The sequence below is a fragment of the Haliotis cracherodii genome, unplaced genomic scaffold (genome assembly GCF_022045235.1).
Source record: "Haliotis cracherodii isolate W230 unplaced genomic scaffold, xgHalCrac1.p SCAF_10, whole genome shotgun sequence".
NCBI lineage: Eukaryota > Metazoa > Mollusca > Gastropoda > Lepetellida > Haliotidae > Haliotis > Haliotis cracherodii.
This window is the reverse complement of record NW_027266265.1, coordinates 18595239-18739417: the sequence shown is the minus strand read 5'-3', so window position 1 is coordinate 18739417 and position 144179 is coordinate 18595239. Positions and strand designations below refer to the sequence as shown.

At 40.4% G+C, this 144179-nt stretch overlaps 3 protein-coding genes and 1 pseudogene across 9 annotated transcripts; 2 read left to right on the top strand and 2 right to left on the bottom strand.

Annotated features, from left to right (window-relative positions):
• Positions 1-45006: 45006 nt before the first annotated feature.
• LOC139454164 (nuclear factor of activated T-cells, cytoplasmic 1-like) lies at positions 45007-85566 on the top strand. 6 transcript variants are annotated; one of them, XM_071235704.1, is made up of 16 exons: positions 58984-59166; positions 61703-61855; positions 64001-64131; positions 65873-65995; positions 66396-66485; positions 68288-68749; positions 69056-69878; positions 70303-70546; positions 71727-71917; positions 72577-72758; positions 73914-74107; positions 74746-74869; positions 80773-80850; positions 82157-82477; positions 82612-82833; positions 83740-85566. In XM_071235704.1, exons 3-16 carry the CDS (start codon positions 64002-64004, stop codon positions 83787-83789), a joined length of 3234 nt encoding a protein of 1077 aa, XP_071091805.1. In that variant the 5' UTR covers positions 58984-59166; positions 61703-61855; position 64001; the 3' UTR covers positions 83790-85566. The 6 variants fall into 6 exon arrangements, with proteins under 6 accessions (XP_071091807.1, XP_071091805.1, XP_071091803.1 ...); XM_071235705.1 differs by lacking the exon at positions 58984-59166 and adding an exon at positions 59198-59349; XM_071235706.1 differs by lacking the exons at positions 58984-59166; positions 61703-61855 and adding an exon at positions 45007-45234.
• Positions 52472-59603, bottom strand: LOC139454165 (peroxisomal coenzyme A diphosphatase NUDT7-like). Of its 2 annotated transcripts, none has more exons than XM_071235708.1 (2): positions 59572-59603; positions 52472-53727 (listed from the first exon to the last, which is right to left on the bottom strand). In XM_071235708.1, the coding sequence occupies exon 2, from the start codon at positions 53698-53700 to the stop codon at positions 52975-52977; it is 726 nt and encodes a 241-aa protein (XP_071091809.1). In that variant the 5' UTR covers positions 53701-53727; positions 59572-59603; the 3' UTR covers positions 52472-52974. The 2 variants fall into 2 exon arrangements, with proteins under 2 accessions (XP_071091809.1, XP_071091810.1); XM_071235709.1 differs by having other exon boundaries at positions 52472-53707; positions 59572-59588.
• Positions 85567-100015: 14449 nt separating the features above from the next.
• Positions 100016-115533, bottom strand: LOC139447759 (sodium-dependent proline transporter-like). The gene is made up of 13 exons (XM_071229251.1): positions 115380-115533; positions 111531-111662; positions 110989-111268; positions 109734-109866; positions 108033-108167; positions 107643-107746; positions 106952-107076; positions 105184-105296; positions 102594-102725; positions 101937-102036; positions 100910-101010; positions 100572-100739; positions 100016-100144 (listed from the first exon to the last, which is right to left on the bottom strand). The coding sequence occupies exons 1-13, from the start codon at positions 115531-115533 to the stop codon at positions 100016-100018; spliced, it is 1806 nt and encodes a 601-aa protein (XP_071085352.1).
• A 5763-nt stretch (positions 115534-121296) lies between these two features.
• Positions 121297-122740, top strand: LOC139447750 (uncharacterized; annotated as a pseudogene).
• The last annotated feature ends 21439 nt before the right edge of the window (positions 122741-144179 follow it).

Sequence of the window (144179 nt, the reverse complement as noted above, 5' to 3'; positions counted from 1 at the left end):
AGTGACGACTATCTACATCTGTCAATCACTACATCACCCTTAGTTGATTTATATGTACTTATATACCAGACAGGATGATATTAAGTCAAATGTTGTTTTTTTTGCTTCCAAAAGTTTGACCTGAGATGAGCAATCATACAGACTATGTCGAGGGCATATCAACAAATGTATTTATTATGCTATGTATATTTTAGTTGATCTTTCATTTAGCATGTAGTCAGTCAACAAAACTAGTCATGATTGGTTAATAGAGGTCGGATTCTTTACTTCAGTATGATTATGAAAATAAACATTTCATAACACTTCTTGCAGTGAGTATTGTATTGAATACTGCCTGTTGATGCACACTGCAAGGATGTCCCTGTGTATGCATTCATGTTACATGTATCTGATGGAAACTGTTAATGTCATGCTCGACTCATTATGCAGACATCTTTATCAACTTGTGAGTTTTATCTCAAAAATAAAATTGATCAAAATATGCTTGTCGTCTGTGTTTTTTTATATGTGATATGCAACAAAGCTATATAATATCAGTGTAGTGTATCTGGACTGTTCTTGAAATCACCCATCCTCACACTGACATATATAAACCAAGTAGTTTGAGAGTCATGGTTGTTCATCCTCTGCTGTGGGGACTTTTATTGTCAATTGTAGCAGCCATTTTGAAAAATTAAGAATCGTAGCCATCTCGATGAGAGATTTTGAAAACTTCAGTTTGATAGGTTTATGTGAAGTTGGAATAGTTTTGGATTTTATCTAACAAAAGAAATTGTAACAAAAATTCTTAAAAAAAAAAATTATGCTTCAAACTGTTGTAAAAGAAAGAAATTGTCTATCCCCAACTTTGTGGACGTTGTTTAATATGATAATTACACCATACACAAATAGGTATGACAAAGTGCCACATTGCATAGAATACAGTTATATGTGGCACAGTCTTTGTGTTCATGCTAAAGAACTACCTGTGAAAAGTTGTCTTGCAACCTCTAGTGCCTCCGTATGTTGTGCCTCGCTGCTCCGTTCACATCTTGTTCAAGTCTAGTTTGTGGAAGAAGGTTAAAGGTGTGTTTAGTTTCTGAGTAGAGAAGTGTCTTCACCTTTAGTGACATATAACACCTTGTATACTATATATACGAAACTGAAAGAAGACAGAATCTGTCAACTGTGTACATTTAATTATATAGAGGATAAATATCACTTTTTACTTATGGGAGATATTTTAATTTTCTTCACTATGTGTATCACCTCCAAATGTCATTCAAAGATTTTATGCTGACATTAGAAACCAATTCATTAATGAATCTTTTTTCAAGGATCCTCATTTGTATAAATTTAACTTACTAATGAAGACATTTTCAATACCACAAATCTTAGAAAGCATGCACTTACTCAACGACTTGATGTTATTAACAGTTACCATGGTTATTGATGTATATTCTATTGTATAAGTGTACCCCAAGCTAATTTGTATACATGTACGATAGGCCTATGGCCTTCCGAGTATTGAGTAATAAAGATTGATTGATATAAGAAATTGATCACATAAATGTATTAAATAACAAAGATATGAACAATGTTGAAATACAGATTGTGAGAGAGTGGAAATGGGCTGGGTTTTTTGGGGTCTTTATTGGAGGGACTTGGGGACTAACACATTGTACCAATGAGATTTGTTTGTTTGTTGTTTAACGCCACACTCAGCAATATTCCAGCTGTACGACGGCGGTCTGTTAATGAACAGGTGTGTACTAGACAATCCAGTGATAGACATGAGTATCGATCCACGTAATTGGGATCAATGACATGCATCAACCAAGTCATCGAGCCAGACCGCCACTCCTACCACAAGCATAGTCATCTTTTATGGCAGGCATGGGTTGCTGTAGACCTATTCTACCCCTGATCTTCACGGGTCTGTACCAGTGAGAAGAATCGAATCTTTAAATAATTAAACATAACAGATTAAATCACCAAATGCTACACAGAAGTAAAGTATGACTGTCAAATGAAATAGCCTTACACACAACAATATGAATAATTGTACGAGTGTCTACGCACGTTCATTACTTAACTGTATGGAACCGCCTCCGTGGTCTAATGGTAGAGTATCCGCCCGGAAAGCGGTAGCTCTGGGGTTCGATCCCCTGGCCGCGTCATACCAAAAGACGTTAAAATATGGTACTTATTGTTACCCTGCGTGGCGCTCGGCAAGACCTGGTTTGCTCTGACACGGTATACTGTGTCTAAGTGGGGTATTCATCTTAAACTGCGGCATGGTGTCTAGCACTATACAATCGGCATCAGTCCAGACTAGTACAAGCAGCTCGACACACACGTCGCTATAGAAGTGCAATAATCTTGGACGCGACGTTAAACCCCATTTGACCACACCTTATTGTATAGGGTATTTAAACATGTTACAACTGATATGCTTTTCACGGATGATGTTCGTCACGATATGGCTGCAATACTGCCGATGTGACGTTAAATATTAACTCACTCACTCACTCACACGGATGACGTGCTAAAAGTGTTATGCTTATCAAATACACAGTGTAGATGATGGCCGTCATGGTCATACATCCAGCTGTTTTAACAATAACACTAATGAGACAAAAAGTAACTTAAAACACCATTCACATAATCGGAACACTGGTAAGACTTCCACCAATATCCCCTCAAATATATATCTAGTAAAAAGGATTGAGCGGCAATGGATGCATATATAACTTTTTGAGGGAGAATACGGGCGGAAGTCATTCCTCCTCCTCGACTGGACTCCTACACCACGATAAGGTCAAACACATCCGAGTTCCGTACTTTAAAAAAATGTTGTCTATGAGGAAAGAATTTTCAATCATTTAACACAAACCTACGGAAGCCCATTGTGTCCATATCAGTTTCTTTTTTCTTGAAAATTCAATATGCACATTTAAAATTTCAAGATATTCATACGACGTTCTATCAGCTTTAATGAATGCGATGTGGTAACAATGCTAAAACATGCGGCACATTATACATGTGTCTAGTTCCAACATGTCTTCATCATGAATTTTCAAAGAGAAAAGCATCACGACATGTCCAAATTGGGCTTCGTAAAAACCTCTTTCATAAAGTTGAACCGGGAATAAACATAATCAACATTGAAATTTGAAATAGAATATTTACCTACCTGTGGTTTAAGGAGGTCCATGGGGTGAAGGAAGCGAAAAAGGAAACAAAACCCCTTCTTGCCGTACCTGGTCGCTACCCGCCCTTAGAGACATTGCCATACGTACAAGGAAGTGGTGTGGTAGGTAGGCGTGCCTCCCTCTGCCAGAAGCACCCCACATGGCAAAGTGGTCCCTGACAGTGCACCCCTCACATACCTGTGCTGTCGAGGGACAAGCTGCGATGGACGCCGAAATGTGGGAACACCAACGGACAACGGACGACGAGGGCGATGAGACCACTGTTGTCTATATATGGTTTACCTTTTGTTAAAATTGGACCTGGATTGGAAAGCTCGATGCGCCAGATGGTGTTCAGTTTCAGAAGGGACTACTCCTTATTGATCCCAACCTCGAACTCACGACAAAGTGAAAACATGACTTCTTATATAAGAATGCCAATCTAGACCCAAGCTCCAGCCAAAGAAAACAAAACCCTACCGAAGCTTAACCCATGCACGCTGGCTTGGGCCATGAGGTAATCAAGGTGAGGTAAAATGGGACTTAACGTCGCCTTCAACATTATTGCGCTTCAAAAGCGACGTGCATGCACGTGTGCGTGCGTGCATGCGTGTGTGTGTGTGTGTGTGTGTGTGTGTGTGTGTGTGTGTGTGTGTGTGTGCGTGCGTGCGTGCGTGCGTGCGCGCGCGCGCGACGAATGCCGATTTTATGGTGCTAGCACCCTGAGATACCATGCCGCAGTTTAAAATGAATACCCCTCTCAGACACAGGATACTGACTCCGAGGTGTCCGGTCCTTGTGTTATCCCATTAATTGAGATCAGAAAACCTTTTATTTTGCACGTCGGAACGAAAGTTCATCGCGGGCGGGAGAAAAATGACCAAAATACGGACAGCCTCAGGGTATCAGGAACCACCTGTAACCCGGAACTCCAAGGGGTAAAATGCGGTTTCACGTAACTATCATAATAACACTTAAACACCACCTCAACTTTTGTTCAACTGTTCATGCTTGAATTGAATAGTTTCACATTGTTAACATTATTTTCTGTAATATCAAAAGCAGTAGATACTTAGTTCAATATAAATGTCATCCAACTTTTATTTGTATTAACTCATTTCAATAACAATATAACTAATTTACATAAATAAAATAATGATAATCACGCAACATGTGATGATTAGCTGTTGAGAAAGGTTGGGGTCTGGTGATGAAGAACTGAGGTTGGGGACCGGGCGACGATGTACCGTGGTCGGGGACCGGGAGAGGATGGTCGAATCAGAGGTTTCAAATCACAATAACCACCTCTGTTTGATTGTTGTTTAACGACGCATTCAGCACTATTCCAGCTATATGACGGCGATCTGTAAATAATCCAGTCTGGACCAGACAGTCAAGTGACTGACACCATGAGCATCAATCATCGAGCATCTCTGTACATCTGACTCACTCTCTGTACATCTGACTCACTCTGTACATCTGACGTCACTCTCTGAACATCTGACGTCAGTCTGTACATCTGACGTCACCCTCTGTACATCTGGCGTCACTCTCTGTACATCTGACTCACTGTACATCTGACGTCACTCTCTGAACATCTGACTCACTCTCTGTACATCTGACTCACTCTCTGTGCTTCTGACGTCACCCTCTGTACATCTGACGTCACCCTCTGTACATCTGACGTCACCCTCTGTACATCTGACGTCACTCTCTGAACATCTGACTCGTTCTCTGTACATCTGACGTCATTCTTTGTACATCTGACTCACTCTCTGTACATCTGACTCACTCTCTCTACATCTGGTGTCACCCTCTGAACATCTGACGTCACTCTATGAACATCTGAGGTCACCCTCTCAACATCTGTACTCACGCTCTGTACGTCTGACTCACTCTCTGTACATCCGACGTCACTCTGTACATTTGACTCACTCTGTATATCTGACGTCATTCTTTGTACATCTGACTCACTCTCTGTACATCTGACTCACTGTGCATATGGCGTCACTCTCTGTACATCTGACTCACTCTATGTACACCTGACGTCACTCTGTACATCTGACGTCACTCTGTACATCTGACTCACTCTGTACATCTGACTTACTCTGTACATCTGACGTCACCATCTGTACATCTGACTCACTCGAGATCTCTGTACATGTGACTCACTCTCTGAACATCTGACGTCACCCTCTGTACATCTGACTCACTCTATGTACACCTGACGTCACTCTGTAAATCTGACGTCACCCTCTGTACATCTGACGTCACTCTCTGTACATCTGACTCACTCTCTGTACATCTGACGTCACTATCTGTACATCTGACGTCATTCTCTGTACATCTGACGTCACTCTGTACATATGACGTCACCCTCTGTACATCTGACGTCACCCTCTGTACATTTGGCGTCACTCTCTGTACATCTGACTCACTGTACATCTGACGTCACTCTCTGAACATGACTCACTCTCTGTACATCTGACTCACTCTCTGTACATCTGGCGTTACTCTCTGTACATCTGACTCTCTCTGTACATCTTGGGTCACTCTCTGAACATCTGACGTCACTCTCCGTACATCTGACGTCACTCTCAGTACTATCGCGCCGCTCTCTGTGAATCAAAGATCATCTGACCATCATTACATTACATAACAACATGTATAATCATAGATCGATCAGGAACTCGTTATAGCAGTAAAGCAGTCATTATTTATACTGTCCTTGTCAGTGGCATAATATACTGGCGCGCCGACTGTGTCTGACCTGACTTATGGTCACGAGACATATCCAGTAATGTCATACATTGTTGACACGTCTGACCTGTAGATAGTGCCCCGGTTACATAATTACTGTGCGACCATTGTCACTGTCGTCTTGACACTGTTCTAGCGCATATTCGGCTGTCGCCCTAATATTTCTTGAACTGATAATGTAGATATGAGTTTTGTTAAAGCGAATAGACTACTGGTTTTTAGGGTTTATCTCTGTTCAAACAACCTGGATATTTGCGGCAGTATACTGTTCGCTTGAAGCTTTAGTTTTGACAATAATGAACGAATTAGTTTGCTTTAAGGCCCACTTTAACAGTATTTCTGCGTACTCATGGAGTGTCACCTCGGTGTGGAAAGAAAGCCCAAAGTGGCGAAATCTACCAGCACGAGTATGGTGTTATATGGGCAATATCGTTTGTTTCTTGATTTTTTCACTCAGATTCCGAGGCAAGAGCCAAATGAACATTGGGAATTGCCCAAACTGGAATGTCATTGTTGGGCAGCATTTTAACAGTGTTAACGCACTAATCTGTTAACATTGGCCTATTTTATCGCCAGTTTTTCACAAGGATCAGACCTGGCCAGTTCAAAGGGAGGTAAGTACCAACAGAGCCCCATACACCAAGCCCTGCGTGTCACAGGAAGTGAGTCAGGGTGTAAGTTGGGTTTAACGCCGCATTTCAGTTTAACGGGATGAGTAGCTTAATGTTGACGGGAATTTTGTTTGTTTTTTGTTGTTGTTTAATGCACTCAGCCATATTCCAGCTATCTGACGACGGTCTGAAAATAATCCAGTTATAGACATCATAAGCACCGATCTCCGCAATTGGGATACGAAGCTATACATCAACCAAGCCAGCTACTCTAACCACCCGATCCCGTTAGTCACTTCAGACAAGCATGGGTTGCTGAAGACTAATTCTAACCCGGATCTTCACGGAACTTAGACCTGAACCATATACAGTGACGGTTATGGTACCGACAAACCAAAAGCCATTATCAGGGCCAATCTGGGATTTGATCGTTTGATCATGAGATCCTGGCATGTCAAAGGGACACAACCCTAGACCACTAGACCATCCATGACATAGAAACAAATTGCGACCCGTGTTGGTGCTACGTGTATGTATATTGTCTTATCCTGGTGACACTAATGCGACGTTAACTATAGGTAGACGCTGCAAACAGTTAGCGTCCTTTGGGGGAGGTTTCATTCAGTAAATTTATCTACATGTATGTCACCCCCCTTGTTTCACATGAATCCGGAAATATGATGGTCATTTAAGCTGACTACACGCTTGACTTTACAAGACAGTCATTTCTAGCTATGTCAACTGATGCACCAAACACAACTTGACGTGTTAAATCGTGCCTAGAGCTATCTTATCTGAGTTCTAAGGAACAATGTGATTGTTGTATAATTGTGTGCAGCTTGTATCTAATAAGGCCGCGAGCTTCGCGAAGTTACAAGTAAACATGCCGTTATCTGAACACACTCCACACGCAATTGCCCCATTACATTGCGGCGACCGAACAACAGGTGTTAGTCTGCTAAATTAATCTCGAGTTTTATATGTTATTTACAACCAACCTAATTATGATAATTTCATGATTACATACAGGAGATAGGAATGAGTTTGTATGTTAAAAGGAAAAGAAGACCATGAAATAAAGTCGCCTGGATCTTCACTACCGTAATGTCTCCTTTAAAGGGAATCCTGGTATCAGTCAAAGGAGTCGGTCGGTACGTATATGTATATGTGCGGTCACGTTATAGAAACAATAAATCGGCTAGGTTTCATAAGGACAGCCCAAACCCATGATTGTGGTCCACTTTGGATGAAATAATGAGTGCGTAACTAGAGTGTGTGGTTGATATGAGTGAGTGAGTTTGGGTTTACGCCGCATTTAGCAATATTCCAGCAATATCACGGCGGGGGACACCAGAAATGGGCTTCACACATTGTACTCATGTCGGGATTCAAACCCGGGTCTTCGTCATGACGGTGGTTGAGATGATGATGTGTAAAATTATAAACATATATTTGTGATTGATCGCCCATCGGAGACCTGAAATAACATATGAACGAATGATGTGTTTCCTTTTTAACGTCGCACTCAGCAATAATCCAGCTATATAACAGCGGTCTGATTGACATCAAGAGCATCGATCTATGCAAGTGGGATACAATGACATGCATCACCCAAGTCAGCGATCACCCGATCCTGTTAGTCGCCTATTAAGATAACCATTGTCGCCTCTAATGACAAACATGGATTGCTCAAGGCCTATTCCAACTCGGAGCTTCACGGGTCATCAACGAATGAGGGGATATTGTAACCGCGACCTGTGGTGATCATGCCTTTGTTAGGGATTGTTTGTCTTATTTGAAAGTATCGAATCAAGGTATACAAACGTAATCAAGTAACTGTGCTTCATATAAAGCTCCTGGGCTGAGACCAGTCCTGGCAGAAACGTGCCCAACCAGTTGAGGGAACACAATGACCGGCCCCGACGTACTGCTCTACGCCCAAGTTTGCTTCCACGTTACCGCAAGGTACGCCTGGCTTATTGTGGGTAGTTTGTTTGTTTGCTTGTTGTTTAACGCCGCACTCAGCAATATTCCAGCTATATGATGGCGGTCGACAGACAGCATCTGAGGTATAGAAGGCTAGGAAAGTATACCGTTCCAAGATGAGTCCAGTTTTTTGGTTAACGCCGCACTCAGATTCAGTTATTTACAGATCGCTGTCATATAGCTGGATTATTGCTGAGTGGGACTTAAACAACAAACAAGATCTACAATAACAGGAATATCTAACAATACTCCCAGAGATCAGAGATTTTGTGGAGAATGATGGTCACTTTTTGTTTATTTGTAATCTTCGACGGCAGTATATGTCAATCCAACATTTGACATAATCATTTATTTGTATCACATCTCCATTTCGAAATATGGCTGTTTGAATATATCTCTCGTTATCGCCGTTTATCAATAATTTCGGCTGCACAGTATTCCAGTTATATCACGGCGTGTCTGCTTAATGTGGGAAGAAAGCCCGAAGTGATGCAGGTCTCAGACGTTTACCCATCAGCACGGGTATGGTGTTTAAACCTAGAAAACATTGTGATGGTCAACAGTGATTCAGACCCACTGTCATAGAGTTCTGACACGCCTAAGGGACGCAACTCTGCACAGCGAATTGCAGCGCCTTAGCCCCCGATTGAAAAGGTGACATGAAGAGGTATTTCTTCATCCTTAAAACCAGCACATGTTCCGCTGTGATTTTATTACAACCAATTCTATTCTGAAAGACTTGCCGAGAGCATTATACACAGCTACAAAAAGCTCCGTTAAATGAAATGGGTATACAACGTGCATATCCAATTTATATCGTTTGTTATCTTCAGTGCGCAAAGTAAACATGTGCAACTATAAACTATGTACGCGATCACAGGGGGTGCACACATAATGTCGGGAGGAATTGATTCTTCTCGAAAAAGGGATATATTTGTGTTTGTTCAGGGTGTTTTAGGAGGACACACTTCACAGTGGTGCATGGGAACAATGTTTGTCTGAGTAGGACTTGCCTCCTTTCATGACTTGAGACTATGTTCCCTAGCGAGAGGTGCCTCAGATTGAAACTAAACACCCTCCAAATGACAACCCACTGACAGGCCGGTGGACTTGTAATTGGCGTAGCACAAATTCAAATTTAAATTCCACGTGCAAAGTGTTATAGTGATATATAGTGATATATTAACTGCAACAAAACTTCTTTATATAACACCAGACATCACACAGATTCGTCCTAACTTGTTTGTTTATATACAGATAACGTTAATCGCCACTCCTTGCGAATTTGTTACAGCAGATAACAGATTCACTGCAGAAATGTAAGGTGCAACTTCCAACGAAAATCTGTTTTAGCTAGACTCCGATTACAGACAGATTTTGTTGTAGGACAATATGTCGTGGAGCACAATTCATATTTGATCCACTTCGTTCATCTTCCCGGGTCAAGGGGGTTAACATCCGGTGCAGATTTCGGTCGATTCCTTGATTTGCAAAGCATGTATTCCGCCAACTCGACGTCAACAGATATTTTCTAAATCTTTTCATGTTTTCAATCCAGGTCCTCACGAGATTTGATGTGAAGTAAGAACCGTTATATTTCAATACAGATGTTGATTATGATCAGGTATTCTTGACTGTGCGCCGCCATTTCGTTTGAAGCAATTTCAAGTGATATGAGAGGTGGAATCTGATCGGTCAGTAGGAGGGACATAGAAGGGACATAATAGCCATTGGTGGCGCTACGATCGGTCCCAGAAACTCGAGCCTAGTTCCGCAAAAGGGTGGAAACTGGATTTTCATAGTCAGTTAACTTTCTTGCCGGGTTTCCAGTTCTAGTTCTAGTCTTACTTAAGGACCTGCGGAAATATGGCAATGTCTCGTCGTTATTGGGGAAATCATTATTCCTGTAGGTATCCCAGGTCGGATTGCATGCCCCGTACTATGCTTGTCGTAAGCCAACTCAAATGAGGATCGGTGGTCAGCCTTCGTGACTTGCTGACCATGCCATTGCCCACTGTTTGGCCGTCCCCAGCCACCTCGATATTTACAGGCCGTAGCGATACAGCAGGAATGTCGCTGACTGCGGTGTAAAACAACAAACAACTTCTTGACTGAATACACAAACACATTTGATTGATCAGATACAGTTAACCACTAAACTGTCAATTGGCACGACGATAGCGCCTCTGGCGCCAATAACCACATCTTAATAGAGAGCACTATACGTGATATTTAATGTTGTTGTTCATATGAAATGCAATTCAGAGAAAAGAAAAACGGAAACCTCAACTAAGATAGTGTCCCTTTAAACTTCACGTTGTAAGCCAACACCGGTCACCCACTTTATTCACGGAGGCACAGAAAGGTTGCGTCGACATGAGTGTGAATACATGTATAAGCCAGCGGCCCTTGACTTTGCAGGTGACGCTGACATCAAACACAGATACGTTGCATTATCTTTGGAACATGGTGAAGATGACTGCATTAGTCGGAAACTGTCTCATCATAAAGACAAGAACGGTTTAGCCCCATGTAGAAATATGCCAGGAATTAAGCATCTGATTAAAGGGCATTGCCTTCTTCCTACTAAACCAACCTTTAACTGCACGATAGACACTGTGTCAAATTATCTGTCCTTTGAAATTAAATTATGTACACAAACATATACGTATATATGTTTCCTTACATTCAAACTCAGGACGATGCCTGAATGGAATTGGTCCCCAGTGTGCTATTTATGTTGGAAAATGGACCAGATGGCGTGACTTCGTGACGTGTCTGATCTGCTTTCAATGGTTCGCCGAGTCCAGACTCGATTATTTAAACTTGCAAGGTATGGCTACAACATTGCTGATTATGGCGTTAACAATAACACATACACCCCCTTTCATTCATCTTCAATAACAAATTGATGTAGTTGTCATTGTATTAAAAAACCGTAAAGTACATATGTTCTAAAACAATTTCTATTGAAACAACAGACAGTTGCGGATATGAAAGTTGTGTGATATAAAATCCATAGAAGATGGTATGCCCATATTATAACCACATACGACAACAATATATTTCAGTATACTACCAAAATGTATATAAAAATGAACCGATTCCTTGAACTCTTAAATATGCTTTTTGTATGCTGTGATGAATATATGTGAAACTAAAATGTATTTAAGTCCCTATCTGTGTGTATGTTTAAGTCTATGCAGCTACTTCTCATACACACCATGTACAATAAGCATAAGTCCATTGACAATTGTAGTGATTGTCTGTGACAGCAAATGACTGTGATTCTCGCAGAATATCGAAGTTTCGTGATGTGGCCGTACCTACATATGAGCGACCCGAGTGAGCTTGAGATACCTCAAAATTGATATGCCTTTTCATACAACATATTGCGTATGAATACACGATGCAAACAACAGTGGCTGTCGATATCCATTAGAATTGTATACTCTGATACTGTAACAATATCAGATGTTGTTGTCACTCACTCCTACACAACACTCAAGCACTCGGACAACATGTCAAATATGATGGAATCAATTTCAGAATACATACAATTAGGTAAAATCTACACCAACCACAAAACGTTCGGGTCTACATTAAAACAAGAGGTGTCTAATCAACAGTTTGACTACCTGAAATTACAAAACACGGTATGTTTATCTCCTAAATTTGACAATTTGGCAGGTTAGAACGCTGGGGTAGACCGTCTGTGAAACCCACCTCTCAAAGAAGTTGGTCACTGTGTAAAGAAGAATTAGGGGAGAGAGAAACTTGTCCCATTTTGCCATGTGAATATATATCTTAACAATGTAATGAAAAACATCGACGCAAGAGCATAACCACTCTCGATGTTCCTACGAAACAGATTCCGTTAGGCGTAAAAGGCAAAATAGCTGTGAACATTATTTGAATGGATCGCTGAGAATCAGTGACGACACCAGGTGTTCGCGAATAGAGTAAGTGAGTCCTGCTTGATCAGGATCAGGATGAAGTTGTATTCCATGTGAACATGATAATCTATATCCCTTGCCAGTTCATCGATAAACATAAAAAAACAACATTGGGCTTAAAACGCAACCTTGTCTTAAACCACGAGTACAATTAAATTCCCCCGAAAAGACGCCATGGATTTGACACTGGCCTTGACATATTCATAAATAGATTGAAAAAAATACACAAATTTGGGATAGACACCTCGCTGCATTAAGATTGCCAAATTATGCCAAACTATGATAGTCCGTTTATACATTTTAATATGCGGTCGTTCTCTTCCAAACAAACCGTAAACCATGACATTTGGCATTGAGTAACGAAAACCAGCTGCAATTTCTTTTTCAGAAACTTTCAATGTACTCTTTCAATAAAGTTTGTATTTTCAAATCCACACATTTATCTGTAATTTATTCTCTGTGATTGTAGTGAAAATACAGACAAATAATACATAAAACATAACATCTCTCATTAGACATTGTTCAAGCAAGTGATCAGGTGTTAGAACCTACACCGAAACGTCGCTTTTAATTGTAATAAAGAAGTTGTTCATTCTATAAATTCTTATCCTTACTTAGTACTCCAACTTCTAAATGCCTATCAAAGAAGCTATACCAATATTTGAAAAAAACTATAAAACCCCAAACGACAACACATGTGGAAAAATGGCTGGAAGGTTTCTTTGAGGCCACATATCGTTAGTTTTTAATATTCAATGATCATCGCAAGGTCGAACTCTATTATCTAGAAACTTGACACGTTGGCAAGATATAATGTAGTTGATTAGCAGCCCGTGGTACCCACTGACCAATGATAGCTGTGCGAGAATCAGTCGTTATCTTGACCACTGTGCCGCACCTTGACCTAATCAACTGTCCAGTCAAGTCTTTTACGCCTCTAGGTAATACACACGGACTAAAGTACTCTAGATCTTTATCACTCAAATTGCAGATGTTTATCGAAAGGGCCACAAGACTACCCACTGGAGCGGTGGTGACGTAGGCAACACGACTAACCGTTGCTTGAGCTTGATTGACTCTACACTCAGAGAGTAAGCTATCACTGAGAGCAATAAATGAATGTATTTACAAAGTTGCAAGATTAACATTAGGTTCTCGACAGCATGCATGTGTATGTGTAACATCTGCTTTTTGTTGAAACTGAAGCCATTGTGAACAGTACGTATACAGAAACGTTTGTCAGAATTGTTGTCAGATTTCTGGATACCAGTAGCTTTTGATAGATCATAATGCAACATTGGTGAGAAATAAAATTGACTGCCATTCCATGGGCAACTGCAAATTTTCTACTTCGTGTGAAGAGAGGATATGGGTTAAGGGCCCAGTGTTCAGAAACAAATGCACATTCCGCTGATCGTATGGACACAAAAAGACACAAAAATGTGTCATACATTGTATCCATGTAGGAATAGATCCCGGGCTGTCGGCGTCACGAGTGCACGGTGTGACCCCTGTGCTACCCTACCGCCCTGATGGGTAATGCTGGAATCAACAGTTGAAAGACGTCAGACTGTCTGCGAGTCACTGATGACCAGTATCCCACGTTCATGCCTCACTGCCGTAATGTATGTGCTGTCCTTGCTGGATTTTCTAATTCTCCATGAAACAATTGCTCCTGAGGTATTGATGGTGTATCATTGTGTCTGAGCAGGATGTAAAGAAGGCAATGCTTTTTCGTAACATTAAACCACATTTAACGAAACCAGTGTGTAAGGTGGATAGCACGTTCATAATATGTAAACCTGCATCAACAGACAAATGTGATGCAACATCCAAAAAATCTATGACCTCCTTTCAGTTCAATGTCGATATGTAAGGTCTGGTGTTCCTATTGGGTGATCAAGGCCGAGTCACCAGGAGTGCCGACATCTTCAAAAGAGAGATTGAACAGTAGTCAAGTGATCTGACGGACTACCTGTACTTTTGCAAAGTCGTTGACGTCCTTGCCCGGTGTGTTTATCCAGCTAAATACCAACACTGCCGCCTTCATCTTAGAATATGTTGGTAAATGACTGACATTATAATTTGTCAACCGATCTCACGGGTGTATGGTGTATTTGCCCTGTGTGTGAGCCGCTGTACCCAGAGCCGCCAGGCACAGACACAGGGTACACCACACCATATACCCCGAGGGATCGGTTGACAACGAATTTATCTCACTGACATTCATTCAAACCGATCCGGAATATATGTCCGTAATTTCACCGAATACAACGCTTTGACTTATCCTTTTTGACAGTTACTTTCCGTTACCAACTGCATTCGGATAAGCATCGGTTCATTTCAGATCAATGATAAGCAAGTTACGTAAGGTGTGTTCCGATTGAATTCTCCGCGGGATACATGATCAGGCTTCTTGGAAAATAATTGCCCGCTCCATAGTATGTTAATGTAAGGTAACATAATAAGATGTTAACAGTTTATTAGCTGAGCTCAAGTACACAATTATACGACGTATACAAACACTTCCTTAAACCTCCGTGTCAGTATATTCAACTGCAGTTCCGGACAGGGGCGAGTGGTGCTGAATGCATTTCAGCAGACACAGCCGCCGTGGGCGTCCCTCTTGCTGCATTTTGGCAGATAGATGAAAAACCAGTGACATGTTGGTTTTTGTCAAAAGAGAGATAATATCTATATTAGGTTACTGTGACTTTATATAACATAACCTGATAACAGTAACGACAATCCCTCTCTGCGTGAAGTTCGTGATTAACCGTTACTTATGTAGTTGACCTTCAACACGTCTGTATCTGTCTGCAGCAAACACGTGTCATTCCCGGCGACAAAGTATGTCAATGTGTATAGTCACTTCCTGGCTGGATCTATCCCACAATGCATTATAGCATGTTCTTGCCTCCAATATTCTCAAGGACAGTGACGTAAGTAACCGAATAAGGTAATGCTTATTTAAAGGCGATGTTCGAGTCTGTTTTCATGGTTTTATGTGTAAAATGTTGTGAAGAATTTATCAACTTAGTGAATCAGTACTTCTAAGGGAGAGCGGGACAACCGAAACTGGCACTGCAAACAAACCTTAGATGGTATATTGTCGTCAATGGATTTGACTAATGTTTACAAATGTGTTCATGAGCTTATGCAGAATCCATTTCATTTCTATTGGGGAAGTGGGAAGAATTTTTAAATGAATAGTTAATTCCGAAATATGTCCAAAATGAATTGTTTTTTGGCAATGGTGAAAACAGTTTGTTTGTGGGAAATACCCAAATTTTATTAGTGAACATAAATAGATTGTTAATGGTGCTCAGTAAATTGTTGGATACAGCTGGCAAAAAAGTAGATTGTCCTCAAAAAACTTCCCCCCATCCCTTACCCTCCCCCTTACAAATGAAGTTTCATTTCTGAAGGGTTTCAGATCAGTTCAAGGACACTGGCTAATTTTCATCCTAAGAATTTTTCTAAATCTGGTAATAATATAGAGTAATGTCCTATCATAATTGAGGAAATCATTTTAGGGCAAGTATGGTTGACTATGACTTATGATGAAAAGGATTTGTGTTATCCCTGGTCCTTATCTATCCTCTGGGGTGTGAATACGCAACTCACCGGGAATGCCGGGAGTGCTATTATCGATAATAATATTGCATTTGGCTGCACGTATGGGGCACTTGAGCGTACACCGATTTTAAACCAAGGTTGCAGCGTATCCACGACAGAACTGTCAGGTGTCTGGGTTATATATGGTAGTTTTATAGAGTTTTCTCTGACACCCTACTTACTGGTTATATATGGATGTGACACAGTGCAATGTAACACAAGACATTACTACCCCTCGTTTGTCAGCCAAACCGAGGTCACCAGAGCGCAGGAATGCCCGCTGACAGGTTATGACGTCACCAGGATGCGGGCAGACGACAAACATAAGATGCTTGCATTATGGCGAAGATGATGACATACCAAGACGCTGCCGGTTTGGGCAGTGGTGTTTCATGTTGATCTGTGTTGAGTGTAATTCAGTCTGACCCTTCTGTGTAGGGGTTACCCTCACTCAATCTCACACACTCCGACCAACTCACTCCGTCACACAATCACTCTCAATCAAACACACTCCGACCAACTCATTCTGTCACACAATCACTCTCAATCTTACACACTCCAACCAACTCATTCTGTCACACAATCACTCTCAATCTCACACACTCCAACCAACTCATTCCGTCACACAATCACTCTCAATCTTACACACTCCAACCAACTCACTCTGTCACACAAGCACTCTCAATCTCACGCGGGATCATGAGGCTAACATCAATGGTCTTGTGGCACACGAGGGACAATAGCGCGAGTCGCCGTAATTTTGTTGGTCGCGAGTTCGAATCCTAAATTCGTCCAATTATGATCCTTGGGCTGTCAGCAGTTTGCCAGTGCGCGGTGATGTCATCGGTGTGGTGTCCACGAGTGTACTCACAGTCACACGACTACCTCCTTGTTACGTACAGCGAGTATTCCAGAAGTACAAAGTAATAGAAGTGCCCAGTCCCTGAACACAAACGTGTTTGCGTTATCGTGAACGGGATACAGGCCTACTCCGCTTTTTGTTTCCACAACTCAGTTTGTTTACGCAAATAGCGCAAGATATGCAGCAAACGAATTTCCACTTCACATCCCACTGCTGCAGCGGTCGTATCTCGCCCAGTGAGGCACGTCGGGGAAATCCCCAAATGCCTCACGGCTGACCTTCATCGTACGGCTCACAGATCATGATGACCAAAAGCTGCATGGGAAAGGCCAAGTCTAACAACATCGCTATATTTCTGAGCACATAATGTACGTGATATGTCTCACATCAATCAAAGAGGAATATGGATGGGACTTTTCTAAAGACATTAAACATGGGCACGTGTATAGCGCATGCACAGTTATAACAACATAACAATGTCATACCATATATGTACTAACAAACTGGTTCAAGGACACTGTATAAAGGAACTTAGGTCCTCGACACAAACCTGATTAAGCGGCTTCGTCGTCCCATATCTTTGGCGTGTTTAGAGTCTAAACGTGTTTAACAGCTGAACGTGTTTAGGTCTAAAAGTGTTAACAGCTGCAATTAGTTAGGGTCTGAACATTTTAAACATCTACACGTAGTTAGGTTCTAAACATGTTTAGATTTGTACCCGTATATCACCCAGGGTGTTTTAAACACACTACAATCGGTTGAATACCACAAATACACCCAGGGCAAGAGAGTGCAGCTTTCTTACTGGTTGTGTCTAGGGTATCTAGCAGAACATAATGATAGTAGTAGCCTGGGTTATCCAGGTAATTACGGACCCGCGTTGTTGTGTTTAGGTGTCGTTTAGGCTGTGAGACGATATCTTATTTAATGTGTTTATGCCCTAAATATGTTGAAATAGAAACCACCAAATATCTATTCCGAGACGAAGTGATACAAGTAATATACGTTAAGTTGATGGTAGAGACTGATGCTAGTGTACAGCTGATGGTAGAGACTGATGCTAGTGTTCAGTTGATGGTAGAGACTGATGCTAGTGTTCAGTTGATGGTAGAGACTGATGCTAGTGTACAGTTGATGGTAGAGACTGATGCTAGTGTTCAGCTGATGATAGAGACTGATGCTAGTGTTCAGTTGATGGTAGAGACTGATGCTAGTGTACAGTTGATGGTAGAGACTGATGCTAGTGTTCAGTTGATGGTAGAGACTGATACCAGTGTAGAGTTGATAGTAGAGACTGATGCTAGTGTTCAGCTAACGGTAGTGACTGAGGCTAGTGTACAGTTGATGGTAGAGACTGATACCAGTGTAGAGTTGATGGTAGAGACTGATGCTAGTGTTCAGCTAACGGTAGGGACTGATGCTAGTGTACAGTTGATGGTAGAGACTGATACCAGTGTACAGTTGATGGTTGGGACTAATGCTAGTGTTCAGCTAACGGTAGGGACTGAGGCTAGTGTTCATTTAGGTAGTAATAATAGATGGTAGTTATTACTTCTCCGTGTCATTCTGTCATATGTGCCTGATCTTCTTGATCGTGCAGGGTGAATATAGGATAACAAGTAAGTCATCTTCATACATACTCACAAATACAGTACTGCGTAAACAGACACGATATAGCCATCATGGCTTTGTACGGAGAAGGGAATCAATACTGTATGAATTAGCACATATATCTTCCGTCACCGCCACATGATGCAGTCTGTTGGTGTCGTGCTTGTTTGTGTGCAATGTGAAACTGGACCCTGTACTGTAAACACGTTACAAACATCTGTTTCATAAACCAAACAATTTCCATTTGAAAACGAAATGTGATGTCATGACTATTGTAAATCACGCGGACTAAATTTATTCGACGTTTAGGTTATAATGAATGCATTTGAAGACCGAACTGTCAGGTATCACATTACGGAAGAAACTAAACGTGGCATGTTTAATCGCGATTATATAATCTAGTTAATGTATTTTGTAAGATTCTTGCAACTGTGTTGTTGTGCCCTATCATATGTCATCTGGACCATTGGTCCGTTATACTTTAGCGAAAACAATTATAAATTTTCTTTTTGTCAAAGTTATATCGCTGATCATCAGTGATTTATTCATATACTTTTCACCGCTTTGTTGCCTTTTACGCCCAGTGAAATCTGTTTCGCCGGATAATCGAGACTGGTTATTCTCTGGTGTTGACGTTATATATTTAAACAGAGATTTATACTGGGCTATCCATGTGTTCTGCAGCTATGGAGGAATGGAGCATCTTCTTCCCCTCTATGTCCTCTATTTCTGGTCCTATTTGCCTGTCCTAGTCCTAGGTTCGACTCTAGGGTTATTGTCCCTGGTCTTTCAGCTCAGTAATCGTTATCGTGAACTTCAACATCATTATAAACATCCACAATGGGTTTGCCTCGCGCATTGGTGAGTGAGTGGATGTTGTGTTGTGCCGCAGCCAGAAATATTCCAGCTATATCACGGCGGTCTGTTAATAATCGAGTTCTTGGTAGGCAAACCAGAGTCTAAACGCATGAGCAATAATCCATACCATTGAGTACGGTGACGCGCAACCAGACTAGCAACAGCGTCTGATCACACGATTCCGATCTGAGTCGGCTGCTACAAGCCCTGGTTATACTGTAATACTGTTCAGTGCATCTCTTCACCTTAATTCACTCACGTATGCTCTGTCTCCGGTATCTATACATCTTTATCTTATCAGGGGCACGGGTGGTCCAGTCGTCTAATGCGCCGTGATTCGCTGCGCAGAGTTGCGTCCCTTGGGCACGCCAGAAACCTATGATTGTGGGTTCGAATCCCGGTTCGACCCGATTATGTTTCAAGGTTTGTCAGCACCATACCCGTGCTCATGGATTTCACCGAAGTGATAAACGTCCGAGACCTGCATCACATCGGGCTTTCCTCCCACATTAAGCTGACACGCCGTGATATAACTGGAATACTGTTAAAAGCGGCGTTTAACCCAACTCACTCACTCTTTATCTTATCCCACACTACTCTACCAATCACATATGGACCCGAAACCTGATACATGCTGAAATAAACATGACCAAAATATGATCACCCTAACATCACACACCCCACCCCAACAAATCTACACTGAAGAAACTGTTGATTTGACCACCCACCTATACCTCCACCCCCACCTATACCTCCACCCCCACCTATACCTCCACCACAACTGAGGATATGAATCCTGCATATACACCCCTCCTACAAAACATCTTGGATCCGACCTTGCCATGTTGCCACGTGTACGGTAGTTAAAAACTTCTTAATCATTGATAATGTGTCGACATCATACATCACAGATGTCAGCATCAGTGATGAAATTCATCCTAATCAATGTCACTCTATGTCGCAATCGACAACTGGCGCTGGCATCGTGCCTAACATCCGGGCCATCTGTTAGCAGGTCAGTGCTGTTTACCGTAGCAGTGAATGATGTCGATGACATATCAACGGAAACACCATTCAAATCCATATCTTTTAGGGAAACTGTCCATTGATTATTTAACACCCCGCTGCATATTATTTAACGATTTTACTCTCTTTCGTCAAGCACGATAAATGTTCGTTTTACCTCAACAGGATCTGACACGTTAACTTAATAAGTATTCCAGTCATCTTGATGATAAAGTTGCCTTTACAGTAATTAAAGAAGTGGTTATCCATAAATTGTGTCTACTTTGTCAACTTCTAAGCAATGCCTATCAAACAGTCTTGATAATACATAAGGCGTTTTCCATCTTGTTTGGCTGAGGAATTTCCATCAGCATATCTTGGAAATACCCATCCTTGAAAGGGACTGAAGACTGCCCCAAACATTGTCAGATATGTAAGTGTAACTGCGCAATATGTGCGACAATAATACATGGATTAATGTTCATCTCGGCCGGAGCTGTCGCAAGCGGGTGAAGCTTGTTTTCGTCTATGATATGCAACTAGGTTGGTGCATCGACACAGACATACCGGACACCAAAAAAGAAGTATTTTATTTTTATTTTGTTGTTTTTTGTGGATTTTAAGAATATATTTGATAGGTCAAAGCCTCTTCTCGTCTATTTTCGAATAAACTTTCAGTTAGTTTGACACGTGCTCGGTGACCATGTGCCATCTGTAAGGGATTGGGTGGGGTGGAGGTGTGCGTGTTCTAGCGGGTCTGGGTGGCCAACTGTTTCCACTGTCCATCACTTATCAAGCTATCAAGAAACCAGGACGCATGACATGTAATTACAATGTATAGTCATGTTTATTTCTACTGTATCATTTGCTGCTGATATCAGCAGAATCAGATGTGACCAGGTCCGATTGCTACATGTGTAAATTGAATATAATTATTTCGAATTTGTCAAAGGTGAGGTGAAATTGGGTTTAACGTCGCGTCTAAGATTATTGCACTTATATAGCGACGTGCATGCACGTGTGTGTGTGTGTGTGTGTGGCTGCTTGTACTAGACCGGACTGATGCCGATTTATAGTGCTAGCCCACTGAGATACCATGCCGCAGTTTAACATGAATACCCCACTCAGACACAGTATACTGACTCCGAGCCGACCAGTCCTTGCTTTAACCCCTTAATGCCGAGCGCCAGACAGGGTAACAACAAGTACCATCTTTTAACGTCTTTTGGTATGACGCGGCCGGGGATCGAACCCCGTACCTTCCGCTCTCCGGGCGGACGCTCTACCACTAGACCACGGAGGCAGTCGAATTTGTCAATGAGGAAAGTGATACTATTATAGCATGTTATTGATGGGGTGTCAAGTTAAACATATATCGATCTCTTTCATCGTCTGTTGATCTGCCTTACACACGCGTAATGGAAATTCCTAAATCCGATTTCAGAAATATTTGATGTAAGAATGTTACATCGACCATTTTATGAGGCTGTGTAATATATTTTGTCCATATGTTAAGAGATCTAAACAAATGTTAAAGTAATTATAAAAAAAAGTAGGGGAGTTATGACAGTTGAAGTGCTCTGGCTAATGTTAAAGTATTGGAGTTATGTCAGTTGTAGTGCTGCAGCTAATATTAAGATATGGGAGTTATGTCAGTTGTAGCGCCGCAGCTAATATTAATATATGGGAGTTAAGATATGAGAGTTATGTCAGTTGTAGCGCTACAGCCAATATTAAGATACGGGAGTTATGTCAGTTGTAGCGCCGCAGCTAATATTAAGATATGGGAGTTATGTCAGTTGTAGCGCTACAGCCAATATTAAGATATGGGAGTTATGTCAGTTGTAGCGCTAAAGCTAATATTAAGATATGGGAGCTATGTCAGTTGTAGCGCTGCAGCTAATATTAAGATATCGGAGTTATGTCAACTGTAGCGCCGCAGCTAATATCAATATATGGGAGTTAAGATATAAGAGTTATGTCAGTTGTAGCGCTACAGCCAATATTAAGATATCGGAGTTATGTCAACTGTAGCGCCGCAGCTAATATTAATATATGGGAGTTAAGATATGGGAGTTATGTCAGTTGTAGCGCTGAAGCTAATATTAAGATACGGGAGTTATGTCAGTTGTAGCGCTGAAGCTAATATTAAGATACGGGAGTTATGTCAGTTGTAGCGCTGCGTCTAATGTTAAAGTATGGGAGTTATGTCAGTTGTAGCGCTGTGGCTAATGTTAAAGTATTGGAGTTATGTCAGTTGTAGCGCTGTGGCTATATGGGAGTTATGTCAGTTGTAGCGCTGCGTCTAATGTTAAAGTATGGGAGTTATGTCAATTGTAGCGCTGTGGCTAATGTTAAAGTATGGGTGTTATGTCAGTTGTAGTGCTGTGGCTAATGTTTAAGTATGGGTGTTATGTCAGTTGTAGTGCTGTGGCTAATGTTAAAATATTGGAGTTATGTCAGTTGTAGCGCTGCGTCTAATGTTAAAGTATGGGAGTTATGTCAGTTGTAGCGCTGCGTCTAATGTTAAAGTATGGGTGTTATGTCAGTTGTAGCGCTGTGGCTAATGTTAAAATATTGGAGTTATGTCAGTTGTAGCGCTGCGTCTAATGTTAAAATATTGGAGTTATGTCAGTTGTAGCGCTGGGTCTAATGTTAAAGTATGGGAGTTATGTCAGTTGTAGCGCTGCGTCTAATGTTAAAGTATGGGAGTTATGTCAGTTGTAGCGCTGCGTCTAATGTTAAAGTATGGGAGTTATATCAGTTGTAGCGCTGTGGCTAATGTTAAAATATTGGAGTTATGTCAGTTGTAGCGCTGTGGCTAATGTTAAAATATTGGAGTTATGTCAGTTGTAGCGCTGCGTCTAATGTTAAAGTATGGGAGTTATGTCAGTTGTAGCGCTGCGTCTAATGTTAAAGTATGGGAGTTATGTCAGTTGTAGCGCTGCGTCTAATGTTAAAGTATTGGAGTTATGTCAGTTGTAGCGCTGTGGCTAATGTTAAAATATTGGAGTTATGTCAGTTGTAGTGCTCTGGGTAATGTTAAAGTATGGGAGTTATGTCAGTTGTAGCGCTGTGGCTAATGTTAAAATATTGGAGTTATGTCAGTTGTAGTGCTCTGGGTAATGTTAAAGTATGGGTGTTATGTCAGTTGTAGCGCTGTGGCTAATGTTAAAATATTGGAGTTATGTCAGTTGTAGCGCTGCGTCTAATGTTAAAGTATGGGAGTTATGTCAGTTGTAGCGCTGTGGCTAATGTTAAAATATTGGAGTTATGTCAGTTGTAGCGCTGCGTCTAATGTTAAAGTATGGGAGTTATGTCAGTTGTAGCGCTGCGTCTAATGTTAAAGTATGGGTGTTATGTCAGTTGTAGCGCTGTGGCTAATGTTAAAATATTGGAGTTATGTTAGTTGTAGCGCTGTGTCTAATGTTAAAATATTGGAGTTATGTCAGTTGTAGCGCTGCGTCTAATGTTAAAGTATGGGAGTTATGTCAGTTGTAGCGCTGCGTCTAATGTTAAAGTATGGGAGTTATGTCAGTTGTAGCGCTGTGGCTAATGTTAAAATATTGGAGTTATGTCAGTTGTAGCGCTGTGGCTAATGTTAAAATATTGGAGTTATGTCAGTTGTAGCGCTGCGTCTAATGTTAAAGTATGGGAGTTATGTCAGTTGTAGCGCTGCGTCTAATGTTAAAGTATGGGAGTTATGTCAGTTGTAGCGCTTTGGCTAATGTTAAAATATTGGAGTTATGTCAGTTGTAGTGCTGTGGCTAATGTTAAAGTATTGGAGTTATGTCAGTTGTAGTGCTGCGTCTAATGTTAAAGTATGGGAGTTATGTCAGTTGTAGCGCTGCGTCTAATGTTAAAGTATGAGAGTTATGTCAGTTGTAGTGCTCTGGGTAATGTTAAAGTATGGGAGTAATGTCAGTTGTAGCGCTGCAGACAATATTAAGATATGGGAGTTTCGACAGTTGAAGCGCTGTGTGCAAGGAGGCCCTGATCAACCAGACAATTAAAGCTACTGTGCATATGGAGTTGAGGCGGGTCGCTTGTTGTCATCTGCTCCGACTTTGTGAGCACAAAGTACCACGTTATCATTACCCGATGTATATGTGTGTTGCCAGTCGTGACGACAATCTTTAGAATAATCACGAGTGTATCTCGAAACTTTCCATGTCACTTTCTAAGTGTTTACACAAGTGAGCCACCAAGAGAGACATTTCCCCTCCCTTGGAGTTTACGTTGTATTGTCCTTTAATTTACAGACAGCAAACATTTCTCCCTGCAGTCGCTGTATACTGTCTTTAAAAGCACTGAACTCAAAAAGCCTATACATTTCCTTGAAGACATATGTGAATAAGTGTTGAATTGAACTGTAGATCGATCGTTGACTTATAAAGTTTATATATTTCTTAAATAACATTTAGAACAAAAACAATTAAACTAAGTATTCTCCCAGACAATTTTCTGTGCTATTATTAGAATTAATTAATAAGAGTGTGGTCATTTTATTTCCCCATCAATTTCAAAGGGAGTTTTTCTCCAATACGAATTAAGGCGCTTGGAGCGTGCAACTTCTGTCTTGACAAGTGGTTTGTGTGTGCACAGGGATATATAGTCCAGGTCCTCAGTGTTATTGCCAGCGTCCAGTCTGAACTAATTCACAGTTACTTTCGCTATGAGGAAGTGCACGTTCCTGTCAGTGGTGGCGCCATACCTACTCTTATTGTTCACGATCATTAGTTTTACATGAACTTAGTTCTACCCGGAACAAACACTGCCAGTGTAAATGTATGGTTGATAAGATTTCCTCATAAAAACTGTTCCGTGGTTAAAATTCCCCTTGAGAAATATAGTACAGAGGAATAAGTTCACTACATGAACAGATACTCTTTGACATTATCACCTTCATTCTGCAACTACTGTTCCCTCAACAACAACAACAACCACAGCTTGTCTCGAGACTAGCACGTGTTGTTACGTGCGCATGGAAATAGCAAAGGAATGCTCGTTACAACATCGGAAAAAAATCAAATCGATATTCACTTTGCTGCTTATAGTCTTGTGTGTGCATGTTGCGTGTAAATGTGCAGAACCTAAATGCACCATGTAGGTTTATTGACTTGCTGTCTGCTGTGAATATTGTGTGGTCGACAACACCTCTCAACAGAACATTTGTTATCAAGCTACACACTTCATTGTTAACGTGCAAGCTGGTCATTTTCGAGATAGTTTAAAGGGTTTTGTTGCCGTCATAAAGCTCCAGCCAGGACTGCTGCCTCGATGTAGCGTACCCATTCAACGCATGTACTCTGTGTCCACGTGTCGTCAAAACCACTTATTGTATTACATAGTTTTCAAATCAATTATTTCTCTTAAACAGTACATGTACGTCACATGCTACATTATTCTGGGTTTTTCTGAGGGAATGATACTGCTTCAGGACAGTGTAGTGGAATTATTATTATTATTATTATTATTATTATTATTATTATTATTATTATTATTATTATTATCATTATTATCAATATATAAAATGCAGTAAAGAGTGTATGGGTGGTCCTGGCACAGTCAGGCTGGTTAGGCTCATCATCAGCTCAGGGCCCTTGCCCCCTCTACACGCAGCCCACACAGCGAATGGGACTTCTCCCAGGAAGCGCTGCCTTGTCAAACCCACCCAGAACTTTTCGGAGAATGTGAAGACTCCCCAACACTGCAGCCTTCTGCATTACCTAGATTGTCAGAAGGGCTGTATTCCTGGTAGCAAACCCGGGTACTCTCCGTCAGTCAAAAGATTGGGAGGTACCAAACGTAAAGCATCGAGAACAATGGGGAGTCGGACAACTTGTTACTTGTGATGCAAGCGTGACATCTGGAAAGCGAGGTCCGCATATTTGCCATGTTTTTCCTGAATTTGGCTGGTTGTGGGTGGGAAGCTATACTCAGGTTAATGTCGATTACGATCCTGACCCCCCCCCCCCCCCCCCCCCCCCCACACACACACACATACACACATTAACCTGAGTATAGCTTCACACACAATCCCCCTGGCTAAAGTCGGAAGACGTTATTATTGAATGAATGTATTTAGTATAATTCACGCGCATCATGGCGGCAATGGAATCTCGACACAGTCGCCTATATACCCACTGACCTGAGTGCGTCTTCAGCACTACCCTAAAATTACAACAAACATTCCGACCTATTTATCTGTTCACACAATACATTATAGTCATAAAAACTGTAATATTTCAGTAAACTGTTTCAAAGAAAAGCATTTCTTTCATATCGCTCAGCGCATACCATTCATGGAGTCATGACGCGGATACACTCGCAGCGGCACTCGAGCGAACAAGGACCAGACGTTACATTTCTCCTTCTTCGGAATGTCAAAATCCCATAAAATTGGGTGAAATCAAGCTATTAACATTTGTTGACGAGGGCCCAGATTCATTGAATGCAATGGCCAGGAGTTCCCACGTAGGGTAACATGTGTGCATCTTCAGTCAGGCGTATATAGGATATATTGGGACAAAGATTCTGTCATCAGAAGAACCACTGAACTGTAAACAAAGTATGAATGTTATTACTCCAGATTCAATATTGTATTCAGGTATGTGATCAGTCCGTGTAGATCCGGGGTAGAATAGGTCTTCAGCAACCCATGCTTGCTGTAAAAGGCGATTATGCTTGTCGTAAGTGGCGACTAACGGGATCGGGTGGTCAGGCTCGCTGACTTGGTTGATGCATATCTCTATATCCGAATTGCCTAGATCGATGCTCATGATGTCAATAACTGGATTGTCTGATCCAGGCTCGATTATTTACAGACCGGCGTCACATAGCTGAAATATTGCTGAGTGCGGCGGTAAACAACATAGGTTTTTTCACAAAGAAACAGGTATGTGATCATGGTGTTTGGCGGACCTGCGTTAATTTGGCTCTTTCATTCTGACAAGTTGTGAATACTGATATAGCAGCGCTTTAGTAAACACACACTCGCGCGTGCACTCATATACATAAATGCACACATAAATTCTGGTGTAACGGATCGCAAAGTTTTCCGCCTTCATTTGGAAGAGGTACAGTTGGGTAGCTAAATGGCTGTCAGGTCCATCCCCCCCCCCCCCCCTCCCCCCCCCCATCCCCCCTCCCCCTTCCCTCCCAACCGCACTCACTCATTCACTCACTCCAACATGTGGAAATTGAGCCTTCAATATGACGACACCTGTCGTGCTCCACTTCAGGTAACTGAATTGAAAATTGAAAGGTATTGCCATTGTTGGGAATAGATTTGTTTACCTTTTGTTTGGCTTCGCACCTGACGAACACGACACGACTGATATGGATTGTGAACATACTTTGAATAGATTCTTATTTCCCAGTGAGTATTCAGTTTCTCGAATTCTCGATTCTCTGTCACGAAACACATGGTACACCTTGGCCCTTGTGTGATAGGCCGTTATTTTTGTCATTCATTGAGTTAACATATATAATCAATGTGTGACTAATTATCTGATTAACTTTTATCGAATGCTTTCTCGGTGGGGTGATTAAGTTATTCGATTATCGATTGACCGATTCATCGATTTATTCACAAGTTCTTTGTTTCTGTTATCAAACAAACTCCTTCCCCCTTCCTTATATACTTATGGAAACAGTCATTGTTTTTAGTAATGTAGGATTCCAATATTGAAATACTTGTATTTATTTCCCGAGAATGCCTATCGAGAGGTTTACATTCCAATCAGTCGTCGCAGTAACCACCATTAATTGTGACTACACATGCCAACCGGGAAATATATAACGTCACATGACAAGGAAAACATACCCGCCATATTGACCCGCGGCTGAACACACACAAAAACAAAGGAAACTGGTTTTATAGAAATTCAAACAATTACGATCATAATAAAACTCAGTGTGTATATTATTCGCCAATGAAATGGAATATGAACATATTAAAACGTTAGTACCATATCCGCTTAATAAGAAGCAAATTAACACATATAATATAACCACGTTTGTGAAATTAGGACGGAGTACAACGAGCAGAGACATATTTGTAATTTTAAAGGAGGTCCTTCATGCAAATATATATAAGGTTCTGTCTGTCCGACTGAAAGTCAGTGAGGCGTGGAAATCTACATACAAAGATCTGCGTCGTTATGGAGGCCATACTTTGCACCTCATGTTTGTTTACCCTGGACTTGAAATAGATCGCCCGGAGAATTCAGGGGAATCCCCGTGTGGTTCGCGTATACATCGCGATGTCGTCATAATACTTGGAACCGCCGCAATTTCACTCACGCTACATTAGTGATTGATGATATGACCCTATGGGGTCGGGGTTTTCTGTGACCAAATGTTTCATGTTGTCATTGTTAGCATCCGGGTTTTCAAGTGTTGCCTCGGGCTGCCCTTGCGTGTTATATATCCGTTAGTGTAAAGCATATATTCACAACATTATCTATTTTATCTGTGTCCGCCCTTTGTATTTGTTATTTGCGCAATTGTACATGTATATGAATATCTCTTTTGTCTCCGTACATCGGTGTCGAGGGCACTTAACCCCGCCAGGAGCCTTTGGTATTATTGGTGTTATATATTCGGGTTAGAGGGGATTTTCGGAGGGGCGCAGATTTCGAGTTTGTGTCACTATCTGTTTTTATGAAATCGTATAATCACATTCTATGTTTACTTATTTTATTCATTCACAAAAAGACCTGGCTTTATCAACATGCAGGAGCTTGTGTACCCAGTTTTAGTACATTTCTATACACTGTCTATACTGTTGTAAACATTCCTATAAAATGAATACATTATTTTTTATCATGATGATATATTTACATGCTTTTGATAAAAAGGCAACAAAATATTCTCAGTGTCATTATTAAAGGGTCACCTAGGTAGGATGTCAAAGATGAACATATGCCAACAAGCATCCATAGGTCTGAGTACGCTGACAATGTGATTAACAGTTACGCCTATGTCACACTGATTGGATGCTTTCATGAAACTGGAAAAATGGACAACTATTTAAAATAAAAGTAACACAAAAGCACACGCCTGAACGCAACCAGTGGTTTAGTCATGTACGTACATTCACAAGAAGTAACAGTCAATGCGGGTATAAAATGGTTCATTCCAGATGCAACTGAACTACAGTCTTGAAAGTTGAAGATGCTATGTCTGATTATCTGGGTACTTAATACTCCTGTCTGTGGGAAACGTTCGTCCGAACATATGAGATAACTTATATGATATGCAATAAAGTTGGGAGCACAGAGAGCCACACCACCAAGACTTGGCCCTAAACTCTGACCCCAGTTGGTATTCAGCGTGACAAGCAAACACTTTCCCCACTAGACTACCACACCTTGAAATATTCACAGATGAGAGCAACGTTTCCGAAGGGCGATACCATATCTGTGGAACCCCCATTAATTATAACTGTAAACACACTCCGGTTCCTACTTTTTCGGTGTTCCTAATGTCATCTTCCCGAGGCAAGGTTGGTTGGTTGGTTTGTTGTTTAACGCCGCACTCAGCAATATTCCAGCCATATGACGGCGGTCTGTAAATCTGACAATCCAGTGATTAATATCATGAGCATCGATCCAGGCAATTGGGATCGATGACATGCATCAACCAAGTCTGACCATCCGATCCCGTCAGTCGCCTCTTACGACAAGCATAGTCGAATTTTACGGCAAGCATGGGTTGCTGAAGACCTATTCTACCCCGGATCTTCACGGGTCACCGAGGCAAGGGAGTTAACTGATTGTAAAAGTCAACAATTACAGCCAAGTAAAAAAAACCCGTTTACTTGGGACCTTGTCTAAGATTCCAGGGACGAGAGGCGACTCATGGGGTTCATCAAATGTCAACGTTTAAGACCCGCATTACGTCGGGCTCTCCTCCCACATGCCCCAGACTGCCAGGATGTAAGAGGAATACTGTTCATAGCGGCGTTATTCACAAACTCACTCACACTCACAACCCCTTTGCGATTATTTCATCCACAGTGTGGGAACGTGTCCAACAGTCGACAGGAAAAAAGACCACTTCGCCAATTGACGTATGCACCATTCAGAAAACAACGGGTTTACTGTATTCAAATTGTTGAAAACCTATCTTAAAAACGATACGCATTTCTCGAATTGCTCTATTTAAATCAGTTTTCAGTATGTGTGAGTTATGCAGGTTGCTGAATGCACTCTCAGGTCCAGGTAAAACCTCCGAACACATTTAGTTCACTTACTAGAGTACCTTCACCCACGCCGTACAGCATCCCAAGCATGATTAGAGTGTTTGGCATAACAAGTACGCAACCCAAGTTACGGCTAATATACATACTTGCCAGTTGATATTTTGCCATGTTGGAACCATTTGGCAGGCACTATCGTCAATGTTAAGCATGATCGTCACTCGCGAAAACAAAGTCCAATTTGTGCATACCACACCCTTTCCACCGATGGGTGTTTCATGAGCTATATGGTGTACGTTCGTCAGTGATCCGTACAGGTATAGTACATTTCAGTCCGCTATCATAACCAGCGTGGCGGAGATGCACCGAGCAATGTAATCTCACTCAACACCACCAGCTCCACATAGCATTATCCAACTGATCAACTATCACCATCTTCACACAGAAGCAGGGAGCTGTCACATACTTCACACAGAAGCAGGGAACTATCATATACTTCACACACAGAAGCAGGGAACTGTCATATACTTTACACAGAGGCAGGGAACTATCACATACTTCACACACAGAAACAGGGAATTATCACAATCTTCACACAGACGCAGGGAACTTTCACATACTTCACACACAGAGGCAGGACGATATCACATACTTCACACACAGAAGCAGGGAACTGTCACATATTTCACACAGTAGCAGGGAACTGTCACATACTTTACACAGAAGCAGTGAACTATCACATACTTCACACAGAAGCAGGGAACTATCACACACTTCACACACAGAAGCAGGACACTATTGCATACTTCACGCAGAAGCAGGGAACTATCATATACTTCACACAGAAGCAGGGAACTATCACATACTTCACACAGAAGCAGGGAACTATCACATATTTCACACAGTAGCAGGGAACTATCACATACTTCACGCAGAAGCAGGGAACTATCACATACTTCACACAGAAGCAGGGAACTATCAAATACTTCACACAGAAGCAGGGAACTATCACATACTTCACACAGAAGCAGGGAACTATCACATACTTCACACAGAAGCAGGGAACTATCACATACTTTACGCAGAAGCAGGGAACTATCACATACTTCACACAGAAGCAGGGAACTATCATATACTTCACACTTCACACACAGAAGCAGGGAACTATCACATACTTCACACAGAAAAGCAGGGAACTATAATATACTTCACACAAAAGCAGGGAACTGTTACATACTTCACACAGAAGTAGGGAACTGTCACATACTTCACATTTCACACAGAAGCAGGAAACTAACCAATACAGTGATTTCACATATTCCATTGCGCCAAAGCAATATTTGGTCTAATGGTGTAAGTCTTCTCTTGTCAAGCTGAACATCCCGGGCTGATGTCCAAGCATCGACAGTTGTGAGGCTGTTTTTCTTTTTGGATGTTTCTGCAATAGAGATATGAGTGATTTATCGCAAGAGTCTAACACGCTTGCCAGTGAAAAGATTATCACGTGGAAGACAGAAATACTCCAGCCATATCACAGCGGCCTATAAATTAGTCTGGACCAGGCAAACCAGTGATGGCCGTCACCAGGGTCAGATAACACACACTCTGACAAGTGATCCAGTCAGAGTCGGCTTTTACGACAAGCTTGTGTCACTGGGGTATATTCTACCCCGGATTCCCACGGAGATGTGTCTGAAAAACAATTCAATTCCAAGCTAACACTAACTCACCTAATATTATGACATGCTATTTCCTAAAGGGAAACTAGACCTAACAGCAAAGACCCTGACCGATATATGAACACCTTCACGAGCTGATATATCGGTGATGCTGGCATGCATGTACGAGAACCTGTTATACTTCATCTCTGGGCCACGAGACACGTGCCTAATGGGACATATTGCACGCGATACACCTCCCCCTTGTTATGCACTCCACAAAACCCATCTGACACGCCTGATATATCTGTGTGTTGTGCACTAGTCTCAGTTCTTGATGCAAATAACACCGCTGAATGACATCAGTATGCGTACAGCCTGTCTACGCATTCCTTGCTACTTAATGGCATCGGTTTTCAATTGCTGCTCGGCTAGAGTCGTCCGGAATAACGTCATAATGGAAGCTGTGGTTACAGCGACCCTTCACTCCTTCGCGGTTTCTTATCAATTGTTCTTTTTCGTCCCAATTAGTTAGAAATGTATGTGGGTAGCCTAGAGGTTGAAGCGTTCGCTCGTCACGCCGAAAGCCCGGGTTCGATTCCCCACAAGGGTAAAACGTGTTCGTCTCATTTCTGGTGTTCCCTGCCCTGATATTTCTGGAATATTGCTAAAAGGCGGCGTAAAACCTTACTCACTCACCCCCACTCACTCACTCACTCACTAACTCACTCATTCACCCAACTCACTCACTCACTCACTCGAAGTGTATGTCAATATGCGTTGCAAAATGTACAGCACACATCTCCAATTGGATTCAAATCATAAAATGTTTTATACACATCGTTTGGGCGAATCCATAGGATTTCTTGGGGTAGAGGGGGTAGAAGTGACTTTGAATACTAGTAAACAGTTTGTAGGAAGTGATGAAAAATATAAATAGTTTGTTTTGTGGAAAATTCTCAAACATCAAAATGTGTGCGTTAATAGTGAAAATGAATAGATTAGTAGATGGTGCTGAGAAACTAAAGAGGTTTCCAGATGGAAAATGTAAACCGGTGCTAGTACAGAGACGTATACTCTTAGAGTCGCTGGAATATTTTATTACGCAATAATATTTTCTCTTCTAATTATTACCTACTTCTGATTTTATTGCTTGCTAGATTTGCAGGTTTTCATCAAATGAACTGGTTTGAACTAAATGTAGATATTCCGCAATCGTCATGCAGGAATATGAGACGTAGAACGGCTGATCAACCACAGCTACCATAATTATGCAGCGTTATGCATCGACAGAAAGGATGCATGGGTAATATGTTGGTCAAGAGCGCCCCATTTCTATTTTGGTCAAGTAACAATCACATTGACATTTCAATGGCTGCTTTGTGGGGTTTCAGAAAAGGATATTGGGAAGCCGTGTAAACATACCAATTTCGAAATGCACTTCACTCTCTCGTAAATCATGTGTAGATTACGTTGTATCGTCACGATTTACCTCACACAACAGATTTATGAGAAATTGCTTTATTATTTCCTTGGATATATTTGTTTTATCAACCAAAAGTAAAAGTGACTGCGATCATATAAATCTCTTGATAGCTGTTGACTGGTCGCAACTGGTCGGCTCTGACTGTGTACACAAGACCCCCTGACCGGGTAGCAGGATGCCGTTTTAATGCGAATTTAGGTAATAAAGAAAGCCACGCGTCACTCGTTCTCTTTCACACCGCTCCATATCTCTACGGGAATTAACCACATATTTTACCTTCACTTGTGATATAATTACACAGTGTTGTATTTGTCGTGGTCACGATGGCTCGCACTGCATCTCTTCATATTTTGTACTGTTGCAGAGCAGTTGAAGTGGCGCCTTGTTTGAATATCATCATCTGTGACGATCACCTACATGCTGTGCTGCTTTGTGCCCAATGCGATATATGACAATTCGAATGATCGTATCTGAATATTTGCATGAATGCTAAATAATTTGTTCCACACAATCATCAGATATGACACTATCTGTACACGCCACCATGAGATATGACACTCGCTGCACATACCAGCACAAAATATGATTCTTCCCGCAACCGCCAACACAAAATGTGACTCTCCCTGCACACACTAACACAAAATATGACTCTCCCTGCACACAACAACACAAAATAAGACTCTCCCTGCCTGCACACACCAACACAAAATATGACTCTCCCTGCACACCCCAACACAAAATATGACTCTCCCTGCACACACCAACACAAAATATGACTCTCCCCGCACACACCAACACAAAATAAGACTCTCCCTGCACACGCTAACACAAAATATGACTCTACCTGCACACACCAACACAAAATATGACTCTCCCTGCACACCCCAACACAAAATATGACACTCCCTGCACACGCCAACACAAAATATGACTCTCCCCGCACACACCAACACAAAATATGACTCTCCCCGCACACGCCAACACAAAATATGACTCTCAGTGCACACAACAACACAAGATATGACAATAAATGCACACACCAACACGAAATATGACGCTGCCTGCACACACCAACACGAGATATGACGCTGCCTGCACACACCAACACAAGATATGACGCTACCTGCACACACAAACACAAGATATGACGCTGCCTGCACACACCAACACAAGATATGACGCTGCCTGCACACACCAACACAAGATATGACGCTGCCTGCACACACCAACACAAGATATGACGCTACCTACACACACCAACACAAGATATGACGCTACCTACACACACCAACACGAAATATGACGCTGCCTGCACACACCAACACGAGATATGACGCTGCCTGCACACACCAACACAAGATATGACGCTGCCTGCACACACAAACACAAGATATGACGCTACCTGCACACACCAACAAAACATATGACGCTGCCTGCACACACCAACATAAGATATGACGCTGCGTGCACACACCAACACAAGATATGACGCTGCCTGCACACAACAACATAAGATATGACTCTACCTGCACACAACAACATAAGATATGACGCTACCTGCACACAACAACATAAGATATGACGCTACCTGCACACAACAACATAAGATATGACGCTGCGTGCACACACCAACACAAGATATGACGCTGCGTGCACACACCAACACAAGATATGACGCTACCTGCACACAACAACACAAGATATGACGCTACCTGCACACAACAACACAAGATATGACGCTACCTGCACACAACAACATAAGATATGACGCTGCCTGCACACAACAACACAAGATATGACGCTGCGTGCACACAGCAACACAAGATATGACGCTACCTGCACACAACAACATAAGATATGACGCTACCTGCACACAACAACACAAGATATGACGCTACCTGCACACAACAACACAAGATATGACGCTACCTGCACACACCAACACAAGATATGACGCTACCTGCACACAACAACACAAGATATGACGCTACCTGCACACAGCAACATAAGATATGACGCTACCTGCACAAACCAACACAAGATATGACGCTACCTGCACACACCAACACAAGATATGACGCTACCTACACACAACAACACAAGATATGACGCTACCTGCTCACAACAACACAAGATATGACGCTACCTGCACACAACAACATAAGATATGACGCTACCTGCACACAACAACATAAGATATGACGCTGCGTACACACACCAACACAATATATGACGCTACCTGCACACACCAACACAAGATATGACGCTACCTGCACACACCAACACAAGATATGACGCTACCTGCACACACCAACACAAGATATGACGCTACCTGCACACAACAACATAAGATATGACGCTACCTGCACACAACAACATAAGATATGACGCTACCTGCACAAACCAACACAAGATATGACGCTACCTGCACACACCAACACAAGATATGACGCTACCTACACACAACAACACAAGATATGACGCTACCTGCTCACAACAACACAAGATATGACGCTACCTGCACACAACAACATAAGATATGACGCTACCTGCACACAACAACATAAGATATGACGCTGCGTACACACACCAACACAATATATGACGCTACCTGCACACACCAACACAAGATATGACGCTACCTGCACACACCAACACAAGATATGACGCTACCTGCACACACCAACACAAGATATGACGCTACCTGCACACACCAACACAAGATATGACACTCCCAGGCCAGCAGAAGGTCTGACAAACACTGCTGGTGTCACTGTGTCGGCACTACTCCAACTGCGTCCACAACAACTGTATTTTTGTGTATAGGGCCTAGAGACACGTGTCATGTTACCGATACGGCAGTCGATCTATCACCTGGTCTGACACACAGCGTCCAACACCTGATATCGTGTAATGATCAATCGGCATATGTCTTTGTACAACATGCTGACCTCTGCCTAGCCTATCATAACCACTCAATAACTCCTAACATCACTCATGGGTCACCGGTGGTGTCAGATTATAGGGGACCAATGAGCTAACCTTAAACTTGAGTCTGTATTATTGGTATTTCTAGCAAGTGGATATATGTTCGACATTCTGTGACTGAATAAGAATCTTTTTAAAAAATACTACCGGTTTATACGTACAGCAAAAAATACGTGAGAAATACGCATATAAATGCAATGGTTTCCATATATTCTGGAAACGAGCTTACTTTTGTTAAATTAAAAGACACTTTGCCAAAACGTTCCATCTCACTTTCCGATATAAAGCTCTCCTTATATCTTTCAACAATGCCAACATAAATGCGCGTATCTTCACCTCCTATGTGCAGAGTTGTAAATCAAAGAAACAACTGAGAAACCACATTCCGTGTCTGATCTGGATGTGTGGACCTGTGACGGCAGCCTCTGCACAAACTCGTACGTCAAGAAGGATGATCTTCGATTTTCCAAGCGTGAATCCCCCCTTTATATCGAGCAATATACCAACACCTCCAATTTATGACGCCAACATTTCTTAAATACTTTAAAGCAAGGTAATTATATTCAAATAGCATGGGAAAACACATATTGCTTACAGCTAAGATTTTAATGTGGCTGGGATTTTGTATTGAGATCAGATATATTTTAAGCTACATCAACAAACCCAGATATTTTTTTTATCTAAAACCATGAGCCTGATACCCACAATGATATTTTCAACAGTCAGAAGCAGATGTATAGGGGACGATCTTTTTCGACAAAATCCAACCTCAAATACAGAACTGTCTGCTTTTCTGGTTTCGATTACAGATGCTATTTTTTTTTAAATTATTCATTTCCACAGGAATAATTAACTTGCATTTCCTCACATGTCCGAAGTTAAAAGATGTAGAGACTTTGTCATCCCCCTGCTAATAACTGTTTACCTGTCGTTTGGTTGTATGTATGACACAAACATTGCAAGAATTATAATTAAATACTGTTTCTTTTTAATAATCTTTACTTTACCTTCTACCCTTACTTTAATACACTTTGTACCTACCCTCTTCTCCATAAAACACTACAAGCATCATCAGTTAAACATTGTGGCTGCAAACTACTGCTCTGTGCTTGTGGCGACATAGCAGTGTACAATTCAAGGGTGGGTCACCTCCAAATAGTTTCGAACCCCGGTAAAACATGCTACCCTTTCAAAAAGGCCTGTTTTCCTATATCCCAATAACAGGATACAGGTAGGGATATCCTGGAGGTACAATTTATTTACTGTTATTCTACGGATTCCCAAATTATGGATACGGCGAACAAATTAAAAAAGTGGAAAGATAAATTGTTTCGATGATAAAAAATGGATATTTCCTCAAAGTTATATGATATGCTAAAAGGGACATTGTCGCATTGTCGCGATTTGCTTAATTTTGACACTTTACGTTTTGTAAGGGCGGCAACGCGAAAATGCGATGCCGCGACTAAGTCCCTTCTGTGATTACTGACAAAGCAGACTGCTGAAATGACTGCTGAAATACCATTATATGGAACTCGTGAGTTAATATGTCCATGTGAGAAAATCATAACAATTTCTTAAAAATGTGACGACAGAGATTTCGGCAAACGATCACCTCTTTGGTGTGGACTTATACAAATCAGTCTCCAGCCTAAACTACGTTTTGGAAAATAAGTGCATTCCGAGGAACACGTGGACGTAATTGTTCGGTGAAGGTTGCACAGCAACAGATGGGTAGGTCTCGCTTCACAGTCTCTACTTTATACCTACTCACGGATCGTTGTCGGACAATAAAACACATCGAAAACGGACCAACTCGATTACTCGCTGATGAAGAACGTACCTTTAGAAAAGAGAAGAATAAATGATATATGCAACATGTACAATAGTCAACTAATTTATATATTGTGGCCTTCGAAAAAAATGTGTGACCTAGTTACGTTTGTTAGGTGTGATGTTTAAGCAAGCGCTCACAATCATGGCCGCGCCTTATCCTGTCATGTAAGCCTATACAATCTGAACACTTTTCATGAACTTTAAGGCGTGTTTACAACCTACAATGCTGGTTTGTATGGAATGGACCTCTGACACATGATTTGCGTTTGAGTCGTTTTAAAGTACCCCTTAACTTCTGCTGACATAGACACACCTGTCAGGTTAATTACCTAGGCGAGCAGTATATATTGTTCAGGAGACATCTCCGGCATACACATCGTTGTTTCAAATAATGCATAGACTGAAAAAACTAATGATCCACTATGTGATATCATTAAACGTGAAAATTGTGTATGAATATTCATTAAAATTAATCAATATGATTTAGATATATTATTCGGTTGACGCGATATTAAAATGAATATAACCATACGCCATGTTAAGTTCTAGTCAGACACTCTTTGTATTCATCCGCACATGCAGACAGACATCTCACACGCCAGGGCACACAGCTACGCGGAGATACATAGTTACGTCATTTAACATTGCAAACATCGTGAGTCAGACCCAGACATCGATAAGACAGAAACAACATCAACGACTGTGCTAATAAACAACCCTGTGCAGACTTCTGCAGCGAGCAGATATATATTCTCGAACAGCTAGCTCACCGTGTCATAAGGAACAATGCAAGTGCACGCATGCATATAAGTGCTTGTTTGGCAAAGGCATAAAGGGCGCCTGTTCTATATAGAACACGACTACATAAAATGCTTTTGGTGTTGTTAGGAGCCCGTTAAAATCCATTTTCGCATACATATTATTGACATTAACGGCAGATGAATTTGAGACACGTCTTCCCGGTTAAACAACCTTTAAACAAGTCGAGACGTGAGGTTTGGGACGATAATTTCTTTGAGCTAAAAACAGAAACTAAATATCGGGTAAACGTAAAAACAGAAGTCTTAGCAATACTAACACCTAACAGTTTCATGTCTCGCGTGAAAAGAATGCTTATCCCAGGGCAATAGTTCGATTCGTATCTGTAACGGCTGACGACAGCGCCAACACAAACAACATTTGATAAATAAGGCCACATAGAAAACGGTCTTGTTTCTCATCACGAATACCTCTGCTCAAAATCACAATTGTAATATAAGTAAATGTAAATAATGAAAACATAGTGGAAGGCATGTACATGTGGCTTTTAATATCAGGAAATACCTCACGCACGGTGTTTCTGATCATCAGCACGAAGTATATAACATGTACGACTTCGGAACGATCTAATGCCCTCAAGATTGGGAAAAAGGACTACATTCAGAATACTAAAATGAAATAAATCAATGGTCAAGCCGATTTTCGAGAAAATATGTCATATGTTTTTGTGTTAGATATGTTTTATATTTTCAAAGAGAAATCATTTTAACAGCTGTTTCTCTCCATAAAACGAGCTGGCAGCTATTTCATTAAAAACTGTTGAAGACAATTTGCGCGTCGTTGTTAAAAAACATTCAGGTATCAAAGTACTTTGTAGTTTATTATCATTTCCTTGAAGAAATATATGTTTCTATGTAGACTTTTGCTAGAAACATCCAGAATATTTCGGACAGTTGATCATGCTATCAACCACTGGTTTACCGGGATCAGACTACCGTTTACCGGGCCAGATTATTTACAGGCCGCTGAGATATACAATGTAAATGTAATATTGCAACACAACATTAACTTGCCATTATTATACGGAAACCACAAACATCTGAGTCATGTATCAAATAAATTGTTTTAAATGAATTATAACTTCGTCAGTAATACGACTTATTATTTGGCATCTATGTTGGCAAGTTCCGTAGAAATGGCATGTTCTGTGCAAACTCGGAAGCATGCATTCGGCGCATAGCATTTACAAAACTATCTCCCCTTTGCAATTCACCTCTCACCCTACGGCATCTTTTGATAACCGTATGTTTTATTTCCAGACTAAATTAACCATACACATATTTTCTCCAAGCTGTGCAGAACACATTAAGGTGGTATCAAGAACGAGCTGCACAGTAGCTTCGTTTAATTCGTGACCATTCGTATCATTCCGGGATAAACCGAACGATTACGGATAGGTACGAATGATGCCGAATACCGTTGCTGACCCAGCTATTGGAGGCTATGGCGTATCTGGCTGCGATCGTGCTCGGTGAGAGCTGCTGGGCATTCTGACATCCCACCTCCTGTTTTCCCTCCTCCCCTGTCTGTGCAAATGTTTAGCCACTACTGGGCCTGGGTGTAAGGCGCCTGTGTCAACATGATAAGTATTGTTAAATGTCATGCCTCGCCTAAGCAAGGATGTGGTGTATAGAATGGCGGCAGTCACTGGGTACTTGGCAAGCCGTGTGTTAGAAGGGGATACGACTGAATGTCAGTGTTGATAAAATCATTTGAATAAAGGTTGGCTCTATTTTGGGTTTAAGTGATAACCCGACCAAATCAGGATATATCAAGGCTCGCCGGAAAACTACGCGGATGAGAGATTTTATACAAATCATAGCATTATTGTCCAGATCTTTGACTGATGTCTGTAAATCATCAAGTCTGAACCAGGCAATCCAGTGATTTACATCACATCACAACGATCTGCGGCAATAGGATACGATGACATGCATCAACCAAGTCAGCGAGCCTGACCACCCGATCCCGTTAGTAGCCTGTTACGGCAAGCATGGGTTGCTGAAGACCTTATCTAACCCGGATCTTCACTTGTCAAAACATAAATGAAAAGAAGACGTCTTTTCATTAAAAACAAACAGTTGATGAAGCATGTTGCATTTTTGTGTTTTGAAAATGTGTCATGTCATGTCATGTCATGTCATGTCATGTCATGTCATGTGCATGGTAATGGTGCGTTTATATAGATGTATAAGGTGATGTAACGTTTGTGTGCACAGCGCCCTTACGTTGGTTGGTTGGTTTATTGTTTAACGCCGCACTCAGCATTATTCCAGCTGTATGATGGCGGTCTGTAAATAATCAGATCTGGACCAGACAATCCAGTGATTGATATCATCATCATCGACCCACGCAATTGGGATCGATGACATGCATCAACCAAGTCAGCAAGCCTGGCCACCCTATCCCGTTAGTCGCCTCTTACGACAAGCATAGTCGCCTTTTACGGCTGAAGACCTATTCTACCCCGGAATCTTCACGGGTCCGCCCTAACGAAGTGAGCCATAACACATACGGTGAGACTGGTCATGTATTTTTGCACGTGAGATGTCCGAAAATAAAAGTAGGGCGTTCTCACTGTACCAAACTTGCACCCTGATCCGCCAGTGCAGGTGATTTGTGGTGGCCCATCTCCTGGACAAGCTGACCCTGACCCAACGTATGTGAGTGGGAGGTCAATGTGTGTTTGGCTCTGCTCCACTGCTTCTGTATGTGTGTCGGCGATTTGGGATCTCGTGATGTATTAAAACTGTGATTTCTTTGATTTGGTTGTTTGTTGTTCCACGACACAACAATATTCCAGTTATATGACGCACCCGGTAAATAATCGAATATGGGCCAGACAATCCAGTGATCGATATTGTGAGTAACGATCCCCGCCTTCGGATTACGATGTCACATGATCAAACAAGCCTGACCAACCGATCTATTTGGTCGCCTCTTACGACCGGCTACAGGTTGCCGGGCACATAGTCTAACCCGGAAGCCAACGGGGGATTGCATTTTATGTTTGCAGATGTGGTAAAGGAAAATTTGTAATTTGCAATATTTGAATCGATTTCAAATATTTCTGGGAGATCTAGACGACTAGTGGACTGTGTAATACTTAGTTCGTGTCTGCGTTTGCTTTAAATGTATTTCAAATAGTGTCAAATTAATATGTGAAGGCGATGTTAGACCAGGGATCGAAATCGGAGTAGATATGAGATTAGAGTGAGTGAGTGAGTATGGCTTTACGCCGCTTTTAGCAATATTCCAGCAATATCACGGCGGGGGGCACCAGAAATGGTCTTCACACATTGTACCCATGTCGGGAATCGAACCCGGGTCTCCGGCGTGACGAGCGAACGCTTTAACCACTAGGCTACCCGACCGCCCCTGAGATTAGAACTCATGACCAGTCATGACTGACCACTGACCAATGCTCACTGTCGGCTCAATCACAGTGGCAGTAAATGTAGCGCTGGACATCAGTCTTGTCTACTATATATGCATATATTTTGTGTGCTTTACGCCGTAGAAGTATTTGATCTATGTCACTGCGACCTGTAAATCATCGCGTCTAAGGTTGACAAACCAGTAGCAAGGATCCAGCCGTCGAGATGCGATGACATACAATCAACCATGTCTCCGAGCCTGACCCCCCGACACGTCGCCTCTCACGACTAGCGCTATATCTATACTGCTGGGGATATATTGTCACCCGGGTCTCCAGGGGATATATATCTAATATAAAGTAAATAAGCAAACTGTGGTTCCATTTGTTGACCACTACGGCCCACGTTTTTCATTGTGTCGTGACACCTCACGTTGCAAGTAATGTAAAATGTCACATATATTGATAACCGGATAACAACATTTGATATTAGCCTTTTCATGTAACATTTATGTAAAATTCAGGATTGAATGCGTTGACCGTAACGGAAATCAATAAACCTACTGCGCATGATCATTCTATTTTTACAGACACAGACGTGAAAGTCTTTCTTTGTCTTAGAGTGAGCTAATGCATCATTCCCTGAACCGGGCTAAGACTATCGTAACACTTTAATATAGCCTTACGACTGTCTTGACTTTAATATCACTAAGACATAGGCTTCTTTCAACAAAGCAAACTTAGCGACATGTCTGTCAAACTCCAATGGCTAAGACAGGATTGAGGTGGTAAAAGAGATGAGAGTGTTACGCAACGAGACCCATGGTCCCGTTTCTCAAAGCGATCATTGCGCTTCGAATGTCGCAACTTCCTTTCATACTTTAACATAGATTTACGATAATTGCAACGTTAAAGATCGCTGTGTTGAAAGTTCCCCCCGGTGCGTAAGTTGAGGTCATGTAATCCATATCACTTTGACCTACATGCGCATGCGATCTAAACCGAAGTTCTTCTTCTGCAGTGGTGGTATTGATCCTATGAAACGCTGAGTGGCATATACTGTCAACGCGTGCAGAAGCATCTAGACATCATTAGCGTCTGGTAGTTATGCGAACTTATGACACCAGCTTCATTACCTAAATAGGATGTGTATTAACACTGTTTTAAGGACGGGTCATATCAGTCTATCTTTAGATGATGTTGCAATAAACAGTTGTCACCACAATGATATGAAAGTGTGTATCTCAATAGGCTGTGATTTGGATCACCGATTAGGACGTGCTTCAAACCCAGTCGAACAGTGTCAAGCATGTAGATGTCGTTGCAATAACACAATGAACGACAATGCCGCGTTTGCTTCTGACATCCTTTGGGTTGGAATGGTGATGGTTTTCCGTTGCATTCTTCAACAAACCAACTGCCCCCACCCCTTGAAAGTATTGATCAATATGTAGTACTGCGATACCCCAGGTGACGTCATTCCCGAGCGTCGCAGTTACCTCGGTGTTTCAGTACAATACAACACCCGTGAAGGTCCGGATTAGAAATTGTTTTCAATTGTCTGAAACGGCGACTATGCTTGCCGTAACAGGCGACTAACGGGATTGGGTGGTCAGGATCGCTGACTCGGTTGATGCATGTCATCGTATTCCTTTGGCGTGGATCGATGCTCATGATGTCAATAACTTGATTGTCTGGTTCAGACTCGATTATTTACAGACCTCTGTCATCTAGCTGGAATATTGCTGAGTGTGGCATTAAACAACAAACAAACGAAAGTACAATACATTATCTGTATGGTCGTGTCCTGATACTGTCAGCTATACAGGGATCTCATGTGTGTCACCTGGGCCCCGTTTCACAAAGCGCTCTAGAGCTACGACGATCGTAACTCCCATACTCGACGTAGATTAATGATAGACGCATCTTCCCGAGCACTTTTATAGTCAGTTAACGCCCTTGCCTCGGGAAGATGCGACAGACCTAGAGATAAGTTTGCTTTGTGATATGGGCCCAGTGCACCGTTCCACAAGGAGATCAAAGCCCGAAGTTGATCTTAACTGCCGTACTTACGTAGGCGTACGACACACTTAGCGCTAAGCTCGCTTTGAGAAACGGGGCCCAATAGCCTGACTGCAAATGTCGAGGAGGTAGCTATCTTCTACTGGAAGGTTCCCCCTAATTGAAAGGCACATTGCGCATCTATGGGCTGTTCCCATTTGGCTTCAATACTGGTGACTACGGCATTAAACAACATTGAGGACACATCAGCGACGTCTTATGCGGAGTGCAGACATTGTGAGGATACCGTGTAGCAACTGGGCGTGGTTTCAGGACCCCGGGGCTCCCACATCTGTAGAGTCGTTCTACACCGATGGATACTGATAGTCGGCATCCGTGACTACCCGTGCCATGCACAGACTGGTATGTTGCAATGTTGTCGGTTTGAGCAAGGATGTAAACACAACGCTGTAGACGGGGGAAAATATTTCATGTTTCGTAATGCCGCAAGCAAAACAAGAATGACACGAGATCTGTGGGAAACGGACATCTACCCTTAGTTTCAGATAAGCTACGCAAAAAGTACGCAAAATACATAATCATTACCCAATTCATTCTCAGTTGCGTACAAATACGCAGGAAAGAGTTTAAAAACCCAAGACCATAAGAACGCAATAACCAAATAACTTAATTACCCAATGTGTCCTTTTCAAAGTGCGTACCTGTATTTCTTACAGATCTTTACTTACTGATCGAATGCAGGAATCACTGTATAAACCGGGGGACCGGTTAGATTCAGGGTATCACAACTATAAGGTGTGTGCATGTTAGGATGACAAATGATGACCAGTCCGTAACTCAGACAAATACATCACTGTTGTGGACTTGCCCGCCATGGGGAATCATATCACATGGAACAACATTGTAAGCAGAATTGTTTTTAAGAAAGGTCTACACATTTGTTCAAATAATCAATAGACTGCGCCATAGGGACTGAATGCCCGAAGAAAACTACCGATACCCATAGAGACTGATGAAATGGGGGACAATACACACAGATCTCTGACTACTATTTAAAGGGGGGCTGTGGGGTCAGTCAGCAGACGCAGCAAGTGCAGGTCAAACCAATCTAAGCCAACTTTGTAAGATCACTTTTCGACCCACTGAAAATGTAAAATATTATGTATGTATAAGTATAAATAGTATGATATGATCACACATGTTCCAATTGCTGTAACCTAACCGTTCTTGTTTCTTACCGTAAAGGTCCTCCAGGATTTCGACTTCTGGCGTAGTCATGTGTACTGAAGAAACAGAAGTTTGAGATAATATTCCCCAGTTATGGTGTATTTATATAAAATTGTGAGCTCAGTCTTCAAAACGAATATCCCCTAAAATATTCACGAACCCAACTTCTTTTGTTCCGTATATATAAGCATGGCTAGCTTCTAGAGAAAACCAATTGTAAGCAAGTCTGGCACCGAAGACTCGTGATTTTACTGTCTCTATATACATTTTCATCCTGGGTCAAAGACTTGTTCAAGTTGCTCATGTTATGAGAGATTATTAATGTAATATATTCACGTTTGGTATGTACTTTGTATGTATTGAAGGTAAGGATGGTTAAATCTTTTTGGTTCTTTTTTAATGTTCACATACATTGTTTTCAAAGAGTAAAAGGTTTTTTTAGTGCCATGTTCATGAAAAGAATAATCACCAGCTTCAAATTATGTGAAGATATTCCGAGTAACAATTATTAATTTGTTATTCCCTAGAAATATATTTTAACATATGACCCAAGTGCATATATACATGTCAATACCATTGCCTACTTACTGCCGTGTCACACAACGGAACCCCGCTCTGCACTTTGGCATGCAACTGCACTCATTACACCTGTAAGTCGAACCTTCAACTTACTATCTGGTGACATGCAATGGGCTAAACATGTCACCGTCTATCCATTGTCGGTGGTTACACACGAAACCAATTATATATTTGACCTTGCGTCTGATATAAATAAACCCACCGGCTAAATTTTATCAGCGGAACAACAATTCGTTCGGAGCATTTGGCAGCCAAATGTTACTTGGCAAAACGACCGTCGCGGAATGTCGGTGAGGCTTAAAATACCTCGCCAACTGGTATAGGTCTCAGAAACATTTACCGGTAATTGGCTATGTCTGCGAATGAACAAAAAGTTAATTTTCCCATAAATTGCGTAAATAAAAGCGCACAAACAGGCCGCGTTGCTTTACAAGCATGGTGTTTCGCTTCCAGTCTTGAATGGATAACGCATTACGACATGGAGATACTATAAGTCTGCCTTCTGTCAGACATGGCTTTCCACCTAGTTAGCACGGTCTGCCAGTGTTCCCTATGTCTGGAGAGTCGGATACATGTTACAAAGAAATCCTTACATAAAATCAACACTACAAAAGAAGCTCCGTTATAAAGAAGCATGGATATAAAGACACAATACACTGGCTCTGTAACCCGCTATAAATAATTAATACTTACTCACGTTCCTTAGTTGTCGTGATTCCTCCGTCATAGCTGGGCGTGCTTTTCTCATTAAATATAACGGTATACACACAAGGTGGAGATGCCCGATACATGTACTGCTCAGTGCTAAATGAGGCACCATACAATGGGTTTTGCAAATGACTATATATAAACAATTGCTAAGTTTTGTTAACTCATGTACAAAACGAATAGTACAGTACCTTATGATGTTTATTAGTGTTTTCATGTTGATAATGTGTTTTAATAATGTAGGGAGAAACGCGTGACAGGGGGGTGGGGGTGGGGGGTAGCGATAAAATTGTCACGTACTGATACCGTGATACCTGAAAAGGATGCCATGAGTCAAAATGCATTCGGCCCCACTTTGCTTAATCCTGCGTAATACTTCGGGCAACAATGAAGGAATAATATTCAATGGCTGGTTGGTTGGTCGCCGCACTCACCAATATTCCAGCTATATGACGTCGGTCTGTAAATAATAGAGTCTAGACCAGACAATCCAGTGATTGACATCATGAACATCGATCCACGCAATTGGGATTGATGACTTGCATCAACCGAGCCTGACCACCCGATCCTGTTTGTCGCCTTTTACGACAATGATTTTATTTAGACCGCATATATTAGTTTGTACACCATAATGACCGACTTTGAAAAAAAGCTTATTACGGTTGTAAAGAATTGGTATACAATTTAATTAAGCAACTTATAAGGGTCCTGACTGCCACCAGCCTGTGTTGTGTAAAGTGATAATAACGTGAAGCAGTAAAACTAGTGAATCAAAGTCCAGTATGAATGCCTCCCAATGCTAAGAGGTGAGACGAGTGCACAATACACTAGATTACCTCCCTTGGGGACACTACTTTATAGTTGTCGTCTTGTGATTGCCAATGCTTGGTGTAACTTTATAGGTAACAGTACATTGTGCATTGTCAGCTACATGAGAGGAACCCTGTATTTATAGTTTCCTGTCAGGGGGTATCCAAGATACGTTAATAACAAAGGATATATGATACAGGACATGCTGTTGTGTGTGGTAATGCATGGAATGAATAGTCCATATTAAATCCATTCCAAACAACGTACTCTTTTAATTCGTTCTCTTTAGCTGTGTTCATGATATATTTTGTAAAATGTTTACCGATAAACACTTCACTGAAACATTGAAGCCATTCTGAAAATTTGATGAATCATCCCTACAATTGACTGTGTTATATCAGAATTCGAAGCCTAGGCGTCCCCATCATTAGAGGGGTGGCGCGCTAGCCTAGTGGTTAAAGTGTTCGTTCGTCACGCCCGAGTTCGATTCTTCACATGGATACAATGTTTCTCTTGCTTTCAGTCACTGGTTTGCCCGATCCAGGCTTATATACAGACCGTCGTGACTATTACTGTCTGCAAAACCAGATACTTGTTTAATGAGCCTACCATGAGCCTAAATAAAACCACCCTGCAAATAAGGACATTTTTCGAGTCAGGCAAATTAATATTTTTCAACAGTCTGAAGCATAGATATCTGTTCAAGCATTTTCTGGACAATTTATACTTTTCCACAAAATCACAGAAAGTTGAACTGACAACACCCAGTCACCTTCTGGCTGATTCCAGACAGTTGAGCTGATCACACCCCAATCACCTTCTGGCTGATTCTAGACAATTGAGCTGATCACACCCAGTCACCTTCTGGCTGTTTCCAAACAGTTGAGCTGATCACATCCAGTCACCTTCTGGCTGATTCCAGACAATTGATCACATCCAGTCACCTTCTGACTGTTTCCAAACAGTTGAGCTGATCGCACCCAGTCACTCTCTGCCTGATTCCAGGCAATTGATCACATCCAGTCACCTTCTTGCTGTTTCCAAACAGTTGAGCTGATCACATCCTGTCACCTTCTGGCTGATTCCAGACAATTGATCACATCCAGTCACCTTCTGACTGTTTCCAAACAGTTGAGCTGATCGCACCCAGTCACTCTCTGCCTGATTCCAGGCAATTGATCACATCCAGTCACCTTCTTGCTGTTTCCAGACAGTTGAGCTGATCGCAACCAGTCACCTTCTGGCTGACTCCAAACAGTTGAGCTGATCGCACCCAGTCACCTTCTGGCTGTTTCCAGACAGTTGAGCTGATCACACCCAATCACCTTCTGGCTGATTCCCGACAATTGATCACACCCAGTCACCTTTTGGCTGATTCCAGACAATTGAGCTGATCACACCCAGTCACCTTCTGGCTGATTCCAAACAGTTGAGCTGATCACATCCAGTCACCTTCTGGCTGATTCCAGACAATTGATCACATCCAGTCACCTTCTGGCTGTTTCCAAACAGTTGAGATGATCACACCCAGTCACCTTCTGGCTGTTTCCAGACAGTTGAGCTGATCGCACCCAGTCACCTTCTGGCTTATTCCAGACAGTTGAGCTGATCGCACCCAGTCACCTTCTGGCTTATTCCAGACAGTTGAGCTGATCACACCCAGTCACCTTCTGGCTGTTTCCAGACAGTTGAGCTGATCGCACCCAGTCACCTTCTGGCTTATTCCAGACTGTTGAGCTGATCACACCCAGTCACCTTCGGGCTAATTCCAGACAGTTGAGCTGATCACATCAAGTCACCTTCTGGCTTATTGCAGACAGTTGAGCTGATCACCACCAATCAGCTTCTGACTGATTCCAAACAGTTGAGCTGATCACACCCAATCACCTTCTGGCTGATTCCAGGCAATTGATCGCACCCAGTCACCTTCTGGCTGTTTCCAGACAGTTGAGCTGATCGCACCCAGTCACCTTCTGGCTGATTCCAGGCAATTGATCACACCCAGTCACCTTCTTGCTGTTTCCAAACAGTTGAGCTGATCGAACCCAGTCACCTTCTGGCTGATTCCAGACAGTTGAGCTGATCGCACCCAGTCACCTTCTGGCTTATTCCAGACAGTTGAGCTGATCACACCCAGTCACCTTTTGGCTGTTTCCAGACAGTTGAGATGATCACATCCAATCACCTTCTGGCTGTTTCCAGACAGTTGAGCTGATCGCACCCAGTCACCTTCTGGCTTATTCCAGACAGTTGAGCTGATCACACCCAGTCACCTTCTGGCTGTTTCCAGACAGTTGAGATGATCACATCCAATCACCTTCTGGCTGTTTCCAGACAGTTGAGCTGATCGCACCCAGTCACCTTCTGGCTTATTCCAGACTGTTGAGCTGATCACACCCAGTCACCTTCTGGCTGATTCCAGACAGTTGAGCTGATCACATCAAGTCACCTTCTGGCTTATTGCAGACAGTTGAGCTGATCACCACCAATCAGCTTCTGACTGATTCCAAACAGTTGAGCTGATCACACCCAATCACCTTCTGGCTGATTCCAGGCAATTGATCGCACCCAGTCACCTTCTGGCTGTTTCCAGACAGTTGAGCTGATCGCACCCAGTCACCTTCTGGCTGATTCCAGGCAATTGATCACACCCGGTCACCTTCTGGCTGTTTCCAAACAGTTGAGCTGATCGAACCCAGTCACCTTCTGGCTGATTCCAGACAGTTGAGCTGATCGCACCCAGTCACCTTCTGGCTTATTCCAGACAGTTGAGCTGATCACACCCAGTCACCTTTTGGCTGTTTCCAGACAGTTGAGATGATCACATCCAATCACCTTCTGGCTGTTTCCAGACAGTTGAGCTGATCGCACCCAGTCACCTTCTGGCTTATTCCAGACAGTTGAGCTGATCACACCCAGTCACCTTCTGGCTTATTCCAGACAGTTGAGCTGATCACACCCAGTCACCTTCTGGCTGTTTCCAGACAGTTGAGATGATCACATCCAATCACCTTCTGGCTGTTTCCAGACAGTTGAGCTGATCGCACCCAGTCACCTTCTGGCTTATTCCAGACTGTTGAGCTGATCACACCCAGTCACCTTTTGGCTGTTTCCAGACAGTTGAGATGATCACATCCAATCACCTTCTGGCTGTTTCCAGACAGTTGAGCTGATCGCACCCAGTCACCTTCTGGCTTATTCCAGACAGTTGAGCTGATCACACCCAGTCACCTTCTGGCTGATTCCAGACAGTTGAGCTGATCACATCAAGTCACCTTCTGGCTTATTCTAGACAGTTGAGCTGATCACCACCAATCACCTTCTGGCTGATTCCAAACAGTTGAGCTGATCACACCCAATCACCTTCTGGCTGATTCCAGGCAATTGGTCGCACCCAGTCACCTTCTGGCTGTTTCCAGACAGTTGAGCTGATCGCACCCAGTCACTCTCTGGCTGATTCCAGGCAATTGATCACACTCAGTCACCTTCTGGCTGTTTCCAGACAGTTGAGCTGATCGCACCCAGTCACCTTCTGGCTGATTCCAGGCAATTGATCACACCCAGTCACCGTCTGGCTGATTCGAGATAGTTGAGCTGATAACAGTTGCCCTCTGGCTGCATGAGTCTCTGCCAGCAGCCTGGTCCATGTAAAATACTGTTTGTCTGGTCCAGCAGCGATTATTTACATGCCGCCGATATCAAACTTGAATAGTGAAGTATTTATCAACAGAGATTGTTGAAGGCTCTCCCCGGGAGGTCAAAGTACCGAAACATGATTGTCCCTCTCTGTGACGTGTAATTCCTATCATCATCGATATAACTATCATCAACCAGTGTTTTAAGTCAACTTATTGCTGAGCACTGTTTTAATATTGCGTACAACCACCAGTGGCTAAAGTGGTGACGTAAATCCAGGTGGGGTATCATGCAGGAAGCAGAGGTAGCCTTGTTTGGTTACCGGTGGCTTTTAGCCCGTGTTGTAAACAGTTGTAAATAATATTTTTATGCCATAATATGTTTGAAAAAATTCTTTTTAAATATAACTTTGTATTCATGACTCACATGTATATGTCCACTTGTTTTTATCGCTATATGGTTAAAATAATGCCGATGCGACGTTAAACTTTAATTCACTTACTCACTTGAACAGTCAGGTGCAAACACAAAACCCACACGCCATCGTCCACCCGGAAGCCTCTATCACACAACGACATGCACTGCAGCGGACGAATTCTTAAAGCAATGTCGTCTCAACCTGCACACACCCACTTGAAACAAACATTTTCAAATAATTTCTGAAAAGACACACGTTTATTCCTTTAGATACAAAGATATACATCAATACCCGTATAAATATAGCTGTAGAAACAATGCTCCACAATATACATATAATAAGTACAGAACTCTTCTCGCACAGCAATTCAGTTGTGTCATATGTGATAAATTACAACTAAAATTCTGCTTATATAAATCACTCATGGCTAAGTACAACGAAGTGTTATTCTGAACCTAAATATAATCAATTTAGTGAGGTGAGTCTTTGCCCCAGATAACTTCTCCAAAGTTTTACGTAGCCAATTCGCAATTACCTATAATTCACCAGAGTCGTACTAATTTTCAACAATATTTCAGTAACATCAGCTCGTAAACCCAAGAATACAATAGAATAGCTGACCGACCATAAACCAAAGATGATAACTGGATTCCTACGATCAGCACATCCTGGCACGGCTAAGGGGCATAACGGCAGTGAATGCAACCCGTGCTCCCGATCATAAACCTTGCGTAATATTTTTGGATGCTTTTACTTCGTAACAATCAAAGTTTGGGTTGAAGTTTTGTATATTCACACATTTTTAAAAAGAAATCTTCCATATCCTTCGCCATTTCTTCGCTCGATCTGCTCTTGCCAAACATGGAGGCACTGGATGTTTCTTGGTAAACAATGGCAGCCAGCAATACACACATCAATGCCGTGCCTCCCCATACGAAAACCTCCCCCATCTCAGTCTCGCACGGGAAAAAGGAAACATGCATCTTACGGCCTAACAAAGTCGTTTCTTTGGTCACAAAGTCATTCTGCAGAAACCTCACTAGGGGGACGGTGAATACAATTTCAACTTCATCTGCGTTTGGAACCGGCTTAAAATCATCAGGTATAAAACCGACTATCGGGAATACGGAATAATCTGGTCGGAAGAAGGATGGCACCAGGCAGCTGACCACTTCTACTTTTGATGAAGGAAGTCCAATCTCTTCCTCAGCTTCTCTCAGCGCTGTTGCCACGTCGTCGACATCCCCTTCTTCCTTTCTCCCTCCCGGGAAGGCTACAGTCGAGGCATGATGACGTAGTTTGGACGAGCGAAGCGTCAGCAGCACGTGTAGGGTGTCGTTCCGGAACAACAGAGGTAAGAGAACGCTGCTCCGTCGGAGATGATCGTACACAGATTCTGGGAAGGTTTGAGAGGCCCGGACGTCGTACTTTTCCAAACGAGCTTTTACTTCATCAACAGTCGGAGAACTGAACGCGTGACTCGCCATCATCAGCTTCCTGCAACATCAGCGGCAAAGCTGCAGTGACAAATATAGAAGACGTATAGAATCACACTATTAATACATCTGTTACAAACAATGACTGATATCGGTACAGACACAATGGCTGGGTGTAACGCATGTTACTTATCAAAATCTTTACATGACTATCCTCTGATCGTAGCTGATGCTAAGGGTTCGCGATTGAGCCAACTATCGACACATTTCATAAAAGACGCTGGCAACACCTGGACTTCGTGTCGAAATATCAATATATACACATCAATAGCGCGATTCTGAATAGTTTAGTTAGATGCAATACAATAAATCAAAACTGATTAACAACTCCAGCTATTGTTTAAATTGTAAGTACGAGTCTCGTTCATTACACTCTATCAGACATTAATCAGAGCTATCTTCCCTAACTCCCAAACAACTTCCCAGCAATCTGCTCCACACAGAAAACACTGGGCGCGTGAGCCTTTGAGGTCTTGCTGAGACAGGGAATCTGCATTCTGGAAATGAGGTTAGAATATAACCTCACTGGGCAGACGCATCCATTATTTGACCTTTATCAACTCATTTTATAAAATGGCTAAACTGAAATGTCCAATGTAAACAGTGACTCCTCATTTTGCAGACGCCCCAGTTTCCAGACGGCTTAAACAAACAAAAGAAAAAGTTGAATGCACTGCAATTTACTACTTTTCTACCTCTTCATTGAAATGGTATCACCCACAGATACCCCACTTTGTAGACATAAGTCAAGAAAAAAATGAAAGTTTCTCCAAATGTTTATTCTTTCATACAAGTATTCATATCACAACAAACATTCAACATACAACATATCTTATGTAGAGAAAACTTCGGATCACTGTGGACTTAATGAAGTATTCCTGAATCCTAATAACTTCAACCGACATTTGTTGATACAAAGTTGAACCTGTACTGTGAGATCATTTTATACAATCATTGAGAAAAAATACATCCTCTAGTTCCAAGGGATTACTGAACGCATTATAAGATTACCCTTCTTTCGAAAAATATGTATTACTTCCCCACAGCATGTCAATGCCTTTACTTAAACACAGGACCTCCAATCACAATTTACCGACAGAGACCGGCAGATGGCGTTTTGTCAGGACTGTGCTTGTTTGGTAACCCCTCGCACGGAGATCTTCTTTGAAAGGACAAGCAGGTCAATCTGAGCAAAACCTACTCACATATTCTTTTGCTGAATTCCCAATTCAGCTTGAATGAGGGAGTGAATGATGACAAAAAGAACTGTCAAGCTATATCAGGACGCCCTACGAACAACATAATCTGGACCAGACAAACCGGTGACTGAAAGAATGAACAAAGAAATATGCCATCGAGTCACCGATCCTGACCACTGTTTGTTTGTTTGTTGTTGTTTTTTGTCTAAGGTTCCACTTAGCGATATTCCAGCTACATGGCGGCGGTCTGTAAATAATCGAGTCTGGACCAGGCAATCCAGTGATTGACATCATGAGCATCTATCTACGCAATTGAGATACGATGACAAGTATCACCAAAGTCAGCGATCCTGACCACCCGATCCCTTTAGTCGTTTCTTAGGACAAGCATAGTCGCCTCATTCGGCAAGCATGGGTTTCTGAAGTCCTATTCTCTACCCGGATCTTCACTGACCAGTGACCACTGAATCTAATTCAGTCTGGTGTTACGACAATCACTGGGCACGGAGGGGTTGATCTTGTCCGGAATCCCCACTGGGTCACCACGTACATGAGCAAATATTTAGTCAGCACAAATCATTTTACTTCAAGCTCGAGTGGATGCACCTTTAAAAACTTGGAGGACATTTCCAACACTGACGCATCTGACACTAACCTATTGCCGGATGCAAATATCAATATACTGTAACTTATACCATATATTTCCGTGTGTTTTAGGTGACTATTTTGTGACCGCTGCCACCAGTGGGGCAGGATACGCTCACCTTCTCGCGAACACCTGGTATCATCACTATTTGATAGTGATTCATAAGCACAGGCCCATGATATAGTCGGAATCGTACGATGGACTCTCATTTTAACCACAGATTTCTTATGATTATGGAAAGGGTTTGTGGCTGGTATTTATTGGAAGTCGCGTCTATCTGACGACGGTGATGTACGCGGAGAGTTGTCACCGTCACCACTGCTTGTTGTTAAATCAGTGTGACTTTGTTTCCATTACGATAGTGAATATCCTGTTTCTTAAAAACGTGCCAGCATAAATGTATATATACTCACCGACAAAAGTAACACGAATACAATACATGTTGGTTAGTACATTAAGAATTACTCATATTCAAGAAATATTTAGATTGGCTCGATGCACAAACAAACATACTGTTAAGTTGCGAGAACCGACGCTCATCATCGCATCACATGTGACGTCATTGATCCCGGACTCGAGATGCACCTTTTGTCTCTTGCATGATTAGCATGTAAAGTTTGGAAATCACGTGAGCATATTGTGATAAGAATAAAGATACTGCGGGAACAGTTGACTGATTGTTAGTTTTGTCATTAAGTGTTACACATTGGAAACATCTCTTCTTAACGTAAGTACGTCTCTATATGTTTCTATGGTTCGCGTTTCTTTTGGCGGTGAGTATATATTCACAAACGAGATTTTGCAGAGATATATACATACACGCACGCGCGCACACACACATACACACACACATACATAGTGTCGACTTGATAGTAATAGTACATATTCGACATTAACAGTGTAGACAATTCCTTATTCCTTGTTCTCGTGTCCCTCAAGAATATTGTGTTCAAATCTGTGGTCGTGTCGTTTCTTTGTACTAATTGACTGCGCCACAGCTCTACGTTACACAAGTAGTTATATCGTCTGCCATTACATCATTACAAAGAACATTGAGATCAATCTCACGTTAGCCAGTGACCCAGTGGTCTAGTCTAAGGCGCCGGCTCGGGATAGGCTGATCGTGGGTTCGATTCTCATTCACCCGTTGATGTGTGTTGGTCTATGAGCACCATAGCCGAGCTTGTGAGTATCACCAACGTGGTACACGTCTATGACATTTGGTGTTCCGCCTACAGTACGCTGACATGCCGTTATATAAGTGAAAAACGATTAAAAGCGACAAGTAAAACCCAACTCACGGCCCCTATCGACAGCACATGGTTTCACTAATGCAAAACACGTGTCTGACCAGGTTCCTCGGTGACCTTTGACACAAACCACCCCAGTCCAATAGCGGTTCAACCACACATTGTTATTCGATAAGATACCGAGCTTAACTGTTGAATAATTAGATAACATGTTTCAATATCTGATTAGTACTACTTCCGATTATCATCGATGTATTATGTAACAAGAAAGAAGTGAGCAAAGCTTACATACCCCCGTTATCCCCGCTGGTCAACAACAAATAGTAAATAGTTTGTTAATTAATGAAATATTACATAGTTCTAACTGATTTTTAACTTCAATGTTTTAAAAACTAAGATTAGTTCCAGTGACAATTGAACAACTCCCCCCCCCCCCCCCCCCCCCCTCAAATCTCCCATGTTACCAGTGTTCACTACGAGGAAGTAGATCACCATGAACACCTTTGAATAGAAATTTGATTGAGGAGTTACATAAGAAGAATTATCAAAAGGATAAAAAATTGTTGATATGTTTACACATAAAAAATGGACCAATATCATATAAGAAAATCAATAAATCAATAATTTCCATCTAGCCTTAACAGATATGGTAAAGAATTCATAAATTCAAACTAACACAAAGCACAGATACTTATGATGATCTACATGTGTGGGAACAATTTTGGAAAATATATTAGCTATACAAAACCAGTCATCAAAATTTCTAAATTCCATCATGTTTTCATGAAAACAGCAAAAGAGGAAACTTTTAGAATCTTATAAAAGATATAAAAAAACAATCATAGTGGTTAATGTAGCATGTTTGCTGAAGCTAGCATACATAATATTGTAAACCTGGATCGTACAAAAACTCATGATTCCATGGAAACGGCAAAAATAAAAAAATTCAGAATCTTCAAACTAGCAAAAGGCACAAGTACTCATTGTGGTAAATGTGTGTAGCAAGTATGGTGAAGCTAGGGTTCATAGTTAAAAAGATATGGGCCGTACAAAACACCCACCCTAAAAGTTTAAGTTTCTTAATGTTTCCATGGAAACGGCAAACATTGAAAAGTTCATAATCTTCAAACTAGCAAAAGGCACAAGTACTCATTGTGGTAAATGTGTGTAGCAAGTTTGGTGAAGCTATGGTGCATGGTTAAAAAGTTATGGGCCGTACAAAAGCTCGGACGGAACGCTATATATACCCCCGTTTTACTTCGTAAACGGGGGTATAATTAACTTATATGTGATCACAACGGTATGCGATGGGCAGTGACGGTGGGTGGGGGCGGAGGTGGGGGCCGGTGTGCAAACCCTTCACCACTATTCAAATTAACAAATAATGTATCGGAACCAATAACAGAAAAAATACCTCTTGTCACTGAAATACAGGTGTATATTTCACGTAGATCCACCCCAACATATAGTTTTGCAAGGTAAAAACAGAAAAAAAAACGCAGAAAAGCAGGCATTGTATTTAAATGTTATCTTGTCGCTACTATTAGTTATTGCTAAAACCAGAGACCATGTGTCGGTTTATGGTCTCTGCTAAAACATAATACATTTAAACAAGTAAATTGTGATCCTTGATGTACATCATATAATATATTCACAAGGGACGTGGAATATATATTTATGCACGCGCAGTATTTATTTGAGCGTTTCTTTAATTCAACATATACATGTATTAGTATTCATGTCTATTTCAGTTCCAATTTCAGGGAAATCAAGCATGGTAATTATTTATGCATATACAGATACTAATTATGTACTCTCAGCTTCAATATGCTATATAAAATAGTATAAGCTAAATATATAATACAGATGCAATTGCCTTGGTATGACGTTTCCGTTTTTACGAGAGAACTTACAATACGATAATTAGATAATAGTTCGGAAAGACATCTTAATTACTAAATATTAGGCATTTAGCTCCCACAAGCTGTGCTTCCATATACAGATACAGTTCCACAGACTGTGGCTATCTTTAAACAATGACGTCATGGTTACATTATTAGTGCCATCTAAATATCCACCAGTAGGATATAGGGTATAACAACACGGGAAGATTTCAGCCAATGAAATTGCAGGTTACTTGTAGTTAGGCCCGCTGTATTAGCGATAGCGTATTCAGAAACGACTAGACGAACAACAGCTCACATGACCCTCCGCAAAAGGGAAAAGGATTTTCAATTGGACAATTAAAATTTGGAAAGACAGTATTGGATTTAATCATCCTGGATTAAAGGAATGTTAGTGGAACGTTTACAACAATAGGAAATTGTACAAATGCAAAATAAGAACCCTTTTCTCCCAAAACAAGGTACGTGAAAATATTCAACATGGCGGCTGCTCAAGAATTAGACTCTACGGTACGGCCTCGACCTACTGACTGACTTTCAGCGGAGTAGACGATCTTGACTTCTGTCTTCCAAATACCACTTTCGTCGGTTATGTGCTATTTAAGTTAATAAGTAAGGGGCATCTGACATGGAAAAGCTTATAAGTAAGTTGTTGATTTTTACTGCACGGAAGGAGTCACTGTTTGCGATTGGTAGATCTCGCCACATCCACTTAACGAGTGTCTAGTGGCTGTAAATATATTACATGTATACATGAAGGCATGACAGTTACGGTTAGTAATAGAAGAGTTCTTCAGCTTACTTATGTAACATTTCTGATGCTATTTCGTAGACAATTAATCATACAGAACGTCCATATATCTTACCAATATTTGGCCCTTTCGGGAGGTGCGACGGGTCACAGGTCAAGGCCGTCGTAGTGCCCTGGCTATTAATAGAAACACGTAAACAAGAGTTGGTGTCAGATCTTGCATTGATGTTAACAGTGTTAGAGAAGAATTGAATCTTAACTTTTGTTTCATTTATTATCGAAATGTATAAGAAAATATTGGCTCAGTCATATGAGCGACTATTAAATATTTGTGAAGCAGTACTGTTTTATACATAAATAGATCGCTATCATAGGCCTGTTTGGATGTTTGTTACTTGTCAGTCTTGTGTGTAAAAGCCTGAGGCCTACATTGACACACTAGGGTATTTTTGATTGACAGTTGATTTTAAACAAAAGTTTATCTGTTCCAGTTCCACACACACACACACACACACACACACACACATACCCATTAATGCTTGTACGTCAAATGCTACAGTAGTAAATGCAATGTGACTGTACTTTTGTTTTGTAATTGACAGCTTGGATTGACTGTATGGTGCCACTTAAATATATCTTCCTTTGATACAAAAGAAGTGATTAAGGTTTAAGTAATGATTTTCTAAAACCATATTACTTGAATTTTGATTGCGGTGACATGGTTGATTGCGTGTCATTGTACCCTGACAGCATTGAATGTTGCTCTGAATATCAATCACTGGTGTTTCTTGTCCAGATTTGATTAGTTACAGGTTCTGGAATACCACAGATCAAGTACATCAAACAAACAATTATGCATGTCATTGTATCCCAATTGCGTGGATCGATACTCATGATGTCAATCACTGGATTGTTTGGTCCAGATTGTGGAGTATGAGTATGGCGTTAAGCAACAAACAAACAAAAGAAGTTCTTCTGTATCTGTCATGATCTATAGGATTGGTATCAATATATCTGTCACATCTTACGACAAGCATAGACACCTTTTACAGCAAGCATGGGTTGCTGAAGACCTTTTCTAACGCAGATCTTCACAGGTCCGCCCTTATGATATGAGCCATTACACATACGGTGAGACAGATTCTTTTGCTCTATAATCCATGGTGATTCCTCGGTTATAATTGGTCCCCAGCAACCAATGCTTGAGTTGTGACTGAATGGATTGGCTGATTAGGGCTCAGTGACCTGATTGGTTGCATGTGATTGTATCCCGATGGCTAGTCCTGTGGGTACCCGTGTCCTACTCAGGATGCAGTCAACCCAAGTTACTTATCACAGCCCTAATGTAAATCACTAAAATACTAACCGTTTGACCAACAAATGACCAATACTGTTTATAGCTTTCATTTGACAAAGGTCCTTCTGCTTATTATCATGATAACAAGGGTTACAGGTTACTGTGTTGATATTTGATTGGCTGATACTTTAAGAGCTACATGTTTCTATTCCCGGCTATCAAAGATCACCCATTGTCTTGTCCATGTGGAGATTGAGTTGTAGATCATACATGACACATGTTGCCATACTGTTGACTCATCATTTTTTATCATTCTTCTGTGAAATTGTACATGCGCCATGGTGCTTGCCTGAGGTCATTATTGCTCCATTTCATCTTGCATGACGATTTAATTTAGGCTTGTTCCAACAGTATCATGCAGACATTCAACTTTAATTTGAGCTTTCCTTCCTCATTTAGCTGACATATTGTGATGCAACCGAAATGCTGTTAAAAGTGACTTTCAGCACTGTTAAAGTACTTAAATCCAACTCACTATTTACTTGATAACTTCATTTTTAAACAGTGCTTATCTTCCTAATTTCAATCAAATAGAGCAACAAGCCAACCTGTAGCATTACGTTAATTAAATTTAGGGAGGCGTGGGTAGGTTACAAATTGTGGTCCCTCTTGTTAAGTCCTTTAATTGTTGAAGGCAATGCATTATTTGGTATAATAAGTGACTTTAATCTACAAGCAACCATTCTTCACCAAACTTTATCTACTTCATCCACACCCAGATATATGAGACAGGTTAGGTTGATGTCCTACTTTTGTGTAGGCAGCTGTCCTTGCAATGCTGGCACCATTAGATTCCAAGAACATTTATGTAGAAGTAAGATAGTGGCAGTTGACCAGCCTAGGTAACTAGACGCAGGTACACAGCTGACTGGTTGTCACATTCTTCTAGTGAGAGGACCTCATCAGCTGTTCATGATGCCCTACTTAGAGACTGATAAGACTTGTCACAACTGCTGACCTCCACTTCACTGGTTAATACTGGCTTTCTACTGACACATCTGTGTGACACACGTGTGAATACGAGAAATAGCCACAGACTTTGGTAGGTGCAGGTGCTTTCAAATTAAATAAGAAACCTATTGTCAGTTCAAATTATTGTAGTTAATGTGTATATTTGTATGGATTGCCTTGAAATGAAGTGCAATCTGTTTGTAACAGTAATGATGTTAATATATGTGTATCAGTAACACTATTCGTTACATACTATTAAATTACCCAAGTAATTAGTCATCAAACTATTAATACAGTACAACATATTCACAATTTGATCATGTTGATATCCGACTGTCAGTATGAATCTCTCCCTCAACCTACAGATACTGATACAAGTACTAGGAATGGGGGGAATATGTTACCATTAAACTGAACTCATTAAGTTAAATAAATCCTATAACAGTCGTCTCAGACAGATTCTGTAGTAAAATTATAAAAATTCTTCAGCTAAAATTACAGAACTCTGCAGAAAAGTCTGTAGTAACAACATAACCATTTCCCCCTACAAAATTGATGCACTAATTTTATTTTTTTTAAATTGTTAACCTCTTGCATTAACATGATTAAGACAGGTTTGGTTTAACATGTATAGTATGGTCACAATACAAGAATGTTTTAAAGTGAGATTTATTCATTTCAAATTTCATTTTATTGTAGGATATATATTTTGTAGGTTTGAATCGTATGTGGGCATCATTAGCACATGATTAGAGTACAAAATTTTATAGAAAGTCTTGAACAATAGTGAATTGATTAATAACAAAGACATTTTATGCTTCTGCAATTCTGGATACTAGATTCACACACACTAGTTATGCTGCCATAACAATAGTTGGCATACTGTTTTCATGATTGAAAAATGTTAATAAGATCCCAGGTAACAATAGTAACATCACAAGTACACCTGTGCAACGTCGGCAAACTTTGTATGATATGATGCCCGTTACATTTTATTTGGCATCTATTCACATTTAACCCCACATAGATTGTCCATTGTTGTGCTCGCATTGATATCAATAAGCAAGCACCCCCAAAGTACGAAGTATTTTTTTTAATTCCTCATAACCTTCTTGCTCATCTTCTGGATACAAAACTGCCCCAATAACAAGCCTGACCTGCTTTCCCTTGCTGCCTGTCATAATACAATACATAACAGAGCTCCAGATAAGCTGCGTATCTGCGTAAAATACGCATCAGAAATGCAGAAGTATGCAGTAAAATAAAATCCAAGCGTATCAAATACGCAACGAACATTACAGATATGCTACAAAAATGAAACTCCACGATGACAGTTAGCCTACATCATGATCATTTGCCATCACACTTTCTTGTGGAAGTATCGTGGTATTTTTGAGTCCTATAAAGCTCTCGAACCCACACGACACCAGTTTGCAGGGACTAGATGAATAGTGTTTTTAAATATTTAACTTAAATACCCACATTTTAAAAACTAGTGGGTAACAGAAATTTGAATACCCACATAGAATTACTGATACCCAATGATTTTAAAATGCATGGGTAAAATACCCACAACACCAAAAGCTTATCTGGAGCTCTGACATAAACTTGTTTGTTTCACATTATTTTCTCCTACAGAATAGTTGGGTAATAGTCAGCTGTCCTCTTTACCTTTAGGAGTGAGTCTGAGGACTCTGGGTTTTCCACACAAAATGTTGTATATGCATTATGAAGATAGTATCATATCGTGCCTTCTGTATCAAGATATGTATAGTATCACGTGACACCTGTATCGTGACATCCCTAATCATAAACATATATATATACATGATATATGAGTTTTTTGTTAATAGAATGATAACAGTAGTTGTTGTCACCTGAAATGCATATTTTAGCCTGAGCAACCTTCATGAAAAGGATGATAATTATGCTATGTTTGTGATGAAGTGTGAATTAAATAGTAGGCCTATATTAATCATTTTTGTTATGATTGATGTAGCATGCTTAATGCTTCACAAATGTATGAATAACATTTATGACTGTGATTGCCCATTAAAAACTGTGCGAGAGAATATGTTTAGGCAGGTCTTTCTTCCACATGAGCAAATCTTATCCTGCTTGTTACTGTTAGATGTCATTAAAAGTATATTAAGATGTGAATGTTTATAATTGTATGTATTTGGATGGAATATGTTCGTAATGTGATGAGTGATTGGCATAATGTGTTTCATTCCAGTATGACAATGACACCTATATCGAACAGTGAAATGCTTAATCAGTTTCTGGAGGACCAAGTACAGAATGGAAGTATCAACCAAAGTGACAGCACCAGCATCCCCACAAGCCTACCATCACCCATACAACAAGGTAGGTTGGAGATGTAGTGCCCAGTACGTCACCACATAGCCCTCGTACCAGGGAAGTTGGCTATATAGTACCCCATGTCCCCAATTCTAGCAAGGTAGGATATATAGTACCACACCACATAGCCCTCGTTCCAGGGAAGTTGGCTATATAGTACCCCATGTCCCCAATTCTAGCAAGGTAGGATATATAGTACCACACCACATGGCCCTAGTATCAGGGAAGTTGGCTATATAGTACCCCATGTCCCCAATTCTAGCAAGGTAGGATATATAGTACCACACCACATGGCCCTAGTATCAGGGAAGTTGGCTATATAGTACCCCATGTCCCCAATACCAGGGAGGTAGGATATATAGTACCACACCACATGGCCCTAGTACCATGGAGCTAGGCTATATAGTATCCCATGTTCCCAATACTAGGGAGGTAGGATATATAGTACCATATAATATGACCTCAATACTAGGATACATAGTACCATACCACATCCCCAATACTAGGAAGGTAGGATATATACATGTCAGAGTACCCCATGTCCCCAATTCTAGCAAGGTAGGATATAAAGTACCATACCACATGTTCCCAATACTAGGAAGGTAGGATATATAGTACAATACCACATGACCCTGATACCAGGTAGGTAGGATATATAGTACAATACCACATGACCCCGATACCAGGTAGGTAGGATATATATTACCATATAATATGACCTCAATACTACATGTACTAGGGAGGTAATGTATATATTACCATATAATATGACCTCACCCCATGTCCCCAAATACTAGGAGGGAGGTTATATAGTACCACGTTACGAGACCCAAATACTAGGAAGTAGGCTATATAGTACCCTACCACATGACCCCAATACTAGGGAGGTAGGATATAGGGTACCATACCACATGACCCCAATACCAGGTAGGTTGGAAAAATAGTACCCCTTGTCCGTAATACAAGGAGGTTATTTAGTACCATGTTACTATACCCAAATACTAGGAAAGTAGCCCATATAGTACCATACCACATGACCCCGATACCAGGTAGGTAGGATATATAGTACAATACCACATGACCCCGATACCAGGTAGATAAGAAAAAAAATTGTACCCCTTGTCTCTAATACTAGGAGGTATGTTATATAGTACCATGTTACTAGACCCAAATACTAGAAGGGTAGCCTATATAGTACCAAACCACATGACCCCCATACCAGGTAGGTAGCATATGTAGTACAATACCACATGACCCCGATACCAGGTAGGTCGGATATATAGTACAATACCACATGACCCCAGTACCAGGTAGGTAGCAAAAATAGTACCCCTTGTCCTTAATACTAGGAGGTATGTTATATAGTACCATGTTACTAGACCCAAATACTAGGAGGGTAGCCTATATAGTACCATACCACATGACCCCAATACCAGGTAGGTAGGATATATAGTACCCTACCACATGACCCCACTACCAGGTAGGTTGGATACATAGTACCATACCACATGACCCCAGTACCAGGTAGGTTGGATATATAGTACCATCCCACATGACCCAAGTACCAGGTAGGTAAGAAAAATAGTACCCCTTGTCCCTAATACTAGTCCCTAAAATGTGAATAACAGGAAGAAAATAGCTATAGGATCCAACTGGATCCCAGGGACCCTGTGTACATTCCCAACCAGTGATGACTGTTTGATGTAATGTTGTGTTCAATGTTGTTATGTTGTTTGTGTTGTCACAGCCGCCCCCCAGGCTCTCCTCGAGCAGGACCTCATCACAAACTTGCTGCAGCAATCAAACGGTGACCAGAGGCCCCAGCAAATCAACACCCAGGTCCTCAACTCACATCCCACAATCTGTGCAGGTATTATCACCATAGTGATAATACTGGGGACCTTGCAATAGTCATAGCAGTTGTATAGATACCATTTTACGTCTTTATGATTCGCATTTACAGAAGTTTTTAAGGGATTGTTTATCATGTGTTTACTGTTCGTAATTTTTTAATAGTCTTCTGTGCAAATGAATTATAGATATTGTCACTATTCAATCCTTACACCTTTTTGTGTAGTAGAAGTGTTGAGATTGATTATTGATCTGATGATGTAGCAGATACATACCTTTTTATTCAAAATCTTGCTTTATCTTTAAGGAATCCAAATAGGTTGGCCATTCTTGACAGGTTCCAGAAAGATTCAGTTCAAACTAAATTGCATTATCTTTGAAGAACTATTATGAAAACGATTCTGTTTCCTATGTTTTAGGTTTACAAGATGGAAGTCAGCTGTTCAGTAACCTATTGAAGCCTCCTGATACAAGTGCTCCTCCCAATAACACTTCCATACAGTCTGTCAGTGAGTACTACAATCAGTCAGTAACCTACTGACACTCCCAGTAACACCCACACAGTCTGTCAGTGAGTACCACAGTCAGTCTGTAACCTACTGACACTCCCAGTAATACCCATACAGTCTGTCAGTGAGTACCACAGTCAGTCTGTAACCTACTGACACTCCCAGTAACACCCATACAGTCTGTCAGTGAGTACCACAGTCAGTCTGTAACCTACTGACACTCCCAGTAACACCCACACAGTCTGTCAGTGAGTACCACAGTCAGTCTGTAACCTACTGACACTCCCAGTAATACCCATACAGTCTGTCAGTGAGTACCACAGTCAGTCTGTAACCTACTGACACTCCCAGTAATACCCATACAGTCTGTCAGTGAGTACCACAGTCAGTCTGTAACCTACTGACACTCCCAGTAATACCCATACAGTCTGTCAGTGAGTACCACAGTCAGTCTGTAACCTACTGACACTCCCAGTAATACCCATACAGTCTGTCAGTGAGTACCACAGTCAGTCTGTAACCTACTGACACTCCCAGTAATACCCATACAGTCTGTCAGTGAGTACCACAGTCAGTCTGTAACCTACTGACACTCCCAGTAACACCCATACAGTCTGTCAGTGAGTACCACAGTCAGTCTGTAACCTACTGACTCTCCCAGTAACACCCATACAGTCTGTCAGTGAGTACCACAGTCAGTCTGTAACCTACTGACACTTCCAGTAACACCCATACAGTCTGTCAGTGAGTACCACAGTCAGTCTGTAACCTACTGACACTCCCAGTAACACCCATACAGTCTGTCAGTGAGTACCACAGTCAGTCTGTAACCTACTGACACTCCCAGTAATACCCATACAGTCTGTCAGTGAGTACCACAGTCAGTCTGTAACCTACTGACACTCCCAGTAACACCCATACAGTCTGTCAGTGAGTACCACAGTCAGTCTGTAACCTACTGACTCTCCCAGTAACACCCATACAGTCTGTCAGTGAGTACCACAGTCAGTCTGTAACCTACTGACACTTCCAGTAACACCCATACAGTCTGTCAGTGAGTACCACAGTCAGTCTGTAACCTACTGACACTCCCAGTAACACCCATACAGTCTGTCAGTGAGTACCACAGTCAGTCTGTAACCTACTGACACTCCCAGTAATACCCATACAGTCTGTCAGTGAGTACCACAGTCAGTCTGTAACCTACTGACACTCCCAGTAATACCCATACAGTCTGTCAGTGAGTACAACAGTCAGTCTGTAACCTACTGACACTCCCAGTAACACCCATACAGTCTGTCAGTGAGTACCACAGTCAGTCTGTAACCTACTGACACTCCCAGTAACACCCATACAGTCTGTCAGTGAGTACCACAGTCAGTCTGTAACCTACTGACACTCCCTGATGCCAGTGCCCCACCCCACACCTTTTCAGTTTGTCATTCAAATTTGAGTTAAAAATCACCTATGGAAAATCTTGTTATTAAACTCAGATGTGTTGTGATTTCAATTGCGTCTTTCACTACTTGAGTTTGAAATTTGAATCGAGAACTTTGTCAAAATAGTATTCAAAGCGTAAACTGGAATAGAAGTCGCCAGTTTGAAACTAGTGTTTGAAGCTAGAGAAAGCTGCTTTCTGATTGGCTAATTTTAGACTTCTTGTTAGTCTTTTCATTGGTATGTCAGTGTTCGCGAAGAGGTTGTTCTGACATGACTTGTAATGGGATGTCGTCAGACCTTGTTTAGCGGTAGCGAGAACTAAGATATGATTTGAATGAGATTGGACTGATCATGTGTTTCAGATCTCTCTGAACAGAGTATAACGGAAGTGCTGCAGCAGATGTTGTCCTCCAGTCAGCCCAAGATGACCCAGGAGACGGGTCACACAGACACTGTACCAATGATAGCCACCACTTATTCTGGTACCAATACCAGCAATTCAGGCTTGTTAAATAATGTGTTTTCAACAGAAGCTGTTACCATGGTGACAACAAACAGCATCACAACTGGAACCTTCACGGTCAATCCAACAACCTCTGTGCCAATGACAAATATTATAAATGTACTTCCTAGTGATGCTAATTTGATACCTGTGAAAAGTGAGCCTGTTCCACCAGGAGGCCAGGTTGCATGTGATTTCACTGTGAAATCCTGTGAAGCTCCTCATCCACCATCAACAGAAACTGGGAACCAGAGTCAGCAGCCAACTATTACTACTAGAATGGTTAATAATGCGTCTTCAAACGACATGAAAATAGTTCCCAGTAAGTGAAATGTGTTTGAACTACTGCATAGATTGGGTGAACACTTTCTATACCTATAGGAGAGGTGCAGTGCAAAGTTTGATTTAGATAAGTGTATGTTTTCATGTTTTGAGCCTCGCTCACTGTTTGTCATATTGTTATATCACTATGACTTTAGATGGCTGCTGTTTGTATTTTGAGTCAACAAACACATCTCAGTATATTTGTTCAAGCATGTAAAACAATAAGACAGTTTTAGAGAAAGGAATAGCTTGCAAACCATCTCTAGATGTCTCAAACTATTGTTACCCTTCTTCTTCCTTCTAGATCCGATGCCGGGGCAACAGCAACGTATGGACCTTCCTGCTGACCTGGCGAACGTGAAACTACAAATGTTCTCACCTGTCTCCTCCTTGCCATCAGGTAATATAGGTCCGCAATCTGTCCTTGAGTCCATCACAAACAGACAAACCAATACAGAGGCCCCGACGTCTGATCCACCCGCCTCCTTCAGCCAGAGTCCTTTCACAGCCAGCTCCAACCTAGTCACGACTAACACCACAAACTTTCTCAATGTGGAAATCCCGGACCAGCAGCAATCCACCATTTCCAGTGAGATTCGGGAGATTCTGATGATGGACACAAGTAAACAGGATTTATCGCTACAAATGAACACTGGCCGAAGTGAGCATTCGATGCTGAGACAAATGTTGACTAATAACGAAGTTGACAATAGTAGTCTGAGCCCAAGCCCTGTGTCGAGCCCTGAAGAAAATGTCCCGGAATCAGCTTCCTCAATATCATCTCCCAATAGCGTTTTCCATGACCCTACCAGTCAGCTGACACTCATCAACAGGTCTGCCGAACTGCATCTACAAGATGACGATGCTGCCAATGATTTGTGGAATACAGCAAATTTCAAGCAGGACCCTGTCGAGGCTGACGTCCCCAACAAAGTCCAGAAGTCCTCACACAACTCTGATGCACACACAAGTCTACAGTCTGAGATATCGGTTGAGAAGTTGTTTGATGCAGGAGGGGCAGAATCCACGATGAACTTTAAGTTTACCAAGTTTGGACAGGAAAACCAAGCTTTGTTTACTTTTGGTTCGAACACTCAGACTGTTAGCCCGAGTCCTGCAGACGCCAGGTATTATAGGCTTGGGCATTTGTCGGGCATTTGTTTGTGTAGAGTTGTGTAGCATAAGGATTGCAGTGACGCCATAGTCAGCTTCAGATTGTATTAACTTCGTAGTTTGTGCTATAAAGCTGTTGAATATGTTCGCTTGTTCTGTTATTGTGTTGTTAGTTGATGTAGTGATCAGGTTAGAAGATAACAAATGACTATAATTTCATAACTCTTTTAATATTGAAGGTAAATATTTTCTTAGATAATGCTTAAAATGCATGGATGGATGACGTAATAGTTTGTCATCTTGAGATGATTTCTAACAGCATCTTTGCCTCTCATAAGCATGATGAGTCATTTTAAAAACTAAGTCCAGAATTGATGTCTATGTTGGTTAGTTCCTCACCAATATTTATTATCATCTGTTCCTCTCTTGTCTCTATAGGCCAGCTCAGCACCTCACTCCAGCACCGACAGAAACTGGTTCCCTCAAGTCTATGGCCCCGCCTATACAGAGGCCTCGCAAGGTGAAGGACACTGGGTTGGGGGCACAGTTCCCTGCTCGTACCCAGCAGTATGAGTTGCGGATAATATCGCAGCCGGAGGAGCAGCACCGAGCACGTTACCTGACCGAGGGCAGTCGTGGGGCAGTCAAGGACCGTTCCCAGCAGGCACATCCTGTCATAAAGGTGGGGCTTTTTGTTCCCACCGCCATGCTTGCGTGCGCAGTAGGGATCTACTATGATGCTCCATGCATCCCATAGTTGTTTGTGAGTTATGTCCACAACTTAAGAGATACTCAAGACTGAGTTTAAGAATGGTGCCCTTAATTATTTATTCCAGAGAAGAGGACTTTAGTGTGTATTAATTTCACATTTAATCATTTTTTCCTGATGGCATAAAGTGACTGTAGTGCCTATCTCTTCTTAAGGATTTAATGGACCCTTTTTTTTTAGATATGTTCACAGCTTTATGATATATATCACTACTATAGGGATAAATTGTTTGATAGGCATTACTTAGAATTTGACGGATGACAAGGTAGATACAATTTTTATGGATATCAACTTCTTTGATAATGTAAAGAATGTAAAAAGAGATGTTTCGGTATAGATCCTTATACTGTTGTCAAGAAACGTCGCTTTCTACAGTATTAAAGAAGTTCTTTTCCATAAAAATTGTGTCTACTTTCAGTTGACAACGGTATAAGGATCTACCTTGTACTATGGGGATAGTGACAACGCTGTGTTCTTGTGTTCATATGGATCCAATAATTTTATAAGAACTATTTTAAAATAATATGATTTCCTGAAAAATCTTCAATGATCTTCAACCAGACTGAATCATTCCCCTGTGTTCACAAGCTGACCTGTGACAATCAGGGTTAGAATTGGCCTGCAGACGCCCATACTTGTTGTAGGTGGTGACCAACGGGATCCGAGGGTCAGACTCACTGACTTGGTTGATGCATGTCATCGATATCCATCACTGGATTGTCTGGTCAAGACTTGATTATTTACAAACCGCTGTCATATAGCTGGGATATTGCTGAGTGCAGCGTTAAATAACACAAGCCAGATGTAAATGACCAGATATGTGAACACACCTGAATACAAAGATATTAACTGGTGACAAAGATATGGTTCATATTGACATATTCATCAGTAACTGCAATGACACAACAGTATTGGGAAAGAAATACTTAATTTATGAGCTCTTAATAACCATTTCAAGTAAAATATATTTCCAAGTAGCATTCTTGGCACTTACAGTTGAGATGCTAGATTGTAATTCTTGTAAATCTTTAAGCTATTGCGAACTAATTTTGCCCTTGGTGTTTGATATTAACCTTGAACTTTGACTTTGCAGCTTATTGGCCACAGCGACATTGTGAGTCTTCAGGTGTTTGTGGGTAATGAGACTGGGAGGGTGAAGCCTCATGGCTTCTACCAAGCCTGCAAAGTGTGTGGCAAGAACTCCACCCCCTCTAGGGAGAAGGAAATAGATGGCACTGTGGTTATAGAAACGGAAATGACACCAGCAAGTGAAATGACAGTCAGGTACTAAGTTTGTTTTATATTCAATAGGAAGTATTGCTTATTGTATGTATTGGGTATGCCAGGTTCTAATATGAAATAAACATGTGATTCTAGATGTCCCCACAGAGGACATGGTTACAATTGGGCCCCAGCACTCTGTCTGTTGCCTTTCATAAGAAGTGGCTCGTCACGCCGGGGTTCGATTCCCATCATGGGTACAATGTGTGAAGCCCATTTCTGGTGTCCCCCACCGTGATATTGCTGGAATATTGCTTAAAGCGGCGTAAAACCATACTCACTCACTCACTCACTCACTCACTCACTCACTCACTCACTCACTCACTCACTCACTCACTCACTCATAAGAAGTGACTAAGTTGGATCCATTGGTCATGCTCAGCATAGCTCAGTGACTTGTTTGATTGTGTGGCATTCTGACCCCAGTGATGTAGCTCATTAGATCAACCACTGGTTTGTGTTGCGTAGACCGATCTTTTACAGGCAGATGCAATACAGAATAAATTGCTGATGGTGCATCGAGCAAAACAAAACAAATTTTACATAATTTTACTGTAGAAAATAGCTTTCATGTATTCACTGAACAATCGACAGATGACTCATGCTAATGTTGTAAAAAATGTTGGTATGGATTTCTACAACACCAACTCTCTTCTCTTAAGTGTGGACTGTGTTGGCATCCTTAAACTCCGTAATGCGGATGTGGAGAAGAGAATTGGAGTTGCTAAAGCTCGGGCAAAGAAGAAAAACAGCACAAGGGCACGGCTGATATTCCGAGTTACCTTCCAAAAACCTGACGGCAACTTCCAGACACTTCAAGTGGCATCATCACCCATCATCTGCAGTAAGTACATCAGGCAGTGTGTGTGCCTCTTGCATGAACTTTCCAGCACACACATTGCCAAACAACAGTTTATTAATTATGGCAATTGTGTGAGGATTACTTAATCAAACCAAAGAGTAGACTGAGAGTAACTATCGGCAAGGAAACTCAGCCCTGGATCGATCATTTGGTTTTTGTAAGAGTAGACTGAGAGTAATTATCGGCAAGGCAACTCAGCACTGGATCGATCGTTTGGTTTTTGTAAGAGTAGACTGAGAGTAACTATCGGCAAGGCAACTCAGCACTGGATCGATCGTTTGGTTTTTGTAAGAGTAGGTACATATATTATTTTGAGCAGCTACCGCTAGTTGCCGTGTATGCCAGATCTTTGTAAGACAGTGCAGTGTGTGTCATGTCTGTGAGGAGCCCCTGGGACAGTTTCCTGGTCAGTGTGTGTTTCAAGTGATTAGCCCTTGCCAAAGTGGCCAACAATCTAAGACCTTTATTACTTTGGGGTTTCCTCCAATGTTAAGCTGATGCACTATGATCTAACTGAAATAGTGGCATTTTACCTCAGTCACTATGCAAGCCATTCCAAAATCAGGCAGATTAGCCCTACTGAATCTTGATGCTATATGTGAGAAGTATGTGTGACAACTACTGAATCTTGATGTGATCTTGATGAATGTTGAATCTTGATGTGAGATTTACATGTGGGTGTTGTGTTGTTAGCCCTACTGAATCTCGATGTGAGATTTACATGTGGGTGTTGTGTTATAAGCCCTACTGAATCTCGATGTGAGATTTACATGTGGGTGTTGTGTTATTAGCCCTACTGAATCTCGATGTGAGATTTACATGTGGGTGTTGTGTTATAAGCCCTACTGAATCTCGATGTGAGATTTACATGTGGGTGTTGTGTTATTAGCCCTACTGAATCTTGATGTGAGATTTACACGTGGGTGTTGTGTTATAAGCCCTACTGAATCTCGATGTGACATTTACATGTGGGTGTTGTGTTATAAGCCCTACTGAATCTCGATGTGAGATTTACATGTGGGTGTTGTGTTATTAGCTTTACTGAATCTTGATGTGAGATTTACATGTGGGTGTTGTGTTGTTAGCCCTACTGAATCTTGATGTGAGATTTACATGTGGGTGTTGTGTTATTATCAGCCCAGCCAGTGGGGCAGCCTGAGATCAGCCGGATGAGTCTGGAAGAGGCGCCGACAACTGGAGGTCAGGACCTGTTCATCATCGGGAAGAACTTCCTGAAAGGCACCCAGGTGAAGTTCCAGGAGATCTCTGTGGAGGACGGCAAGACGCTGTGGGAGAGGGAGGCTGAAATCGACCAAGAGTATTTCCAACAGGTAGGCACAGAAACAAATATTGTTTGGTAAGAATTTAAGATGCAACCATCATGCTTGTCTGTTCAATCTTTCACAATAATTGCACTGATATGACATAACGCTGCTCATGGCTGCTTCCAATGAGTTAGATAATGGAACATAGGTGTGAAGTAGGTAAACAGCATGAAGCAAATGTTTAAGTGATACTTACCAAACATATTTCCCCCGATAGCCATGGATAAAATGTATACACTAGCATCTAATAGAATGACCTCTGGGAATTCTGGGTATAGGTCCCCAACCTGTACGTGTCATAGGAGGCGTCTAACCCGTGAAGATCCAGGGTAGAATGGGTCTTCAGCAACCCATGCTTGCCTTAAAAGGTGTCTATGCTGGTCGTACGAGGTGACTAAAGGGATTGGGTGGTCAGGCTCGCTGACTTTGTTGATGCATGTCATCGTATCCAATGGTGCGGATCTATGCTCATGACGTCCATCGCTGGATCATCTGGTCCAGACTTGATTATTTACAGACAGCCGTCATATAGCTGGAATATTGCTGAGGGGGTGTTAAACAAAGAAAACCATCTATCTAATAAACATCAACTATAATAGATGTGAGGTCAAAGCACCTGTGGCTATGCCAATATCTACTTGCAGACACATTTAATCTGCAAGATTCCTGAGTACCACCTGAAGAGCATCTCGAAACCCATCTTGGTGCAGATCATCATCCACTGTCGAGGGAAGATCAGTGACCCCCAGGAGTTCTATTACAACCCATGTAAGTACAGCAGTTACCTCCCCTTGTTCTTCCCAGCCCCTACTGGCCATAACCTCCTTCATACTGTGAGCGGCTTGTTGTCTTACTTTTTAAAATAGATCTAAAACATTTCTGTCTATCAACACAGTAAATCTAAATGTAGTGTTGACCATTCAACGTTGAGCATATGTGATAACATACATATGTGTACTATCCTAGACGTGTGACATCCTTACCCCATTGACTTTTCAATTAATTATTTTTCAAATGGTAATTTGTAAATCATGGGGTTTGAAATTGGAATGAATTCATGTTGGTATCTATGTGCTATGAAATTCCCCCTTCTATATCTGTGTGTGGGGTAGGATTGGTTATCAACACTCCCATTGGTACCCAAATAACAGGGGTCTCCATAGCAACAAAATACTTTTGCCATAAAGGCACTTGATGCCAAGATGAATCCATTCCGAGACAGCTTCTTTTAGACACATGTATGCCCTTACAGTATTAATGAGGGATGCTTGCTATCACAGCATTGCCATATACAAGCATGAGCTTCTGCCCCCTATGGCGCTAAATACCGCCATACTTTGGCTCCAAAGTAATCCTTCTGCAATGTTTTCCTGCAAAAGGACAACAGTTTGGCATCGGAATTGGTAAGGTTATGCGTGTGTCAGCAAGGTCAGTTTGTCCCAGCAAGGCTCAGGCAGGTTCTACGTCATCGAGATGTAAGCTCAGGAGAAGTGGGGATGCATCCATCACTGGGTAGGTCTTCAGCATGTGTTGTGGCTATAGAACACTGTATGCTTGGGTGTGGTTTCAATGGTTTGGAACGTAATCAGATCTTGAAACAAGTCGACCGCACGTCAGTTTGAAATAGGAAGGTGAAAAGTTCTTCATAAGACCATGTAATTGTTTTCGTTTGTGAATGTATCTTATCTCAAGATATCGGTTGTGTAGTCTGCTTGAGCCTTAGCTGATCCTGTGTACCCAGACAAAACCAAACTGGCATCCATTGCTTAAGCAATTCATATGCTCATGTTATACAATGTTAACCTGAAATGTTAGATTTCAGCCTGTAAATTCTAGCTGCTAAGTATCTCCCTTGCTGTTAAATAGGAAAAACACTTATGGTACTTTTCACACAGATTAAGACAAGGGAATTGTTCTGGATGCTGGAGCATGTTTTGGCTATAAGGTTCATAAATTAATCAGTTTCCGGAACAGTTCCGTGGACTCTCTGTTGACATAAAATTATGCCATAAATGGAAAATAAAAACTTAAATGTTTTACATGACATACTTTTTCTGAATACACCTTCGCAGATTAACATGTACAACAGTAGACAGTAACTGACTATTTGGAACGGCAAATTTGCCATTTGACCAGTTTTAAAGAAAAGGGAGAGACTTGGCAGTCTAGGTTGCTGAGCTCTTGGATGCCTTGATCTGATCTTATTAAAAGATCGATAGTTGGACGTTGATGTTAGCGTCATTGGAGAGATGGGAGTCTCATGCTACGGAGGTACTGTAAGAACAGATTTTGTTGTTTATTCTTTATTTGAAGCGTGAGACATGTGGTTGGGCAGGGGACTATAGGAGTTTGGCCTCCACCTCAAAAACAATCTTCCAAATAAGTCTCACTCATGGAAAGCAATTCTTTCAACCATGTGTCTCATTGACATGGCTCTGTTGTGAAGCAACTATTCCATATTTCAAAAAAAGGTGACTTTCCATGTAAATGTGACTCCATTTTGAGAAGCAAAGTGATCTATGTAAAATCCTGTTGGTGATGTGTACTAAAGCAGTGGTCGCAATGGGAGAGTGATGTCTGTCATGCTCAGTCCTAGCCATGATTGATGTTGAAGCAGCTGAGGTTTCCTCCTGAGAGCATGGGAAGGGGAAACACCACAATACCTATGCATGACAGTGTCATATTCTTGGGCTCTGACAACATGTTGTTTTTCTGTCTGAAACACATCACTCTAAATACTAAATGTAAGCATGCGGAATGCAGGTAGTTAGAGGTTACCTGAAACAATGTCTCTGATCAACTGTAAATACAACTATATCATAACCTTGGTATGAGTATCTAATAACCAGATTTCTCAAATAGTGTGCCATACTTTACTCTAGTTGTCTAAACAAACTTTACTGAACATGCAGAATAATAATGTGTAAGTCAAACCCCATAGTATTCTTCTTTAGCTACATCTATTTCTCAACTTATTGTATCTGCTTGAGGATTTTACAAAGATCTATTCAAATTGCAAGTCAGTAAATATTATTGTCTAATAAACATGGCATAAGACAGGTGGACTTCCTTGCACTACACTCATGGACAGTGAAAACTCATAAATAACCAGTCCTTAAGCATGTTAAGAAAATTCTATAGCCGCAAACTTTTAGATTTAAACATATTTAACGTGAGAGATTTTCAATGGGATGTTGAGGTTAAATTGTTAAACACGTTATTGCTAAGAGTTTAAGAATATGAATATTATATATATGGAGTAAAGTATATTCATGTTAAAAATCTTTGAGTATATACAAGGACACAACTTCTTTCATAGACTATTAATGCACAACAACAACCTACTCAAATCATTGGGCTAATGTTACCTGTGGAGTTATGTCACCAGTAGCTTTGTTGATGCCTAAGTAACATTTGAAGCCCCTGCACTTTCTGTTTCAAAAGTCAAATTAGCGTTGTCAAATATACAGGTAACATAGCTCTACATTAAAATGAGAGTATGTTTTTCAAGATTGGTTTTGCATTGCAAGGAGCAAGGGAGATAACTCAACAAATTATAAAAATGTCTGATTATCCACCTGAGACTTTTTCATTTGTAAGTCTACTTTATTGTGTAGGAGTTGCGATTGTCTAAGCATTAAGGGCAGTTGTGGAACAGCAGTTTCATTAGGAGATATGGGGTTTGACTGTCAGGTGAAAATTGATATCCTGCAAGTGATAAGTAATGATAAACATTGTTGTCTGAGGAAATGATGTTATTAGCATGTGTGCGCATCTGAATCCAAAACACTGAATGTTATCTTCTCTGAATGTCTGTTGTGGCATGTTGTAACCAACTAACATGCTGTGTTCACCCAAACTACTCCGAGGTAATGGTTCCAGCCAATCCTGCCAAGTACACTGCTATGACGGGACTCTGCTTGCTACACAACCTGCCCCTGCCCCCCACTGTGTTTCATGCTACTTATATATCCAAACCTTTGTATATGGGGGGTAAAGGGGAATCTTAATCATCTTGTAATCTTCCCTTAGACTTCCGGATCCCAGGCTGAATTGCCTTTGTGTTCTGACCTCTTGAGGTCAAAGGTGAAAGTGCAAGTGTTCGTTGTTCTTCTTCCATGTGAGTCGCCTCACTCGGATGCAGGTGGATCACTAGGGATGCTATCTCCTCACATACCCTATTCCATTGCCTCAAACCATGTACTAACATCACCTCTTTATGGAAACGCAGAGAAAACCTCATCAACACGTACTTTCGATCACAGGAAACAAACATCATTTTGTTTAGTCTGTCAGGTCTAACGAAATGTCTTTTCAAAAACTGATTCCAAATCACTCCTTTTCCTCGTCTATGTGACCTATGCTTCTATGGTTGTCTACTACCTTTCTAGTCAGTCCGTTCATCTTTGGCTTACTTTCGTCTGTGCTGGTAAAGGAAACAGGTTAATCTATAGAGGTGCTCCAAATGGAACCAATATGATGCAAGTCAGGACAGGATTCTGTGTCTCCACAGTTGGACGCCAGGCCCCCTCCACAAGCATTGGCAATTCTCTTTCCCACCCACCCGCTCTGCAGTACACCAATGACACACGATGTTTGTCACAACACACACATTGTACACATTATAAAAGTATTTCCAGAAATTATTGAGAATTTGTGGTGTTGGTAGTGGTACACATCCAATATATCAGGTGATGCAGTTTAACTTACCTGCAGTAACTAGAGTTGTCTCCCTAGTCAAAGTGGCTCAGTTTATAGCATTTGAAGGAAGTGGATTAAAACGAGTGTTTGCAGTGAGCAATAAGTTGGCAGACTTTGTAATTTTTCAGAGAGACATTGCATAGAATTCTCAATAATTTCAAGAAATACTAAACATGCTACAATTGACATGAACATTCTGACTCTAATTGGTTAATTGTGTATCAGTCCTGTCACTAGAAGATGTTCTTGGTTATTTGTTTCCAATGGTAACAATGACAAGGTTTGAAATTTACATTTGATTGTTTCTGTAGTCAGACCGCTTTTGGTTGGAAACCGATTTGATACTCTTTGCGTTCTTCTTCTTTTAATTATCCTGAATCTTATCTTTCATTACATGAATCTTTCTTCTTTTTTGTGATTTGATCAAAACCAAATTCCTTCTCTTTGTGACTCCGGGCCTTGTTCCACAAAGGGACAGTAGCACCACGACAGTCGTATGTCTATGTTAAAGTATGGAAGTTACGATCATCGTCTTAACGCTACAATTGCTTTGTGGAACGGGGCCCTAGCATGGCAAGTTGTAACAAGGCAGCTGTTCGTAACACATGTTTATGTGGTCAGCTTTTTACTGCTTTTGCTATGTGAGTTCCAATAACTCTTAAACTAATTTTAACAAGTTATTTTGGTCATTTGCGCTTCGATGAAATGATTTTTATTTCATAAAAATGCAAATATCAAACTTTGTGTTCATTGTTACAATTGGTTGTTTGTGTTGGTAGTCACTGATCAGGGAGCAGCTCTTTGTTCAATTTGAGGATGTCTAACCTTAATGACACAACTGACCTTTCATGTTCTTGATAAATATCAAATATACATGTAATGAAAATGGTTTTGCTTCGTAACTGTGTCCTTCACAAAAACAAGTGATAGGTATAATACTGTAACTAGCATGATGCCAGCACTCACACAGCCCACCCAAGTTACCCATGCAAGTTGTGGGTAGTAGGAGGGGAGGGGATGTCACACAGGATGCAAGTTGTGGGTAGTGGGAGGAGAGGGGATGTCACACAGGATGCAAGTTGTGGGTAGTGGGAGGAGAGGGGATGTCACACAGGATGCAAGTTGTGGGTAATAGGAGGGGAGGGGTGTCATACAGGATGCAAGTTGTAGGTAGTGGGAGGGGAGGGGATGTCACACAGGATGCAAGTTGTAGGTAGTGAGAGGGGAGGGGATGTCACACAGGATGCAAGTTGTGGGTAGTGGGAGGAGAGGGGATGTCACACAGGATGCAAGTTGTGGGTAGTGGGAGGAGAGGGGATGTCACACAGGATGCAAGTTGTAGGTAGTGAGAGGGGAGGGGATGTCACACAGGATGCAAGTTGTAGGTAGTGGGAGGGGAGGGGATGTCACACAGGATGCAAGTTGTGGGTAGTAGGAGGGGAGGGGATGTCACACAGGATGCAAGTTGTAGGTAGTGAGAGGGGAGGGGATGTCACACAGGATGCAAGTTGTAGGTAGTGGGAGGGGAGGGGATGTCACACAGGATGCAAGTTGTAGGTAGTGGGAGGGGAGGGGATGTCACACAGGATGCAAGTTGTAGGTAGTGGGAGGGGAGGGGATGTCACACAGGATGCAAGTTGTAGGTAGTGAGAGGAGAGGGGATGTCACACAGGATGCAAGTTGTAGGTAGTGGGAGGGGAGGGGATGTCACACAGGATGCAAGTTGTGGGTAGTAGGAGGGGAGGGGATGTCACACAGGATGCAAGTTGTAGGTAGTGGGAGGGGAGGGGATGTCACACAGGATGCAAGTTGTAGGTAGTGGGAAGGGAGGGGATGTCATATGGGACACAGCTTGTGGGATGTGTGAGAGCACACATCATGAGCTCCTGCCCCCTGATCCTGACATTTGTGTGTTGATTACCATGGCAGTCTGGGGACCCGCATTAATCTGTTTCTTTGTCCACTTGAAGTGCCGACCCAACAAGTGGAAGTTCCAATGGAAACAGATCAGAGTCAGAGCAAGAATGCCTTGCCATGTGTTTCACCAGGTGAGTAGTTCTGCCATGCTTAGTTAGAACATGCATTGTTAGAGCATGCTCAGTGCTCTGGTTGAACATGCTCAGGTTGAACATGCTTAGTTATAACATGTTAAGTTAAACATGCATGGTTAGAACATGCATAGTCAGAACATGCATTGTTAGAGCATGCTCAGTGCTTAGGTTGAAGATGCTCAGTTTGAACATGCTTAGTTAGAACATGCATAGTTGAACATGCATGGTTAGAACATGCATAGTCAGAACATGCATTGTTAGAGCATGCTCAGTGCTTAGGTTGAACATGCTCTGTTAGAACATGCTTAGTTAGAACATGCATAGTTGAGTGAGTGAGTGAGTGAGTGAGTATAGTTTTACGCCGCTTTTAGCAATATTCCAGCAATATCACGGCGGGGGACACCAGAAATGGGCTTCACACATTGTACCCATGTCGGGAATCGAACCCCGGGTCTTGAGCATGACGAGCGAACGCCTTAACCACTAGGCTACCCGACCGCCCTCATGCATAGTTGAACACGCATTGTTAGAACATGCATGATTAGAACATGCTCAGTTTGAACATGCATAGTTGAACATGCATAGTTAGAACATGCATAGTTGAACACGCATTGTTAGAACATGCATGATTAGAACATGCTCAGTTTGAACATGCATAGTTGAACATGCATAGTTAGAACATGCATAGTTGAACACGCATTGTTAGAACATGCATGATTAGAACATGCTCAGTTTGAACATGCATAGTTTGAACATACATAGTTAGAACATGCATAGTTGAACATGCATAGTTAGAACTTGCAGTCAGAACATGCATTGTTAGAGCATGCATAGTTAGAACATGATCAGTTTGAACATGCATAGTTAGAACATGCATAGTCGAACATGCATAGTTAGAACATGCATAGTTGAACAAGCATAGTTAGAACTTGCAGTCAGAACATGCATTGTTAGAGCATGCATAGTTAGAACATGATCAGTTTGAACATGCATAGTTAGAACATGCATGGTTAGAATGTGCGTTGAGCATGTGAAATGTGGGTACTGTTTTTAATCTGTGGTGAATCCTGTTTTCTTTTCAATGTCATCCCTTCCCATCAATTCTTTTTGAAAGATGAGTGTTTAAAAATATTCATGAGAGGAGCCCCAAATTTGTATTTGTATTGTGTTTCATTTGCTTAGTAGTAATGGCATGATATGTTTCATGAACAATGATAAAATTGATTTTGAAAAGAAAAACTTGTAGAAAACATAGAGTCATAGAGTCACTGGAAGCATGTAGAACATGTATTTTTTACTGTAGTTGCTCTGGAGTTGAACCGACTGGTGGAAAGGACTCAGAGCACCCCAACTACCAACGCCAACCTGTTCCAACTACCCCCGGGGACTGTTGATGGCATCACCCCCATGGCAGCTGTCCACCAGGGGATCCCCACCCAGGCAGTACAGCCCTTTGTCAAGCAGGAGATGGTCTCCACACCCATGGAGACATCGCAACAACAGCAACAGCAGCAGCAGCAACAACAGCAACAGCTGCCACAACAGCAGCCACAGGTTGCCAACAGTGTGTTCAGCAAGACCCTGTTTGAGTTACTGAATGCTTCAAACCAACAGGTTCCACAAAGTAAGATTCTGGTGTACAAGAAACTGGCAGTTTGGCAATCATTTTTTATGTTATTTTTATGTGTCAAAATTAAACATTCTTCAAATATTTGTATGTTGATATTTTGTAATCTTGTAATCTGATTTGTCCTCCAGCACTGCAGACAGGAGCGAGCCAGCCCAACTCTCAGATCATTCTTGTGAGTAACAATGGCCAGCCAAACTCGGTCACTACAGAGGCGAACGTAGCCAACCAGCAGATACAGGGCATGATGCAGTCCTCACCAATGATTGTCATCCTCCCAGGAAACACCAACAACACAGCAGCAGCAACAGCAGCTCAAATACAGGCTCAGGCTACACTGAATAATGTACCAGGCGAGTAAACGAGCCCCTTCATTTCATAAGGTAGATTGCAAGATCTTAGGATACGAGTGAAGGAATGGGGGAAGAGGAATCAGTTGTGTGCCATCCTACTCTGACGAAGGCATTCATCATTGCTATGCTGACAGCCACTGGTTTACATGGCCCAGACACAGGATATATTTTGGTGAACATGCTGTTCTGTGGTCCCCAGACCTCAAAGAGATCTTACCTGTGGCTGTCGTGCTCATATACGTATGAAAACATGGACAGTGGTGGTAACAATTAGTCAAATTATGGAATGGGAACATGTAATTTTTTGTGTTTTATTGATGAAGTTTACTGGACATAAGACATGATCTCCCTTTTCACACCTTTCACATTACTGACCCTTCATCTGTGCTGAACCACCTCCGTGGTCTAGTCGTGGAGTGTCTACCTTGAGAGTGGGAGGTAGGGGTTCGATCCCCAGCCACATCATACCAAAAGATGATACTTGTTGTTACCCTGCCTGGCGCTCTGCTTTAAGGGCTAAAACAAGGACTGGTCACGTTGAAGTCCGTATACTGTGTCTGAGTGGAGTATTTATGTTAAACTGTTTAACAATTTTCATCGGTACGGACTAGTACAAGCAGACAAACACACACATGTGCATGCTGCTATTTAAGTGCAATAATCTTGAATGAGACGTTAAACCCCATTTCACCTAACCTCATAGTGTGCGGTTTACGCCCAAGAAGACAAACAACAAGTTTATATTATAGATATCATGTAAAAGTTAGCTACACATTTTACCTGATCTGCCTACATTTCAAAGTGGTCATGAGCACAAAAATGCATTTAATCTACCCATAGTCTTAGTAGTGATCTTATGCGAACTGTCAACGTTTTGATTTTAACGAGTAGCTCTTCTTTTGCCAGTGGAGTCAATCTTGAAGTCACTTCTTGGCCATCAGGGAGGTCTGACATAGAGACTATCAAGGTTCCTGCACAGCTTGGCCCTCACGGACATGACTGACCAACAAGTGACCATTATTTGGAGAAGTATCCTGGTGAGGTGGGTCAGGGCAGTCCATGCCACAGACTGTCTGTCGGGGCAACACAGCTTTGTTGCATATTACATAGAGGGCCTGGTACTGCCAGCTCTCTGTTCATAGGCAGCTATGTTTTCAGCATTTCCTTTTATTTGTAATGTTAAGGGACCTTTGAGTTCATGTTAGGGTTGTTGAATGTGCGACTTCATGTTTGTTAATGCTTCATCACCAAGTTTGTGACGACATAACAAAGAATGCTAGCAATGCAGTCATGTGAACATCTTGATATCATATCCCATTGAATGTTCATAGTAGCTGGGAACATTACCAAAAATAAATTTGTTCGTCAGTCAGCAGAATGTAATCTTTTTGGGGATGTGAGAATGGTGTATTTTACCAGAGCTTGGTACTACAGTGTAACCCTTTCATCACTGCCAAAGAGACAGTTCAGAAACACTTGCCAGAGGATTACAAACTTGTCTTTACTTTACATTGGATCTACTACTTGATGGAATACAACATTGATTTTCAGTTTGAGGATACATATATGCATGCAGCAGATAATGGGGTGTATTGAAACCAACTGGGATATGTGATGAAGTTGAAATAGCCCTAAGTCTCTGGCAGATTATCATGTCATTATCCTGATGGACAAGTATTGGGATCATATCAAACCGTAAACATCGGAAATATGACTTTGTGAATTTAATCATATCATGCTTAATAGACTTGATGCATAATTTGTGTATGAAGCAGTTGCTTTCTGTTTGTGTGTTTTGATGTATTTGTCTGTATACACAATCATTGGCTAATACACACTGTACTTGTTCTGTGGGAAAACAACTTTATGTTTTGTAGTGCTCGAAGCACATAGCGCTTCACTTATTAACTTTGTTGTTTTTACCCAAAACTTTCTATATAATATTTGTATACTTTTTACCAAGTATTGGCAGTGTGTAACTGACACACTAACACAGTCCAGCACAGCCAAAGAGGGTGGGAGAAATTCCTTCTCCCAACTTATTTTATATGTTGTGACATAACTACATGGGCGTAAACATGAATTATGAACCATACAAATATCATCACAACAAGTGGTTGAAATATTGACAAAATTGTTATTGTTCAAATTATTGTTTTGGCTGATGTACTGACAAGGTAAGGATACTCAGACTATATTTTCAATGTCCGGATTCAAATGCATAACATTTTTCTTATTTATTCCACTTTCATAAAAGCATGTCAAAATATGCATGTGCAGTTTTTCATATTCCTAAATGTGTTTGTGTCTCATTTCAGTTTGTTGCAAAAAACATTCATTGAACTCATTCCATATGACATTGTCCAGTTGTGTTGATTTTGTTGAAGTGCTCTAACTGTTTCCAGTGTTGTCACTGGTACATCTGCCCAAGGTAAGGGAGTTAACTCATTATTATCAAAGTCCAGTTTCCACCCTTGGTGAACTAGGCTGGAATTATGGAGTTATTTTTTAGCTGGACAAACGAGTCTATGCATAGTCAAATCAATTTGTAAAATGTCGTGCAGATTTCGGTAGATTGCAGGATTTGCAAAGCATGAGTACCACCAACCTGGCATCAACAGCTATTTCCTAAATATTTTCATGAAGGTGCTCGCCTGATTTGATGCACTTCGTTTTATCACAATATAGATTTTGATTATCTGTCAGATCATCTTGACTGGGTGCCGCCATTTTGTTTGATGAGAGGTGAAATCTGATTGGTCAGTTAGAGGGACATAGATGGGACATAACTCATAATACCCACTGATGGCACTACGATCGAGCCAAAAAATTCTTAGTTCAGCAAGGGTGGAAACTGGACTTTTATAGTCAGTTAACTCTCTTGCCTCGGGAAGATGATTTGTATGGTAATAATAGGGCATGATTTGATATTAGGAAATGTAATAAGGTTTTGCGATATTTTTATATATCCCAGTGAAACCCAATTTTGGTTTAATACAAGTGTTTGACCTGTTTGTAAAAGGTAGTGTTGTAGAAACTTGTGAACTGCTCTTTAGTGGGACTTTTTTCCCCCTCTCATTGTTTTCCAGTATTGTTTTGATGGTCACAATCTGTTCATTATCATTCAGTCAGTTTCACCCGACATCTTACATTCATGTGGTAACGCTTTAGTTCCAGCTGTTGCATGGATTTCACTTTATCTTGCCAACTTTTCTCACCGAAAGCACAAATATAGATGTTTGATGTGTTTTCACTGGATGACTTCAATGTTGTCAAAATGAACACTGCTGATATCATTTCTAGTTGAATGCCATGTTCAATACTGTGTGATAAAAATTTGTCTTTTATGGCAGAAACTTCAACATTTGTTGACAATCGTTAATTTTCTCACACAAGATGTCTTGATTGTTAGATTAATGATTGATGAGTAAATAGATGTTATGCTTTTCCTAGATATTTTTACACATCCATCTCTAAAATAATCTGCTCACGATCCTAAATCTAAGCTACATATTATTTAGGAAACTGTTTTGTAAATAACTAAACAAGTACCAGAAAACAGCACATATTATATTTTTTAGTGTCTACTCTAAAACTGGGCATTGCATTACAAATTTTCCAACATTTGACTGGAGTGACCAAGCTTTGATCAGAATACCACATGCTAAATAGAAAATACTTGATACTCTTTATAGATATTGTCACGTGACCTTGATGACAGCTGAAGAGAAATAGGTCTACCTAAACACAATCATGTGACATTGTAAATGTGAGGAAGTAATTCAAGTATTGAAATACCAGTATATACCATCAAATTCAACAAGGTACTGTACTGTACTGGTATTAGTTAATACTTCCTACTAATTGATATCAGTTTGACCACTGAACGTCGGCTGTCACTTTGCTATTTCAAAAGCTAAACAGTTAAGATTGTTGCTGTGGAATATAACCTTTCTTGATAAATTGTGTTAAGATGACCTACTTTTTATGGCAACATGATATTTTCAGATTCTTATGTAGTTCAATCTCAACTGATTAACCTTTCATATATAAATATTTCATTTCCTGAAAAAGCTGAATTTGGTTGAATCAAACTTGACCACAAAATTATGCTCTAAATTAACACATGGCTGCAAGACCAGCCATATTGAAATTTCTCCAGCATTTCACGTGGTGAAGTTTAGGTTACAGCAAGTAATTGGTATGTGTAATAACATAGTTAATGTTTCGTCACATATTTTCATTTATGATCTTTTTTCCTGACTGTCATAGGATATAAACCACCATAAATATAGCAGAAATGGATAGACCCCTGTGGCTGCAATGGCAACCATGATGGAACCGTTAGAGATCACTACAGGACATTATTCAATTGTCAATCTATGTCACCCTGTTGGTATGTCTGTTGGTAACTTCAGTTAGCACTGTTACAAATATACTGTATTCTTCTAAAGTGAGCTACAGAGCCTATGTCTCTGTTTTATTATCACAAGTTCAAAATATTGTTTGTATGGTTCAAGCCATTGAACCTGATTTAATATGAACGTTTGAAGTAGACCCAAATGTGGAGAGATTTTTGATCGACGTGTAGATATTTGTAAATGAGTCTACATAGTGCTTGTATATAATGTACATAATGCTGCAGTCAGTATATAGAGGGATGCATTTTGGCTTAAGTATGAACTGGATACAATATTTGGCAAATTATAAAGGTTGATCAGATTAAGAATAATGGAAGTATGTATCTTAGTTTTGTGGTAAGTTATAGTCAATAAGAAAGTAGTATGTGAATAAAGTACCATGTATATGTATCCTAAAGTCGCTGCTGAACAGCTGACAGGACTGACGAGCCGCAGAATGTTAAACAACCTAGTGCTCTGGGGTGACGAGCTGCAGAATGTTACACAACCTAGTGCTCTGGGGTGACATTCTTCTGTGGTTCTCCTTTTATCTAAAATATCTTATGGTCATTTTTTACATGAATGTGGCAAGGAATATAAAAAAATACCATGTTCTCATCTCAGAAAAATAGAAATATTAGATGTACTAATTACACCTCACTTCCTGCAGAAATATCTATTTCAAAACCATTTTTATATTTTAGGAATGACTAAGAACTGTAGATAATATTTGACATAGAAGTAACATTAAGGAAAAGCTTTCACTTACCTTATTGGGATCAATGACATGAATCAACCAAGTCAGCGAGCCTGACCACCCGATCCCGTCAGTCGCTGCTTGTCGTAAGAGGGGAATTTTGTTTGATTGATTACCTAAAGCTTAATTCGATTTATATTACAAATGGCCATAAGATATTAGGTTAGTGTTTACATTGCTGTGCAGGATTGAAGGTATATATTTCAGTGCTTGGTCTGTCTTGTGTACTCATATTGTCAGTCAGAAATGTCATATCAAAGATGTCCTTCCTCGGGTTGTCACCCTCCCACAGCATTGTTTTGTAATATTTTTCTTTACATGAACAGTGTCTCTTTGACAAAGATATATCATTTGTATTACTTTTCAGTTTAAAGCTTGTTATTGTCAAATTAAAAATATTGGAATTAAGAGTTTGGTGTCTGGAGAGATTTGTATGCTGTCATTATTATTCTAAAAAATAAGGATTACATTGGTGAGAAAATAGCAGATTACCAAAGAGATTTCCTTATTTTACTCATACATACTATGAAGCAGCGAATGCTGTATATCTTACCGGTGTGTGTACACTGATAGTCCATGGTAATTACAACATATGTTCCGCCATTTAATTACTATAGTGGTATATCTAAGTAATCCTAATCTAATCACCAAAGATGGGATTGGTGGAATCACACCACGAGATTAGTGAGTTCAATAGAGTGTAACTGATAATAAACAGTAGTTGGTTTAGAGGACTGGATTAGTAGTAGAAAGTTTGTGAAATCATGCAACACTTATGTGATCCTTCACTGGAAATGTTTAAATTGTACATCTGCTTGGCTTTTTTTCATTCATAATGTATGATTTGTTTCATATTTTCTTATTCATGATTCATTTTGAGATAATTCAATTGTTCAGATTGACAAAGGTTTTACTGAATGTTTGACATGTACATGTTTGTGTAACAATTTGTGATACAGCAATGCAATCGAGAATGTTAGTGCTACCATTTAATCCATTAATCAGTTGAGCTTTCAGACCCAGGGGTTTATCCCTTATTGGAATGAAACATTTCCTAATTCCTTTTATCATTTATGATTATCTTGTATTGTAAGTATTGTAATTGTATCTCACATGACCCGTTTAAAGGAAGAGGCTCTCAAATTAAGTTTACACCATTGCCTTGAATGGCATTATTAAAATACCTATGAATTTAGGAAACTATTTCAAATGTGGGCACAAAGTACACGATTATTCCAATTTACCTGCCTCAGATACTAAAATCGAAGATAAATCTCAGAAACTTGTTTGAACACACAACATATATTACCATTACAGACTCTATGACTTGCCTCTTGTTGGGTTGAAGTTGTGTGCCAGCTTACGTCGGTGATTGTGTTGTTTTCTTCATGCATAAACTGTCTTGGTTTGCAAATATTTAAACTTGAATCTCATACTCTGTAAACTAGGAGTATTCATACATGTTGAGATGGCTCCTTCTGTAAAGTTGGGGTAGTTTTTCTGGTCAGTTAGTAGATGTGATAAGGATAGCTGTCTGTCTCTCTTTATCAGCACATAACCAATTCCTGAGGAGGTTTTAAGGATTATGCCTTGAGCCATTTGACTAGCTTATTGTCATTGATAGAGTTTGAAGCATGTATTCCTTCACACTTCCCTAATACTCAAGAATAAGTTTTTTAATTTTTTCAAGATGATTTTTTTGGTGTTTATATACAAAACAAAAGTAATGTTACTTGTTGGAATTTCGACCATGTTGGATGGTTGTATTGTATACATTGTTTAGACAAATATCAACCCAGTACTGACATACCGCACATGAAGGGAAAATATATCTCAAAACTAACATCATATTTCTTTGGGTGCTACAAACTTTAGGGCAGATACAAATAAAACTTGAATCATGTACATAATTAAGCAACTGTACAGCAAACTGATGATTTGGTTGTAATATTTGAAGAGTTTTTAGATCTTTAGGAAAGATGTAGTGTACATAGCAACATGCAACAGTAATTCTGTCTTCCGACAGCAAGTATTGACTGTAGACAATTAGTAGGCTGCAAGGAGCAGTTCCATTATCTAGTCCAAAGGCGCCATTCTAGTAGTGGGCACTTTCAGATGTATTCCTATTGTGGTGTAGTAGTCATTGCCAGTCTTTGAAAATGTAAAGAATTTGGACAATGATACGAAAAAGAAAATCTTAAACATATCTGAAAGTGATCTAAAACTACATTATCAGGCAGCCATCATGAATTCCATGAAAGTGTATACATACAGGGGACCATGTTCTTTTATAAATTGTGTTAACCAGTGAATTAGGATGGATTTCAACTGTTTAGAAAATGTAAATATAAATTGTCAATGCAAGAGAATAACCAGTCTAGATTATCCGCCGATACAGATTCCATTTGGCGTAAAGGGCAAAATAAAACTTAACATTTACCTTCAAGAAGTGATATTATGCTTTGTGAAGAAATAAATGGAACATGGTTACCTTGGCTCGGAGCATAGCCACACGTGTGTACAAATTGATGTGAAACTATTTATATTGATTTTGAAGCATATGCTAATTATTTTAACATGTGCAACTTTGTTTTCTACCTGAGTGAACGAGTATTACATGTTTGTCATAGAACTATACTTTTAATGCATTATCTGTGATGAATTAACTAATGAGGACAGATACAAACACGACTGACAAAGAACTAGTGTGCCTTATTCTAAAACTACAACTATGTGAACCCATTACTATCTTCAGAATAACTCGTGAATGAACGCATAAACATCATCATGTCCAGTATTAATCAGCATGGCTTGGTTTGACGTCGTTTCAACTTGTTGATTACGAACCTAATTTGAGACTTGTGTCATTTGACATGTAACATTTGTGTTAACATTTGACCATTGTTCTGTGTAGTCCAACTAGATGTCATATCATCCATGGCACATTTGACAAGATTGAACTCATAAAATTCGGATGTCGTTATTTGTGTTTGTATCTGTTCAAGTGTAATCAAAATATGTGTGCATACATTGATCATATCATTTGATCATAGCATTAGATTTGGCTGATTACTGTAAATATATATTTGCCCAATCTGACAAATGTGTGCAAGCTTTGATGTCTACCCTCTTCAGATAAATTTGAATACTTTTATTAAAGATTTCTCACCCCCCAAAAATTTAAAATATCTGATCTAACTCAATTCCAAAATAACAAAATATTTACTATTTGGCACTTTAATCACATGTTGAGTACCATGTGTTCCTCTGATCAGTAATACAGGTTCTGTATGTTCAACCCCATGAACAGTTTTGAGAAATGGTCGTGTCATGGACGTTTAATTAGCTTCATGGTACCCCTTCCCCGTAACAAGTGGGCACAGACATCAAGCACACAACATTGTCAAAAGCTCTTTGAGAGAATGACAGAATCGGCATGGCAACCTCGGTGAGATGTTTCCTAGAGGAGTCAAAGAAACTATTCATATGCATCAGTGACTTGACAAAGAAAGTTTTAATATACAACACATTGTTTTATCTAGTTGTGGCTCAGTATCCCTAGGTGACACTGCTTGTACTTCCACCATGTTGTTACACGTGTTGTGATTTGCAAACTACACCAAGGTGTTGTTGATGGTGTGTGACATGGGTCTCTGGTCACGTGACAGGGACTTGTGGTTACCGTGGTTATTCTACCCGACATGAACATGTAATCCATGTCAGATGGAATACAACCAGTGAAAATTTGTTAAATTTTCAGATTTTTATTTTAAATAAGAGAACTTTTAAATGTATGTGTAGATATTTTTGTTAGCCATCAGTTTTGTACATTTAGGAGGAAATCAGTATAAAATAATTTGCAATAGCCTACTAGCATAATCACGAAGAATACTTAAAATTATTAGGATTCTTGTTTGCAAGAGTTTTTTGGTGAAATTGATTAAGCATTATTACAGTGATGCAAAACTGTACAGAATAGTGTTTGCCAAATACTTCTCATTTATGGTATTCATTCATACATATGTTGCTAACTTTTTTTATGTTATGTGTTGTCCAAGCTAAATAAAGAAAATATTGAAAACAAACACATCTTGTTTTCTCTATGCAAAGAACGTGTGTTTATTTGTTACTGAACGCCACACGCAAAGTGGACAAACAGTCGAAAGAGCCAGGTTAGCAAGCGCCAGGTGCTGAGATCGTGTCTGCTAGTGACCTGGTTTTCATTCAGCCTTGGTTACAACAATGTTTACAGGTCCTAGTGTACAGTACATACACACTGTGCACTCAAAAAAACACTCTTGCCCGATGATAGAAGAGAAGATGGTGCAAACACCAATACGCACATACACCCGAAACACCCGAAACACAACGTGTGGTGTCACCCTGGGAAAGTGACTAAGGTCAAATCTGCCTGAGGAGGGAATGGGTAGTCGGTTTTTGAGGTGGATGTAAAAAAAACTCATGCCCGTAGGCAGCTTATGTTGTTTACTCCCCAGGGAGTTGAGAATGGTAACTGGGATGCAAACTGACCCACTATTCGGGGAACAAATAGAAACTGCATTTGTGCAGATACTAGCATCTGGATAAGTGCGGTATATAAATCTATAATATAAAAATAATACAACAATAACCAAGTCCCACAGCCTGGCCACCCAATCCATTTATGCCTCTTACAGCCAGCCTGGGTTGCCAGGGATGCCGGAATACACACCGGTAGAGGGTCAGTGGGGTTTTGAATCTGATTTAGTTTCTAATTGGTTGAACTCAGCACCATTTATTATGCAACCCCGATCAAACAACATCTGAGCAAAAGTCGTTTGATGTACCTCAAAAGTTGTGAAATATAATCACCAAATGCTGGAGCTGAAGGAATAGTGCTCAACTTATAAACCTCCAGTGATGTCATCCTATTGTTCTCCAGTGGCTATAAATCTCATAAACAGGTATGTTATAATATCCCAGGGATATTTGTTGTATGCACCTCACATGGTTTATTCTCCTTCATTTTTTATTGTACGATGAACAGCGAAACCACAAACAGCGAAATCAAACAATACCCGTACATTTGGGTGGGAATCATACCAGTATGCGCTTGATCATTTTGATTTGTGTGCAGAATCTTTGCAAAACTCACACTCTGACCCTTTCACATTGAGACGAATGCAATCAGAGTCCAGCCTACCTCGTTGCTACACTGGACCTGGCTACCCCTCAAGTCACCTTTGTAAACATATATCTCGTTTTATCATAACTTCACAGATCCACAATTTCGTTTGTAAAGGATACCACGACATATTTCAGAACATATTTCTGAAAGGATCCAGTTATCCTGCAACTAGCAATATATATTTGATAATCATCCCTTTCCGAATATGGAATTGTGGGCAGATGACTATTTTGATGACGACAGTGTAGAGCGTAGACCCATCAATGTTCCTATTCCATTAGCTATTGCAAGCTCTGGCCTGACCAACTCTTCAAATAAAGCTAATGTGTCCATGAATCTACATGCGTTAGTGCTGGGGAGGTTGACAATGAAATCATAAAAGACAGGCATGTAGATTACTTATTCAAAGCTATTTTCTGTTTTCTGCTATGCTTTGTATCTTCACTCAATCATTCAAACATTACGATGTGAAATTACTTGTATCGTGTGCTGGCAAATTGTCTTTCTTTTGCAATTTCAGAATGTCGGTTCTCCCCAACAGTTCAAACAGCGTGAGCTCTGTTGTAAAATGCCACGATTGTCAAACAGCAGCTGTTAATGGCTCAAAACTGAAAACGGAACTTGTTTCTGCTGAAAACACCGTTTTGACGGACGCAGGTGGAAAATTCTGGCTCAACTGTGACTCTTGCCACAGACAGTTTCATTTGAACTGTGTGGATAATCTTTCATCAAGTACCAATGTACAGGGTGGTTTTTGCTGGTGTTCGCACTGTGGATGATATTAGTAACATCAGAACTGCAAGAACTGCTAGACTTTGACAATGACATTTACGCGGAGTACTGGACGTTATTCATGAATATGTATGATGATGATGCCAGCAATGTTGACGTACTGGAAGAATTTGCTGAAAGAACTTGTTTAAATTCTAGCCTCTATTCTCAACCAGAACACAGAGTTGATAGTTCTTCTGATTCTGATTTAGAGATTGAACGAGATGTTCAAGTTTCACTGCCGACTCTACCCAGCCCCTAATCACATGATGATTGTACAGTGGAGCTGCAACCCGTCATTGAAAGGGGATCTTGTGGTTGGGAATGAGTAAACAATTTTCTCCCGATATGATTCGCGAGTCAAGACTTCATATTGCTTTGACTATGATTTTTATTGTGAAAATCACGTTAATCATCATCATACACTAATGCAGGGTGCTATGAATACTCTAATTCAGAACCAGCCCCATGCCAAGAAATGAAACCAGAACCACATACATGTACAGAGGTGTCACTGTATGTCGAGAGTTTTCATGTTTGTATTTGGTTCTGGCATCAAACGTCTTACGAATGTCAAAACACACATGCTAGTTTCTGGAATAAATGCAGAGAATCATGGCAGAGCATATACAATCAACCGAAAAAGCTGTTCAGTTCATTGAAAGCTATGGCGAACAGAAAGCCCTAGTGATGCCTGGTCGCATTACTGGAAGGAAAAATACAGATCTGAAACTCCTGCTTAATCCATATGACTAAATGGTTTCTACACAGCAAGTATGAGGATGCATGGCATGAAACCAAGGAATCCATTTCTCTTACATGGTATGTAACATGGTTGTTGTTTCGTTCCCATATTGTTATCCAGAAACCAAGAACGGATCTTTGTGTTGTTTGTCATCAACGCTCCATGACCATGTCGAAAATAAGGACGTTCTGTGGTAACGAGAAACGAGATCTTGCACATTGATTTTGTGACCACGGAACGAGGTTCATACATTTCTGTAATAGAGGACTGTCGTCAGGATCTTGAGGTTTTGTTATCACACGAATTGACCCTTTCATCACATGAAGGGAAGACTTACACAAGGGAAATGGCCCAAAGTTTTGACTTCGCTCAACAGTTGGTTTTGCAACTGGATTTCCAGCAAGTTGGTCCATTATATTTCCTATATGGCTACAACGTTGGACTCTTTGGAATTGCTATGGAACAACTTCGGAAATTTGTCCTTTAAGTTATACCTGAAACAGCTCATTGTGGAAAAGGATCAAATGTGTTGATCGCACTTCTTCATCTCTTCCACGACAGCTTTACCATTGGAGAAACCGGTACGACGCGTCATGCTGACAACTACTGTGTTTAAAACAAAAGCAATTTCTTTGGTCTTTAACGTACAGCTACAGGTCACAACCAGTCATTTCAGATCAGTTTCCTGCCTGTTGAGCACAATAAGTTCTGGCCAGATCTATTGTTTGGGAAAAGATGTACACAGAATTGCAAGGGAATCCTGTCCGGGTAACATCATTCTGGCAGTCTTAAGTCAAGGCGTATGGCTTCCACCAACTTCCAGAAATATATAAGTATCTCCACCACTACTTTACAAGCCAATCTCGGGGGATAGGTCAGCTGTAGAACAAGTTTGAACAATTCTTTACAATTCCATCAGACAGTATGTTTCGGATGACATGAAGGACATACTTTGCCCTTAGCCAGATCAAACAAGGACAACAGATGAGCAACCAATATCGGAACCAGGAAAGTCAACCAACTGAGGAACCAGGGACATCTGCCCTTCAGCAGGTGCAGAAGATTGATGTAGTTGCACCAACCAAAACCAAAAGCAAGAACGAAGCACCACGCAACACGCACACTGAATCATTTGTATTTCGAACACCAGGGAAGAAGAGGCGAAAAAAGACCACCAATTGGGGCACAGAAATCAGTCAGGGGGAAGTTGGTATGTCCAAAAAGACTTAAAGAAAACAGTGCAGTAACCCAGACTACCAGTGTAACACAAAATTTAATCAATGATGAAATTGTGGAGAATGACTTACGGTACATTGTGTACTTGTGTTGGGGTTGGGATATTCCGGACTGTTTGAGGGGGCTTTGGTGTTATTCCAGGTTCTACATTTACATTTCCCTTTGTGTTATTCAGACAGATGATTATGGTTGATGTGGCACTCCAGGCTGGTGATGAAGGTAAGGGTAATATTCCAGACAGGTGATTTGGTTGATGTGGCACTCCAGACTGACGATGAGAATTTGGGTAGTATTCCAGACTGATGATGAGGATATGGGTGGTATTCCAGACTGATGATGAGGATATGGGTGGTATTCCAGACTGATGATGAGGATATGGGTGGTTTTCCAGACTGATTATGAGGATATGGGTGGTATTCCAGACTGATGATGAGGATATGGGTGGTATTCCAGACTGATGATGAGGATATGGGTGGTATTTCAGACTGATGATGAGGATATGGGTGGTATTCCAGGCTGGTGATGAGGGTATGGGTGGTTCTCCAGGCTGTTGATGAGGGTATGGGTGGTACTCCAGGATGGTGATGAGGATATGGGTGGTATTCCAGGCTGGTGATGAGGGTATGGGTGGTACTCCAGGCTGGTGATGAGGGTATGGGTGGTACTCCAGGCTGGTGATGAGGGTATGGGTGGTATTACAGGCTGGTGATGAGGGTATGGGTGGTACTCCAGGCTGGTGATAAGGGTATGGGTGGTACTCCAGGCTGGTGATGAGGATATGGGTGGTATTCAAGGCTGGTGATGAGGATATTGGTGGTACTCCAGGCTGGTGATGAGGGTATGGGTGGTATTCCAGACTGATGATGGGGGTGTGGGTGGTATTCCAGACAGACGATGAGGGTTTGGGTATTTGGTATTCAAGTCTGATGGTGAAAGGGGAATTACATTCCAAAACGCTATTCAAAACGTATTTTACAATTCCAGAAATTATTTAACTGTCATAAGATATTTACTAAAAACTGTTAACATAATGATGAAAATTGTAAAACTCCCGTTTAACCTCTGACCACCGTCATGTAAATTACTGTTTGTACATGATATGCCGATGCACTCGGCCTGAGATTCAAACTTTAAGAAAAATTTGAAAGCCATATGATGACTGACCTCGCCGAACCTATTTTTATATGCAACCATAAGGAATTGTTTAAAAGTCGGGCGGGCCGGGACCAAAGTTCTTATCGGCCAAATGCTCCATCCTTGGCGACCATACCTTCGCGTTAATGATGCAACGTGCACATGCGATATCATCAGCAATTATCCATCACAATGTTGCATATGATTCAGTAACTGCGAGTACATCGCTAGCAATTCAGCAGCCTGAACCAGATTACAAATAGAAGAGGAATCGTTAACGAATACCTGCAACAATCGTGATACAAATTTACATCTGTCCGACATAGGTGTATCTAACTATAATCGAAGACGAAACCGTATACAAGCAGGGTAGTAAAAGGAAGCCATTTTTCTCTCTCATCTCAACCAAGTCAAATGTGTTAGAAGTTCACAAGTGTTCCGCGTGACCTGACCCGCGCGGCCCATATCGACATATGTTTCCTTAAATGTGTTAAAATATATGTAAAATTGTCTCATCTACCCAAATACTACTATGTAAGACAGCTACGCGTTAAATGACAAAGAACAATTAAGAATGAAGCGTGGTTTATTTCACGATACAACATTGTTCTATCGTGACGTCATTTCTGGAGATTCGAACATGCGTATGGCAAGCCGTTTTCACATTTATTACGGAATTACAGATATCTTCAATTGTTTTAAAGATAACTTGAATTGAATTGAAGATATCTTGAATGGAATTGAAGATATCTTGAATGGAATTGAGGATATCTTAAATGTAGATATTTGTAGATATCTGCAATAAAATTTAAGATATCACGAAATGAATTGAGGATATGGTGAAGCGTATTACTGATAATTTGAAAAGAATTGCTGATATCTTATTTTCTGCTGATATCGATTTTGATATCAAAATATGATTTAAAGATATCAAAATGTCATGTTTTGTTATGATGTCAATAATTCAATTCCTGATATCTTGAAACTAAATACAGATATCAATAATTAATTATTCATATCTTCAATTGTTGCCATTATTAAAGATGTTAAATAAATGTTACTTAAATTAGATAACTGATATCAATAATTGATATAAAGATATCATCAAAATTATTAATGATATCTTTAATTGGATTTTTGATATCAGTAACGGTCAGAATTAATGATATCTTGAATTGAATTAAAGATATCTCTAATTGAATTAAGATATATTTAATGCATTTGTTGATATGCATAACTTATTTCAAGATATCTTGAATTTAAGATATCTTGAATTTATTTCTAATATATTTATGTACTGTAGGGTGGTAATTGTTTAATGATATCTTAACTATATTTAGAGACATCACAAACTAATTTGTTGACAATTATCACCGTAACAATTTAAGATATCAGTAATTGTGTTATGGATATCAGAAATGAATTTAAGATATCTTTGATTATTTTTGATATCTTAAAAACATTATTGATGTCTTTAAATAAAATACCGATATCTTTAAAACAATTGAAGATATCTGTAATTCCGTAATAACTGTGAAAACGGCTTGCCATACATGCGCTCGCAACTTGATGACGTCGTACATTGAACGACGTTATTTTTTAGAGGGAAGTGTCTGGTGTGCTGTTCCCCATATATTTAGCTGGGCAACGCGGACAAACGCAGTGGCCGAACGATCGTATCCAATAGTGGGAGAGCTATTGGTATTGGGTATTGGGAGAAAACGCACAGATAATCGACGTGAGAATTATGAGAATATGTGGGAAATACCAATACAAAGTCACCTGTTCATAAAATGGACTTGACCGACATTGCCGAGATCGGATTCATGAGGGGCTCATGGATATTCTGCCTGCAGTGTTTTATTGTACGATAAACAACGACCACGAGTCGTTTATTGCACCGAGGACACATACATGTTATTATTATCATTTCAAAGGCAATTTGATTGTCATCCTATGTATTTTAACACATGCACAAAATTGCGGGAAAAGTAAAATTCTCATATCTAAACTATAGAGGCATAAGAAATACAGTTTTAGAAAAAAGGTATTTATTTTTGAAGGAAAAAGGCACACATTTACAGGATACTAAATTTACTGGTGAACCATGTCAATTGATAAAGCAGATAAAGTGGTTTTAACAAATTCTTTATTTCCTAGCATAAACAATGCTCGTGGCACAGCAATACCATTCAACATGCACTAATTCCAACTTCAATATTCTAGATTCATTTGTGAAAGAAGCTGGAAGCTATGCAGCATTAGCAGTGGAAGTTGATACAATCACTCATACCGTGTTAGTATGCCACAGGAGGCGGTCGGGTAGCCTAGTGGTTGAAGCGTTCGTTCGTCACGCCGAAGACCCGGGTTCGATTCCCGACATGGGTACAATGCGTGAAGCCCATTTCTGGTGTCTCCCGCTGTGATATTGCTGGAATATTGCTAAAAGCGGCGTAAAACCTTACTCACTCGCTCACTTGTATGCCAAAAATGATGATTTCCCGGAATGTTTTGGGAATATTTAAAATTTTATCAACAGTTACATAGATAGTGACAAAATTTGTGCTAGACTCTAAAATGGTGGCATATAAGCGATCGTAGTGCAACGACAGTCGTAAGTCTATGTTAAAGTATGGGAGTTATGATAACTTTAGCGCTACGATAGCTCTTTGGAAAGGACCCCTGAATTCTAAATGTGGGCCTTGTATGGCATTAAATTAACAAGTATCAACTTTTGAGGTATTTGAAGTATTATTTTGTAAACTCGATTTGATTATGCTGTGGATTGCGCCTATTCTCACACGACAGTGGAATTTGTTTTTAAATGTATAAACGGCAAGTAATAACTAAAATACTAAACTCCGAACTATTCAATCGTTCCATGAAATTGGTATTGCACGGGAGCTCGTTTATTATTGTATGTATACATCATGGTAGGTTTGGTGTTCTTTCTTCATGTATCTGGCAAGGTATCAGTTCGGGATATCAGTCCTGGAGATCAGTCCTATTGCTGTGTTCTCTGGCTTGCCGTCAGTCTGATAGCCATCCTCCCCACACATAGGGCCCCAATCTGGTGATGGTCTGCTGGCAAGGCACAAGCGCTGTAAAATACATCTCTTTTGATAATCATCATTAACAACACACACACACACACACACAATCCTCAAATTATGAGCCAATATCAAAATCAATCAAATTAATCTTGATTTGCTTTGAATTTATTGAATCACATAAATTGCCAGTGCCACAAACTACAATGGATGGAAAACAATTCAAAATTAGTTTTCTCCTTTAGTGCCAAGGAGTATTAAAATGTTCACAGAACAATCAATCATCTTTATAAAATGTAAAATCGCCAGAATCAGTTTATGACTTACGGATGAATGTTTTTCACTCCGCACAATATTCAAGCCATATTATGATAGGCTTCTGTGCCAGACAAAAACCAATAAGAACTAGTAATTTATTTTGTCCGGAATCCCGAAGGTTGCCAAAATGAACATATGAGCAATGACATAATGCCTATACCTGCTGTAAAGTTCCCTTCCTCTTGAGGCACTCATTCATAAAAATGACAGGAATCGGTAGAGAAAACCCCACGGTTACCAAAATGCCTATTATTTTGGCATATTCTGGATACAGGTAGTTGCCATAGCTTGGTGGGTCATATCCAAACAAAGAATAGATGAGAGCAGCCTGACAACAACAAAATATAGACGGTTATGGCAATGATGCAAACAAAATAAATACCATAATAATAAAGAGCAAGCAGTGAAAGACAAATTGACCGACCTATATCATTGCAAACTTAAGTTTTCTACATAGGGTATGGATGTGAAAAACCTGTTCATACAAACAAGACGTACAAAGAGAATGACAGGGGTTACATAAGAAGACAGAAGTCTCATCACAGTGGGAGCGCGACCACCGACCATCCTTTCTATATCTTTGCTGAACTTCTCAGAACCTGAAACAATAAATGTTGCATGTACGTATAGAACAAAAGTGCTCTCTGCATTGACTAAACAATTCTGTTTGTCTTGATGTTATAGAAAATTAAACTTTCATTGCAAAAATGCCAGCATTTATGTCGTAGTACAAACATACATCAATCGCCACAATATCGTTTTATTTATTTATTTATTTATTTATTTATTTATTTATTTATTTATTTATTTATTTATTTATTTATTTATTTATTTATTTATTTATTTATTTATTTTTATTTATCTTAGCTATTCTGTTATATGATTAACATAAAGCTAACCACATCCAATTTCTTGAGGAGTGGTAACCAAATGTATGTTTTCATGGCAAAATGTTTAATGCCCTGGGTAAGAATATTTCTTTTATGCAGACTGGATTCTGGAAAACGTTTGGGACAATGAAGAGTTTACAAACGGTGATTTGTGTAGATTCAGCCACAAACTAGCGAGTGAGTTAATATTGCTTATAACACAGAATCAGCAGTCTGGCAGAATTACACAGAAATGTCAATATTGTTACGACATGAAAACATGAATAGTCAAAGTTAAGCTAAACATGAGTCAAATATCACATTCAATTCTTTCACATTTCAAAAAACATTTGCAAAACAGTACTCAACACATCCGATTATGTATTAATACCGTTGTGGAACATGTGCACAGACCACACACTGAAGCAGATGTGTTTAATATCTAGTTTTCTACAGACGGCGAGTGAGTTAGGTTTAATGTCGTTTTGAACATTAACCCATATTTCTATTACGGCGTTCCTCTAGAAAGATCGTGTCACATTCCCACTTGATCATTGACAGAAATTCCCCTCTGAACATAGGTGTAGTTTGTGCGCATTATACTGTAGATACGTCACAATAGTATGTTCAGGGGTTTATCGTATGGAGACATTTACCATAGATCCAGTAGATGACCACACATTCTAGGAAGCCAATCACAAGTGTGTTGAAGGAAGAAGAGTACCAGTCCAACAGCTGGAAGAAGTAAACTCCGCCCTGAAATAAGCAAATCGATGTGTTATGAAACCATAATCAAAATATCTACAAAACATCTAAGACTATGACAATTGGCACCAGACGTACAGGGAATCACAGAGTTAGTATTTTGTAAAATAGGATGTACTCTCATGGAGACATCCAGAGAAGATTCAATGTACGAACAAATCCTCAATTTACAACAAACTCATTCAGAAACGTAGCAAACAGTGAAATATGACAGGCGCTTAATGAAGGTCTTCCATTTGCATGTTGACTTCCTGATACAAATGTGAGTCAACTGTTTCCCTCCAGATAATGATATGCTTGTTTTAGGTGCCAACACATTAGAAAATTATACAACACTATTTACAGCATGTGTCTGTTATCCACAAAGGGTACCACTTGATGGAAATAATGGTGTCACTGAGATCTCAGATGCACCAGTCCACACAATAGCCACCACAGTAACAATTCAAAGTTAATTCCTTACCGTACTTTCAATTTCCTGCTATAACTTAGGCAAGTCATGCCAATGAAACATCGACCACGCAACAAGGTTGTATGGAGCCACTTACCTCAGTTACAAAGGGAATGGTTAGCAAAAAGCTTATGAGGCACACACATAGTGTCACCATCACTCGGTTTTGTTGATGAGGAGATGGACGTGTTTCTAAAACACCAGATATTACAGCTTCTACGGTACCAAACTGTAAGAAAAGGTCATGTTTTCATGAATCCATATAAAATCCATATAAAAATGAGGTAAGTGTTCACTCGGTGTACATGTAATATATATAAAATACATCTTTGCTGCGGTAGTTCATGTCGGCTTTCACATTGAAACCCTTGCCATTTGCAAAAAGGAAAGTATTACCTTCACTTATGATGTTACACGTGCCGCATCTTGGTGTGTTACATCTACTTACTACTTTCCTTTTTGCAAATGGCAAGGGTTTCAATGTGAAAACCGACATGAACTGCCGCAGCAAAGATGTGGTGTATGTTATGAGATGTTCGGGATGCGGCGAAAACTACATCGGTAATGGAAAGACAGAGTCACTGTACACAAACAGCAGATTAGAGACCCTGATGTTCGATGCTTAGGTGTCAGCAAACACATTGATGATTGCGGAAACGGGAAATTTAGTAGTTTTCCGTTTTATAAATTGTATACAAGTAACAAGCAGCTGAGACTGGAAAAAGAACAAAAGTTTATCCAATTGATGAAACCCAAATTGAACTCGAGAATGTATTAATAGATTTGTCATCTCAATCGTAAATGTTACACTGCTACTTTACAAATGCTGTATATTTTAATTCAAAAGTCTCCCTACAATTGTTAAATTACTTGGTGTCGTCGCTGGAGTGTGTATATACATTATGACGTCACAGCTGTAATTTATGACGTCATCATAAGTATGACGTCATATTATATGTCATTGTCAGTTACACTGAAGAGCTGTCATGAGACAGCGAAAGTACTATGTCTGAAATTGATATAAAGAAGATGATGGACTAACGTGGACTTTATTATTTTATTATATATATATATATCGGTATGAATGGTTGGTGATTGTTTATTGTTTAGCAGGTGGCAGTCTATGTTTAGTATGTTATATAATAGAGCTGCTGATTTGGGTAATCTATAATCAGCTCTCGGATTGATTAGCCCGATATTTCTTCTCCTGTATGCAAATGCTTCACATGGGATGTCCAAGTGCTGCAGATCTATTTTGAGAACGTGTATAAACGCCTTTATTTATAAGGGTAACGCTATGTTTTAGGGCATTATCATTTGTAGAAGCCCGAGGTCTTCCATAACTAACGAAGGAGGGCAGTTGAAAAGAGCAAGGGCTTCTGCAAATGATAATGCCCTGAAAAATAGCGTAACTGATATTGTAGCTAAAATGGATAGAATTTGTTATCAAATAAAAATAAATAACTATATCGGTTTTGAAACATTTACTGAAACCAACACACAACAAATGTCACAGACCCACAAATATGGAAACGTCACAGAACAAACCAAATGACGTCACCTATCGGGCGTGATAATGGCCCATCGTCAAACAAGACGAGGGCATTTTCAAGTTACAGTGGCCCGGTCAAATAAGGGTAACGCTATTTTTCAGGACATTATCATTTGTAGAAGCCCGAGGTCTTCCATTAACTTCCTGACGAAAGAGTGCAGTTGAAAAGACCGAGGGCTTCTGCAAATGATAATGCTCTGAAAAATAGCGTTACCGTTATTATAGCTAAAATGGGTGGAATTTGTTATCAAATAAAAGGAAACAACATTATAGGTTTTGAAACATTTACTGTAATTAACAAGAATGTCACTGACCCACTTTTACAAACACGGAAACGTCATAGAACAAACTGTTGAACGTGATGTCACCTATCCCTATCCTATGACGTCATCTACCAACGGGCGTGATAATGCCCCGACGTCAAGCAATATGAGGACATTATCAAGTTACAGTGGCCCGCTGATTTCTGATAACATGTGGGCGGTTTAATGATATTTCTATCCATTTTAGCTATCATACATTGAAATCCATGGTAGTATGAAAATTATTCTTATAATGGTATGTTTCAGGAGTTATGGGACATAAACCAAAGGTCTGATAAACGTGAGTTTGTTTTATCTTGATGATTGGATATATTAGCCCAGATTGCCAGAATGTCAGCTGCGTTCTAATACAAAAAGGACTGTGGGGATTCAGTGTATCTCATGGCCTTCCACTGTTTTAGTTCAAATCCTGGTGGCCGGCTGAACACGACATGCGTTTCTCAACTAATAAACATCACAAAACTTGTGCAAGTGTCTCATATCCAGTACTTAAAGACCGTTTTTGACTGAAGGGACAACAGGGAATCATTTAAGCTTGTATCTGTATTTACACGTCTTAAGCCGGGAACCAGAGAGTTATCACCTTTGAAACAAAACGATCGCCATAGGAATAAAACAAATCTATACTGACTTCAAATCAAACTGTTTTGCCACAACAGAAACTAGCCTTCAAGTGAGAATACATTGTATTTTTTTACAAAATAACCTTGCAACTGCAGCAGTGAAAACGTGAAACGTTGCTTTCATTCTTAATCCAGAATACTATCTATGGCAGTTTGAACCTTTTAATACTTTCCGCCGTCATACCTTACCATAGAGTCTATCCCAACAGTGAGCAGTGTGAAGAAGAAGAGGACTGCCCAGAGTTGAGGAAAGGGCAGCTTGGCTATGGCCTCAGGGTAGATAATGAACCCAAGACCTGATCCTTAACATAAACATAAGAACAGAGTCACCTAGAGTACTGTACCAAAATACAGAGTTCAATTAACACACTCACTCACGCACGCACGCACGCACGCACGCACGCACGCACGCACGCACGCACGCACGCGCGCGCTCGCTCACTCACTCACTCACTCACTCACACAGATGTGACTTCTGCAAGGCTGTTGCCCTATTTGAGGTTGATTAAAACGTCTGTATAGCTCATCCCACAATGCACAATAGGATTGACATCCGGTGACCTTGGCGGCCATGGAAGTACTGTCGTGTTGTCACCTCCCATGACCTCAGTACACTTGTTACGTTAGGCTTGATACATCTATTCTTTGATCAAACGAGATGGTTCTCCACACCATGGAATTTCCTCCACGGAATATGTCTACGTCTTGAACGCAACGTCCGGTATAACACTCATTCTGTCGATGATATACATTGATCTGCATGCACATTTTTCTTCCAAGAAGAAAACGCGATTCGTCTCTGAACCAAATGCTACGCCACGTTTAGGAAGCCATGGCTGATGTACTCGACCTTCACTGCAGCCGATAAGTTATCATAATGTTAATTGTGAGGATATAGGCCCATAGTACATAGAATTATGCATCAATGGAGTGTTTTTCGTTTTAAAACAGTATGAACAACAAATAGAGCAACATTTTCAAGCAATCTAGTACCAGTTGTTGATGACAATAAAACTCAGTTATGCCTATATGGAAAAGTGTATAACTTTCTGGAATATAGTGGTTACTCAGATTATAATCATTTTCTTAATGTTAACGCATTGTATCTAACTTTAGCTGACCAAATGGGTTTTTTTACAAAGAAGATGCATATGTCCATGATCCATTTAGCTATCAGTCTTGCTGAGAGCAATCATTGGGTATGTGTACAACTAATGAAATATATGCATCATATGGCAAACTTTCTTATTTACCAAGACAGAGACCGCAACGAAAGCCGTTATGGGTTCTTGTTGGTTTGAGGTTTCAGTAAATAATACACCAGTAGGATAGGATGTAGCAACTACCAGGGTGACGGATCGGATTAAGATGTCCACGTTTCTGCCTTGAATACGTAGGCACCCTTATTAAAAACAAGACAATGTTTTGTCAAGATTACCTTGACCCGTGATAAATTCGATAAGTTTCACAAGAAAAAGAATCGTGCTAATGTGAACCGTCATCGATATCAACTCTATCAAAGACAATAAAATCGTTTTGTGACATTTTATCAGGACTAAACATACAGGCTTTGTGTTCATGCAGCAGTGAAACATGAAATGACTTTTGGAAATATTGTAACAACTAATCGTTTCTGTTTTGGGAGAATATAAACATGTCATTGGTGTAACCAAATTATGTATGAAATTTACTCCAATTGAAAGATACCTCAGAGTAATTACAATTGTCCAGTAAAGATGTCTTTGTAAGGATTCAGTATGGGCTACTGCTGTTTCTGTATAATGAATGTTAATTGCTTATTAAACATTGAAATTAAAATATATATTCGCCCTGGTGAAAGGTGGGGGGATTCATCCTACAAATTTTCAATACCAAGTTTTCTGTCAGAACATATGTCTAAACCCATCATTGAAGACCAGGCTATATTCAATGTTTTAGTTATAATCTAGGTACGAACCTGATGTCACTACTTCTGATATTGGTAGTTGAGCCTCATTGGCCATGAAGCCTAAAGTAGAGAACACCACCAGACCACAGAAGATACTGCTTAACTCGCCAATGAGAGTTATCAACATCACATCCCTTAAATAAAACATACATATAATTTCGTTAACATGCCATTGATGAGGTTGGTCTATAATAGTAACTCTTATGTACACTACTCAATCTTTGATAGGGATAATCAGATATGTCCTTCTTTTTTAAATATTCACCTGGCATATTAGGATACATAGCTTATATCTCCTTGGTAGGTGCTAGTGTGGACTGTCCTCCCACGATATAAATAAATGCTGTTAAAGGTGGTGTTGAAACAAATTTACTCTCTCACTTATTTTTCTAATCAATTACGACAAGATATTGAGAGAGTGAGTTGGTTTGAACGCCGTTGTATCACTGCGTGTCAGCTTAATGTGGGGGGAGGAAAGCAGGTCTCAGGCGTTTACCACTTTGGTGAAATCCATGAGCACTGGTATGGTGCTGAAAAACCTAGAAACATAATCGGGGCGAACAGGGATTCGAACCCACAATCATCGGTTTCTGGCGTGCCCACTAAATATTGTTTTATTTCTTACATGAGTCATGTTGGTAATGGAATCACAGTGCAATAATAGTTATTATGTGTTTAATCTAATCACTCCATAGAATACCTGAAACAATTGTTGTGGAAGGGGTTGAAACTTCCCATGGTGATGAGACCGCCATATGTTGTATTCATGGAGTAGAAACCCTGCAGCAAGGCCTCCAGCCACACCTTTCATATGGATAAGCTCGCAAATGACATTGCCTTTCATGTCCACAATCATAACTCAATGGTTACGATTAATGCCTCCAGATAATGCCATTTTGACGCATTGTTGCATAAAGCCCTTAAACTTGGTTTCCCCTTTACTTTCAAATATTTTGTATTGTCAAGCTATTAATTTGTTTGGTTCACAAACACTATTCATAGACCTTTTATCAAAATTATTCACATTCTTAAGAGGCATTCTTCGCCAATGTTAGTTTAATTGACATGTATACATGGTTTTAGATATCACCTGAACCGAGAGTAGGTGCGAAAAATCAGGTTTCAGGAAATAGAGAATGCCATCCGCAGACCCCGGCATCATGCACGACCTGATCAGTAGCACCGTCAACAGGAGGTACGGCATCACCGCTGTCACGTACACCACCTGTGAAATTGTACTTGAACAATTTAGTTTTATGATTCTCGGAGCAATTTCCCAATAAGAGCAACAAAACCCTTTCCATATTCATAAGAAGTTTCTGCTAAACGTAGAGTCGAGTGTACGATTCCGACTATATCATGAGCATGTGTTTATGAATCGCTGTCAAATAGTGATGATACCTGGTGTTTGCGAAAAAGGTGAGCGTATCCTGCCCCACCGTTGGTACCCGTCACAAACACATGCAAAAGCATGTCATTTGTTCACTTGAAAGAAATACGGGAAATATTGTTCAAGTCAAATGGGGAATTGCATCATACATATAGAATACTAAACTCGCTCCCGTGTAATACCAATTTTATGAAACGAGTGAAGAGTTGTGGTATCTGACGATTTATTTATTACTTGCCATTTATAACGTTATAGAATTATACTGTTGAGTATGAATAGGCTGACACCTACACGATCCACGGCATAGTCCAAATGAGTTTAACAGAATAATACTTCAAACACGTCAAAAGTTGAAAGGTATGGGTTTGATACCATACAACGGTCCACCTTTAAAATTCACAAAATTATCGTAGGGCTAAGACTATCGCAACTCACATATTTTAACTTAGACTAACGACTGTCGTTGCGCTACAATACGATCGCCTTGTGGAACGGGACTTGTACCTCAAAGTTAACAATAACGTCACAATACCCGATGACGTAATTTGTGGACCCATCGGCGAAACAATGCCATGTGACGTCAGCCTAGCAACAAGGTTGCTGGGGTCATCGAGTGTGCATAAGCTCCTCTCAGTGATCTATCAAATCCACACGCAATGTCGTTGAATAAGCCAAGGGATGTTGAGAGCTTTCAATATTTGTTCGTGAAACGTGTTCCGAGAGTACATAAGCACGCGTTTTGGTATTACACAATGTGTAATACAGCTGTATGTTTATTAAACGGGTGATCTCTTCAAGGGCAAGTAATAAATCATTTTTGTCTCTGATGCGTCCTCCACATGTCTTCCTTAAAACTGTTTGAAAGCTTCACAGAGGCTTTGTACGCTGTAACCTTGATCAAACAACTCTGAGCAAGAGCCGTATGGTGCTCTTTGAACTCTCTTCTCGTGGAGAGTATGTTTGTCACTCTAAATCACTGTGCATAGATCTAATTATGAAACAGACAAGGTGGTCTCACTGTTTTCCGTTATAACTAATTCGGTTTGGTAAATCATCGGAAGGGAATTGGCTGTTTAACCGTTCTTGGATGAGATCAGATCATCGAAATACCTGAATCTTAAGCTAATTCCTTGTTTTGACTTTGCCAACCCGAACAAAATTTCCGATTCATATGTATAAAGAATTGGATCAACAAACAGGGTAGCAAAAATGGTAAAATGGAATTCTTGCCTAAATGTCTTTTCCCCATTTTTTACTTATATGTTATCAATGAAGAAGTACAACCACTATTCATGTAAGCCTACCAAGGCTTCAAAATAAAATGTTGTGGTATATGTATTATAGTCGCTTACTAACAGCATCGAAGACATGATAAAACTAAGTATGACACATAACATTTACCTTTCCAACTGATTTGACTCCGAACATCATACAGAAGAACAATATCACCCAGGAGAAAACCGCACATATAACTAGGTGGGTCTGGACTGATCCAAGTGTGTCAAAACCATTGGACACTCTCAGCGCATTGTATCTGCAAAGACAACCTAAAGATAACTACCAAGATTTGTGAAGACACTCTTCTGATTAATCGCAATAGCTATTTGGCATTGAAATCTGCAACAGCATTCATAAAAGTATTAGAGCTTGGGATAGCTTATCGTCTGCTTATAGATATTATACTGTGAATACATGAAGAGACAAATCGACAAATTGTTGTTGCAAGTAGACACTGTAAGTGAATTGTATAAACATGTCCATATATACACTTCTGGTTTCCCCAGTGTTATAGCTGGAATGTGGTATATATTGTCATTTATCATATCCTTAACACACCCACAGTCATATAAGGACACACGTTTACATATTACACAAAATCGTACAACATGTTGAGAAAACCAATATATGTACAAAGAAGCACATATAAATCATATATAATGTTAATATAAAGTGAACTGTTAAAAACAAATTTCGACTTGTGATAAAATATGTCTTAATGAATTGAATACTGTGTACTCATGTGTGTATACACAAACATTGCAATGCCTCTTTCCCGTAATTACTCAATGCAATTAATGCTTCTTGTTACGTACTGATAAAATATCTCCATCAAATTAAGGTCCTTTTTTCTCAAATTGTGAGATAAGTTTAATTGTGAGATAACTGTATTGCTGTCTTTCGTTATATCTTATCATTTTTGCAGAATAACCGCCAAGAGCCTGCAGTGTTAAAGAGCGACACTCTGGAATGTGAAAATGTAACACATTTTATAAGAGGAGCCCCTGTCATATCAGTTATCCATTCATTTAGAAGAATGGATAGATGAATCGCATAAATGTCACAAAAATATGGGGCATTTGAAAGTTCTACCACAGGCTCCAGTTTCAAGGTTCCAAAATCGTGTTTAGACAATTGTTCTGCTCAAAATCTCAAAACACGCTCATGTATTCAGCTTTCCTATACTTGGAATGTGAAAAGCCAGAATCTTGTTGTTTTTGTGATATATTTTCGTTTTTGTTGTTACGACTCAATCCTAGGCTTAATCAAATGACACGTGGATTATTGTCACCATTGTATTAAAGCTAGAATGTAGAACAAGAAAATTGGACAGGATTTATTCATCAAAAGGAAATAATTAATCCATACATGGACTCACTGCCAAAATTCTTCTGATGCTGTCAGTGTCTCATTTGGCTTTCTCCAAGCACCTGTGCCCCCGGGGACATTACCTGCAGTGTAATTCAGATGGGGGTCGCTGTGTGTTGTGTTGCTGCCGAGATCATTTACACACAGGGCTGTATTCCACCAATTGTTGCAAGTTGTCCAAGGCAGTGTTGGCCAAAATGACATATATAGATAGTATAACGTCCACACAATTATGAGATTGTAGGAAATAGAACATGTGAAACAAACTATAGTTTGAGATAGTCCAATACCTGAAAAGAAAAGAAAAGAATGTAGAAAGGGTGGATTTCCAAAGAGATTACCATTTCGTACCATCAAAACAGACAACGTACAATAGACAATATGATATGTAGGCATTCAAATCGTGATGAAACATCAGTAGCTGACAATTATTAACTATGTATAATTACAGTGAGCAGGTATTGATATTAGATGCATCATCGATTGTTCAGCTATTTGCAGTTTAAGTTCTCTGCGACAAAACAGATGACGAGATTATAATTTGGTCCTGACCTTTAAACAAAGGGCACACGGCCCACACGTGAGCAGCACTCCTGCTGGAGAATTGACCAATGGAAACCTCAAGAAAGAAGAGAGGAACAGCGCAAAGAAGTATTCCACTGAAATAAGGGATGAGGAATGCACCTGTGAAAAAAGAAAATGTCAAATCTTCTATATTAAATCGTTTAAGCAAATACACGGTCTTAACTGCAAGTCACCGTTTCTAACGATGTCTCTAATAAACATAATATTGTGGTGGATTTGCACTCTTCATCCATATTAAACCTGAAAACTGAACATTAAATACTATTTTTCAAAATAACCTTGTCTACAGGATATGAATACATAATCACAATAATTAATCGATGCGATCATCATAACATATTTAACATGTAATAGGCCTTCTACAACTTTAAATTTACATGTGCACATTACAAAAGACTTTCAGTTGCATTACTCCACAGATTTAGGTGCTGACATCTTTACGCACGTCGTATATGAGTCAGTTTCACGAAGTGTGCAATTTTTTGTCCGACATCAAGTCTCTTTAGTTCGAGAACTGCCTCATGTTCTCAAAATACCGAAAACAATTAAAACTACTACATGAGTAAAAGTTTGACATTTCCATTTAGAATTTTGATTTTGTGGTATGTACATGTAGCAGGAAACGGCTCGTCCCAAGGAAAGTATTACGTCCTTACCATAAGTTCATAAAAAACTATAATGTCTAATGTTTATAATGTATTCATATTTTGTCACATATTTAATGTTAAGAGATCATTGACTAATTCATAGAGATTAAAATTGAAATTTTGGTAACACGTTGTACAGCTTGGATAACGGTATGAGCCATTTGGGTGTGTTAAACTTAGGATATAATTCAACAAAAGCAAAATTAAATTTAGTTCAAGGTGGTATATTTCTACTTTTCTAGAAAATCAAACATTTAATAAAATAATGAACTGCACATCTTAATTCAACATTAAAATGTAAACTTGCATTTTCGATTAGAATATGGACACATTTCTTCAAAATTAATCAAGAAAGAATATTTTGCATATGTTTTTATTTCTATTATAATGCTAGTTTTAAGAAAAACAAGCAAATTCATTAAATTCAGAATAGAAAATATAAAGTCTAGTGAACGATAACAGAGAAAACATGCAGGTTCGGTAACAGTATGGGCGAAAAAATGGTAACAGTATGGACACATTTCTTTTAAAAAATAAGTATTATTTTAGTTTTTTTCAGGTTGGTAATTATTTCTATTTTGAAAAAGCTAAGATGTAACATTCTTTAAGACTCATGAAAGGTTATTAAAACTTATACTCAAATACACCCACTGATGTCATTGATGAGCTGGCAGCTGCATCCCAAATGACTATGGCACGGACAAGACTTTTCAGGAACTTAACACGTTATTACCCATGCCAGACAACCTGCAGGGAAAATGTGTGCTTGTATTCTGTGAGGGTAACGCGCCTGGCAAGGTGATAGACTGGGATGAGCAACATGATCTGTATGTAGAATGCAAGCAACATATCACCAACACAAGCAATTGCTTCTTTCAGCCTTAGAAGGAAGGAAAGATGTTGGTACCCTTATGACACAACTATTGCGTGTGTCATTCCTGAACCAAAAGGAAATACTAAATTCTAGGTAAAATATGGGAAATAATTATGGGACATTTGAGAAGTTCTTCATGAATTTCACGTGATCCCTTTTGAGGTTAATTACAGATTGCAAATATCATTTATCTGTTCAACAAAATCGTGTTTATTCAGTTTTTGTTTGTGAGCTGACAAATTCTTGACTACTAAGAATATAAAAGCCTTTAAAACAGTTGCATTACAATAAGTTTATTAGTGATCACAGAACCTTGAGTATTAGGTCTAAATGTTCCATGTCTATACCGTGACTGAATATGTCCAAACTGTTACGAGATGATGATGGTAATTAGTATGTTTGGATGGAATGAATCAAAGACTTTTCTTTCATGACAAAACTCCTACATTAAATAAATAATGTGCAAATTTATGTGTCCTAGTAACTTCAAACGGTTGCACGTATTTCAAAAGAAAGCTTATAGCAAGATGAACTATGTAAGTGCAGTTTCTTAGGACTGGAATAGTTAATGTGTATTGTCTTTCGGCTTTTTCCTATGACACGTATATTTAAAGTTTTAAATACATAAGTATCTAAAACATTTGACATTTTCAGATAGAAATGTCAAAATTAGACTTGTTTGTATCAATGTGCAACAACAAAGAAATTGGACATAAATAAATAGACAATTTCATTTTGGTAACAGTATGGGCATTTTCGAACTACTTTGTCATTCAACCCTTATTAAAACCATTCTTAATTAAGTGTATGATTGCATTATTGTCGATTCACCAAAAACATTTTACAAGTGAACCTTAACAATAAAAACATCATTACAAAAAAATATTTTCAGTTTTTCTTCCTTTGAAAATTACACTCTTCGTGAAAGTGGCTCATTTGTTAACAGCTTTTAATGATATAGCATGTGTATATATACTTGAAGTTTTCTATCCACCTTCCTTCACGCAAACGTCATGCGAAGTTCTGGATCCATTGCAAAATATGTTTTAAGGAAAATTACAAGTTTTAGGCAGTGTCTGATTTTAACAGATCACACTAACAATCACTTGATCACACTTGAAACATAATTTATATAAGTGATTTTATGGGAAAGTATATGTACACTTTTTAAAATATATATAATGTCACATTTCAGACTGATAAATTTCAATATGATGATTTGGTACAATCAAAACCTAAATTATAATATGTACACCAACTGTCCAGCTCATATCACATCAACAACAGATCACATATATCAAGAACTTACGCCGCCCATAGAACCAACGACAAGCGCTCTATCATCTGCCCCTTGCAACAGATGCGGTGATTCGTCACTGAACAGGAGAGAGTGAGTAGGAAAAGCCTAATGGTGCCACGTTGGTTGCATAACGTCTTTTTTATCAAAATTTCTCGTTATTTCGATTATTTTCTCGAAATTTCTTGTTACTTCGAGGGTTTTTTTTCTTTTTTCTTCAATTATGAAAAAATCGAGTTTTGGAGATAAATTATAAATAGGAACATATTTGAAATAATGACAAAATAATCGAAGTAACAAGAAAATAATCGATTTAACGACAAAATAATCGAATAAATGGAAAAAAAACGATGTTTCGAATTTTTTCAATAAACTTGAAATTATGACAAAATTACCGAAGTAACGAGAGAAAAAAAATCAACAAAACGAGAAAATAATTGAAATTATGAAACAATATACAAATAATTGAATTAAAAAGAAATTTCGATTAAAAAAAAACTTATGCTGCCAAAATGGCACATTTAGGCTTCCGTAGTTTTGAACACTATTCCAGTACTGAGCAAGAATCTCCTCCAACCCATCAATAAAAGAATTCCTGTCGATTATACAATTCTCGAGGGATTGAGAGCCTGTCATTTTAAAAGGGGCAGTGAACGCATAAGGAAAAAAAACACCTGATGCTGCAAATGACTGCATACGTTTAATGTCCAGCGTTTTGCGGTTGTGTTTTGGCTATATCTGCCCCTTTCTATCCATTTAAGTAGTAGATACTGACTCATTGTCGATTTCGCAAATGTGTATTATCTACAGAAGATATAATATATGGTCACAAAAACTGTTACCTGGTAACGTTTTGTATAAAAGTATATTTCGTATTTACACAACTATTTACAACAACGGGTTGATAAACAAGTACCAATGTAAGAGAATATGTATCCTGATTGTCGCTAGTAGTCAGTTATGGTCAGCTTGGTAACACTGAACACATGTATACACACCTCCACCGTTCCTGTTGCAGAGGTACGGAAATCTCCAAAATGTTCCGAGTCCAACAGAATAGCCTATTTGAGACAAAATATACTCTCTTTTGTGTGTCCAGACTTCCCTTTGTCCAGGCTGACTCTCCCTTTCTCTCCTCTCTTGTTGAGGCATGATGACCCAAGTCGACCAAGCACTTGTAACGAGATTATCTAGAAAGATTAATGAAGGAAAGCAACCAGTTTAAGGGACCGACCAATCGATATTCTAGGAGGACTGTAGAAAGAAAGAACTGCCTGTCACAACAATCTCACTGTTGCAATGGTCGATCAAATATCACATGGTCGGGCCCTTAATAGTATCGATCGTATGTGCTTGGTAATATTCTAATGATCTACTCTATATTCGACAATAAAGTTGACGACAGGATGATTTTGTGCAAATCAGTCTAATAAGTAGAATAATCTGAAAACAATTACATTTAGTACTAACTACTAAATGACTTTATCGCGCGTATCCAAACCATAGGCTAATTACGTCTGTAACCCGATCACCCCCGGGTCACCACTCTGCACCATGCCGGGGAATAATCCCGCGCAAGCATCATCCCGCCTTTTGTTACAGTTGTCATAGCGACTGATTTATGACTACCATTGTCTGAAGTACATTTAATTGTAAAGGCTCATTACCCTGGAGCCATGACATCTTTATGCCTTGAAACACTTAATTGCTGTTATTTATAAGATGCTAATCCTATTTGTTAATCCCCATTTTTGTGTTCATCGACCGTCTGCCATCCTGAACGAGATGTGCAAGTATGTCACTGATGATTTACTGTTTACATTTATATTTATTACTTACTAAATGTCAGGTGACCTTGGCTATATAAATCTTGGTCCAGAGAGGAGAGAAAGAAAGGTGTTACCCTTTGCCTAACTAGGGTTAGGCTGGGTGCTCCGGGGCACCTAGACAACAACCACTACCACCATGTGCTGACCTGGCACATAGTGTCTTTTGTATGTATAAATCTACATGTATAGAGTAAAACTGTATATACCGCAACCATCGTCTCCAAGTTGTCACTTCCTACAGGAACCATACGTCGGCCCCTTGCATATATGAGCATGCAAATTGTTGATTAATCAACGTCGGACCGACACGCGTTGATAATTTGGTGGAGCTATCGGGTATGACAGACTTCTTAGTCTGTCTTTTCCTGTACCTCTTTGCAGCAAGGCATATGGTTCACCAAACTGTAGGAAGTGACAGTCTCTTATTAAAAGGATATACTACCTTCCTGGGGTCCAATCACCAAGAAGGAAGAAATGGCCTTTAACAAGATTGAAGAAAGAACAAGAACCTATCCGATCAAGAACAAGTTCTCCGATCCCAAACCTTCCCTGCTCGTATATCTTAGCAACACTGCTAAGACTTCCCCTTCAAGAGGTCGTTCCTGCACATGACCTAAGAAAAGAAGTATACACGCCTCTCCCACAGAGACCTGACCACAGCCATCTTCATGCAGACCCTGCACAATACAGAAACCGCCTCACGAGGCACCTACAAGATGGACACTGTGTACAAGATATCTCATTGGGACTTACTAATTTGTGTTTACTTACATGGACCCAATCAAGGATATATATTGTGTGACTGGTGAATAGTGCTACCAGGTATGTTTAATGAAAGCCAGTATATTAATGCCAAAATGTGTCTTTCCAAAATTCAGTTTTGTATGTGTGCAATATACTCCAAATCACATCTTTAGTCAAGCTAGATCTTGGAAGTTATTGTGTAGGGAATCTTTGAAATGTCTCCAGGCAACGCCAGACATATAGTTGCAGCTAGGGCCCAGACAAATCTAAGCTGTAGGGTTATCGAGTCACACCTTAAAGCTCGACTCGTAATTTCAAAAATCTAAACGACAAAATTTGTCATTTGTTAGAAGTTATTAATGTGCACAGTTTGGTACAAAATTGAATGTATTGTCTAGGATTTTGAATTCAGATTAGGGATATTCTTGGGTGAGACACCCCCACACATATGTTTATTGTATGTCAGTATTAAGTAATTAACAGCACAGCAGTATTCAGCATTTCAGAGTTTTGATGTCGGAATTAAGGATTTTTTTTTTCTCTGGCATCGCACCCACAATATCTGGGCAAGCTCCATCAAAGACACGGGAAGAGCACCCATTGTACTTAAAAGGGCACTAGTACCCACAAGTACCGTTTGAGTCACGCGGTAAAGCTAGACTCCTGGTTTCAAATTTCTTTATGCGAAATATTTGCTGAGATGTTTAATTTGTACTTTTTATGACATTACTCATTATAATTATTCGGTACTGAGTCGCACTGCCAAACTAGACTCCTGAATTCAAAGAACCTTCAATGATATATTTATTGAATCTGTGCAAATCAGTAATTACCTTGTAGTGAAATTGCACATTACAAAGATCACCTCGTTAGTTTTCAAATTGGCACTAAATAAAAATGGCTAGATAATCACTTTAATACTGTCATTGCATAGATATATTTGTTGCATAAGGATTTCATGTAACCGATTTTGTTCACATTTTGCACTGTTGTTTTCGTTGGTGAAAACGTGTCACACATATCAATTTGGACTCATGTAAGCTTGGGGTCCAAGCTTCACGGAACGGAGGGAAGTTGTCATATATATGTATATATATGCTTTTATTCCTCCATAGGAGAGTACAAAACATGTTATAAGTTAACAGTGGAAAGCAGAGATTTTACATGGATTGAGAGTCACTTGAGAAGTTGCACATATCATATAGTCTGGTTATCACAGATATTTGGAACAGTTCTTGATCCTCATCGGACAGGGAAACAGGAGGCTGGCAGGACAGGAGACTGCAGACAAGATCAGTGTCGGGTCTATCTTGGAGATGGACACTGAGTTCCACCGGACCAATGTTGATGATGTCACACCACAACATGTCTCGATGCATGCTTAATGTTTCACAATGACACAAGACGTGTGTTAGAAGGTCGTCGTAGTGTAGACCACAGAGAAAGCAGCTTCCTTGAACAACGCCAGGTCTCCAGAGGGCACATAAATGAACAATAAACGCACACTGTTTCTTAATGTTTGGGTTGGCTTTTGCTATGAACCAGGCAGGGTGGGGATTTCTGGTGGAATGGATTTTCCTGAAATGTTTAAGGCCTTGATCTAGAGATATTCGGGTTTTCCATTCCTTCTCTTCATGGTCATGAATGGATTTCTTTACAATTTTCTTCCAGGAGCTTTGAACGGGAAATGTACCACTGACCATGAAAGCATGTAAGAAGGGTAGAAGTTGATACTTCTCCAGAATGTTCCATAAATCCGGGATGAAGCCATGTGCATTCATACAACAGTTGTTCTTAAAAGCGAAGAGACGAGTTAAGAAGAGCTGCCTGGCTAGAAAATGGCTCCGGCTGTTGCACAGGTTTCCAAGAAAGAACAATTTCCTTATGTTGATATGGGATTCCAAAGAATGCCAACCTATTAGTGTATTACAAATGTCAGTCCTTGTTGTTCTAGGCAGACCTTGGCACAACTTGAGACAGAAGCGTTGCGATCTTTCAAGTGAGATTTGTTCACCTTTGGATAAGTTGTTCCAAAGTTCCCAGCCAAAGAGTGCCCGGGGAAGGCTGACAGAACGAACCAAATTTGCACTCGTGAGTGGATTAAGACCTTTAGCGTGACAGCCCGACTTAATAAGCATCATCGATGAGGATTTCATTTTTGAGCAAGCATTTATTGTTCTCTCCCACGAACTGAAGTTGAAGTTTAGCTCAACACCTACGTGTTTTGTGCTTTTCGCCATGGGCAACTCCTTTCCATATAATTGTATGTGACAATGGACGTGTTTTGACTTATGAAATGTCATCACACAGCTCTTGGAAGGGGAAAAAGTGAACCGCCACTTGGAGCTGTAATTCTAACATGTTGTTACCATCAATTGGAGAAAGGATGTTATCGGACTGATAAGAGAGATGTCATCCGCTTGAGTTGGTGCTGAGATATGAAGATCAAGAACCATGGAACCTTTCTTTGCAGTTGACAGAGTCCCGAGAAGATCGTTAATGTAAACCAAATACAGTTTGGCAGAGAGCACACTTCCTTGTCTCACGCCTCTCTCAAAGTTGAACCAATCAGACTGGATGTTGTTCACCATAACACAGCTTTTCATTTCAGAGTAAGTGTTGCTTAATATCCTCCATATTGCAGTAGGTATGTTCAGTTCTTTAAGTTTCCAAAGAAGACCAGAGTGCCAGACGGTATCAAATGCTTTGCTGCTGTCTAGGAAAACCACCTTCGGTGTGTCCCCCCTCTCTAAGTAGTGTTGAACTGTTTCTTGGAGTATAAATGAAGTATGGAGAGATGAAAGGCCTTTCTGAAACCCGCATTGGTGTGGGTCCGGGAAGGATTTGCAGTGACTAAATTCAGGAATTCTTCTGCACAGTACCATTTAAAATACCTTTGAGATGACAGGTAGAAGAGTCACACCTCTGTATGAGTCTGCTGAGGCTTTGTCTTTGTTGTTCCCTTTGTATATTGGAACGATAAGACCTTCTTTCCATTGCTTAGGAATATAGCCAGTGGTCAATATTCGGTTGAACCGTTCTGACACGTAGTAGTACAGATAGGACCCGCCATACTTCAAGTGTTCATAACACAAGCCATCAATTCCTGCAGCCTTATTGTTAATCTGTGCAAATCAGTAATTACCTTGTAGTGAAATTGCACATTACAAAGATCACCTCGTTAGTTTTCAAATTGGCACTAAATAAAAATGGCTAGATAATCACTTTAATACTGTCATTGCATAGATATATTTGTTGCATAAGGATTTCATGTAACTGATTTTGTTCACATTTTGCACTGTTGTTTTCGTTGGTGAAAACGTGTCACACATATCAATTTGGACTCATGTAAGCTTGGGGTCCAAGCTTCACGGAACGGAGGGAAGTTGTCATAGCGACTGATTTATGACTACCATTGTTTGAAGTACATTTGACTCCATAGGCAAATTACCCTGTAGCCATGTCTCCTTAACTTAATTGTCATTAAGTTTTAGGCGCTAATCCCCGTTGTTAATCCTCACCAACATTTCATTGTATTGTGACTGTCAGTCAGCCTGGACTACCATATCATTTCCCTTTAACTACTGCATTTTATAGTATGGCATTTATTGCCTTTATTGATTATCCCCTGGACTGTGTCGGTTAATCACCCCCAGTTGTCCAATGTCCAAAGCAACGTCATTTGTCTCTTTGTCTGTCCATTTTTGTTCATTACTATATATGTGCTACCATTACACAGTTACTAGGATGTTAGTCAGGCCTGGTATCCCGAGGGCTGGCATAGGGACGACCTCGAGCAGGATGTGCCGCTCGTAGGAAACGCCCTGAGGTGAGGTGGAGCTCCGCTCACCTCTTGTACGCCTGAGCTGGAAGGTCCGCTCATCGCTGTGTTTGTGTTGTTAGAGCAGGCATTCCGCTCCTTGTGCAATTGATGTGTATTGTTTACATGTTGTGCATAAAGCGTTCCTGGACAGTGATGTCGATTTTGTCCTTCTTTCCCCCAAGAGCTAATTCCCCGTCAACATGCGCGTTGACACAGTCCATCATTCGCGGACAGTCCTTCTTCAATTACACACGCGTGTCACTATATCTAATCGCTTTCGCTTTGTACGTTTCCTTTGTACCCAGTCGCGACCATTTCGCCGATTACGCTTTGAATACCATCTATTCCAACACTCGCCGTATCGCATCTACACAATCGCGGCCGTTTCGCTGATTACGCTTTGAATACCACCTATTTCAGCACTCGCCGTATCGCATTTATTCCGTTCTACTCCCAAACTTCATCCTCGGGACATTTTTACGCTTGTGGAATACCAACTCACCACCTCGACCTTTCGTGATGCCTCCTAAGAGAAGAGCAGCCGTCAACCACAAGCTGGTGAGGGGAGCCAAGCAGGCCAGGACAACCAGAAGACAAACCCCGGGAGTACACATTACGCAGGAGGCAACAGCTGATGGTGAGTCTGCCAATTACGGAAATATCGAAGGTGGCAACAGAATTAACGTGCAATCGGCGCAGCTTGTAAATACCGCGCAGGCTGCCAACTCGGCTACCCAGGTAAACGAGCAACTGGAAAAAATACTCCAGTTCCTGGAACATTCAGCGCCCGGCCCGGTTAGCGCAAACCAACAGGTAAGGCTTGGTTTTGGTTCTCCCGCCATTTCGACCAACATAGGGAGAATCCCCGATGCTCACAACGAGGCCGACGGTGACGCGGCTTGGCCAGCCAATCACAACGCAGGATACGGGGATTCCCTATCCTTCCGTGCGGATGGAATAGACGCACAGTCAAACAACAGGTGAGGGAAAAAATCTGGCGTGGCGAGTATGTCGACCTCAGCACAATCCTACCAAACACCGAGGGAAGTCACGAGGACGGTACGATTACCATGGCGTACGACTCCTCAGGTAAGATAATTTTTAAACCAATAAAGCAGCAACCAAAGCGCCTTTCCCTGGCAAGCTTGACTTCAGCTTTCCACATTTTCATGTAGATCTATGTTAGTAGGCACTCCGAGGTCCGCACAACCCAGGGGTTGCTGTCCTACATGGAAACCATAAGAACGGCGGCAATTCGATTCGGGGGGGATGCCTGGTCAACCTACGACCAACAATTCCGACACAGAATGTCAAGGGACCCCTCACGACGCTGGGACAACATCGACGGGGAGTTGTGGCTGAAGTACATGATAACACAGCCGGTACGACAACCAGAATCAGGCGGACGGGGCGCAATGACACACGTACAGGGGGACATCGCCAGTCAGGTATGCTGGGATTTCAATAAACTTGGCTGTAGCAGGGTCAACTGTAAGTACACTCACAAATGCGGTAAGTGTGACCATTCCCACAGCTCTAGGACCTGCTTTCGAGGGCATAGGGTCCAACCGACCCCATACAAGCCCAATCAGCCTTTCCCTAACAGAAAACCAGCCGTCAAGGCAGGTAAATTCAATGGCCCCTTCCCCCGTGGATCTCAATGAAATGGCACCCTGGTTACGCCAATATGCTAGGGTCAATTACAGAGATGCAAATTATTTAGGGGTAGGTTTTAGCTTTGGCTTTAAGCTCGAGTTCCAGGGAAGCCGCACGGGTCGCCTGGCACGAAACTTGCGATCAGCCACGCACCAAGACACGGCAGGCTACGTGAAACAAAAACAAAAGGAAGTCGACCTTGGCAGGATGGCGGGCCCCTTCAAGGACACCCCCTACACAACCTCCAAGTATCCCCAATAGGCCTGGTGCCCAAGAAGCAGCCAGGCTATGGTCAGCACCTGGGTAAGCATGTGGAGGAATTCCGTCTAATTCACCATCTATCCTATCCCAGGGGCAAATCTATAAATGACTTCATAGACACAGAGGCCTGCTTCGTTGTGTATGCCAGATTTGATGAAGCTATTCATATGGTTCAACAACTGGGAAAGGGACATTCAGTCGGCCTTTAGAATTATACCAGTCCACCCATTCGATTTCGAGCTGCTAGGCATCAGATTCGAAGATGAGTTCTATTTCGATAAATGCTTACCATTTGGCTGCTCCATATCTTGCGCCATATTTGAAACGTTTAGTACCTTCTTGCAGTTGTGCATGCAATCGCATCTTCCAACGGGTCAGATCATGCATTACCGGGATGACTTCCTAACGGGGGGCACAGACAACCTCAACGGATGCGTGAATACACTAGAACAGCTTGGGGTCCCTATTGCGCACGACAAGATGGTGGGCCCCACGACCAAACTGACATTCCTGACATTCCTGACATCGACACCATTGCAATGCAGATCAGAATCCCACAGTCCAAGATCAAGGAGGCGACAAGGGAAATCCAAGACATCCTGTCAACTGGTAACATCAAGGTCACAAAAAGGGCCCTTCAGTCCCTCATAGGCAAGCTTAACTTTATGTGCAGGGCTATACCAATGGCAAGGGCATTCAGCCGCAGGCTAATCGATCTGCTTAGTAAAGGTAAGCAACCATTTCACCACATTAGGATTACCAGCTTGGTCAAGGAAGACCTACAAATGTGGTTAACATTTCTTACGGCATTTCAGTGTTTCAGGACCAACTATGGGTAGACAGCGATTTCCTCCAGCTGTTTTCAGACGCAGCGGGTGGTGCCGGCTTTGGGGCCTACATGCAGGGCAAATGGTTTAACGGCGCATGGCCACCCCAGTGGGTGACGGATGGAACTACACGGGACTTGACGCTCCTGGAGCTGTTCCCCATCACACTGGTGATCCAACTCTGGGGCAAGCAACTCGCAAACAAAAAGGTCCTCTTTTACTGCGACAACCAAGCCGTCATAGCAATAATCAACAAGCAGTCGACCAAGGCCCCCAGAGTGATGAGCCTACTCCGTCGCCTAATCCTGCAGTGCCTCCGATATAATATTATGTTTAAGGCAAAGTATGTATGTTCCACTGCTAACACTATTGCCGATGCTCTCTCGAGGTTTCAGCTCAAAGGCTTTAGAGAGGCAGCACCAGCCCAGCACTCACCACTCACCACTCCCCTAACACAGTCAAGACTTGCATTGCAGCGCTGTCTTCACACCACAAATTCAACATTTCTTACGGCATTTCAGTGTTTCAGGACCAACTATGGGTAGACAGCGATTTCCTCCAGCTGTTTTCAGACGCAGCGGGTGGTGCCGGCTTTGGGGCCTACATGCAGGGCAAATGGTTTAACGGCGCATGGCCACCCCAGTGGGTGACGGATGGAACTACACGGGACTTGACGCTCCTGGAGCTGTTCCCCATCACACTGGTGATCCATCTCTGGGGCAAGCAACTCGCAAACAAAAAGGTCCTCTTTTACTGCGACAACCAAGCCGTCATAGCAATAATCAACAAGCAGTCGACCAAGGCCCCCAGAGTGATGAGCCTACTCCGTCGCCTAATCCTGCAGTGCCTCCGATATAATATTATGTTTAAGGCAAAGTATGTATGTTCCACTGCTAACACTATTGCCGATGCTCTCTCGAGGTTTCAGCTCAAACGCTTTAGAGAGGCAGCACCAGCCCAGCACTCACCACTCACCACTCCCCTAACACAGTCAAGACTTGCATTGCAGCGGTGTCTTCACACCACAAATTCCACGGGCTCACCGATTGTACAAACCATTTCCTGGTAGGCAAGATTTTAACAGGCTTACACAAATCAGCGGGCCGACCAGACACCAGAAAACTGATCACTGCAGATCTGCTGCAGGTAGTAACCAACAATCTGCCTCACGTATGCTCATCAGCATATGAAGCCAGACTGTTCAAGACGGTCTACTGCACAGCCTTCTTCGGTTTCTTTAGGGTTAGCGAACTGGTCCAAACTGGACCCTCAAAAACAGGTTGCGCCATCCAGAATTTAAGCTTCCCGGGCAACCCCCAGCAGCTTTCAATCCATTAACCACACTCAAAGTCTGATCAGTACAGGATTGGGACAACTGTTACAATGTCATCTATACCAGGTAATCCGCTATGTCCAGTAGTCGCCATCAAGCACTACCTGGAGGCGCGCCCCTCCGGCCCACAACATGCATTCGTTCATTTCGACCATTCCCCCGTTACAAGGTACCAATTCCAGGCACTCCTAAAAAAGGCCTTAGCACACAGCAACATAAACACGGCTTGCTATTCTTCGCACTCCTTCCGCATTGGGGCAGCCACATCAGCAGCCATGAACGGGGTGCCCGAACACCTCATACAACAATACAGTAGGTTGAAATCAGATTGCTACAATGCTTACATACGCTTACCAACAAATTCAATGTTGCACAATTAATTCAAATAGTCTTTCATGGTACATACTACACTTCTTATTGTTTACAGTTTGGATGGTGGGATCCAGCTACATAGCTACATTAACTTGCTTCCAAATTAATACTCGTGCTTAAGGCTACCTGCCTCTCAGTGGAAACCTTGTCTTTCCCGACTTTTCAGCCGGGCAATCGTAAAATAACATACGTTGGGGCAAACAATTGCCACGTATATGGGCCCGGCGGCGGAAGTCGTCTTGTCAAGCTGACAGTTGGGTCCGCGGCGGTAGTCGCACAATGGTTTAGCTAATGGGGCCAGGCAGTGGGATCTGCTTTGGCCGGCTACCTGGGGCCGGGCAGCGGTAGTCTGACTTAGGCCAGCAGCGGGAGCTGCGTTTGGCAGCGTGGGAGTTGCCAAGCAATGGTAGCGTTTAAATATGCTACCGTGGGGGGCGGACAGCGGTAGCAGTCTCAGGCCAGCAGCGCTAGCTGCGAATCGCTGTTGGCCATGCTAGCATTTTGGTATACACAATTAGCAGCTTAGTAGCCCACTAGTACCTGCACACCCTGGGCCATTTAACCCAATCTCATCTTCTGTTTTTATTATAGGCACGGGCATCCACGGCTGGGTGGCCCATGCCCCTCCTTGGCATATCGCGGGATAACTTATTTTAAGACCATGCTAAAAGGACCAGGATCTGAAATGAGAGATTGTTAACTAAGTTCGATTTGTTTGTTTGTTTGTTGTTTGTTTAACGCAACACTCGGCAATAAACACGCCACGTGTATAAGACGGCGGTCTGTAAATAATTGAGTCTGAGACAACAATCCCGTAATTGACATCATGAACATCGATCTACGCAACTGGTATACGAGAAGCATAGTCGCCTCTAACGGCAAGCATGGGTTGCTGAAGACCTATTCTTACCCAGATTTTCGCGGGCTTAACTAACAAAAACAACAATTCAGAGAAAGAAAATGACAAAAATCAAAATACAATTCACAACAACGATATAATTCTCTGGACAATTTTATTTCAGAATTTGTTTTCCCAACCACGCTCTTATGATATTAGAGACCCAATACCTAAAACACCTCCCATGTGGCACAGGGGAGGAATTGTGACATAAGATTGGGTGACATACGCCATCGTATCAACTTGGACAAATTCCTAGTACACTTACATCATGATGACAATGCATGACATCAACACTGAAGTTATTTCTGCGGATGCCTACAAAATCACAACAGATACCAAGAACTAGAACTGTAACTTATTCTCGAAATATAAAGCATGACAACCGTAATATGAAGTATTAGAACTGTATTGCCCTTATTTAAAGAGTTTAACCACAGAATTGGCGTATTACGAAATAACATGTCTTTACGGACGTGTGGCCAATTTTAAAATGTCATTATACATTTCCACACACACCCAAAGCACGTACAGAGGACAGGTGCCAGAAGTTGGCATGCTGTTTGATATACAGTTACAGCATGTGTTGTGAATGTAAACTAGGGTTACGAAACGACTAGAGAATAACCACACAACACATATATGTAAAATTGTGGCAACATAATAACAACGCCACAGTCATAAAAACAGAGTTGGTGAAGCTTACGTCTTCCACCCACTGTACAGTCCATTCATTACAACACAATTGGTGCCCATGGGGATGCATACTTCTTGTCGAGGTGTCTTACTCCCAAAGTTTACACAGATCTTGTCAATAAGTCCAGCATTTCACATATTGTTTCACATATTGCATTTGCTTGGATCTTTTACAAATTGCCCTGAACTTTTGAAGTTAGATTCGTAACTATATCTGTGGTCACCACGTTTTGTAACAAACAATACACGAAACAAGGAAAGTTGTTTTGGGCCCAGCACACGCCTTGTCGCACAATCTTCCTTTTAACATTTGATTTGTGTAATTCACGTGTATGTTGCGTGAGCGTTATCTCACCCGTGTATCGTTGTGGGTTAAATTCCCTTGAAGAGATTTGTTCTACCAGTGGCTGTGGTTTTGCGATGTTTCCATATTTTCGACACATTTCTGTAGTACCTCATTGTTTCCACACAAATCAATCCCAATCCATGTAGAAAGTTTGTTTTTATGGATATCGTCATAACTCTGTCAGATATTTACGATTTTGCGGGGTATATTATTAGAAGTAGAACCTTAACTTTCGATACACTTGAGGCTTACAAGACAACTCTCAACACCACAACATATGAAAACGGCATCCCCATATATACCTGTATATATTATTGTTAGAAAAGCATTCTAGTTACATTCTAATGATCTAAGAGGGACATCCTGGTTTAATGTGGTTTCGTATACTAAAACAACACATTTGCTTCTTATAACATCACAAGCCATTGTTTTATATTTGATGCCAGATGTCTTGGTCAAATTTTGGATTACAAGAAACCTCTCAAAAATCATACCATACCATGGCAGGACTGCAAAATGTCAAATATGTTACATCCCGTTTTAAATGGAGTAGAAAGGAACATGGCAAACATCATAGACATCTTCTTGCAAGACAGGCCGCTATCAGTTTAAAATAGGGAACAATCAATCTGATCCTATGTCACTGGACAAGAGCACGCCACAAGGTCAAAATGGATTAGTCCACTAATTAGAAAGCTTGGGATTAGTTTAAATAAATATGTTTTAGGAACAAGTACAAGATTCATCTCAAACTATTTACTGTTCTTTATATTGTATATTTTATTATTATATATTATATTGTAACAACTTGGGTTCATGATGTTGCTCGCTTCCCCAACACCTCTATGGAATGACCACCGAAACATTGGACCTCGCACGAACAATAATCTGGAAGGCTTCCACTACTGACTGAACAAGTCTCTGTCACATCATTATCCAAACATTTGTTGAACATTTGTTGAACTGATCCAGCAGATTGAGAAGTCTGAATCTGCCAAGATGCGTCAAATTGACTTTGGTGCTGCTCCCCAAGGCAGAAAGCGAGTGTATCGCGAGAAGGAAAACCGACTCATCAGATTGTGGGACCAACTCCAAGTAGGTCAGAAAAACTGTGTTCAGTTTCTGGATGCTGCTGGTTAGGTGTATCCAACTGACCACTAAATGTGAAACTGCAAACTCAAATGTTCATATTTGATCTTGCGATAATGATCATTTAACTTACAGTGATTACTTAATGTGATTATTTATGTATATATGTCATATAAGATTATAGGTCATTGATGATGATAAGTGCTATGATGAATATTTATGCTATGCTGAGGAGAATTAAAAGATTATGAAAAGTATTAAGTTTGTGTAGTTGTTGGTGCAGTCAACCATACCATATGTTGTTTTAACCCGTCTGACTAATGGGAGGACACCCGCCACAAGGCAGCATTACAAGCCCAACCTTGTAGATCAATGATGCAATAGATTGGGGTTCGCCCTTTCAAGTGAAACGCAGGGCGAAAGACGGTATGATATCCCTTCTCTCTATAATAGGCAAACCAATCATGTCGGACAGTCTTCCTTTTAACATTTGATTTGTGTAATTCACGTGTACGTTGCGTCAGCGTTAACTGAATGCTGAATTGTGTGATATAATTACAAGTTGAATTTCTTTTATTTAAATATGCAATAGGTCTGTTTTCACGTATGAATAATATCATTGACATATCTGGATAGTAATTGTTATCTATACTGGAACAGCCACGTGCTATGGGAAACATACAAAGGTAAGTATTTTGCATTTAGAATTGCCTGAGGTACAATTTCATTACTGTTTCCAAAACCACATAGTCTATTATGAGACCGTGTTAATGTTGGAAACAGGAATACCTTCATACACCCGAAACACAAGTGTAAAAACGTGTGGTGTTAGTCTAGGAATGTGACTTAGTTCAAATGTGCCTCTGTTCACCCAGCAGGGATGGGTACTCGATAGGCTAGGCGGTTGTAAAAATAAGCTCTAGGCCAGTAGGCAGCTTGGGTTGTATACACCCCAGGGAGTTCAGAGAGATAACTGGAATTCATACGGATCCACTGGTTAGGGAACAAATAAACTGCATTTGAGCAGATACCAGTACCTGGATAAGTGCGGGATATAAATGTAAAATAATTATCATTATTATCATTATTTAACGGTTTCCTCAAACGAGGCAAGGATGTGGGATATAATCTCAATGTCAGTGTTGATTTTCTTAATGGTTCTGTACTGCTAGACGGTACAGAAATGAGTGTCAGCCAAGCGAAGTGCCACATTAAAACAGCCCAGTAATGTGCAGTGTGTTGAGAAGGAAGGCAACCCCGCAGAGTCCTTCGCTTTGATGAGGTCGGCTGGTCTTAAAAGTAAAACAGAAGGCTTTCTGTTTGCTGCTCAGGACCATTCACTTCTCAGTCGAAACCGCCAATGTGTGATGTTGAATCAAAATGTAAATATGAAGTGAGATTATGCAATGAATTTAATGAGACTGTCCAAAACTTTGTCAGTGGATACCATGCTTTGGCACAAGCACCGTTTCTTAAGCGACATGATGGAGTGGCTCGATCATTTTATTACCGTAGTCGCAATGCTTGTGGTTTTGACTCGGAGGTCAATCCATGGTACAACCCCGAATATGTTAGAGGGCGTCATGGAAAATGCTAAATACAAAATTCTTTGGAATAGGCGGTTACATCGTCAGACCTATTCAGGCCATTAAACCTGATCTTGTAATAAATCCAATGAAATCATGTATTTTATTGAATTTTTCTGTCCCTTTTGACACTAATGTGATTGACAAGATTCAGGAAAAACATGGCAAATATGCGGACCTCGAAATGTCAGACACGCTTGTGTCCCAAGTACCAAGTGGTCCGACTCCCAATTGTTCCTTAGGTTTGGTACCTCCCAATCTGTTGACTGACATTGGGAGAATACCCATGTTTGCTACCAGGAATACAGCCCTTCTGACAACATGGATAATGCAGAAGGCTGAAGTGTTGGGGAGTCTTCACAAGTTCTGCAAAGTTCTGAAAACAACTGCTCAAATTGTTTTTAAAAAACTTCCCTCACTTAGTCATTTAATGCTGAATCAAGTACAAGACAATAATTTTATCTGCAGTGCGGTACCCTTTTGCTCTTATATTCACTGCCTCTAAACTGACGAAATAGTATAAGAAATGTATGCGTATGAGAGATAGTAACCAAAAAGGGTATTAGACAAACAAAAGATCACAATCGTAACGGATTATGGATTCGATCCCTCTATCATCGGATCCTAGCACGGCTGAGGAACACGATTTTGCTTTGCCTGGTGTGGCACTTTAAACAATTGGGCCGACCGTGTACAGGGGGAACGTAGTTATTGGTCTCTTACCTGTTCAAATGCTCGCAAGAGTAGAGGTGTGATCATGGTACCATAATGTTCTAGATAGTCTGTTCTGACTGTATAATGATGTCACATGTGCTTTGCATAGACATTGCGTGTACTGCATACATATTCTAATTGGTCATGCGTGTTAAGAAAACTAATTTTAATACTTGGGCATGCACGTAGATAGGTTACTGATAATTTCTTGGTACATTTTAAATGTAAATGTTTTTCTTTGCAACTTAATGGCACATTTCCGTGTAATCACAAGTATAAATCACAGAATCGTAAACTTGTTATACACATAGATTTACAGAAGGTTGAAGTAAAAACGTAAACACTTTTGATCTAGTTAACGTGATGAGTAATGTTCATTTCTGTTGACTTTTAGACGACCGACAATTTGTTTTCACTTATATACTCAAACCATACATTTCACCATCATGCAACAGAAAACGAAGCAACTAGTAAAGTATGTTTCTGATTGTACGACTCTAATATAGGGTATTTATTATCTCTTTTCCCATCTCTTGTGTCACCGAGCTATGCCAACAACACGTGACACGTTATCTCACTACATATTTAGAGTCATCTAATGCCCACACAGGGTGCCAAGATTTCTCCTCTCATCCTGTATCACCATGTTATGCCAACAAGAGACATGAGCTCTCCCTATTTCTTGTATCACCATGCTATGCCAACGGGAGACATAAGCTCTCCCTATTTCTTGTTTCACCATGCTATGCCAACAAGAGACATGGGCTCTCCCTATTTCATGTATCACCATGTTATGCCAACAGGACAACAGGAGACATGAGCTCTCCCTATTTCTTGTTTCACCATGCTATGCCAACAAGAGACATGGGCTCTCCCTATTTCATGTATCACTATGTTATGCCAACAGGACAACAGGAGACATGAGCTCTCCCTATTTCTTGTTTCACCATGCTATGCCAACAAGAGACATGAGCTCTCCCTATTTCATGTATCACCATGTTATGCCAACAGGACAACAGGAGACATGAGCTCTCCCTATTTCTTGTTTCACCATGTTATGCCAACGGGAGACATGAGCTCTCCCTATTTCTTGTATCACCATGTTATGCCAACAAGAGACATGAGCTCTCCCTATTTCTTGTATCACCATGCTATGCCAACATGTGAGAAGTTATCTCAACCAATTTCCAGAGTATTAGAAGGGATGATTTGAGGTTAAATAACTAAAGAAACTTAAAAGAGGTTGTCAAAATATAAAACAAACCTATCAATAACCATTAATTTTATGATAATTATTTATGAAATAAACGGGACAAATTGCAATAATTGGTTCATGATTACGTTTAAAAACAAAACCCTTTCCATAATCATAAGAAATATTAACTATTGTACGTTGGTCACTACCTGTTACCCAGACATGATTGAAAACCAGATAATTTTCATGTTTGGCTAGTGACAGGTGAATCCCGAAGGGGAATCCCCTTGAATCCTCCCATTTGATTGAATGATGCTTACATTAACCTTTCACTTTGCAAATTCGTCTACGTGTGTTAATGTATATGTACAATTATGTAGTTTATTATAAAGTAAATACTTGTACGAACTCCTTTTGCAACAATGAAGGTCCGTTCATATACTTAAAAAAGCAACGACCCTTATTTGTCAGGCAAATTGCACATAATACAATAATTACTACTCCCTTCTTGTCATCGACGTTTCATGGTATAACCCTTCACATATGTATTTGTCGTCATTGATCACTTGACGGGTGTAATTAGTGGTAGAACCACTCAGATTACCTGACAAAGACTATGCAAAATAACTCATAACGTTCACCCCAGTCTTTGAGGGTGTCAGTGGTTCGCATTTTGGCATTTCTCGTGTCGGGGGTAATTATTTAATCTAAGATTTGGTTATGAATCCAGGTCTGATGCGCAGGAGGAGGAATGGTCAGTTGAGTTGCAAAAAACATCGATCAAAGGATTAACCGATAATATGTTGATTGATTAATCTCTGTTATCTTGCATATTGCATATGTCAAAAGTAAGTGTTTATACGTGTATGTTTACTCCAGCAGAGGGAAAACACCCACGGCTGGGTCTCAAGTGCCTATGCAAAACAACATACTTTGTTGAAAGGATTAGCCGATAATACGTTGACTGATTTTTCATCGTTATCTAACTCAATGGATTTATTTTAAAGAACCGTGTGCTGACCATTGCGACTTATGTGGTCCATTGAGAGACGAACACGGGTTATAATATCCCGACACGCTATATATGTTTTAATAACAGTTTCCTCCTTCGAAACGTCGACAGGACCTTCTAACAATATTCACGACCAAAGTGACAAAATGTCCTTTGTCAAACTTTGTCTCCAGACATAAAGCTGGGCTGACCTACCCTGGTTCAGTCAAACCATATTTCTCCCTTTCCAATTCTTTTTCCTCTCCCTTTTTCCAAGAAGAAGAAGATAATAGTAATTATGAAAATAACATTTATAATATTATCCCCCATACAAACATCCAATATACACACAAACACATCCATTCCCACATACAGGCCTTCACTCACAGCAGATAACTTGCCCTCATACAGTAATACAAATTTCCAAGTGAGCTAAGCACACCACAACAGAAGGTTGATCCGCCCACACCATCAATTACATAGCCAACTCACACTCCAATCACCCCACAAGCACGCTTCCACCCTTCAGACAGCTTGCTTAACTCAATCAAGCATGACGCCGTCCTCTCCAACTGGACACCTTGTGAACCACACAAATATACAACGTCACTCATAATAACATCTGTAGTTGTATGGGATGTTGTTCCTGTATGGGAATATTGACGGATACATTCCTCGAACAAGGTAACTGTCTGATAGTATGCATATAACTGTTGACGATTGCAATTACGATATTTGATTTTTGTATTCATTCATTTGCTATAGAAAAAACAACTGATTGCTATTTGCGGCTTAGTTTACCAGAAAATACACATGGTAATCTTTATTTCTGCAAATAAAACAATGCCTAGCAGAGCAGATAATATAAACTGAGTGGCAAAAGAAACTATAGGTTGGCAATTTGTAATTTTCATAAAAACAGCGATAACTAGTGGAAAGTGGGTATTGGGAACCAAAAAACACCTCACCCGACGGCGGCCACCTTTGACGGCGCTCGTGAGGTGACAAATAAATGGTGAAACAGGTTTCCCGCCTATGGCATAAACTGCACGTGGATGTTAGGTGTATAAATGCGTTCGTCTGCAGGGTACAACCACACGTTATGAAAGCACACAAAAGAAATGCCACGACTGTCACAGGAGCAGAGAGAGAGCCATCGGTATGGCCGAAATGGAGGCAACACAGGTCCAAATTGCCAGAAGGTTTGCTTGTACACCATTTACAGTAGCCAGGCTGATTCAACGGTGCAGGCAGACAGGGAGGACACAGGACAGGTCTAGAACCGGACGTCCCCGAGTGACAACACGGCTTGAAGACGGTCAGATACTGCTCATGCACCTGCGAAACAGATTCGTAACGGCGACGGCAGCAACAGCGTTGGTACATCCCATTAGCCAACGTACAGTACTACGACGACTTCGTGCTGTTGGAATCCGAGCGTATCGTCCTTTCCGAGGAATGGTACTGACTGTTCAACATCGACGCCTGAGACTGCGATGGGCGAGGCAGGTTCGACGCTGGCAAGTGAGAAATTGGCGTTGAGTGCTGTTTACTGATGAAAGTCGGGTTCATTTGTTTCGAAATGACGGCAGAGAACGAGTATATCGACACAGAGGGGAACGTTTGGCTCCAGCGTGTATTCGAGAGCTCCATCCATTCGGTGGGGGAGGTGTCATGGTGTGGGGCGGTATTTGTGGAGATAAGAAGACTGATTTGGTGATTATACAGGGAAACCTGAACGCTGTGCAGTACAGAGACCAAGTGTTGGAGCCAGTTGTGCTTCCGTTCTTACAAAACCAACAGCAGGGGACATTGTTTCAACACGACAATGCCAGGCCCCATACTGCAAGACTGACTCGGAACTTTCTAAACCAGCAGAACGTTGACGTTTTGCCCTGGCCTGCCCACTCACCCGATATGAATCTTATTGAACATCTGTGGGACCATCTTGACAGACAGATTAGAGCACGTCATCAGCCTCCCGTCAACAGACAAGAATTGCAGCAGGCCCTGAGAGACGAATGGCAACGGATTCCAGTCCACGTCATCAGAAGACTGACGTCATCGATGAGGCGGCGTATCACAGAATGCATTGAGGCAGCTGGAGGTCATACACGCTATTGAAGGCAACTGTGCCGACAATGAACTTGTATTGTGTCTGACCATTTTTTGGTGACATTTCAGACAACTTTTGAAAATGAAATTTCTTACCCCACCATTGTTTACCTTGAGCTTACATTACCTGTGAATGCACAATTTCATCCAATCAGTGGTTGGTCAATCATTTGTTAACCCTCCCTAGATTATATTTTATCATCCAAAACTGGTTCCCACAGGAGAACTGTAGATATCGCTGCAATGATTGCATCATAATGCTTTGCAGACCATTGTGACATCAAATATATCAACACTCGTTGATAAAAGTGGAAAACAATCCTCGGCAAGCCTCGGAAGTTCCTACTTTTATCAACTCGTGTTGATATATGTGATATCAAAAGGCACTCGGGTGAAATTCTCTATATAATTCACAACAAAACCTCTTCTTGTTATTTTTTTTATCGATCATGGAACTCGACCTGTACTTTCTTTTGCCGCCCAGTTTAGTTAAATAATTTATCTCAAATTTCACATTTTTATTAACCAAGTTTGTTTACCTGAAGGGATACTATGTAGTTTTTTCCCTGTACATCATATGAAGTTGACCGACAGCGTCACCTTTTCAAGTCGTATATGCATTAATCAGCAACAAGAACACTTCTCAGTTTGGCTACAGCTCTTCAAAGTCTATACTTTGATATGATATACGGATTCTCATTCTTCGATCCTCTGATGGGTGTCGCTTCGCGCAGCGCAGCGAGAATAGCATCATACACAAGTCAAACCAGTCTAAACTTTAGTCCAAATAAAACAACATCCACTTTACAAGTTCTCCTATTATGACACTGAAGTATCCATGATTCTGACTGGTCCAAATGAGCTTACGGGTAGGTATCTAATTCCATTCGATGCATCAAAGTTCACATGCCTTTTAACGCTAATACATCGATCTGCCGATAACCTTAGCATTGGTGCATACAACAATGGCTACCTATACCCCATTAGAACTGTATACGTTCCATATCGGAACATCGGAACTAAACCATACACTCGCCACTGCCTGAGGGGCAATGTCTGTCACACTGCTGTCACATGCTGGCGTCGAAAGCCGTAAAATCCTGAAATTCACATCGGTCTCTGATGTCGTACAATGCCAGTGTGGTACGATTACATCGCTCCCCCATAAATGTAACTCTAGAGTGAGTCTGTCCTAGGATAGAATCATTCTAGAGTGACTTGATCTTAGGACTGACACACTCTAGAGTGAAATTTCCCTTGGATTAAATCACTCCCCTCACAGGATCAAAGCTTAAACACTCCCTTCGTAAATACAAAATGCAAATTGTGTTATGATAAATCCATATTCGAAATATTTGAAAAATAACTCATCTAAAATATTTACATATATAGAGATATGAATATCTAGATAGGTGCTTATATAGGTAGTTTACAGTCTTGCATATTTGAATGACAGTTTGTTAAAATACGTATATGGCTTCATGGCAGGAATATTGCCAACGCAATGTACAATTGTAATTATGGGCTGAATAAGGCACATATATTAATCATTTCAGTTAGCTCACTTTTCATCTTGTCACTTTTTGCCAGTTCTGGCAGCAGAATCACATCGTTTACAGCACATGTCATACTAATGTTTTCCTTATCGATATTATCACTATTCACTTCATACAATTAATTAAAAATCTATCTCAATGCCATATTTGTAAAGTTTATTTACATATTATATATTTGTATGAAACTAAATTAATATTGTTACAGCAGATTGACTTTCATGACTAACTGACCACATATGCAGGTAACTTTATATTTGTATTCAGCTTGATTTTACTGAGTAAATAGAGAATCTTACTATAAAATATATCAACACGAGTTGATAAAGGTAGCAAAACTCCGAGGCAACAGCTACTTCACTAGAATCAAAATAAATAGAAACAGTAGAGCAACAGCTACTTCATTAGAATCAAAATAAATAGAAACAGTAGAGCAACAGCTACTTCCCTAGAATCAAAATAAATAGAAACAGTAGAGCACCAGCTACTTCACTAGAATCAATATAAATAGAAACAGTAGAACTCAACAGCTACTTCACTAGAATCAATATAAATAGAAACAGTAGAGCAACAGCTACTTCACTAGAATCAAAATAAATAGACAGTAGAGCAACAGCTACTTCACTAGAATCAAAATAAATAGAAACAGTAGAACTCCCATTGAAACTAAGAAATAAATATAGCAAGGTAAAATCACCCGAGATGAAGCCCCAGGTCGGTAAAATCCCTCACTAAAGTCATCTGGGATATTCGTACGTGAACTAACCTGAAGTTACAATTGTGATGCAATTCAGCCACAGAAAGTCACTTCGTATAGGTTAGACCACGAGTACCCGGTGTCTATCTTTGAAATGGTGAGTTAAACCACGAGGCGCGCAGCGTTTTGTGGTTTAATCAACCATTTCAACGATTAGACACTGGGGTCCGAGTGGTTTAACATTTATGGCACCTAAAATGCTTTGAAACATTTTTTTGTTAAAGGTATATTGAAAGATATTCAGGAACTCTATGCTCAACTGTGAGAACCTTGTGTGGGTCGGCCATGCGTGAAGCACGTGCAATGTCTTCCCCGAGCCTTTTGCACGTGCACCTCGCACTTTGCCAATTTGGGTTATGAAATGCATGTCCCTGGGCAAGTAAACCATTCATTTAGGACCAACTCGAGCACATATATCAATCAACTAAATATTACTTGCCCATGTTGATGGGCCTGTTATGAGCAAATATAGCCCTAATCAAGATAATAGTAATTTCCTTACTATCTGTTCGTTTCGTTAAACGAAAAGCTAGAAAATCACAAGTACTGTACAAATACTAGAATGCATAGAGTAGTATAGGTAATGGTGATTCTGGCTCACTTCCACTGGAGCCAGATTTATATACCTATACCACCACTACGGGTGGCATTTTTTATGTGTAAATGACTATGCGATTCAATGATCATCATGAGATTAAGTTAAATTGGCTCTAGCTCACCACCACCTGTAGTCAATAAATGATTCTATGATATTCAACGATCATCATGAGTCGTATTAAAAGAAACATCAATATTAATTAATAATGAATAAAATTTACTATAGCCCACAAGGATATTGGAATGGTATCGGAGCAATAAAAAAATTAGCCACCACGGCTAAGGTATCTCAAGATGTGGCAAAGGATTGGTTAAAGAAACAAGTGATGTGGCAAATATACTTACCGGCTCCGCGTTATATACTGTGGAAGAAGTTTGATATTTTTACAACGAATGAAGTTCATCAGGCTGACCTCTTGTTTCTTCCCAATGATAAGGTAAGACGCAAAACGTATAAATACGCTTTAACCATAGTGGATGTGGCTAGTCGATACAAAGAGGCTGAGCCATTAACCTCGAAAGATTCAACAGAAGTAGCTAATGCACTGAGTCGCATATATAAATGCGGACCACTAAAATGGCCTAAGCTATTTCAAGTAGATCCCCATCGCGAGTTTATAGGATCGGTAACTCAAATATTAACAAGCACGATGTCGAAATCAGGCGTGGTGTAAAAGAGGCCCACCATAGTCAAGCTATCGTCGAAAGATTTAACAGGACATTAGCGGAACGTTTGTTTGGCTATCAGTATAAGATCGAAATGAAATCTGAAAGATTAAGATCAACCGAATGGGTGACACGATTATCAGCTCTTGTATCAGCGCTAAATAATGAAGTAACGAGATTAATCGGGAAGAAACCATCCGATGCAATTAAAATGAAATCCGTGACTCCCGAATCTTCAGCACCAAGGAGAGGCAAAGAACAAAAACTTCCGGATAGAGTAAGCGTAAGATATTTATACCAGCCCGGTGAACTCGAAGGAGGCCTACGTCGCGCAACCGATCTGATTTGGTCTCTGAAGACATATAACATTAGTCGATTGGTTACGAAAGAAGGAGAGCCTATTCTTTATTATCTTCAAGATGGACCGGGCAGGGCATTTGTACGAGAAGAGTTGTTCATAGTTCCCGACGGTACGGTATTACCACCATAACCATAAGCATAGGTAGTTACACCATCATTATCAATCCATCTCTTTGTATCTAAGGGGGATAATGATGTCTTGTTCATTCTTAATCCATATATGCTATGATTGTAACTTCTTAAAGAGTTTATCTCGTGTTTGAACGTTCTACCATTGAATAATGATTCTTTATACTGTTCGTGCTTGATATGCTTTTTTACAACATACTTCTTAACACCCTTAGCTTTTCTTAACTCTCCATTATCGGACTTCTTTATAGAATATACATCTTAGGTCTTAATCCGACATACTACGCTAAAGGGGTCCCAGCACATTCATCCTTCATCTTACCTAACACCTTTTTATTTACTACGCTGTGCAGTGGATTATCTTTTGGGTAATCGCTCTATCATACATATATATTTTTTCTGACATATCTTTATAAACATCCTCGGTTTGTATTTCCATCAACAAAGAATCTGTGTCGGTATATAACACCTCACTGCTTCTTAAGTTCGTTGTAATAAAAGTCATACATTAAGTGTTTTGACAAGTCAAGAATACTCATACCGACGTACACCGATCTGTTGAATTTTTTATTACTCTTCTGCATATGCAACGCGGCTAAGTCGTTATCGAATATCTTGCTTCTATTAAAAGCCGGACTGGCTATAAGTTTCCTAAGTCTTTCTTCCTCATTAGACCTGACTAATTTAACATCAACACGCTTCCTTAGATTCTCCATAGTTTTTACCAAATACTGAGTTATTCATGAGCTTATATAGATTCTTTTCGAAATCGCTGGTAGCTATCATTCTTAAATCTGTGTTCAACCTTATATAGGGCTCCATCCTAGGGCTTTGATCAAACTTTAGAACTCTGTGTATTTTCTTTAGTTTCATACATAATGATAGATATAACTGGAGATTTCTGTAGTGAACTATATATTTTGTCTTATCCATCAAATTTGGTACGAGTTTTTCTATGTTAGCTAACCTTGTATAACCCATCAAGGAGTGTTGATATTCCGACATCCAATCTTTATTAACCATTAATCTTTCAGGAGCTAGCGGATAACTGTTATGATCTCTATTTAATGAATTTGGATATTCCAAGTCAACTTCTAGTATGTACCCTTTATACACATTGATATTATGGATATCATCCACTTCGATATCATCTACCCACTCAAAACCACCCGTGGGTTAAGGTTGACTCATAGCCCATCCATACAAATTGTTGGCGTTGAGATATAATATATGTGTGTCAGGTTTACTCAGATCATATCCTTCCACTAATTTATTATTAGCCTTAGAATACCTTTTCGCCGCCATCGATATACGACCTCTTAATCCTTTCTCAGTAAAAAAGTGCATATCGTAATCGGTGAGTAATTTTAGTTCAACGCCGGTCTTCTTCAACAATGCATCCCACGATAGTCCGGGACTGGAATAGTACCATGCCAGGTCCAAACCGTATTGTTTTAAACATGTCTTTCTAAATATCTCGAATATATCGGCGAGTAACAGTACATCGGTTTTTAAGTACAGATCATGATAATCGCCTAAATTCTTACAACCTAATTTATCCCAGATCGTCAGAGCGTGTTCATAATCAGCATCGGTTATTTTAGATTCTGTTAAGTTACTATAGAATGATTCAAGGGGTGGTAAGTTAGTTTCGTCGAATCTAGACCAATCATCCATATATTCGTAAGGATATACACCTTATCTCAACAACAAATGACGCATTATCTGATCGGTATATTTTTTTGTTATTGCAAAGTCATCGGGATTGTTCGCATTAGCTAAATTGTCCAGGGAAGATAACAGAAACTGTACGGAGTCAATGAATCTAAGCCCATTACTTTGCTTTATTCTAGATTTCCCATCCTTGTCCCTATAATGTATAGGTTTAGTCAACGAGAATGATATGTATTTTTCCATATTGTTAGGAATGCACGTTAAACCGCCGTCGGTCTTTGAGATAGCTTGCATAATGAGATGTGAATCGTATCCTCTAAGGTTATGAAACACAACGGGGATGGGTATTGTTTGAGAATTCATTTTTAATTTCAATTTACACTCGCTATGCACAGCTCCCCGATAATTACCCGTGATGTGGCAATGATCTCTTACGGAATCCCCATTCAGGGGTTTATTACAAACATAACAACTAGTTGACTTCTTATAGGCCCTCCAATTATCCCTCGTCATACACATGGGTTTCTTACGCGATAAATTTTCCCTGATTATTCTCTCTTCGTTTTGTAAATATTCTAGGAATTTTCCTGCTGCATCGGGACGTCTGTAAATCACGGGCGGGTCTGTTTTCCCATCATACCTTATAACTATATATCCAAACCCACAAGGAATATGTTCTTGAGTTTTGTACGTAAAACTACTACCTTTGATTACAATAATGTTCAAATTTTAATATATTTTTTCCCTCTTTAGGCATATCGATCCTGATAGCAGTCTGTCCAACACCTCTACAGTCTTCTTTATGCGCTTCTAATAGATCTTGTCTGCTGTACCCATGTAGGCATCTTTCGCAAAAATATTTCTTTCCTGCATGTTTTGTTTGATCGCATAATAGTCTGCTTAAACTCTTTATCCATGTATAATGATATTGTCCATCTTTTTCGATCAGAAATGAATTGATTCTGGGGATATGTTCTGGAGCGGAGCTTATCCTGTGTACAACAATTCCTTTAGAAGAATGTCCGAAAACATTTATAGCTAAATTATTTTGCTTTTCCACCTTATCAATTTGTGATATTGGTGTAGGTTCGTCTATACCATCGAAGTTGAGTCCATCTTTTTGAGGATAGCTAGAAGGTCTATCCAGATTTTTGTCTACGGGGAACAATGAAGATCTTATCATCATTCTTAAACAGTCATCGGATTTATTCTTTACATTAATTATGGCTTTTTTCTTTTTATAATACGGGGGTTAATCTATATAAGATCCACCTTTGAAGGGCATATAATTTGCCATATCTAAATATAAACTATCGATTTTATCTACACCCCAACCCGAATCTCTATTAGTCCAGCGTTCTAAAGTTTCCTGTATCCTCTGAATTGATGTATCTAATAATGCGTTTATAATATCAGATTCAGTTATAATTTCTTGATTGCTTCGGAAATATGGTTCGGTATATTCAGTGCTATCGTCTGTGTTACTTTTACTCAATGACATTTTAATCGTCAGCTGGTATTTTATACTATGTAAATCATCTAACTCCTCGTTAATTTTGCTCGATATTATGGGCTTTACATCATTAACATCCATGTTGGAAATAATATCCATCTTCCAACCTCTTAGATATTTACCAATGCCGGCGGATGTGGGTACAAATTTTAATTCTTGTTCTTCTTTATCTTGTTGATTATTATCAACATCATTATTATCTAGTAAATCGATCAATTCAGCTCTTCTCATTCGAGAATAACCTCTCAGCCCACTGTTTTTTGCTTGAGCTTTGAGTTCTCGAACAGTCTGGGGTTTGTTGTATTCCAAACTGAGTAAATCAATCAATTCAGCTTTTCTCATTCGAGAATATCCACGTAGACCACGTTGTTTTGCTAAAGCTTTCAGCTCTCTGACAACATAAGTCATTATGATAATAAATACATGTGAACTAATGTCTAATTGGTTTGAATTCTACCCAATCTATTTATCTCATTTTGGTAAGCCTTTTTCCTCTCATAAATAATTTGAAACCGTTTCTTGTCAGCACCGTGACTCTTACATAAACAGTAACTACCTTTGACCCCAATCCCACATACAGAACACGAATGCGCCCCATGCGTATGAATTTACATGTTGATGTGCCTCTTGCCATTGTGATAATATACACTTCTAGTATCATTTGTCTAAATGCATGCCCAGCCTAACATAAGCAGTCAACGCTTTTTATAGATTAACAGTCATGGTGATTTATTGATTAGCAGTCGCTCGCCAGACCTAACTAGGTCATGGTTTATGCGTAGTTATTGTGTAGCTGAAAAACAATAAAGCAGTCAACCCAATTATGAAGAATTTTACCTCGCGGGTTTTTTTAGGCTCTGATGGTGTATAAAACTGACTCAGTGTTGGTCTGGGCATAGGGTCAAGTTTTTTCCCATAAACGAGGAATAATTCGTGCATGGCAGATTCAACATCCTTAAACGTTTGAATTGAATGTCCCTGTCTACGCAGTTCTTCATGAATAAAATCTAATCTCTCTGTTCTGCGCCGGGTCCATTGTGACTTCATTATGTCTTCTGGGATAAGCCCTTGTTTGATGAGCATATCTTTTGTTGCCATAGCCAATCCAATATGAAGAATGGTCATACCGATATCATAACCATTAAAATCTAGCTTGGGTGGTGTGGCTTTAGTAATCATTTTAGCTATAGCCAATGGCCAATGGCCAAGCTGCTGACCACCGCTGAATGATACGTTGCGTTTACCAACATTTTACCGTCTGTAACTGGAGTAGTCATGCTTCTTATAGCATTATATGAGGGCTAACCTCTAATTGAACTTGTTGTGACATCTGGGGTGACGTTTTCTCTTTTCCAGTCTCATAAAACAACCATACAGCTGCTATAGCAACAACTCCTACTAGTGTCCAAGTTTTAATCGGATCAATATTTGAATTATTCATTAGTTTCGCTTTGCGAGCGAGTCCGTCCATTCTTCCTGCAGCTATTTTTGGGGGTTCTTAGTAACTCTGGCTTGTTTTTGTGTTTGTGGTTGTGGTGCAATCGCTGGTATTTCCGCAATCTGTTGTGATTGTGCAATCGGGGTTATTATTTCCTCGTTCGCAATCTGTTGTGGTGTCACTTGTTGAGTCTCCATTATTATTAAGTGGGCACGTATGTTGAAATTGACAATACCTAGCCGTTATTAAAGCGCTGGTGAGTGGAGCTAAGAACATTCCATATCTATGATAAAACTCACAGCTCACTGAGCTTATAGCGTGTTCGATGAATGGGTCTTTCTCGAGATTCACATAAATACATGCGATGTTCTGCCGGGATAAGGAGAAACGTACTGGCTACGACTGTGTATAGTTGTAACATAGCCGACCCTATCGTTTTAGTCATGGTAGCTCCCAGTCTAGACTCGTAACGTGTGTACAGTTTTTTAATTTCTTCGTCGGTCATGTTATCAATTTTTTCAGTAGTATAATTTTCCCCAAAATATTGGGAACATTTTCCACCGGCTACCAAAGCGGCGAGTCTTTCTCTATGTTTATCTAAAGATTTATCTGTCATAGGTTCTTCTGCATGTTGAT

Bases quoted from the DNA above. Each gene is read 5' to 3' on its own strand.
- LOC139454164 (XM_071235706.1), top strand. From the start codon at position 64,002: ATGACAATGACACCTATATCGAACAGTGAAATGCTTAATCAGTTTCTG. The intron at 69,879-70,302 runs GTATTATAGGCT...TTGTCTCTATAG, and splicing joins CCGAGTCCTGCAGACGCCAG to GCCAGCTCAGCACCTCACTC. The intron at 80,851-82,156 runs GTGAGTAGTTCT...TTTTTACTGTAG, and splicing joins CTTGCCATGTGTTTCACCAG to TTGCTCTGGAGTTGAACCGA.
- LOC139454165 (XM_071235708.1), bottom strand. From the start codon at position 53,700: ATGATGGCGAGTCACGCGTTCAGTTCTCCGACTGTTGATGAAGTAAAA.
- LOC139447759 (XM_071229251.1), bottom strand. From the start codon at position 115,533: ATGCCTCAACAAGAGAGGAGAGAAAGGGAGAGTCAGCCTGGACAAAGG. The intron at 111,663-115,379 runs GTGTGTATACAT...CTTTTTTCACAG, and splicing joins CTGCAACAGGAACGGTGGAG to GTGCATTCCTCATCCCTTAT. The intron at 111,269-111,530 runs GTCAGGACCAAA...TTTTCTTTTCAG, and splicing joins CGTGTGCCCTTTGTTTAAAG to GTATTGGACTATCTCAAACT.